Here is a 107,725-nt window from a genome sequence, read left to right as displayed (position 1 = left end):
CCAGGCTGGCGTGCGGTGGTGCCATCTCTGCTCGCTGCCAACCTTCACCTCCCAATTCAAGCGATTCTCCTGCCTCAGCCTTCCAAGTACCTAGAATTACAGGTGCCCGCCACCACACCAAGCTAATTTTTGTGTTTTTAGTAGCGACAGGGTTTTGCCATGTTGGCCAGGCTGTTTTGAACTCCTGGCCTCAAGTTGTCCACTTACTTGGCCTCCTAAAGTGCTGGGATCACAGGCGTGAGCCACCACGCCTGGCCGCAAACATTCATCTTTATACCGTCTCCAGAGTTTTGCCTTTTCCACAGTGTCCTACAGCTGGAATCATACAGTATGGATGTGTGGTTATTATATATCATACATAGCTTTTTGTCCACGGTTCCTGGTTCATACCTCCCATATCCCTTATTACAGTCTTTTTTTTTCTTTTCTTTTTTTTTTTTTTTTTTTTGAGACAGAGTTTCGCTCTTGTTACCCAGGCTGGAGTGCAATGGCGCGATCTCGGCTCACCGCAGCCTCCGCCTCCTGGGTTCAGGCAATTCTCCTGCCTCAGCCTCCTGAGTAGCTGGGATTACAGGCACGCACCACCATGCCCAGCTAATTTTTTGTATTTTTAGTAGAGACGGGGTTTCACCATGTTGACCAGGATGGTCTCCATCTCTTGACCTCGTGATCCACCTGCCTCGGCCTCCCAAAGTGCTGGGATTACAGGCTTGAGCCACCGCGCCCGGCCCAGTCTTTTTTTTTCTTTTGAGATGGGAGTGTTGCTCTGTCACCCAGGCTAGAGTGTAGTGGTACAGTCTTGGCCCACTATAACCTCTGACTCCTGAGTTCAAGTGATTCTCCTGCCTCAGCCTCCCAAGTAGCTGGGATCACAGGCTAGTGCTACCACACTAATTTTTTTTTTTTTTTTTTTTTTTTTGAGACAGTCTCGCTCAGGTGCCAGGCTGGAGTGCAGTGGCTGGATCTCAGCTCATTGCAACCTCCGCCTCCCAGGTTCAAGCGATTCTCCTGCCTCACCTCCTGAGTAGCTGGGACTACAGGCACGTGCCACCATGCCCAGCTAATTTTTGTATTTTTTTTTAGTAGAGACTGGGTTTCACCATGTTGGCCAGGATGGTCTCAATCTATTGACATCGTGATCCGCCTGCCTCAACCTCCCAAAGTGCTGGGATTACAGGTGTGAGCCACTGAGACTGGCCACATTTTTTTTTTTTTTTTTTTTTTTTTAAGTACAGAAAGGGTTTCACCATGTTGGCCAGGTTATTTTCAAACTCCTGGTCTCAGGTGATCTGTTTGCCTTGGCCTCCCAAAATGCTGGGATTACAGGAGTGAGTCATTGTGCCTGGCCCTGGCTGACACCTTGACTCTAACTTCATGGTGGGTCTGCACCAGGACCAATCAGCTAACCACTCCTGGGGTTAGCTGATTGGTCAGAAGTATTTCTAACTTTCAGAAGTTTAGATATGTTTGTTACCTTAAGCAATTAACTTACAGGGTATTTTTAAACAACAATAGACAAAATATTGATTAAACAGACCCAAACTACACCACAGAACCTCGTGTTTGCTAAGAATTAAATCACAGTCACCCGGGTATGGTGGTTCACACCTTTAAACCCTGGCACTTTGGGAGGCAAGGTGGGCAGACTGCCTGCGCTCAGGACTTTTAGACCACCCTGGGCAACATGCCGAAATGCTGTTTCTACTGAAAATACAAAAAATTAGCTGGGCGTTTAAAAATCATGTGTTTGGGCCGGGCGCAGTGGCTCACACCTGTAATCCCAGCACTTTGGGAGGCCGAGGCGGGTGGATCACGAGGTCAAGAGATCGAGACCACCCTGGCCAACACAGTGAAACCCTGTGTCTACTAAAAATACAAAAAAAATAGCTGGGTGTCCTGGCACGTGCCTCTGGCCCCAGCTACTCGGGCAGCTATGGTGGAAGAATCGCTTGAACCCAGGAGGCGGAGGTTGCAGTGAGCTGAGATTGCGCCTCTGCACTCCAGCCTGATGACAGAGCAAGACTCCATCTCAAAAAAAAAAAAAAAAAAAAAAAAAGGCCGGGCGCGGTGGCTCAAGCCTGTAATCCCAGCACTTTGGGAGGCCGAGGCGGGTGGATCACGAGGTCAAGAGATTGAGACCGTCCTGGTCAATATGGTGAAACCCCGTCTCTACTAAAAATACAAAAAAAAGTAGCTGGGCATGGTGGCACATGCCTGTAATCCGAGCTACTCAGGAGGCTGAGGCAGGAGAATTGCCTGAGCCCAGGAGGCGGAGGTTGCGGTGAGCCGAGATCGCGCCATTGCACTCCAGCCTGGGTAACAAGAGCGAAACTCCGTCTCAAAAAAAAAAAAAAAAAAAAAAAAAAAATCGTGTGTTTGGAGAAATTAATTATTTTATTTTATTTTATTTATTTATTTTTTTTTTTGAGACGGAGCTTTTGCTCGTTACCCAGGCTGGAGTGCAATGGTGCAATCTCGGCTCACCACAATCTCCGCCTCCTGGGTTCAGGCAATTCTCCTGCTTCAGCCTCCTGAGTAGCTGGGATTACAGGCACGCGCCACCATGCCCAGCTAATTTTTTGTATTTTGAGTAGAGACGGGGTTTCACCATGTTGACCAGGATGGTCTCGATCTCTTGACCTCGTGATCCACCTGCCTCGGCCTCCCAAAGTGCTGGGATTACAGGCTTGAGCCACCGCGCCCGGCGAAATTAATTATTATTTTTTTTTATTATTTTTTTTTAGACGGAGTTTCGCTCTTGTTACCCAGCCTGGAGTGCAATGGCACGATCTCGGCTCACCGCAACCTCCGCCTCCTGGGTTCAGGCAATTCTCCTGCCTCAGCCTCCTGAGTAGCTGGGATTACAGGCATGCACCACCATGCCCAGCTAATTTTTTGTATTTTTAGTAGGGACGGGGTTTCACCTTGTTGACCAAGGTTGGTCTCGATCTCTTGACCTTGTGATCCACCCGCCTCGGCCTCCCAAAGTGCTGGGATTACAGGCTTGAGCCACCGCGCCCGGCCGAAATTAATTATTTTAAAAAATTTTTTTAAAAAAGAAAGAAAATTAGCCAGGTGTGGTGGTGCATGAATGTAGTCCCAGGTACTCAGGAGGCTGATGCAGGAGAATTCCTTGAACCCAGGATGCGGAGGTTGCAATGAGCTGAGATCATGCCACTGCACTCCAGCCTGGGCAACAGAATGAGAATCTGCTCCAAAAAGAATAATAAAATGTATTTATTTATTAAATCACAGCGGGCATAGAGGTAGTGCATGGTGTGTGGGCAATTCACTAGTCCTCTGGTGCCAAAAAGGAGATGGAATTCATGCCAGCATGAGGGATCATTTATTGTTCAGGGGCTGGGCCCCCATGTTTCGGGGGGGTTCCCGCACTGCTGCCTCCCCCCATGGTTCCCGTGGACCCCTCAAGTGGCAGGTTGCTGAGCTGATCATGGAGCGAGCACATCTTCAAGTGTAGATAGTCCAGAGTGGCCATCTTCTCCCTGTCATGACGGTCAGTGGGGAGGTGATGCTGGCATGGCTGGGTGCGGGGGTGTTGGAGCGGAAGCAGAGGTCAGGCCCTTGCCCGCAGCTCTCACCCTCCTCCCACGCCCTCAGCCTCCTTCCTCACTCCGGCTTCATCTTGTCTGTCAGCAGCAGGTTCTTGGCTCGCATGGCCTCGTCTTGGGCCAGCCGAAGGGTGGAGCTCAGGGCCTCCGCTCTGACGTGTTTGGCTAAGGCCTGGCGCTCCAGCTCCTGGGGAGAGGAGCGTAGGCGCAGCTGGGCTTGCTGGACTAGGCTAGGGGTGGAGGGGGAGCTGGATTGTGGAGGGCAAAGGGTTGGGTTCCCTGGGGACCACATTTCTCCCACAGAGTTTCCCATCATGCCTTGAGCTTGAGACCGACCCCAGCATCCCACAGTGTAGGTCTCCGGATTCTGTTGTGGACTAAGCCTGTGCCTGTCCTATTGTCTGTCCCTGACCTATGTCCCAGCAAGCACGAAATCAGTGTCTGTCATCTGTCTCCTAAGCTCATGAACTATCCTACATTTGATATGTGTATGTGCCCCAGTATCCTACCACATGGTGACCTTCTACATCCCATAATTTAGAAGAGCCCACATCTCCCTATTAGACCAGCACCTTTAACACACAAGTCCTGGCTGGGTGCGGTGGCTCACACCTGTAATCCCAGCACTTTGGGAGGCTGAGGCAGGTAGATCACTTAAGGTCAGGAGTTCAAGACCAGCCTGGCCAACAGGGTGAAACCCTGTCTCTACTAAAAGTACAAATATTAGCCGGGCGTGGTAGCGCGTGCCTGTAATCCCAGCTACTCAGGAGGCTGAGGCAGGAGAATCACTTGAACCTGGGAGGTGGAGGTTGCAGTGAGCCGAGATGGCACCAGTGCACTCCAGCCTGGGTGACAGAGTGAGACTCAAACCAGTTCTTAGTGTCCTGGTTCTCTGTGTCCCACCACACCAAGCCCCATGTCCTCAAGTATTAGTCCTATAGCTCCACCACATCAATGTCCCACGGTGCCTCACTTGTCCGTCTCACCCACACAACAGAATCCCACAGTACATTAGGTCGACATCCCATAATACAGTGCACTGGGGCTCAAGTTCCACCAACCACTGGGCCGAGTGTGTTGCGCAATGCCCATTTCCCGCAACGCATCAGCTAACGGGGACCTACAGTCACTGGGTTCTGGCTCCCCTCTATATATCTGACCCCAGTGATCTTGTACAAGGCACTATCGCTCTAAAAGCTTAGAGAAAATCAGACCTATGTTCCATGAAGCTTTAGACTGGTGCCTGTCTCGTGTCCCGCAATGCACTAGATCCGATGTCCCATCATGCTTTGGGCTCAAGTCCATCTTCCAGGGTTTCATGATTGGCCTGTGACTCACTCATCACCAAACTGCTTGCCTGTCCCCCCATGCATTAGGGCCAAGTCCTCCCTCCCCCAGTGCCTGCTGCTCCCAGCTCAGCCCTTCCCTTCCTGCCACACACCAGCAGTACCCTTGAGGCCAGGGCTCCCCTCCCCTTGCCCCGACAGAACAGTAAAATGGGACATGGTGGCCCATATTCCCTGGTACCAGAATCTTCTTGTGTAGCCTCTGACAGCTGGGACAGGCAGGAGCCAGGCCCCTCTGCTTCACCTCGTCCACTAACGGGGTCAACGCGCGGTCCAGCAGCTGCTGCAGGGACTCCGTGGACAACTGCGACCCCTGGCTGAGGGAGGGGTGGTCACCAGATAAAGAGGCCCAGCACCAACTTCGAATGCCCCAAGCTCACCTGTGCAGCCTCCACTTGGCCCCGTTTCCACTATGCACCCTATGCAACCTTCCTAGCATGCACTGGGAAGTTTGCATCGTAGGATGCTACACTGCACCAGCTGTCCCTTGGTTTTCACGGTGCTCTGGGGATCACTATTCCATTTTTTTTTTTTTTTTTTTTGATGGAGTCTTGCTCTGTCTCTAGGCTGGGGTGCAGTGGCACGATCTCCACTCACTGCAACCTCCACCTCCTGAGTTCAAGCGATTCTCGTGCCTCAGCTGCCCGAGTAGCTGGGATTACAGGCACATGCCGCCACACCCCAGCTAATTTTTGTATTTTTAGTAGAGATGGACTTTCACCATGTTGGCCAGGCTGATCTCCAACTTCTGATCCCAAGTGATCTGCCTGTCTTGGCCTCCCAAAGTGCTGGGATTACAGGCGTGAGCCAGTGCACTCTGTACCAAGTTTCTCTTGAGTTCCACAAGACACTGATTTTACCTCGCAGAGAGGGAAGAAATGAGGCTTCCATCGTGCAGCAGAACAGGCTGGTCCTACCATGCACTGGGATGCCTTGTCTCCCACAATGAACAACGCCCCCCACTTCACTAATGCCCCATCTCCTTCCATATCTCCTTTAATGTTCTATCCACATAAGGCTCCCAGAGGCAGGCCCAGCCCTGTTACCTGGCACAGCGAGCACAGTTGCCTTGGTGGGACCGATCCAGGTTCATGGAGAGGTCAGGCCCTCTTCGAGAGTTCTGAAATTGCCGCCCGAACTCCTCCAGAATGGGTTTCAGTGGGCCCAGCCCTTCCAGTTCGCTCCTCAGTGAAGCCACAGACACTGCTGACCGCTCCACCCTGGGGCATGAGTAACCAGTGTGGCCAGGTGGCCTCGAGTGGTATAGCCCCTGCAAGACTCCACCCATTGTTACCCGCCATTTGTGTCTATGGAGACTCTGGTCTGGAACCTTCCACCCTGCCCACCCCTGTTTGCTCTGACTGGTCTCATTTTTTTGTGTTTTATTTTATTTATTCACTATATTGAGACAGGGTCTCGCCCTGTTGCCCAAGCTGGAGTGCAGTGGCCTCATCATAGCTCTCTGAAGCCTTGAACTCCGGGGCTCAAGTGATCACTCCTGCCTCAGCCTCCTGAGTGGCTAGGACTACCAGGGTGCCACACCACACCATTCCCAGCTGATTTTTAAACTGTTTGTAGAGATGGGGGGTGGGCCGGTCTCTGCTATGTTTCCCAGGCTGGTCTTGAACTCCTAGCCTCAAGTTATCAGCTGCCTCACCTCGGCCTTCCAAAGTGCTGGGATTATAGGCATGAGCCACCACTGGGCCACCTTTAGTAGCTTACTGTTTGGAATGCCTCTCCCAGTTCTCTAATTGGCTTTCCCAGATCCCACGTGACCCCACCCTTTGCCCTTTTAAGGTGTAGCCCACACCCTTTTCAAATTGATTTCACCCGTCGGGCCTAATTAGGGCTGATGCGACCCTTCCTGCTCTCTAACTGGCGTTTCCCCATGTCGGTCTGTGTTCCGGAATGCCCCGCCATAGCTGATTGGCCTACCCCTTTCCCTCAAGGCCCCGCCCTCGGGTTGAGATCGCGCTGCCCTTTCGGTCTTCCTGGTCCTTACATCGTGCACAGCTCATCCGCCCGACCTCGCAGCTCCTGCAAGCCTCGCGCCGTCTGCGCCTGCTCGCGCTGTGCCCGTTCCCACTGGCCTAGGAAGCCGTCGACCCTGCCGCCGAGGCCCCCGAGCAGCCGCAGGGCCTCCTGCACCGCCCCTTCCTCCTGACGCCACCGGGCAGTCAGCGAGGACACCTCTCTCCTGGAGAGGCAGAGGGAGGGAATGGGTCGGAGCTAGGCTTGGACAGACCGCCACTTGCCCCCACGAGATAGATGGGACAGGACTCGCCTATCTCGCCCCACTGAGACCACGCGTGTGGCTGCAGACTCACCCAGGTCTCCAATTTTCTTGCAACCTCAGTTTGGTGAAATCTGGTCGTGTCCTCCAGTGCCCGGCCTTTATCCCCTTCCTTTATTGGCCATCCTAACCTTCCCTGGGCAGGTCCCTAGCCTCTACCTGGGCTCCTCCACACTGCTCCTGCAAGGCACTGCCCACCACACTCTGCCCCACTTGGTGCCTCCAGGACCACTCCGAAGCCCCGCCAACCAAAGTTTCACCAGGTCTAGACCTGCCTCCCAGCAGCCCAGAACTAAAAAATTCATTATTCCGACAGTCCCTTGCTCAGGTCATTGCCGTCGGGGCGCTCCCTCCTCTGCTGTTGGAGACCCCAGCCTTGTCGCCCACTCCCTAACATCTTTGAAGCTCCTCCCCTGTGTCCTCGCTGCCGCAGGTCCTGGAGACTCCGCCCATGTCCCCACCCACCTCAGCCAACCGAGGCTCCACCCATTCCGCGCCCACCGCATCTCCTGAGACTCCGCCCATGTCTCCACCCACCTGTTCCTAGAGGCTCCACCCATGTCCCCCACTCACTTCAGCTCCTTGAGGCTCCACCCATGTCTCCACCCACCTAACTTCCTCGAGGGTCCACCAATGTCCCCGCCCACCTCAGCTCCTTGAGGCTCCACCCATGTCCCCACCCACCTCAGCTCCTCGAGGGCCCACCAATGTCCCCGCCCATCTCGGCTCCTAGAGGCTCCACCCACGTCCCCGCCCACCTTAGCTCCTCGAGGCTCCACGCTTGTCCCCGCCCACCTCAGCTCCTCGAGGGCCCACCAATGTCCCCACCCATCTCAGCTCCTCGAGGCTCCATCCCTGAGTCCCCGCCACCTCGTTTTCGACGCTCCGCCCCTAGGTCCCGCCCACCTCAGCTCCTCGAGGCCGGTGAACACCTTCTGCAATTCCTGCTCGCTCACGTGGGGGCCCTCCCCTGCCCGAGGCCCCATACCCCAGGCTCCTGGGGCCAGGCTGCGTGGCCGCGAGGGTTCGTGGGGACTTCCTGGCGGGCCGGGGCAGCCCTGGGGCGTGGCGGCGGGGCCCAGGCAGTTCCTGGAGAGGCCAGCCTCCGGCTTCTGCTTCTGCTCCAGCTTCTGCTTCTGCTCCGGCTCCTGCAGCTCGGCCTCCTGCCGTCGCGGCGTCTCATCCTGCAGATGCTGCTGGAGGTAGCGCAGCTTTTCCTGGGCGGTAAGGGAGGACGGGGTCACAGTGTCCAGCCGCTTTCCTCCTGCAACCACCTCCACCCCCAAATCCACTCCAGTACTCCCCGAGATTGGAAGTAGACGCCTGTGGGGACAGGATGCTGGGAAGTCCTGCTTGCTGTCATTAGGGAGGGGAGGCACCATTTGAGGGCCAGCTGGACTCCAATTCCCAGTAACGTCCCACAGCCTGCCTCCAGGGGTCAAATACCAGTCCCAGCCACTTAGCAAGAACGACTGAAGCTTTCTCAGTATTTTGTTGGAAAATGAGTGGGAATGTGGACAGAACAGGCCTTCTCACTTGAAGTACAGCTCGAGTCTCTTTCTGGGACCTGAATGGGGCTGCAGGGTGTTGGAGTCCCCCGCACATCTGGGCGTTGGAGCCTCATTTGCATCCCTTTTATTAGTGGGTTCTAAAGATGACCATGTGCACAAAGGGGCAGTGTGGTGGTGGTGTCCGGGCAGAGTTCCACCTAAAAGTGTATCTCAAGTTTCTTGTGTGTCTGACCTTCTACCACAAATCCTGGGACCGCCCCCACCCAACCCCGCCCCAGCCCTTACCTCCAGCAGGGCAGAATTCTGCTTCAAGACGTTGGTTTTGATTTCAGCATCTTCCACAGACCGGGTCACCATCCAGCAGTTCTCCTGGGTCAGACACCAGGGCGAGGGCCCTGCCTTCCCATTTCAGTTCTGCCTCCCTTCCCTTAGCCTGCCTATTTCCATTCAGGCTCCAGGCCTCCCAGCCCCTCAATACACGACACATTCGCCCATTTCCTTGGCTAAAGGGATGGCTGCCTCCCACCTCTCATGGGTCCCATTGCTACCCTCTTCCCCTCCCCCCACTTTTTTTTTTTTTCTTGAGAGTGAGTCTCACTCTATGGCCCAGGCTGGAGTGCAATGGCGCAATCTCGGCTCACTGCAACCTCTGGCTCCCTGGTTTAAGTGATTCTCCTGCCTCAGCCTCCCGAGTAGCTGGGATCACAGGCGCCCACCACAACACCTGGCTAATTTTTGTATTTTCAGTAGAGATGGGGTTTTACCATGTTGGCCAGGCTAGTCTCAATCTCCTCACCTCAAGTGACCCACCCACCTCAGCCTCCCAAAGTGCCAGGATTGCAGGTGTGAGCCACTGAGCCCGCCCTCCTCCCTTCCTCCTCCCGCCCTCTTCTTACTCCCATTCCCCCCTCCCTACCCACTCCTGCGTCCCAGCGGCTCACCTTGAGTTGAATGCAGTACCCCTCCAACTCTTCTGCCTCTTGCCGCCTTCTCTCCAGATTCTCGCTCAGCACGGAACACTTACTCTGGCGCATGGAAGGAGGGGAGTTAGCCAAGGGCTCGAGGGGACAGCCCATGGGAAAGAAGATCTGGGCCTGGGAAGGTTCCTCTCCTTTCTGAGCCTCAAGCTCCCTAACTGAGATATGGGTGCTGGAGGCAGGTTCCAAGAAGGGACTTGGCCCTGGAGGAAGAGCCGGTGTTGGCCATGGGGGTCCTCACACCTGCAGGGTCTGCACATGCTGGTTAACCCGAGTGGTCTTTTCCTTCAAGCTGGTGATGGAGTCTTTGGCACGGACCAATCCACTGTTGACCCCACTCTGGGGAAAAATGGGAGACAAGTGAGTTAGTGGGTGTGTGGGGGCAAGCCCCAAGCCCAAGAAGAATTCCGGAACTGGGAAGCTGTGTTTACACCTTGATTTTGCCCTGGAATGGCTGTGTGACTTGGAGTCAAGAGCTGCACCTCTGATTCTTAGCATTCCTGTGCAGTGAACCCAGGGGGGTAAACTACCTTTCTTTATGGTGGCCTGGGAGAAAACTAAGCAGGATCCAGGAGAGAATGGGGGTTGGAAGTGGGCTGCTCCGACACGTGGGGGAAGAAGGATGGACTCAATCAAACACTGAGTTAAGTAACCTGGGGTGCTAGGCGCAGGGGCTCACTTTGGTAATCTCAGCACTTTGGAAGGCGGAGGTGGGTGGATCACTTGAGGTCAGGAGTTCAAGGCCAGCCTGGCCAACATGGTGAAACCCCATCTCTACTAAAAATACAAAAGTTACCTGAGCGTGGTGGTGCATGCCTTGAATTCCAGCTACTTGGGAGGCTGAGGCAGGAGAATTGCTTGAACCTGGGAGGCAGAGGTTGCAGTGAGCTGATACTGCACCACTGCATTCCAACCTGGGCGACAGAGCAAGTCTCTATCTAAAAGAAAAAAAAAGTCCTTGGGTCCGCAGCATAAAGATAAACTGTGAAAACACATGCTCTACCTTTCTCTCCAGGACCTGGTTAATTACAAAGGAAGCCACCTTTCAGATATGAGCACTTGCTGTGTACTAGGCCAAGCACCTGTCGTCTCTTTTATTCTTCACAGCGACACTTCTTGAAGTTATTTGGCCCATTTTACAAGTGAGACACATGGGTCGCAGAAACGGGACGTCCCTTGTCTTCCCAGGTCCGTAGCACATTAGGTGACTTCATCAGAATTTAGATTCAGAACCCTTGTTTTAAACCACGACACCGTGTGGCCTCTGATCATCATGACTTTATATCACATCAAATGTTTTATGATTCCTGCCAATCTGTGGTTCACGAGGGGTGCATGTGGCAGGATCCATTCTCCCAGCTTGGCCAGATATAGAAGGCTTAGCCTGGCACATGGCTGCCCAAACAGAGAACTACATTTCCCAGGATCCCTTACAGCTAGGTGTGGCCATGTGACTAAGTTCCGGCCAATGGAATGTGAGTGGAAATAATGTTGCCAATTTATTTTGGTGGGCTGTGGGGGTGTCTCTCACTATTACCCTGGCTGGTGTGGCGTGGTGCTATCATTGCTCACCAACTCGGGCTCAGCCTCCTAAGTAGCTAGGACTATAGGTGCTTGCTACCAGGCATGGTAGCAAAATTTTAAAATTTTTGGTATAGATCGGGTTCCCTGTGTTACCCAAGCTGGCCTCAAACTCCTAGGCGCAAGTGATGTTTTTTTTTTTTGTTTTTTTTTTAAATAGAGACGGGGTTTCACCATGTTGGCCAGGCTGGTCTCAAACTCTTGACCTCAGGTGATCTGCCCCCTCAGCCTCCCAAAGTGCTGGGTTTGTAGGTGTGAGCCGCTGTGCCCAATCTCAAGGGATCCTGCTTTGTCTGCCTCCAAAAGTGTTGGTCTTACAGGCATGAGCCACTGCATCCAGCCTTTTTCTTTCTTTTTTTCCTTTTTTTTTTTTTTTTTTTACTTTAGCCTAGATCATTACTTGGATCATGCAGAATTATAGTCAATTTCTGAGTCATCCCTTAAAGGAAGGGTATGAGAACTTTCCGTTTTTCTCTCATTTCACTGGAGGGCACAATTCAGGGCTGCCTTGCACCAGCAGATAGAGGACACAAGGAAACAGAAGGAGCCTGAATCCTTCACACTGAAGCCACCATACTCCATTCCAACCACCTGTGAAGACTTTCAGGGTGAGACATTACATCTTCTGTGTTATTCAAGCTGTGTTATTTTGTGCCTTTTTGTTACAGTAGTCAAATGTATAACTTCAATAACATTGACTTTTTTTTTTTTTTTTTTTTTTTGAGACCGAGTCTCACTCTGTCGCCCAGGCTGGAGTGCAGCAGCGTGATCTTGGCTCACTACAACCTCTGCCTCCCGGGTTCAAGCAATTCTCCTGCCTGAGCCTCCAAAGTAGCTGGGACTACAGGCGTGTGCCACCACACCTGGCTAATGTTTTTAATATTTTTAGTAGACATGGGGTTTCACCATGTTGGTCAGGCTGGTCTCGAACTCCTGACCTCAGGTGATCCGCCCGCCTCAGCCTCCCAAAGTGATAGGATTACAGGTGTAAGCCACTGCACCCAGCCAACATTGTTATTTCACACTTGAAGGAAAAGAGACCCAGGGAGCCCTCTGGCAGCTCGTTATGACCAGTTCCAGCCAGTGGAAGGGAGGTGGGCAGTGGTCCATGTGTGGAAAAGCTAAGCATGGTCTTGTCCCCTGTTCCCTGTGCTTAATGGCTGGAAGGCAGGGATGAGAGCAACTGTGTAGAAACGGCGGAGCAGCCAGAACACAGAAGCCTGTACACTGCTGCATTTGAAGAGCAGAGCTCCTGTGATTATTGAGCCTTTTTATTTTTATGTTTTATTTTTATTTTTATTTTATTTATTTATTTTTTATTTTTATTTTTAGACAGAGTTTTGCTTTTGTTACCCAGGCTGGAGTGCAATGGCGCGATCTCGGCTCACCGCAACCTCCGCCTCCTGGGTTCAGGCAATTCTCCTGCCTCAGCCTCCTGAGCAGCTGGGATTACAGGCATGCACCACCATGCCCAGCTAATTTTTTGTATTTTTAGTAGAGACGGGGTTTCACCATGTTGATCAGGATGGTCTCGATCTCTCGACCTCGTGATCCACCCGCCTCGGCCTCCCAAAGTGCTGGGATTACAGGCTTGAGCCACCGCGCCCGGCCTTTTTTTTTTTTTTTTTTTTTTGAGACGGAGTTTCGCTCTTGTTACCCAGGCTGGAGTGCAATGGCGCGATCTCGGCTCACCGCAACCTCCGCCTCCTGGGTTCAGGCAATTCTCCTGCCTCAGCCTCCTGAGTAGCTGGGATTACAGGCACGCACCACCATGCCCAGTTAATTTTTTTTGTATTTTTAGTAGAGACGGGGTTTCACCATGTTGACCAGGATGGTCTCGATCTCTTGACCTCGTGATCCACCCGCCTCGGCCTCCCAAAGTGCTGGGATTACAGGCGTGAGCCACCGCGCCTGGCCCATGTTTTATTTTTTTAAGATGGGGTTTCACCATGTTGATCAGGCTGGTCTTGAACTCCCGACCTGAGGTGATCTGCCCGCCTTGGCCTCCAAAGTGCTTGGATTACAGGCTTGAGCCACCACGCCTGGCCTATTGAGCCTTTTATATGTAAAAAAATTAAAAAATGCCCAGTTCTCTTGGTTTCTCTAACGGTTGCTGAATACACAAAGAGAAAGAGAGAACAAGTTTCTTCCCTTGTAAGATGGGGCAGCAACGCATTTCTTACATGATTGCTCTGGGGAACAAGTATGATAAGAAATACTGTATCCATAATTGGAGCACTTTGGGAGGCCAAGGTGGGCAGATCACCTGAGGTCGGGAGTTTGACACCAGCCTGACCAAGATGGAGAAACCCTGTCTCTACTAAAAATCCAAAAAAAAAAAAAAAAAAAAAAAAAAATTAGCTTGGCGTAGTGGCACATACCTATAATCCCAGCTACTCGGGAGGCTGAGGCAGGAGAATCATTTGAACCGGAGAGGTGGAGGTTGCAGTGAGCCAAGAATGTGCCCTGTACTCCAGCCTGGGCGGCAAGAGTGAAACTCCGTCTCAAAAAAGAAAAAGAAAAATACTGTATTCAGTTGACATCAGCAAAATGGTGGATTAAGAAATTCAGGCTGGGAACGGTGGCTCACAAATGTAATCTCAGCACTTTCGGAGGCCAAGGCGGATGGATCATTTGAGGTCAGGAGTTCAAGACCAGCCTGGCCAACGTAGTGAACTGCCGTCTCTACTAAAAATACAAAAATTAGCTAGGTGTGGTCGTAGGCGCCTGTAATCCCAGTGACTTGGGAGGCTGGGGCAGGAGAATCGCTGGAACCCGGGAGGTGGAGGTTGCAGCGAGCCGAGAGGACTGCACTGCACTGCAGCCTCGGCGACAGAGTGAGACTCCATCTCAAAAGGCGGAAAAGAAAAGTAATTCCCGCGCCGGGCGCGGTGGCTCAAGCCTGTAATCCCAGCACTTTGGGAGGCCGAGGCGGGTGGATCACGAGGTCAAGAGATCGAGACCATCCCGGTCAACAAGGTGAAACCCCGTCTCTACTAAAAATACAAAAAACTAGCTGGGCATGGTGGCGCGTGCCTGTAATCCCAGCTACCCAGGAGGCTGAGGCAGGAGAATTGCCTGAACCCAGGAGGCGGAGGTTGCAGTGAGCCAAGATCGTGCCATTGGACTCCAGCCTGGGTAACAAGAGCGAAACTCCGTCTCAAAAAAAAAAAAGCAAAAATTAGCCAGGTACGGTGGTGCATGCCTGTAGTCCCAGCTACTCGGGAGGCTGAGGCAGAAGAATTGCTTGAACCTGGGAGGTGGAGGTTGCACTGAGCGAAGATTGTGCCACTGCACTCCAGCCTGGGTGACTGAGTGAAACTCTGTCTCAAAAACAAAAACAAAAAACTGCGTGGCACCTCCTTGCACCCACTCTTGCCAGGGGATAGGCTGGCTCCATCGCCTTCTGCTATGAGGCCCTCACCAGAAGCTGAGCAGATGTTGGCACTATGCTTATCAGACAGCCTGTAGAACCATAAGCCAATTAAGTCTCTTTTGTTTACACCCAGCCTCAGGAATACCCAGCCTTGAATATACCTTTGTAGCAATACAAGAATTGAGTAACACGGAGTGGGAGAGGGAATATTTGTTAAAAAAAAAAAAAAAAAAAAAATTACAGGCTGGGTGCAGTGGTTCATGCCTGTAATCTTAGCACTTTGGGAGGCTGAGGTGGGCGGATCACAAGGTCAAGAGATCAAGACCAGCCTGGCTAACGTGGTGAAATCCCGTGTCTACTAAAAATACAAAAATTAGCTGGGCGTGGTGGTGTGTGCCTCTAGTCCCAGCTACTTGGGAGGCTGAGGCAGGAGAATTGCTTGAACCTGGGGGGCGAAGGTTGCAGTAAGCCAAGATCATGCCCCCACACTCCAGCCTGACGCCTGGTGACAGAGTAAGACTCTGTCTCAAAAAAAAAAAAAAAAAATTACAGTTGATTTCAATGTTGCTATTGCCTGAAGCCATGGATAACAGTTGGGGGTAAACAGTGAGAAAGAAAAAGTCTTAAAAAAATAAAAAATAGGCTGGACGTGGTGGTTCAAGCCTGTAATCCCAGCACTTTGGGAGGCCGAGGCGGGTGGATCATGAGGTCAAGAGATCGAGACCATCCTGGTCAACATAGTGAAACCCCATCTCTACTAAAAATACAAAAAAAGGCCGGGCGCAGTGGCTCAAGCCTGTAATCCCAGCACTTTGGGAGGCCGAGGCGGGTGGATCACGAGGTCGAGAGATCGAGACCATCCTGGTCAACATGGTGAAACCCCGTCTCTACTAAAAATACAAAAAATTAGCTGGGCATGGTGGCGCGTGCCTGTAATCCCAGCTACTCGGGAGGCTGAGGCAGGAGAATTGCCTGAACCCAGGAGGCGGAGGTTGCGGTGAGCCGAGATTGCGCCATTGCACTCCAGCCTGGGTAACAAGAGCGAAACTCCGTCTCAAAAAAAATAAATAAACAAACATAAAAATAAAAAATAAAAAACGGAGAAAAAAAGAAAAAAAAAGAAAGAAAAAATCTTAAAAGGAAATCTGACAGAGACATCTGTAGCAGCTTTGGAATGGTCCAACAGATTCCCAGGAAGGTAGAAAGCCGTTGGCCTGTGTAGAGTTGTGCACATGCGTGGGAAAGTTCTGAGAAGGCCCCAGGCTTTTCTCCCCTGGCTGACCTTGAAACTCTGTGCAAGCTGCAGAGGCCGGAAGGGAAGGCTAAGGCAGAGTTGTGAACTGTCTGCGTGTTAAAGGTGTGCCTCATCAGGCACACTGAGCCGTCTGGCAAAGGCTAGAAGATTTTGTTGTTGTTCCGGTTTAAGGAAATCTCTCTCCAATCATTAGGTAACCACTAAAATCAGAGAACAGAGACCTCAGTGGCCAAACATGACAAAGAACACAGATATTACAGAAATAGTTCAGAAAAGTCTCTTTTTAAAAATGCAACTACAGGCCAGGTGCGGTAGCTCACGCCTGTAATCCCAGCACTTTGGGAGGCCAAGGTGGGCGAATCACCTGAAGTCAGGAGTTCAAGACCAGACTGGCCAACATGGTGAAACCCTGTCTCTACTAAAAATTATAAAAATTAGCTGGGCACAGTGGCTCATGCCTGTAATCCCAGCTGCTTGGGAGACTGAGGCAGGAGAATTGCTTGAACTGGGACCCTGGAGGCAGAGGTTGCAGTGAGCTGAGATCTCGCCACTGTACTTCAGCCTGGGCTACAGAGCGAGACTCCATCTCAAAAAAAAAATAATAATAATAATAATAGCTGGGGGCAGTGGCATGTGCCTATAGTCCCAGCTACTCTGGAGGCTGAGGCTGGAGGATCGCTTGAGCTCAGGAGTTCTGGGCTGTAGTGCGCTATGCTGATCAGGTGTCCACACTAAGTTCGGCATCAATATGATGACCTTCCGGGAGCGGGGGACCACCAGGCTGCCTAAGGAGGGGTGAACGGGCCCAGGTCAGAAATAGAACAGGTTAAAACTCCCATGCTGATCAGTAGTGGGATTGCACCAATGAATAGCCACTGCACTCCAGCCTGGGCAACATAGCAAGACCCCATCTCTAAAATAATAATAATAATAATAAAGGTAGGGCATAGTGGCTTGTGCCTGTAATCCCAGCACTTTGGGAGGGCAAAGCAGGTGGATCATGAGGTCAGGAGTTCAAGACCAGCCTGGCCAAGATGGTGAAACCCCATCTCTACTAAAAATACAAAAAATAGCTGGGCGTGGTGGCAGGTACCTATAATCCCAGCTACTCGGGAGACTGAGGCAGAGAATTGCTTGAGCCAAGATCATACCACTGCACTCTAGTCTGGGTGACAGAGCAAGACTCCGTCTCAAAATAAAAAAAATAATAATATTAAAATAAAATTAGCCAAGCTTGGTAGTATACACCTGTAGTCCCAGCTACTCAGAAGGCTGAGACAGGAGGAGCCCTTAAGCCTGGGAGTTAGAGGCTTTAGTGAACCACGATCATGCCACTGCACTGTGGCCTGGGCAACAGAGCAAGATCCTGTTTTAAATAATAACATAAACAAAAATAGGGAGGCTGAGGTGGGCGGATCACGAGGTCAAGAGATCAAGACCAGCAGGGCACGGTGGCTCACGCCTATAATCCCAGCACTTTGGGAGGCCAAGGTGAGTGGATCACTTGACATCAAGAGTTTGAGACTAGCTGGCTAACATGGTGAAACCCCATCTCTACTAAAAATCCAAAAATTAGCCAGGCATGGTGGTGCACGCCTGTAATCTCAGCTACTGGGGAGGCGGAGGCAGGAAAATTGGTTGTACTTGGGAGGCGGCAGTTTCAGTGAGCCAAGATCATGCCACTACACTGGAGCGTGGGTGACAGAATGAGACTCCATCTCAAAAGAAAGAAAAAGAAAGGAAGAAGGAAGGAAGGAAGGAAGGAAAGAAGGAGAGAGAGAGAGAAAGAAAAGAAAGGAAGAAAGGAAAGAAAGGCCTGTTTCCATCAAAATAGTTATAAGGTGTGCAAAGAAACAAAAACTATGGCCCATACAATTGAGGGCAAACAATCAATGAGGAATAACTATTCCAGAGTCGGGTGGCGGGGCAGATTTGCACTTACTCGGCAAAGACTTTAAAGCAGCTATTTTATTTTTATTTTTTATTTTTTTTGAGACGGAATTTCACTCGTTACCCAGGCTGGAGTGCAACGGCGCCTTCTTGGCTCACCGCAACCTCCGCCTCGTGGGTTCAAACAATTCTCCTGCCTCAGCCTCCCAAGTAGCTGGGATTACCGGCACATGCCGGCACACCCAGCTAATTTTTTGTATTTTTAGTAGAGACAGGGTTTTACCATGTTGACCAGGATGGTCTCGATCTCTTGACCTCGTGATCCACTTGCCTTGGCCTCCCAAAGTGCTGGGATTACAGGTGTGAGCCACCACGCCCTGCTAAAGCAGCTATTTTAAATATGTTCAAAGTGTTAAAGGAAACCATTCCTTTTTTTTTTTTTTTTGAGACGGAGTTTCGCTCTTGTTACCCAGGCTGGAGTGCAATGGCGCGATCTCGGCTCACCGCAACCTCCGCCTCCTGGGTTCAGGCAATTCTCCTGCCTCAGCCTCCTGAGTAGCTGGGATTACAGGCACGCACCACCATGCCCAGCTATTTTTTTTTGTATTTTTTTAGTAGAGACGGGGTTTCACCATGTTGACCAAGATGGTCTCGATCTCTTGACCTTGTGATCCACCCGCCTCGGCCTCCCAAAGTGCTGGGATTACAGGCTTGAGCCACCACGCCTGGCTAATCTTCCTATCTCTTAAAAAACAATAAGAAGGCTGGACCTGTGACTCACACTTGTATTCCCAGCACTTTGGGAAGTCAAGGTGGGAGGATCACTTGAGCCTAGGAGTTTGAGACCATCCTGGAAAACAAAGACCCCCATCTCTAAAAAGAAAAATGAAAATAAAAACATTTTAAAAATAGTCAATCCTATTAATCATTAAAAAAATAAAAAAGCCGGGAGCAGTGGCTCAAGCCTGTAATCCCAGCACTTTGGGAGGCCGAGGCGGGTGGATCACAAGGTCAAGAGATCGAGACCATCCTGGTCAACATGGTGAAACCCCGTCTCTACTAAAAAAATATACAAAAAATTAGCTGGGCATGGTGGCGCGTGCCTGTAATCCCAGCTACTCAGGAGGCTGAGGCAGGAGAATTGCCTGAACCCAGGAGGCGGAGGTTGTGGTGAGCCGAGATCGCGCCATTGCACTCCAGCCTGGGTAACAAGAGCGAAACTCCGTCTCAAAAAAAAAAAAAAAAAAAAAAAAAGGCCGGGCGCAGTGGCTCATGCCTGTAATCCCAGCACTTTCGGAGGCCAAGTTGGGCGGATCACAAGGTCAAGAGATCAAGACCATACTTGGGAGGCTGAGGCAGAAGAATCGCTTGAACCCAGGAGGCAAAGATTGCAGTGAGCCAAGATTGCACCACTGAACTCCAGCCTGGTGACAGAGCAAGACTCAGTCTCAAAATAATAATAATAATAATAATAATAATAATAAAAGAATTGGTCAGGTGATGTGGTTGACACCTATAATCCCAGCACTTTGGGAGGCTGAGGTGGGCAGATCACAAGATCAGGAATTTGAGACTAGCTTGGCCAATATGGTGAAACCCCATCTCTATCAAAAAAACAAAATTTAGGAGTGGTGGCACACACTTGTAGTCCCAGCTTCTTGGGAGGCTGAGACAGAAGAATTGCTCTAACTCCGGAGGTGGACGTTGCAGTGAGCTGAGATTGTGTATCACCACACTCCTGCCTGAGTGACAGAACAAGACTCCATCTCAAAAAAAAAAAAAAAAAAAAAAAAAAATTGACAATCCATTTCAAAGTGCTGAAAAATAGGAGTAGTTTCTAACTCAGGAAATATTTATTTGACAGTATTTCCCTGATACCAAACAAGACATCACAAGAAAAGAAAACTACAGACAAATATCCTTGATGCATATAGTCACAAAAGTCCTCAACAAAATACTAACAAACCAAATCCAGCAGCATGTAAAAAGGATTATACATCGTGACCAAGTGGGAACGATCCCAGGAATGCAAGATTGGTTCAGCATACTAAAATCGATCAGTGACTGGGTGTGGTAGCTCATGCCTGTATTCCCAACAATTTGAGAGTCTGAGACAGGAGGATCACTTTAGGCCAGGAATTCTAGACCAGCCAGGTCAACATAGTGAGACTTCATCTCTACAAAAAAATTGAAAAATTATCTGGGTGCGGTGGCATGTACTCGTGGTCTCAGCTCCTTGGGAGGTTGAGGCTGCAGTGAACTCTGATGGTACCACTGCACTCCAACCTGGGCAACAGAACAAGACTCTGTCTCTAAAAATAAACAAATGTTACCTATCATATTAATAGAATAAAAGGGAGCCGGGCGCGGTGGCTCAAGCCTGTAATCCCAGCACTTTGGGAGGCCGAGGCAGGTGGATCCCGAGGTCGAGAGATCGAGACCATCCTGGTCAACATGGTGAAACCCCGTCTCTACTAAAAGTGCAAAAAATTAGCTGGGCATGGTGGCACGTGCCTGTAATCCCAGCTACTCAGGAGGCTGAGGCAGGAGAATTGCCTGAGCCCAGGAAGCGGAGGTTGCGGTGAGCCGGGATCGCGCCATTGCACTCCAGCCTGGGTAACAAGAGCGAAACTCCGTCTCCAAAAAAAAAAAAAAAAAAAAAAAAAAAATAGAATAAAAGGGAAAACGACATGATCATGCCAGTAGATAAAAAGCTTTTGACAAGATAAAACACCTGCTCATGAAAAAAACCCTCAACAAACTAGAAAGGAAATTCCTCATCCCAATAAAGGGCAGCTACAAAAATCACACAAAATGTGATGATTTAAAATGTGTCCATAAATTCTTTGACATTCTTTTAAAATGTAGAGCCTTATTTGCCTCACTTGAGTATGAGCTGGACTTAGTGACTCACACCCAGAAAATAGAATAAGACAGGCCGGGCATGGCGGCTCATGCTTGTAATCCCAGCACTTTGGGAGGCCGAGGCGGGTGAATCATATGAGGTTACGAGTTCAAGACCAGCCTGGCCAACATGGAGAAACCCTGTCTCTACAAAAATTACCTGGGAATGGTGGTGCACGCCTGTCATGCCAGCTACCCAGGAGGCTGAGGTGGGACAATTTCTTGAACCCGGGAGGCAGAGGTTGCAGTGAGCCGAGATCACACCACTGCAGTCCAGCCTGGGTGACAAAGTGAGACTCTGTCTCAAAAATAAAAAATAAAAACAAAATAGAATAAAGTAGAATCCACGATATGTGAGGTAAGAGACTGCTTCGTGAGAGGAACGTTTCTTTTTTCTTTTTTCTTTTTTTTTTTTTTTTCAGACGGACTCTTTGCTCTCTTGCCCAGGCTGGAGTGCAATGGTGTGGTCTTGCCTCACTGCCCCATATAGCAAGGAACTGAGACCTCCAGGCAAGGGCACGTGGGTGCCCCATTTTGGTAGCACAACCTCCAGACCCAGTCCAACCTTCGGATGTCTGCAGCCCCAGCCAAAATCTTGAGTGAAATCTTGGGAGATACCCTGAGCCAGGACCACCCTGCCGAGCCCCTCTGGGTTTGTTGTTTGAAGTTTTGGCATAATTGGTTTCACGGTAATAGAAAGCATTTCACAAAGTGACAAAGTGTCTTTCTTTCTTTCTTTTTTTTTTTTTTTTTTGAGACGGAGTTTCGCTCTTGTTACCCAGGCTGGAGTGCAATGGCGCGATCTCGGCTCACCGCAACCTCCGCCTCCTGGGTTCAGGCAATTCTCCTGCCTCAGCCTCCTCAGGAGCTGGGATTACAGGCACGTGCCACCATGCCCAGCTAATTTTTTGTATTTTTAGTAGAGACGGGGTTTCACCATGTTGACCAGGATGGTCTCGATCTCTTGACCTCGTGATCCACCCGCCTCAGCCTCCCAAAGTGCTGGGATTACAGGCTTGAGCCACCACGCCCGGCCCCCAGCTAATTTTTTGTATTTTTAGTAGAGACGGGGTTTCACCATGTTGACCAGGATGGTCTCGATCTCTTGACCTCGTGATCCACCCGCCTCAGCTTCCCAAAGTGCTGGGATTACAGGCTTGAGCCACCGCGCCCAGCCACAAAGTGTCTTTCTAACCTGAAGACTCAGAACGTCTTGGGTTTCCTGTGAGTAATTGTTCTGAAAATCAAGGCAATAGGTCCTGGGTTCAGCTAATGTCTCCCAGCAGCTAGCTGTATGACCTCAAGGAGGGACTTCACCTCTCTGTGCCTCTGCTTCCCTACCTGTGAAATGGAGACATAACTAATAGCTACCTTCACAGGGTTCCCATTGGCCTTCCTCCTACCTGGAAACTGTCACTCTCTCAGCCAGGATCTCCGTCACCACCTGGGTCTCTGTCCCTGCCCAGCCCCTGTGTCTGTTCCTTCTCTCTCTGGGTCTCTGTCTCCCCCTGATTCGGCTCTGTCCCTTACCTCTCAGAGTCTCTGACTTTTTTTCACTTAGTCTGTGCCCTTCTACTCTTAAGTCTCTGTCTGCCTTTTTTTTTTTTTTTTTTTTTTTTCTGAGACAAAATCTTACTCTGTCTCCCAGGCTGGAGTGCAGTGGCGCCATCTCAGCTCACTGCAACCTCCATCTCCCAGGTTCAAGTGATTCTCCTGCCTCAGCCTCCCAAGTACCTGGGATTACAGGTGCCTGCCACCATACCTGCCTAATTTTTGTATTTTTAGTAGAGATGGGGTTTTACCATGTTAGCCACACTGGTCTTGAACTCCTGACCTTGTGATCTGCCCACCTTGGCATCCCAAAGTGCTGGGGTTACAGGCATGAGCGACTGTGCCCAGCTTTCTTTTTCTTCTTCTTCTTTTTTTTTTTTTGAGATGGAGTCTCCCTCTGTCACTCAGGCTGAAGTGCAGTAGCACGATCTCAGCTCACCTCCACCTCCACCTCCTGGATTCAGGGGATTCTCCTGCCTCAGCATCCTGAGTAGCTGGCATTATAGGCATGCACCACCACGCCTAGCTAATTTTTGTATTTTTAGTAGAGATGGGGTTTCACCATATTGGCCAGGCTGGTCTTGAACTCCTGGCCTCAAGTGATCCACCCACTTCAGCCTCCCAAAAGTACTGGGATGGCCAGGCTCGGTGGTTCACACCTGTACTCCCAGCACTTTGGGAGGCAGAGGCGGGCGGATCACCTGAGGTCAGGAATTCGAGACCAGTCTGACCAACATGGAGAAATCCTGTCTCTACTGGAAATAGAAAATTAGCCGGGTGTGGTGGGAAATGCCTGTAATCCCAGCTACTCGGAGGCAGAGGTTGCAGTGAGCCGAGATCGCGCCACTGCACTCCAGTGTGGGAACAAGAGCAAAACTCTGTCTCTCAAAAAAAAAAAAAAAAAAAAAAAAAAATGTGCTGGGACTACAGGCGTGAGCCACCTTTCCCAGCCTGGATCATCCCTTCTTCCATCTCTGAGTCTCCATCTCTCTCATACTGGACCAATCTCTTCCTCCCTCCAGAGCCTCTGTTCCTCAACCCTCTGAGTGTCTTTCCTTCTCTCTCTGGGTCTCTGTTCTCCTCTCTCTCAGTCTCTCTCCTAATCTCTCTGGGTCTGTGTCCCCCTCTTTCTGGGTCTCTGTCCTCCTCTCTTGATCTCTGTCCCACTTCGTCTCTGGGTCTCCATCCCCTCTCTCTTGGGTCTCTCCACCTGTCCCCGCCTTCTCTCTGGGTGCAGCTCAGGTACTGGGTGCTGGTTTCCGCTCCTGCAGCCGCCCTCGCCTCTCCAGCACGCATCCAAGGTCAGTCCTTTTTCCATTCCACAGAGAAGGAACTTGAAGCCCCTGAGAGGCTGGCAGTCCCCTGCAGCCCCACAGCGAGCTGGCGGCCGTGCCAGACCTCAATCCTCGCTGCCTGGGGCACTTTCTCTGGCTTCACGATCCACTGGGGGATGTGACTCAGAAATAGCTCTGGTGGGAGGCAGACGGCTGCAAGTGCTGCCCGAGAGACACTCCCTGCGATGGGGGGAGAGCTCTGCCGTCTGGGGGAGGAGGTGTCTCCCAGGCATCCTTCCCAGCCCCGACTCCGCCCTCTTCTCTTCCCTGCAGCAGCCCCTCCTTCCCTGGACCCTTGCCCAGCCTCCTCTCCTGACTCAGTGTCTCCCCTTCAGACATCCCCCGCTCAGCCTAGGGCAGTCCTGGGGAGAGAAAGGCTTTTGCATTAGTGACAAGAGCAGCACCCTTCTTATCCCGGTCCCGCTTCTTACGAGCTCTCCAACCTTGACCTTGTGGAGGTTACTACACTGCTGTCTACCTTAGTGGAGTATTTTTTTTTCTTCCTGAGATGGAGTTTCGTTCTTGTCTCCCAGGCTGAAGTGCAATGGCACTGTCTCGGCTCACTGCAACCTCCACCTCCTGGGTTCAAGCGATTCTCCTGCCTCAGCCTCCCGAGTAGCTGGGATTACAGGCACGCGCCACCACACCCGGCTAATTTTCTGTATTTTTAGTAGAGATGGGGTTTCACCATGTTGACCAGGCTGGTCTTAAACTCCTGACCTCAGGTGATCTGCCTGCCTTGACTTCCCAAAGTGCTGGGATTACAGCTGTGAGCCACCGCGCTGGGTCCTTAGTTGGTTTTTTTTAGAGGCAGGGACTCTAGGGTCTCCTTCTGTTGCCCAGGCTAGAGCACAGTGATGTAATCACAGCTCACTGCAGCCTTCAATACCTGGGGTCAAGCCATCCTTCTGCTTCAGCCTCCTGAGTCGCTGGGACTACAGGCCTGCACTGCTGGACCGCTTCAGTCCCTTTTCTCAGTTTCTTTTTTCTTTTTCTTTTTCTTTTTTTTTTTTTTTTTTGAGACGGAGTTTCGCTCTTGTTACCCAGGCTGTACTGCAATGGCGCGATCTCGGCTCACCGCAACCTCCGCCTCCTGGGTTCAGGCAATTCTCCTGCCTCAGCCTCCTGAGTAGCTGGGATTACAGGCACACGCCACCATGCCCAGCTAGTTTTTAGTATTTTTAGTAGAGACGGGGTTTCACCATGTTGACCAGGATGGTCTCGATCTCTCGACCTCGTGATCCACCCGCCTCGGCCTCCCAAAGTGCTGGGATTACAGGCGTGAGCCACTGCGCCCGGCCCCCTTTTCTCAGTTTCTAACTGCGTAATGATACCAGTTCCCTTAGAGAACTTTACAGAGACAAAAACAAATTTCCCACCGTAAGGGATGTGGCACAGCACTTGGCTGGAGCTCAGTAAATGGAACGGAGCCAAAAGCCCGAATTGTTGCTCTCTCCCTCCTGAACCCACGCTGGCTCCCCACTGCTGTCAGGAAAATGCCCATGTCACTCAGTTTATGTGGCCCGTGCCCTCCCCTTCCACCAGCCTCCTCTCTCTCACATACCACACACCAGCTGCAGGGACCACGTTGAAGCTACCTGTCCTATTCTGGGCTAGTTTCATTTCCTGTCCCTCTGCACATGCTGTCGTGCTGTTCCTGGGAGCTGGGACACCTTTCCCTGTCTTCTGTCTGGGGACTACTTTACTTATCTTCAAGATCCAGTTTGTGGCCAGGTATGGTGGCTCACACCTGTAATCCCAGCACTTTGGGAGGCCGAGGTGGGTGGACCACCTGGGTTCGGGAGTTCAAGACCAGCCTGACCAACATGGAGAAACCCCATCTCTCCTAAAAATACAAAATTAGCTGGGCATGGTGGCAGGTGCCTGTAGTTATAGCTGCTTGGGAGGCTGAGGTGGGAGGATCACTTGAGGCTGGGGAGGTCAAGGCTGCAGTGAGCCATGATTGTGCCTGGGCAGTCAGGCTGTCACTCCAGCCTGGGCAACAGAGCAAACCCAGTCTCAAAAAAATAAAAAAGAAAAAGAAATGTGTTTAGCTGGGGGATGGTGGTGTCCACCTATAGTCCCAGCTACTTGGGAGGTCAAAGCAGGAAGATCGCTTATGTCCAAGGGTTTGAGGTTGCAGTGAGCTATTATCATACCACTGCACTCCAGCCTGGCCATCAGAGTGAGACCCTGTCTCAAAAAAGAAAATGAAAAAAAATAAATAAATAAATAAAACAAAGAGAAAGAGAGGCCGGGTACAGTGGTTCACACCTGTAATCCCAGCACTTCGGGAGGCTGAGGCGGGTGGATCACCTGAGGTCAGGAATTCGAGACCAGCCAGGCCAACATGGCGAAACCCCATCTTTACTAAAATACAAAAATTAGCCAGCTGTGGTGGCATGCCTGTAATCCTAGCTACTTGGGAGGCTGAGGTGGGAGAATCACTTGAACCTGGGAGGCGGAGTTTGCACTGAGACAAGATCGCGCCACTGCAATCCAGATTGGTCACAGAGTGAGACTCCATCTCAAAAAAGAAAGAAATAAAAGGAGATATTTGTTAAAAAGAACAAATGTGGCTGGGCACAACGGCTCACACCTGTAATCCCAGCACTTTGGGAGGCTGAGGCCTGAGAATTGCTTGAATCCAGGAGTTCAAGACCAGACGGGCCAACATTGTGAGACCCTGTCTCTATAAAAACATTAAAAAAAAATTTGCCAGGTGTGTGCCTGTGGTCCCAGCTACTGAGGTCTGAGAGGGGAGGATCCTTTGAGCCCAGGAGCTGGAGGCTGCCAGACTGGGAACTCCCCAAGGGCAGGATTACTGCTGATTCCTGAGCCCAGCCTCATTGGGAACATCTGGGAGTGACTGTATGAACTAAAGACTGACACCCAGGCCAGGCGCGGTGGTTCATGCCTGTAATCCCAGGACTGTGGGAGGCCGAAGTGGGCAGATCCCTTGAGCTCAGGAGTTCGAGACCATCCTGGGCAACATGGTGAGACTGTCTCTGAAAAAAAAAACAAAAAACAAAAAAACCCACCAACTTCCAGATTCACTGCTGGCTGTCAGGAAAGGAGGAGGCAGATCCTTGTTAGTTCCTCTGGGTCTCAAAAAGTGACCAGAACGTTCATATTCCAAATCCCAAACACCTCACCCTGTCCTAAGTATTTGCTACCAGCACCTGGAGGGCCTCGGTGTTCCCCAGAGGGTGGTGTGGGGGCCCCTCACCAGGATTTCCGAGATGTCTGGGTCATCCGGAACCCAGGGCAGGTTGGGGGAGGCAGGGGGCCCAGCCAGCGCGAGTTGGCCGCTGAGGTCTTCCACTGTTGAGTCTGTCCCGGAGGAGTCGGTGGGCTCCATGGCGGCCAGGTTGAGCAGTGACACATTGGTGCAGGCTGACGACCGTTTGAGGTTCAGGCACCAGTGCATGGGCTGGTGGGCCATCGGGGGCTCCACCCTGCAGAGGAGAAACAGGCAGAAGGTCAAGACGCAGCCCCCGGTGGTCGGGCCCCTCCTGCCCTCCTTTCTGCATGGCTCATCCCCTGCGACTCCACCCTCACTGCTACCTGTTTCTCCCGTCTCTGTCTCTGCTGCCTACTTTCTTTCTTTCTTTTTTTTGAGATGCAGTCTCGATCTGTCGCCCAGGCTGGAGTGCAGTGGTGCACTCAGCTCCCTACAACCTCCGCCTCCCAGGTTCCAGCAATTCTCCTGCCTCAGCCTCCCAAGTAGCTGGGATTACAGGCCTGCACCACCACGCCCAGCTAATTTTCTATTTTTAGTAGAGACAGGGGTTTCTGCATGTTGGTCATGCTGGTCTTGAACTCCTGACCTCAGGTGATCTGCCCGTCTTGGCCTCCCAAAGTGCTGGGATTACAGTGTGAGCTGTCGCCCAGGCTGGAGTGCAGTGGTGCTGTCTTTGGCTCACTGAAACCTCCACCTCTTGGGTTCAAGTGATTCTCCTGCCTTAGCCTCCTGAGTAGCTGGGATTACAGGTGCACGCCACCACAGCCCACTAATTTTTGTATTTTTAGTAGAGAGGGTTTCACCATGTTGGCCAGGATGGTCTCTATCTCTTGACCTTGTGATCGGCCTGCCTCGGCCTCCCAAAGTGCTGGGATTACAGGCAAGAGCCACCGCGCCCGGCCCCACTGCCTACTTTCTTCTTCATTCACTAGCCTCCCTTCTTCCCTCCCCACTGGCTTTTTCTTCCCTCCATTCATCCCCACTACCTTCTTCTTCCTCTCTATCTCCCTGCTGCTTTTTGTCTCTTTTCACTGCTGTCCTCTTTCCTGCCCGCCACCCGCTGGCTTTTCCCCCTCCCCTTCCTCCAGCACCCACAGTGGGACTCCTGCTCTGTTGGAGGCAGTGCTGGGCGTTAGAACCATCCCCGGCAGGGTGCGACAAACCCACCCGTGGAACGACACGGCCTTCTTTTTCTTGGGGATCCCCTTGCCCGGGCTGGTAACCCCCCGGGGAGCCTCAGGGACTAGCTGGGAGCAGCTCTCAACCCCCGCGGGGGTGTCCCCAGCCTCATGGATCTCTTTGGACTGCCAGATCGTCTTCACCACCACGCTCGCCATGGCGTGGGGGTCTGGCTCCCAGGGGCTCCTTCCTCTGAGACTTCCCACCTATTCTAACCACAGACCCTCAGGGTTCACTGTCCTCTCAGCCTGTCTCACAAAGGACCCAACCACTGGGCCCCCATGAGTAGGGGTGCACGGGGTAGGGAGAGGTGCTGGCCCGGGTCATCCCCACAGTGTTCTCAGTGGACTCCTCCGGTTCAGGATTCCAGTTCTGTGCCCAGCGTGACACCCCCCACCACCAGCCTTCAGAGCGCCAGGCTCCAGTGAATGGACTCATGCTAGTTCGTAACTTGCAATGGGTTGGTCCACAGGTTCTTGGGAGAAGCCCAACTTCCCTCTTCCCTTAGACTAAGCCTGGGGTCGCCCAGCCCCCTGCACTTGGACTTGATTCTTCATGTAGCATCCTGGATTTGATGCTTGCCTGGGGTCTGGGAGGAGACTGTGGTGGAAGAAGACTGAGATCCAGACGCTGACCTGGAGACTCTCACATCCTATGGGGCATTGGGGTCGGGGAAAAGGCAATGTACAGGTAGCTTAACAAGAGACAGCTAGGGGCGGTGGGCCTAGGGCTTGGGGTGGAAGGTGCGGAGGAGAGGAAGGTGGAGTGTTGGGCAGGAGAGCGGGTGGCTCCACCCCTCCCCCATTTATTTATTGTTTTCTTTCTTTCTTTATTTTATTTTATTTATTTTTTTTTTTGAGACGGGAGTTTCGCTCTTGTTACCCAGGCTGGAGTGCAATGGCGCGATCTCGGCTCACCGCAACCTCCGCCTCCTGGGTTCAGGCAATTCTCCTGCCTCAGCCTCCTGAGTAGCTGGGATTACAGGCACGCGCCACCATGCCCAGCTAATTTTTTTGTATTTTTAGTAGAGACGGGGTTTCACCATGTTGACCAGGATGGTCTCGATCTCTTGACCTCGTGATCCACCCGCCTCGGCCTCCCAAAGTGCTGGGATTACAGGCTTGAGCCACCGCGCCCGGCCGTTTTCTTTAATTTTTTAAATTTTTTCTTATTTACTTTTTTTTTTTTTTTTTAAGACAGAGTCTTGCACTGTCGCTCAGGCTGGAGCGCAGTGGGTCCATCTCGGCTCACCGCAACCTCCACCTCCTGTTCTCCTGTTTCAGCCTCCCAAGTAATTGGGAGTGCAGATGCCCGCACCACGCCCGGCTAATGGCATTATCCCCGGGGAAAAATGTAGCTTCTTTCCTGTTCATGAATGGACTCCAGTCCTTGGAATGCTTAATGTCTTTCTATAAAAAAGAACTCCCCGGCCAGGCGCGGTGGCTCACGCCTGTAATCCCAGCACTTTGGGAGGCCGAGGTGGGGGGATCACGAGGTCAAGAGATCGAGACCATCTTGGTCAACATGGTGAAACCCCGTCTCTACTAAAAAATAAAAAAAATAAAAAATTAGCTGGGCATGGTGGCACGTGCCTGTAATCCCAGCTACTCAGGAGGCTGAGGCAGGAGAATTGCCTGAACCCAGGAGGCGGAGGTTGCGGTGAGCCGAGATCGCGCCATTGCACTCCAGCCTGGGTAACAAAAGCGAAACTCCGTCTCAAAAAAAAAAAAAAAAAAAAAAAAAAAACCTCCTCAGCCTGGCCAACATGGTGAAACCGCATCTCTACTAAAAATACACAAATTAGCTGGGTGTGGTGGTGCGCGCCTGTAATCCCAGCTACTTGGGAGGCTGAGGCAGGGGAATCATTTCAGCCCGGGAGGCGGAGTTTGCCGTGAGCTGAGATCGCACCACTGCCCTGCAGCCTGGTGACAGAGCGAGACCCCGTCTCAAAAAAACAAAACAAAACAAACAAACAAACAAAAAAACTCCTTCAGCCCGCCGTTGGCTCATGCCTGAAATCCCAACACTTTGGGAGGCTGAGGTGGGCAGATCACCTTAAGTCATGAGTTCAAGAACACCAACTTGGCCAATATGGTGAAACCTCGTTTCTACAAAAATACAAAATCTAGCTGGGCATGAGGACGGGTGCCTGTAATCCCAGCTGTACGGGAGGCTGAGGCAGGAGAATCGCTTGAACCCGAGAGGCGGAGGTTGCAGTGAGCCGAGATTGAGCCACTGAACTCATCGAAAGAGCTAGCGAGACAGTCTCAAAAAAAAAAAAAAAAGAAAGAACTTCGTGAAGTCCTGATATTTATAATTTTTCTTGTGTTTAATGGGAGAGCAAACAGCACCCCCACTCATATGACAAATGGACTCTCCCTGTTACTAAAACAGCTGAGCGGTATCTGTCCTCCTAAAATCCAAAATGGACTTTCCCAGGCCCCATTCCTGGAAACCCAAGTAGACGCATCCATTGAGCCTGGAAGGTGGGCTCTTCTTAACCTCCTTTCCATCTCCCAGGATTCACAGAGGCCATTCCAAAGATCCAGGACACACCCCCAAGACTCATTCCAGGAATGCTCGGCTTCTGAGATTAGAAAAGGCTGGTGGCAGGGGCGGGGGGTATGTTCTTTTCCCTAGAGGTGACAGAAATGGACTCTTCCAGTTCCCTTTGTCCCAAATTTCTCAATTGCCCGGGGCGTTGGGAGTTCTGGCCGTTTTGTCTTCCCCAAAGCCAGTTTACCAAAGACTCTCTGGGGAGCTGAGGGTTGGCGATGGAGGCTGGGGTTGGGCCAAAGCAGATTCACCCATTCCTTCCTCTAACAAATGTTGAAACTCTTCAAGACCAGGTCCCATTCTTGCCCAGAAGGAGTTCCTAGTCTGGAAGAGAGAATCAATTTTGGTTTGGTATCTGCTACAATGGAGGCTGCCCAAGAGACATCGTGGTTGGATAAAAAACAAAACAAAACAAAAAAAAAAAAGAGGGCAACATATGTTGAAAAATAGTTAGAAGCCAAGATATGGTTTACATTTATTTCTGTTCTTTCACTTCCAAGTTGTGTAGCCCTGGGCAAGTCATTCACCCTCTCGACCTATGGTTTAACCTCTGCTTAATGGGACTGGCCGTGAATTACTGTTTTTCCCTCTGAGATTCTAGGTCTCTTGACAAAACAAGTCCCGACACGTTGGCTGCAGAGAAGGGGGGAGGGGAGGAAGGCTTCCTGGAAGAAGATTTTAGCAGTCGGGGGTGACAGTGGAGGCAGAAAGGGAAGACGGAGACGCTTGCGCAGTAAACACCGAACGCTCTCTAGCCCCGCCCAACTCCTTCTCTGCAGCAGGGAATTGCAGGCGTCGCTCCACCTATCCCAGCCGAGCGGAGTGACACCCTCTCTTCTTTCCTTCTTCTAGGGCTCTTCGCCTTCCGCCCGCCCCCACGGCCGCCCAATAGAGGGTGGAAGTAGGACAGATCTCACCAATCCGTGACGCCTGCGGGGGAGCTTTACCCGCTCATTGGTCTTAGTCAACCTAAGTCCCGCCTCCTAGGGCCCTTGCCCCGCCTTCCGTCACGTCCCTCCCTCCTTGGAGACCCGCTAGATCCAATCAGTGTTTGACTTGGCCGCGCGGAGGGGGCGGGTCCATTATACGCAATCGAACCCCGCCCGTCTCTCGGGCAACGCCTCCTCCTCCCTCCCCGCTCCCGAACGGAAATAGCGGAGTACCGGGCCAATCGCAGCGTCGTGCCTTTGCTTAGCGGCCAATGAGAGAAAAAGTAGGGGACAAACCCCGCTTCTGAGCGGCAGGAGCCCATACCAATAGGCGGCTGAAAGCTCCGGAAGGCGGGCAGAGGGGAGGGGCTGGGGGGCGGTGCCACGGCCTGCCAGCCCGCCCGCCCGCCAGCCAGCCCTCCCCGCGGCCGGCTTGGCTCCTTGGCGCTGCCTGGGGTCCTTTCCGCCCGGTCCCCGCCTGCCAGCCCCCGCTGCGCTGTGCCCTGTCCGGCCAGGCCTGGAGCCGACACCACCGCCATCATGCCGGCCGTGTCCAAGGGCGATGGGATGCGGGGGCTTGCTGTGTTCATCTCCGACATCCGGAACTGTGAGCGCGCGGCCGGGGGACACTGGAGACGCGGGGGAGGGGGGAGCCTTAAATTGAGGGGTTTGGGGGTCACAGAGGGGCCTGGGGGATCAAAAGCCTTTGCGGCTGTAGAGGGCGAGCATAGATGGGCCCCGGGAGGAACTTTAGGGTGGGGGTCACGCAGGGGCTTGAGGTGTCATAGAGTGCCTCTTGAGGTGACGACACGGAGTAGCTAGAGGGGTCCGGGGGGGCTGGAAAGGGAAGGAGGCCAATGAGGTCTCGGGGATGGGAGCATAGATGTGTCCCTTGGGAAAGACTGAAAAGCTGGGGGATCGTACAAACGATAGGGTTAGAGGGATCCCTAACGTAGAGAGGAAGGGAAAAGAAGTGCATGTGGGGGGTACCCTGTGGAGCGATGGAATGGGAGGAAGCCAGAGGGGACCTGGAGGAAGTGGCACGCCGGAAGCCTAATTGGGCAGGGCTTGAGGGCCTGGGATAGGGAGTGTCATATAGGGGAAGGGGTTAGGTAGGTCACTGAGGCTCCTGGCCAGTGGTATAGAGGAGGCCTGAGAGTGGTTGAAAGTCCTCGGGTTTAGGGCAGGGAGATGATGGGAGGGCCAGACTGTAAGGACACCCTGGTGAGGGATAGAGGGGCTTCAGGATGGGAGATTGCTTAGACATGGAAGGCAGTGTGGAGGGGGCCAGAGGGCGAGCTGAGGGGGAAGGAGGGGCCCAAGGAGCACAGAGGAAAGGAGCTGCAGGTGTAAGGTCTTGGGAAAACCTGTGACAGGGAGCGCTGCCCTGGAAAGGAGAAGACATTAGAGAGTGAGGGGTTGGGGGAAGGGCAGAAGAGGGAGCGCCTAGACCTCCAGGACGGCATGGGGCCCTGAAGGACTTGAGGGCAGAGATCTGGAAAGCTGAGAATAGGGAAAGTCTAGTTCCGGAGAGAGGTCAGGGGTCAGGGAGCAGGACAGGCTGGGATCTGAGCCCTTTTCTATCTGACCACAGTAATGTGGGGACAGTGGTCCCTGCCAGGAAGAGTTGTCGTGATGATGGGAAGTCTGGTGACAAGTCAGCTCTCAACTCCTGGGAATGGCTGTTGGTGATTGGAGCTGCCAGGAGTATTCAGAGGCTGTGTCGGCATGGGCTCTGGGGTCAGCCAGAATTGGCTCTGCATGTGAGCACCACCAGTCCCTAGCCGTGTGACCTTGAGTGAGGGACTTCACCTCTCGATTTCCTCATCTGTCAAGAGAGGCTGCTGATCGTATCTTCCTGAGGGGCTTGTGGCAGTGCCTGTGAGTCAGGCCTTTCACACGTTCCAGGCCCCAGATGGAACTTGGCTGTTGCTGTTACTTCGTTTGCTCCCAACAGCAGCTCTGCCAAGTACCCAATGACTGCTGTTGTTGTTTTAGAATGTAACTGTTATGGAAAGATCTGGCATGTAGTAGGTGCTCAGTGAACAGGAGGGGGCGGACACGGTTGGGTATCAGTTGATGGAGAGATGGTGGGTTGTTACGACAAGGGGCGGAGTGATGGGGGTTGTGGAGTAGCTGGGGGCCCCTGTTAGGAGATGTGTGCTGCCTCTGTTACCCACCCGTGATGGGAGGTCATGTGACCCTCCATGCCTCGTTTAAGCTCTTTGAGGATGTTTTCTTGCCTGCAGGCTTCATTCATAAGAGCATCCTGCCTCTGAAGGCTCATTCCTTCATTCAGTCATTTGACAAATACTTTTTGATCACTCTAGTGTTCCAGGCCCCTGTTCTAGGCGCTTCAGTGACAATAGTGACCAGAAACTCCTGTTCTTGCCAGGCGTGGTGGCTCATGCCTGTAATCCCAGCAGTTTAGGAGGCCAACGCCGGCGGATCACCTGTGGTCAGGAGTTCCAGACCGGCCTGGCCAACATGGTGAAACTCCGTCTCTACTAAAAATACAAAAATTAGCCAAGTTTGGTGGCCAGCGCTTGTAATCCCAGCTATTCAGGAGGCTGAGGCAGGAGAATTGCTTGAACCTGGAAGGCGGAGATTGTAATGAGCTGAGATCGCGCCACTGCCCTCCAGGCTGAGCAACAAAAGCGAAACTCCATCTCAAACAAAACAAAACTCCCTTTTGGGAGCTCCCTTCCCTGAGGAAGATACAGCATAAGCACGGAGAACACTCTAAGATACAACCTGAGGCCCTGAGTGGTACTGTGAAGGAAAACAGGGAGGAAATGGGCAGGAGAGGACTGGGATTGGGAGGGTGCTCAGTAAGTCTCATGGAGCAAGCCCTGTGGATTTTGAAGGAAAGGGGTCCTAGCACAGGGGGGTGCATTCAAAGGTCCTGAGGTGGCGGCATGCTTAACGTGTTGGAGTGAGAGGGAGGTCAGTGTGGCTGGAGCTGGAGGAGTGAGGAGGGAGAGGGCGGGAGCAGAGGGGAGAGGGGACAGGATCGGGAAAGGCTTTCTGGGCCATGGTGAGCACTTTGGCCTTTGTCTGCCTGAGAACATTTTGAGCAGAGGAGGGACGTGACCGATTGATGTTTTAAAATAAGTCCTCTGGCTGCTGTGAGAACAGATTCTAGAGGTAGCGGTGGAAGCAGGGAACCAAATTAGGAGGGTGTTGCAGGCCCCTGGGTGAGAGAGAGTGCTGGCTTAATGGGATGAGAAGGGATTGGTGAGAAGTGGACTGGGGATACTTTTTTTTTTTCGAGACAGAGTCTTTCTCTGTCGTCCAGGCTGGAGTGCAGTGGCACGATCATAACTCACTGTAACTTCCACCTCCCAGGTTCAGGCAATTCCTCACCCTCCCTAGTAGCTGGGATTACAGGTGCCTGCCACCATGCCCAGTAGGCCTGGGGTTTCACCATGTTGGCCAGGCTGGTCGCGATCTCCTGACCTCAAGTGATCTGCCCACCTTGGCCTCCAAAAGTGCTGGGGGGACTATAGGTGTGAGCCACTGTGCCCAGCCTGGGATATAATTTAAAGGAAAAACTGTCAGGATTTGCAAAGGGATTTGATGATGGGGTTTGGGGAAGGCAAGGGATGGTTGCGTTACTGCAGGATCCCAGAGAGGAGCCAGAGGACAGAGGGGAGGCGAAGGCTTGGGGCACTGGAAGTAATTTTGCCACCAGGAATCAGGGCTGGAGACTCAGGGGCCTTTCCTTCGCAAGTGTGTGTTGAACGGCTGGTATGTCTCAAGAACTGTGTTGAATATGGGGGACGCTGGGGAATAAGACAGACTCGTCCGCCCCTCCCACTCCATGAAGCTCCCAGCCCCTCGGGGGAGAAGGCGCAACATACAAATTGCAGTTGTCCAAATACCAGACACGGATGTTCATGGCAGCGTTATTCCCGATGGCCGGAAAACGGAAATGGGCTAAGTGCCCACCAACTGAGAAATAAACAAAATGTGGTCTGTCTACGTAATGGACTATTACGGGGCCATCAAAAGGAATGACATCCTGCTGCATGCTGCCACAGGGGTGGACCTTGAAAACATGACTCCAAGTGAAAGAAACCAGTCACAGGAGGCCACGTGTGGTATGATTCCATGTGGATGGAATATCCTGAATAGGCCAATCCATGGAGACAGAAAGTAGATTAGTGGTTGCCTCGGTTCAGGGGCTGGCGGGATGGGGAGCGGCTGCTCACAAATGCAGAGCTTCTTTTGGGGGTCATGGAAAGCCCTACAGCCGGATGCAGTGGCACATGCTTGTAGTCTTAGCTACTTGGGAGCCTAAGGTAGGAGGATCATTCGAACCCAGGAGTTCGAATCCAGCCTAGGCCACATAGTAAAACCTCATGTCTGTTTTTTTCTTTTTTCTTTTTTTTTTTTTCAGAGGGAGTCTCACTCTGTCACCCAGGCTGGAGTGCAGTGGCACAATCTCGGCTCACTGCAACCTCTGCCTCCCGGGTTCAAGTGATTCTCCTGCCTCAGTCTCCGGAGTAGCTGGGACTATAGGCGTGTGCCACCACACCCAACTAATTTTTGTATTTTTTTGCTTTTTTTTTTATTTTTGAGATGGGATCTCACTCTGTTGCCCAGGCTGGAATGCAGTGGTGTGATCTTGGTTCACTACAACCTCCGTCCCCCGGGTTTAAGCAATTCTCCTGCCTCAGCCTCCAGAGTAGCTGGGATCACAGGTGCACACCAGCACGCCCTGCTGATTTTTGTATTTTTAGTAGAGACGTGGTTTTACCATGTTGGCTAAGATGTTCTCAGTCTCCTGACCTTGTGATCCACCCGCCTCAGACTCCCAAAGTGTTGGGATGGCAGGCGTGAGCCACTGCACCTGGCCCAATTTTTGTATTTTTTAGTGGAAACGGGATTTCACCATTTTGGACAAGCTGGTCTCAAACTCCTGACCTCGTGATCTGCCCACCTTGGCCTCCCAAAGTGCTGGGATTACAAGCATGAGCCATTGCGCCCAGCTGAAACCTCATCTCTTAAAAAAAAAAAAAGAGCCGGGCGCGGTGGCTCAAGCCTGTAATCCCAGCACTTTGGGAGGCTGAGGCAGGTGGATCACGAGGTCAAGAGATCGAGACCATCCTGGTCAACTTGGTGAAACCCCGTCTCTACTAAAAATACAAAAAATTAGCTGGGCATGGTGGTGCGTGCCTGTAATCCCAGCTACTCTGGAGGCTGAGGCAGGAGAATTGCCTGAACCCAGGAGGCAGAGGTTTCAGTGAGCCGAGATGGCGCCATTGCACTCCAGCCTGGGTAACAAGAGCAAAACTCCGTCTCAAAAATAAAAAAATAAAAAAAAAAAAAAGAAATGTTTTGGAATTAGATAGTAGTAGTGGATGCACAACATCACACATGTAGTAAGACCACTGAATTGTTCACTGTAAAAGGGTGAATTTTATGGTATGTTAATTGTATCTCAATTTTTCATTTACTATTGTTTTGAGACAGTTTCACTCTTATTGCCCAGGCTGGAGTGCAGCGACACTGTCGGCTCACTGCAGCCTCCTCCTCCTGGGTTCAAGTGATTCTCATGCCTCAGCCCCCTGAGTAGCTGGGATTACAGGCACCCGCCACTACGCTGGCTAATTTTTGTATTTTTAGTAGAGATGGGGTTTCACGGTGTTAGCTAGGCTGGTCTCGATCTCCTGACCTTAAGCAATATGCCTGCTTCAGCCTCCTAAAGTGCTGGGATTAAAGACCTGAGCCACCATGTCCAGCCAAATCTCAATTTTTTTTAAAGGAGAAAGAATTTGCAGCTGTCCTGAGCCCAGTGAGGAAGAGAATGGTGTCGAGGATGGGGGCTCTGTGTGGTCAGGGAGCTCCGGCCTGGCTTTGCTTCACAGAAGACCCTTGGAGCTGTTTGGGCAGGATGTGGGGGAGTTACTTAGGCTGAGGGCAGTGGAGAAGCGCTGTGAAGGTAGAGGCAGGGCAAGTGCAAAGGTCCTGTCTGTCTAGTCCCAGCTACTCAGGAGGTGGATGCCTGGAGGTGGGAGGATTTCTTGAGGTCAGGAGTTTGAGACCAGCCTCGGCAACAGAGCAAGAACACCTCGTCTCTCTCTCTCTCTTTTTTTTTTTTTTTTTTTGAGACAGAGCCTGGCTCTGTCATCCAGGCTGGAGTATAGTACTGAAATCTCAGCTCACTGCAACCTCCACCTCCTGGGTTCAAGCTATCCTCCCGCCTCAGCCTCCCAAGTAGCTGGGACTACAGGCCCACGCTATCTGGCCCAGCAAATTTTTTTTGTACTTTTTGTAGAGATGGGTTTTTAGTCTGTTGCCCAGGCTGGTCTCAAACTCCTGGGTTCAAGTGATCTGCTGACCTCAGCCCCCTGAAGTGCTGGGGTTACAGAAGCGAGCCACCACACCCGGCCCCCCTCTCTATTTTCAAGAATTCTTTCTGGAAACAGAAAAGGCCCTGACGCCCCAGTGAGACCCTGAGGAAAGGCCTGTGTGGCTGGCGCAGAGAGGGATGGGGCCTGACCCCGGGGAGTGCGCAGAGGCCAGGTCCACGTTTGTCCTGAGACCACTGGCGAAGGTTTCAAGCAGGAGCAAGGGAAGAGAAGAGCGGAGGGATGTGGAGGAGGAGGTGGGGAGAGGCAGGGCTCAGAGAGAAGCAGAGGGAAGCCTGTGGAGCCAGCCTGCCAGAGGATCTGGAGGGCACAGTGGGGCTGGGGGAAGGGTCTAGAAGGCGAAATGCAGGCTCTAAGGAGGGCAGGGAGGGCCAATTCTGCAGATAAGGAGGGGGAGAGGTTGAGGCTGGGCTCAGCCTGAGGGCATGTTCTATCTTCCTGCCTGCAGCAGGAATCCAGCAGAAGTCTTATCTGACCGGGAGCAAGGGCTGGGGCTGTCTCCTGTCAAGGCAGAGTCTGACTGGAGGAGGCTTAGTTGGCCGAATGAGCCAGTGGAAGCAGGGTGCTGGCCGTACACTGCCCTGAGCCCTTCCATCAGAGCACATCTGACTCCACATGGTGATCCATGTGGTGGTGACATCTGCCCCAGCCCCTGGAGCCCAGGCCCTGTGTCTGACCCCTCCCTGGGTCCCCAGCTTTGTTCTCTGCAGGTTCTAGCCCATGGGAGGCCTCAGGAGATGATTGCCAGTTGAATGAATGAATGAATGATGGAATCAGTCTTTCTTGAGTTCCAGCTGGGTGCCAGGCATTGTTTTTTTTTTGTTTTTTTTTTTTTTGAGACAGAGTTTCGCTCTCGTTACCCAGGCTGGAGTGCAATGGCGCGATCTCGGCACACAGCAACCTCCGCCTCCTGGGTTCAAGCAATTCTCCTGCCTCAGCCTCCTGAGTAGCTCGGATTACAGGCACGCGCCACCATGTCCAGCTAATTTTTTGCATTTTTAGTAGAGACGGGGTTTCACCATGTTGACCAGGATGGTCTTGATCTCTTGACCTCGTTATTCACCCGCCTTGGCCTCCCAAAGTGCTGGGATTACAGGCTTGAGCCACCGCGCCCGGCTGGTGCCAGGCATTGTTTTAGGTGATGGGGCTACAGCAGTGAGCAGAAGTCCTTGCCCGGGGATGCTCATGGCCTAGAGAGATGGGCCACAACACAGGTGAATATTTCGGGGGCCAGACTGGTGTTAGTAGGTCTTGGTGGAAAATGAAGCAAGGAAAGGGTGTGGGGATGGAGTTAAGGACAATGCGGTCACGTAGGCTGGTCAGAGTGTTGCTGAAAAGGTGGCATTGGAGCATAGAATCTAATGAAGTGGGTGGATTGTGCATGCAGGATTCTGGAGGAGGGAGTAGCCTGTGCAAAGGCCCTGAGGCAGGATTGTGCTTGGAATGGAGCAGAGACGGCGGCTCCTGCCTTGGAGAGAGAGAGGACAGGAGATCCCGCCAGAGAGAGAACAGGGCAGGTGGTGTGGGCCCTTGCAGGCTGCAGTGAGGACTTTACTTTTACTTCAAGCCTGCTGGGAGCCATGGAAGAGTTTGGAGCAGAAAAAGTGCTGGGGTCTGACTCAAGTTTTCACAGGATCCCCTGGCATCTGTGGAAAGCAAGGACGGTCAAAAAGATTTCACTTCAGTGGGTGTCTGACCTCAGGCCGGCACCGTAAGAACTGGACAGGTGCAACCGGGTGCGGTAGCTAAAGCCTGTAATCCCAGCACTTTGGGAGGCCGAGGCGGGTGGATCACGAGGTCGAGAGATCGAGACCATCCTGGTCAACATGGTGAAACCCCATCTCTACTAAAAATACAAAAAATTAGCTGGGCATGGTGGCACATGCCTGTAATCCCAGCTACTCGGGAGGCTGAGGCATGAGAATTGCCTGAACCCAGGAGGCGGAGGTTGTGGTGAGCCGAGATCGCGCCATTGCACTCCAGCCTGGGTAACAAGAGCGAAACTCCGTCTCAAAAAAAAAAAAATAGATAAATTTTCTTTCTTTCTTTTTTTTTTTTTGATGGAGTCTCACTCTGTCACCAGGCTGGAGTACAGTGGCGCAGTCTTGGCTCACTGCGACCTCTGCCTCCCGGGTTCAAGCGATCCTCCTACCTCAGCCTCCCTAGTAGCTGGGACTACAGGCGAGCACCACCATGCCTGGCTAATTTTCATATTTTTAGTAGATAATGGGGTTTCGCCATGTTGGCCAGGCTGATCTCAGATTCCTGATCTCAGGTGATCCACCTGCCTCAGCTTCCCAAAGTACTGGGATTACAGGCATGAGCCACCATGCCCGGCCGAGATGGGGTCTTGCTGTGCTGCCCAGTCTGGTCTCAAATTCCTGGCTCAAGCGATTTGCCTGCCTCAGCCTCCCAAAGTGCTGGGATTACAGACGGGAGCCACTGCACCCAGCCTCCAGAAGGGGTTCTGAGGATTCAGGGCTGTTGGGGCTTGTACAGGAAGCACATCAAGTCTCTGTCTCAGTAGAGGAAATGTCCTTGGTCCAGAAGGCTCTGAAGGGTTTCCCGGTGAGATGCTGGGTAATGCCTGTGTTACTATCATCAAAGTGCATTGGTCTCTCCAGGGCAGGGCTCAGCTTCTCTGGATGCCTCTGGTGTTAGTAACAGACCCACCCTGATCCGGGGCTTACATGTTTAGGGAAGGAGTTATCTCCCCTAACCAGAAGCTCCAAGGTGGGGCACCTCCCTGGTGCCCGCAGCACTTCCCTTGACTCTGCCCCACTCTGCCTGGAGCAAGCTGGTGGCTGCCTTTGCACCCCAACAACCCTCACAGCAATAGCCACTGGCTGGAGCATGGCCTCCTCCTCCCATGGCCCCCCAGCACCTCAGGAAACTCAGGAGAGGCTGTGTGGTCTAGCCCCACCTGCTGTGCTTCTCCATACCCCGCATTCCTCAGACTCTGTCCCTTTCATCATGGTGAGAACCTCGCGTTCCTCAGACTCTGTCCCTTTCATCACGGTGAGAACCCCGTGCTCCTCAGACTCTGTCCCTTTCAGCACTGTGATCTAGCAAAGCTTCCTGACCGCCTGCCTTGCCCATCCTCTCCTACCTCCAGGTCATTGGACCTGCTGGCTCTCCTGCCCAGAGCACGCCTTTCCTGGTTTCCGCCTGGTCCATCTCAGCCTCATCTTTTGATATTCAAATCCCAGCAGCTGTGTACAGAGAAGGCTTCCTCCTCTATTCTCATTCTAGCCTCTCAGCCTGGAAATATATGTGCTTCTTTTTTGTTTTTTTTTGAGATGGAGTCTTGCCCTGTTGCCAGGCTGGAGTGCAGTAGCGAGCTCTCAGCTCACTGCAACTTCCACCTCCCGGATTCAAGTGGTTCTCCTGCCTCAGCCTCCTGAGTAGCTGGGACTACAGACACCCACCACCACGCCCAGCTAATTTTTGTATTTTTAGTAGAGACAGGGTTTCATCATGTTGGCCAGGATGGTCTCGACCTCTTTTTTTTTTTTTTATGATGGGGTTTCACCATATTGATCAGGCTGGTCTCGAACTCCTGACCTCAGGTGATCCGCCCACCTCAGCCTCCCAAAGTGCTGGGATTACATGGTCTTGACCTCTTGATCTTGTGATCTGCCTGCCTCAGCCTCCCAAAGTGCTGGGATTACAGACGTGAACCACTGCTCTGGGCCTTATGTGTGCCTCTTTCAGGATCCTCGCCACCACCCCTGTCTGCCTCCACTCCAACCCAGTGATGCCTTGAGAGCAGGGCGGATGTGACTCATCCTTAAGCCTGGTCCCCGAAATCCCTCTGGGAATGAGAGAATCCCTTTAAAACTCCCTCACAGGCTTGCTTGCCTCCTGTGACAGTGAGCTCACTCCCCTTTACTAGCCAGTGTGCTGGATTGTCCTTTCCGTTATCCTGGCCTGTCACAGCTGCCTCAGCCCTTTCCCTAGGTGCCACCCCAGCAGCACCCGAAACTGTCCCTAGGCTCCCTGGGCATCACTGGCCTTTAGATCTTTGCAGAGCTACACCTCTGCCAGAGACCCTCCCTTCAGAGCCACAACTGCTTCTCTTTTGAAGACCTAGAGATTTTCTTTTCTCTCTGAATTCTTTTTTTATAGCAAATTATATCAGTTATGCAGAAGATAGCATCAAATAGATGTGGACGACTTAAAGCAGGCATCCCCAAACTACAGCCCACGGGCCACATGCGACCCCCTGAGGCCATTTATCCGGTCCCCCATCGCACTTCAGGAAGGGGCACCTCTTTCATTGGTGGTCAGTGAGAGGAGCACAGTATGTGGCGGCCCTCCAACAGTCTGAGGGACAGTGAACTGGCCCCCTGTATAAAAAGTCTGGGGACGCCTGACTTAAAGCCTATTTAAAGGCCAGGCATGGTGGCTCATACCTGTAATCCTAGCACTTTACTTTCGGAGGCTGAGGCAGGCAGATCACTTGAGGTCAGGAGTTTGCAGGAGTTTGAAACCAGCCTGGTCAACATGGTGAAACCCTGTCTCTACTAAAAATACAAAAATTAAACAAACAAAAAATTAGTTGAGTGTGGTGGTGGTGGGTACCAGTGATTCCAGCTACTCAGGAGGCTGAGGCAGGACAATCTCTTGAACCCGGGAGGCGGAGGTTGCAGTGAGCCGAGATGGTGCCATTGCACTTCCGCCTGGGCGACAGAGTGAGACTGTCTCAAAAAAACTAAAAATAAAGCTTATTTAAAGAAAAATATGGCTGGGTGCAGTGGCTCACGCCTGTAAACCCAGCACTTTGGGAGGCTGAGGCGGGTGGATCGCCTGAGGTCAGGAGTTCAAGACCAGCCTGGCCAACATGGTGAAACCCTGTCTCTACTAAAAATACAAAAAATTAGCTGGGCATGGTGGGATGCACTTGTAATCCTAGCTAATCGGGAGGCTGAGGCAGGAGAATCAGTGGAACCTGGGAGGCGGAGATTGCAGTAAGCCAAGATTGCACCATTGCACTCCAGCCTGGACAACAAGAGCAAAACTCTGTCTCAAAAGAAAAAAAAAGAAAAATAGACACATATATGCGTATTTGTGTGTGTGTGTGTGTGTGTGTGTGTGTGTGTGTGTGTGTAAGTACATTTTAAATACAATTTAAATAATACTTTCAAAATAATTTCCTGGCTGTGAGTGGTGGCCCATGCCTATAATCCCAGCACTTTGGGAGGCCAAGGTGGGTGGAGGAGTTGAGACCAGCCTGAGCAACCTGGCAAAACCCCATCTCTACAAAAAATAGAAAAAAAAATTAGCTGAGTGTGGTGGCACACTTCTGTTGTCTCAGCTACCTGGGAGGCTGAGATGGGAGGATCACCTGAGCCCGAGGGGCCGAGACTGCAGTAAGCTGAGATCACACCATTGCATTCCAACCTGAGTGAAAGAGTGAGACCCCATCTCAAAAACAAACAGAAATAGATATTTTATCCATATAATCATATGTATTTCTTTAAGTGAATGTTAGTTATGTAAAGAAATACATACATGTAAATATATAAGTATATGTAATATATCTTTTTTTTTTTTTTTTTGAGACGGAGTTTCGCTCTTGTTACCCAGGCTGGAGTGCAATGGCGCAATCTCGGCTCACCGCAACCTCCGCCTCCTGGGTTCAAGCAATTCTCATTTGCTGACTGCACACCTGAGCCTGCTGGGGACTACGTCCTGAGGGATATGGGTCAGAGCAGGTCTCTGGTCCTTAGATAACGGGACATTTAAAGGGCATTTGCTGTATGCAGGGCACTGTTCTAGGAGCTCCCTTCTTTTTTTTTTTTTTTTTGAGACGGAGTTTCGCTCTTGTTGCCCAGGCTGCAGTGCAATGGCGCGATCTCGGCTCACCGCAACCTCCGCCTCCCGGGCTCAGGCAATTCTCCTGCCTCAGCCTCCCGAGTAGCTGGGATTACAGGCACGCGCCACCACGCCCAGCTAGTTTTTTGTATTTTTAGTAGAGACGGGGTTTCACCATGTTGACCAGGATGGTCTCGATCTCTCGACCTCGTGATCCACCCTCCTCGGCCTCCCAAAGTGCTGGGATTACAGGCTTGAGCCACCGCGCCCGGCTTAGGAGCTCCCTTCTAATGCTTATAGTCCGAAGTGGGAGGAAGTTAGTGGAGAGAAGTAAAATTGTGGCATGGTAAAATGTACCAGAAAGGACTTTTTGAAAAAGAACTGTTTAAGCAGAATAATAAAGAATTGACTTTAAGGAAGTGAAAGGGAATGGCCTTTCGGAGGAGGTGGCAGGAGCCGAGACCCAAATGACGGGAAGGTGACTGGAGGGGTAGCCCCAGGAAGAGGGCATAGCTCGTGTGAAGGCCCTTGAGGCAAGAGGACGTACATGTTCCAGAACTGAGTGGAAGTCAAGGGGGGCCTGGATGGACAGCAGGGGCCTGAGGGGTGACACTGGCAGGATGGCTGTGATAGGGGCAGAGGGCTTGGTGGGCTGTGGGGTGGAGCATCCCTAGCTGGCATCACAGAGCCCAGGATATGGAAACACGAGGGAGGCTGCTTCACTCATCCGAGTGAAAGAGCATGGCGTCTGGATGAAATGGTCACTGTGGAGGTGCTCAGGACATGCTCTGAAGGTCAAATTAGGAGGAGGCAGCCAGGTGCAGTGGCTCACACCTGTACTCCCAGCACTTTGGGAAGCTCAGGTGGGAGGATCGCTGGAACCCAGGAGTTTGAGGTTGCAGTGAGCTGTGATTGCACCATTGCACTCTAGCCTGGGCGACAGACTAAGACCCTCTCTCAAAAATAAATAAATAGAAAGGATGAGGCAGTGGATTGGCTTGAGGATGTCCGGGTTCTGTTCAGAGGAGCGGAGTGAATGGTGGAAGCTGTCACGGGAGGAATGAAGTCTGGGGGGAGTGGAACAGGGATATGGGATGCAGAGAGGGTGGCTGAGAGCATCCAGTAAGATGGTGCTCTGAAAGGTACTGTAAGGCACTGGGGAACATGGAGGAAGCAGGGACCTGGCCTGTAGGATCAGGGGAGGCTTTCTGTGGTTATTCCACAAGCGGGTCCTGGCAGAGGTGTAGGAATGTCCCACACAAACTGGGGAGAGGTTGCTAGCCAGGAGACCAGAGGCGGTGGGGACAGGCCACGTGGGAGAGGACGAAGCCATGGCCATAGGGACGGGGGTGTGGGGGAGGCAAGGGTCTGACCTGGTGCCTGGGTGGACAGTGGGACCTTCATGGGATTGAGAACTGGGAGAGGAAGCAGTGAGCCCAGTGGGAGGGGTGAGCGCCCTAGGGATAGCTAAGCTCTTCATTCATTCATCCATTCATTCATTCATCACCTGTTCATTGTGTGTGGGGGCACGGACAGGAGCTCTCAGGGAGCGTGTCTGGGGCCTGAGGAGCCCCACAGATCAGGAGCCACAGTGGGAAGAGGAAGGAGAGGAAGTCAGGGGCAGCCCAAGGGTGTGTGCTGCGCTTCCCCTCTGTGCCGTGGGGCTCAGTGAGCGATGGTTCCTCCCTCTTTGAAGCTCCCAGTCAGAGAAGGGGTCCTGGCCTGTCCTAAGCCCCAGGGCCTGGGGGCTGAGAAGATCTGCTCTTCCTGCTGGGTGGGGCTGCACCTAGAAAAGGGAGAGCAGGTGGCTGACTCCCCAGAACCCTCCACCCACCTCCTCCTCTTCTCCCAGGTAAGAGCAAAGAGGCGGAGATTAAGAGGATCAACAAGGAACTGGCCAACATCCGCTCCAAGTTCAAAGGTAGGCCGGGGCCTCACTCCTGGCTCTGAGGGAGGAGGGGCCGGGGGTGGGGCTCCTGGGACCTATCCCGTGACCCTTCCTCATTTCTGGCTCCCCCCCTTCTCCTTCCTTTGCTCTAGGGGACAAAGCCTTGGATGGCTACAGTAAGAAAAAATATGTGTGTAAACTGCTTTTCATCTTCCTGCTTGGCCACGACATTGACTTTGGGCACATGGAGGCTGTGAACCTGCTGAGCTCCAATAAATACACAGAGAAGCAGATAGTGAGTCCGGAGAGGGGACGCCAGGGCCTGGACTCCTGGGTCTGAGGGAGGAGGGCTGGAAGTACAGCATCCTGGGTCTGAGGGTTGGATCTGGGGCCACTCATTGCAGGGCTCCTAGCCATCCACCACGTCCCTTTCCTCAGGGTTACCTGTTCATCTCTGTACTGGTGAACTCAAACTCGGAGCTGATCCGCCTCATCAACAACGCCATTAAGAATGACCTGGCCAGCCGCAACCCCACCTTCATGTGCCTGGCCCTGCACTGCATTGCCAACGTGGGCAGCCGGGAGATGGGCGAGGCCTTTGCCGCTGACATCCCCCGAATCCTGGTGGCCGGGTAAGGCACTGGGGATCCGTGGGCAGTCGGGGGGTGTGTGGGAGATGAGGCCCAGCCAAGTGTGAGGCTCAGAGACCTGCCTGAGGTTTCCCAGCCGGGATGTAGGTTGACGCTGCGCTGGGGACCTCAGTGGTTCTGAGGCAGCCCTGGACTTGTCTCTTCTCATGATAGCAAGCTGACTTGATGGTGGGAGCCCGCTGCCCCACAAAGCCAGCGGCCGGGGAATCTCTGACCTGCGGGACTGTAGCACTTAGGATAAGAGGGATAACTAAGCTGCGTGGGTGACGGCCCTCCAGAACTTCTTCATCTGCTCCAGTCATTCACCAAACATTTACTGAGCACCTACTATGTGCCGGGCACTGTGCGGATTGCTGGGGATGTTGTCCTGACCAGAGATGGACACGGTCATTGCCCACCCGTGTTTGTGGTCTGGAGCAGGAGCTAAAGGGTGATGGAAGAATTGCAGGATGCAGTGGAGAATTTGCCAGGCGTGGTGACTCATGTAATCCCTGTATTTTGGGAGGCCAAGGGAGGTGGATTGCTTGAGTCTAGGAGTTTGAGACCTGACTGAGCAACATGGGAAAACCCCATCTCTACTAAACATATAAAAAACGAGTTGTGTTCATGCCACTGTACTCCAGCTTGGGAGACAGAGAAAGACCCTGTCTCAAAAAAAGAAATGTAGAATTCCTCCCTCAGAACTACACTCTGCGGCACAGGGGCCTATAAGGGTGTTTAATAGGAATGCCTGACCCAGCTGGGGAATCAGGGAGGGCTTCCCAGAGGAAGCGGCAGGAGGCTGAGACCTGGGTGAGGAACAGTATTTTGCAATTGGAAAGAGGCTGAGGTCAGCTGTGTGATTCTCCTGAGGCAAGAAGTAGTTGAGCAGATCTTTCTGGAGCATCTACGATGTGCCGGGCGCTGTTCTGGGCATGGGAGGCAGCAGTGAACAGCAGAGACCCTGTTGTACCCACTGTCTTTTTTCATTTTGCTTGAGTACTAATTACCTTCTCAGCCATGCCCACCCTCCAGGAGCTTACTTCTAAGGGGGCACAGGCAGCAAATGCGTAAGTAAAGAAATAAGAAGGGGCCGGTGCAATGACTCACACCTGGAATCCCAGCACTTTGGGAGGCTGACTGAGGCAGGAGGATCGATTGAGCCCAGGAGTTTGAGACCAGCCTGGGCAACATGGTGAGACCCTGTCTCTCTCTCGGTCTCTCTTTTTTTTTTTTTTTAGCCTGAAGATTGGGTTCTATTGGAGTGACCCTGTCTCTTAAAATTAAAAAAAAAAAAAAGAAAGAAAAAAATTAGCTGGGCCTGGTGGTTCACACCTGCTACTCAGGAGGCTGAGGCAGGAGGATCACTTGTGGCCCCCCCAAAAAGAAGTAAGATGATCTTAGGTAGTGACAAATGCTCAAAGAAAATACAACAGGGTTGTGAGGGGCAGCAGGGGTCAAGCGAAGGCTGGGTTTTTGTTTTTTTCTTTTTATTTTTTTGAGACAGGGTCTCACTCTGTCATCCAGGCTGGAGTGCAGTGGCATGATCTCAGCTCACTGCAACCTCTGCCTCCTGGGTTCAAGCAGTTCTCATGCCTCAGTCTCCTGAGTAGCTGGGATCATAGGCACATACCACCACACCCGGCTAACATTTATATATATATATATATATTTTTTTTTTTTTTTTTTTTTTGAGACGGAGTTTCGCTCTTGTTACCCAGGCTGGAGTGCAATGGCACGATCTCGGCTCACCGCAACCTCCGCCACCTGGGTTCAGGCAATTCTCCTGCCTCAGCCTCCTGAGTAGCTGGGATTACAGGCACGCACCACCATGCCCAGCTAATTTTTTGTATTTTTAGTAGAGACGGGGTTTCACCATGTTGACCAGGATGGTCTCGATCTCTTGACCTCGTGATCCACCTGCCTCGGCCTCCCAAAGTGCTGGGATTACAGGCTTGAGCCACCGCGCCCGGCCATTTATATTTTTAGTAGAGATGAGGTTTCACCATGTTGGCCAGGCCGGTCTTGAACTCCTGACCTCAATTGATCTGCCCGCCTCAGCCTCCCAAAGTGCTGGGATTACAGGTGTGAGTCACTGCATCCGGCTGGAGGCTGTTTAAATTAGACTAGTGAGGGAGGGTCTCTCCACAGAGGTGGTGTGTAATTTGAGACTGACATGATAAGCAGATCATCATTTGAAGATGTTGGAGAAAGAGCGTCCTGAGCAAAAGGACCAGCAAGCACAAAGGCCCTGGGGCAGGTGTGAGCTGTCTACATCCATTTCTCTGCAGCTGGAGTACGATGAACATAGAACAGAGTTGGGGAAGTTTGGATTTTATTATAATTGAAATGGGAGGTGACTGTGTTTAAAGCAGGTGATTGACATGACTGGCCTTTGTATTTTAAAAAGATCACCTCCCAAAGTGGTGGCTCACACATATAACCCCAGCACTTTGGGAGGCCGAGACAGGTGGATCACCTGAGGTCAGGAGTTCAAGACCAGCCTGGCCAACATGGTGAAACCCCGTCTCTACTAAAAATACAAAAATTACCCAGGTGAAGTGGTATGTGTATGTAATCCCAGGTACTCAGGAGACTCGCTTGAACCTGGGAGGCAGAGGTTTCCGTGAGCCAAGATCGTGCCAGTGCACTCCAGCCTGGGCAATACAGTGAGACTCCATCTCACACACACACAAAAAATCACTCTGGTCGGTTGCACTGGCTCATGCCTGTAATCCTAGCACTTTGGGAGGCTCAGATGGGAGGCCAGGAGTTTAAGACCAGCCTGATCAACACAAGCAGACCCTGTCTCTACCAAAAATTTAAAAAAATAGCCAGGCATTGTGAGTCAGTAGTCCCAGCTACTTGGGAGGCTGAGGCAGGGGGGGTCACTTGAGCCCAGGACTTTGGGTTACAATGAGCTATGATCTGGCTGCTGTACTCTGGCTTGGGTGACAGCAACACCCTGCCTAAAATAAATAAATAGATAAGGAGGTGGGTAGGTAGATAAGCAAACACACACACACACACACACACACACACACACTGTCTGGTGTGCACACAGCTGGGACTTTTAGTTCTGGCAGTGTGGTCAACTAGGTACCCAACTCATGGTCTTCCTGAAACCTGTCAATATTGGATAAAAGAGGAAAGACAATATTATGTAATGGATTTATGACATAGCCAGAAAACGAGGAGCACACAGGCCGCAGGCTAAGAGAAGCCAAGCAGACGAGCCACGTTCCGGAGCCGGCATTTGCTTAGAAGGCATTTGCTGAACTGGGTGAACCTGAGTATCGGTTTTGGGGCCCTGCAGCCTCTGGAAACAGAAGACAAAGCTTGTTCAAGGAAAACTTCTTGAAGGCCATACTTCAAAGTGAGAGTGACCTAGAAATAAACCCCCTTGGGGACTGTAGGGAGAATTGCCTTTCTGAAACGTTGGCACAGAGCAGCCCTCAGACTGGTTTTCAGCCTGACTTTACCCTGTCTGGGTAGTCCAGAAACTCCTAAGTCAACCTTTAGTTTAAAGTGACGCAAACTGGTGGTGTCCTAGTGCTTCACGGAAGCAAACATGAGTCTTTTCTGGAGAAACCCATTTTCACTACAAGTCTCAGTGATATCCACAGATAAAGCTCCAAGTGGCATGAGTAGCTCACAACCATGTCTCTAGACACAAGACACCATGAGGGAGAACCAGCAGAAAGAAAACAGAAGGCCAGGCGTGCTGGCTCATGCCTGTAATCCCAGCACTTTGGGAGGCTGAGGTGGGTGGATCACCTGAGATCAGGAGTTCGAGACCAGTCTCGCCAACACAGCGAAACCCGATCTCTACTAAAAATACAAAAATTAGCCAGGCGTGATGGCAAGCACCTGTAATCCCAGCTACTTGGGAGGCTGAGGCAGGAGAATTGCTTGAACCCGGGAGGTGGAGGTTGCAGTGAGTGGAGATTATGCCACTGCACTCTAGCCTGAGTGACAGAGCAAGACTCCATCTCAAAAAAAAAAAAAAATTAGCGGGGTGCAGTGGTGCACGCCTGTAGTCCCAGCCAGTCAGGAGGCTAAGGCAAGAGAATCACTGGGTTTCGCCAAGATGATGAAACCCCATCTCTACTGAAAATAAAAATTAGCTGGGCGCGGTGGTGGGCACCTGTAATCCCAGGTACTCGGGAGGCTGAGATGGGAAAATCGCTTTAACCCAGGAGGTGGAGATTGCAGTGAACCGAGATCGCACCACTGCACTCCAGCCTGGGTGACAGAGCAAGACTATCTCAAAAACAGCAACAACAAGAAAATGTATGCCTGTAATCCCAGGCACTCGGGTGGCTGAGATGGGAGGAGTGCTGTGATCATGCCACTGCATTCCAACCTCGGTGAGAGTGAGACCCTGCCTAAAACACATACATACATGTAAAACTTGTATTATCTATGTTATACATATGTATGACATATACACACATGTATAACATACATATGCGTATTTTATATATGTAAAATACATGTTTATATAAAAATATATGACATATAATTTTTAATATGTAAATTACATATATATTTTTATATATATATAAAATGCAAGGTGTTTTTCTTTTTTCTAGTATTTAATATTTTAGTTTAGGCCAGGTGCAGTGGCTCACGCCTGTAATCCCAGTACTTTGGGAGGCCAAGGTGGGCAGATCACAAGATCAGGAGTTCAAGACCAGCCTGGCCAACACAGTGAAACCTCATCTCTACTAAAAATACAAAAAAAAAAAAAAAAAAAATAGCCAGGCATGGTGGCGCACGCCCGTAGTCCTAGCTACTTGGGAGGCTGAGGTAGAAGAATCACCTGAACCCAGGAGGCGGAGGTTGCAGTGAGCCAAGATCACGCCACTGCACTCCAGCCTGGGCGACAGAGGTGGAGACTCTGCCTCAAAAACAAAACAAAACAACAATTTTTAGTTTGACTTGATCTACCCAAAATATTATCACTTTACACTGAATCAGCAGTGTTATTCACGAGCCATTTCATTTGACATCTGTTTTTGGTGCTAAGTCTTTGGAATGTGGCATCTCTCAGTTTGGACTCGCTCTAGTTCAGGTAGCCACACGTGGCTGGGGTCTGTTGTATCCGAAAGCATGGGGATTGATGGCAGTTGAGCTCCGGCTGGGTGAAGCCCCTGAGGGCAGATGTTAACGGAGAATCCCCAAAAGCTGGCCTCCGTGCAACCGAGTGTGTTATGCTCTGCCAAGGGGGATGGGAGGCGTCATCAGGGGTGTGGGAGGAAAATGAGGATCAGGCCATGACTCAGAACGCTGAGAACTTTGATGGAGGAAGGAGGGGCCAGTCTCGAATGCTGCCAGCAGTTTCTTTAGGACAAGGACAGGCAGTCAGCATCAGCTTGGGAGAGACGGAAGTCACAAGCCACCCTGAAGAGGGAAGCACCGGGCACTTTGAGGACCAAGAGGGAGGCCAGGGTGGCCACCACATATGGGTGAAGGTGGCATTGTCCCTGGAGTGGATGCTGAGGGCGTAGTGCCCTGTCAGGGTCATGGGGCCAGGGTGGGGCTGTCTGATTCTAGGCTGCCCTCTCCACATGGGAAAATTGGTCTTGACAGTGACTCGGGCATGGAGGAACTTTATTTTGTCAGTAGGCTTTTCATTTATTTATTTATTTATTTTTATTTATTTATTTATTTATTTATTTATTTTTTGAGACGGAGTTTCGCTCTTGTTGCCCAGGCTGGAGTGCAATGGCGCGATCTCGGCTCACCGCAACCTCCGCCTCCTGGGTTCAGGCAATTCTCCTGCCTCAGCCTCCTGAGTAGCTGGGATTACAGGCACACGCCACCATGCCCAGCTAATTTTTAGTATTTTTAGTAGAGACGGGGTTTCACCATGTTGACCAGGATGGTCTCGATCTCTTGACCTCGTGATCCACCCGCCTCGGCCTCCCAAAGTGCTGGGATTACAGGCTTGAGCCACCGCGCCCGGCCTATTTATTTATTTTTTAAGATGGGATTTCACTATGTTGGTCAGGCTGGTCTTGAACTCCCGACCTCAGGCGATCCGCCTGCCTTGGCCTCCAAAGTGCTTGGATTACAGGCATGAGCCACCACGCCCGGCCTTTTTTTTTTACTTTTTATTTTTTGGGGACAGGGTCTTGTCCTGTTGCCCAGACTGGAGTGCAGTGGCACAATCTTGGCTCAGTGTAGCCTCTGACTCTTGGGCTCAAGCAGTCCTCCCACCTCAGAGCCCCGAGTAGCTGTGACTATACCTGTGCACTACCATGCCGGGCTAATTTTTGTATTTTTTTTTTTTTTTTTGTAGAGACAGGTTTTGCTATGTTGCTCAGTCTGGTCTCGAACTTCCAAGCTTGTGCAGTCCTCCTGCCTCAGCCTCCCAAAGTCTTGGGGTGATAGGTGTGAGCCACTACACCCAGGTAGACTTTTTTCCTTTTTTCGAGACAAATTCTCCCTCTTTTGCCCAGGCTACAGTGTAGTGGCACGATCTTGGCTCACTGCAGCCTTCGCCTCCCAAGTTCAAGCAATTCTCCTGTCTCAGTCTCCTCAGTAGCTGGGGTTACAGGTGTGCGCCACCACATCCGGCTAATGTTTGTATTTTTTGTTTTAGTAGAGATGGGTTTTCACCATGTTGGCCAGGATGGTCTTGATCTCTTGACCTCATGATCTGCCCACTTCAGCACCCCAAAGTGCTGGGATTACAGGCATTACAGGCATGAGCCACCACGCCTGGCCTGTATTTTTTTTTTTTTTTTTTTTTTTTTTAAGTATAGACAGGGTTTTACCATGTTGGCCAGGCTGGTCTCAAACTCCTGACCTCTAGTGATCCGCCTGCCTCAGCCTCCCAAAGCGCTGTGATTACAGGCGTGAGCCACCGCGGCCAGCCATTTTAACCATTTTAAGGTGTTCAGTTCAGTGGTTTCTAATATATTCATGATGTTGTGCAACCACCACTACCACCTAATTGCAGAACATTCATCACTCCAAAAAACCCTGTACATATCAGCAGTCCCTCCGCACTCCCTCTTCGCCCCAGCGCCTGGCTGCCACCAATCTGTTTTCTGTCATGGATTTGCCTCATGTGGACATTTCGTAGAAATGGAACTGCACAGTAGGTGGCCTTCTGTGTCTGGCTTCTTCCGCTCAGCTTGATGTTTCTCAGGTTCATCCACACTGTCGTGCATAGCAGTGATTTTATGGAGTCTCACTCTGCTGCCCAGCCTGGAGTGCAGTGGCGTGATCATGGCTCACTACAGCTCTGGCATCCCAGGCTCAGGTGATCCTCCCATCTCAGCCACTCCAGTAGCTGGGATTGCAGGTGCAAGCAACCATGCCTGGCTGATTTTTGAATTTTTCATAGAGAAAAGGTCTCACTATGTTACGCAGGCTGGTCTTGAATTCCTGAGCTCAAGTGGCCCCCTGTGGCTTCGGCTTCTGAAAGTGCTGGGATTACAAGTGTGAGTCCCCGAGGCTGACTTGGTGGTTTTATTTTCTAAGCCTGGGTATACAGCTTGATATCATGTAGTTTAACGTTTTCCTAAGTAGCACCACAGCCCTTATTCCACTTAACCAAGTTGATAAACAGCTCTTATTCCTTTGTGTGGTCTCCTTATCTGTAAATGGAGATGATACCCGCCACAGCCCTCTAGAGTCCTTAGAGGGCTGTGGTGAGGAGTGAGCAAGCTGGTTGGGAGCACTTAGAGCAGAGCTTGGCCTGGAGTTAGGGCTCAGGAGATGCGCTGTGATGGAGATGGGAAAGTGGCTGGAGTCAGGGCTCGGGAGGTGCGCTGTGATGGAGATGGGAAAGTGTCCGGAGTCAGTGCTCGGGAGATGCGCTGTGATGGTCATGGGAAAGTGTCCAGAGTCAGGGCTCGGGAGATGCGCTGTGATGAAGATGGGAAAGTGTCCGGAGTCAGGACTCAGGAGATGCGCTGTGATGGAGATGGGAAAGTGGCTGGGAGTCAGTGATTGGGAGATGCGCTGTGATGGAGATGGGAAAGTGTCTGGAGTCAGTGCTCAGGAGATGCGCTGTGGTGGAGATGGGAAAGTGTCCAGAGTCAGGGCTTGGGAGATGCCCTGTGATGGTCATGGGAAAGTGTCCGGACTCAGGGCTCGGGAGATGTGCTGTGATGGAGATGGGAAAGTGCCTGGAGTCAGTGCTCAGGAGATGCGCTGTGGTGGAGATGCGAAAGTGTCCGGGAGTCAGGGCTTGGGAGATGCATGCTGTGATGGTCATGGGAAAGTGTCCGGGAGTCAGGGCTCGGAGGATGCGCTGTGATGGAGATGGGAAAGTGTCCAGAGTCAGGGCTCGGGAGATGCATGCTGTGATGGAGATGGGAAAGTGTCCGGAGTCAGGACTCGGGAGATGCCCTGTGATGGAGATGGGAAAGTGTCCGGAGTCAGGGCTCGGGAGATGGGCTGTGATGGAGATGGGAAAGTGTCCGGAGTCAGGGCTTGGGAGATGCGCTGTGATGGTCATGGGAAAGTGTCCGGACTCAGGGCTTGGGAGATGTGCTGTGATGGAGATGGGAAAGTGTCTGGAGTCAGTGCTCAGGAGATGCACTGTGGTGGAGATGGGAAAGTGTCCAGAGTCAGGGCTTGGGAGATGCCCTGTGATGGTCATGGGAAAGTGTCCGGACTCAGGGTTCGGGAGATGTGCTGTGATGAAGATGGGAAAGTGTCTGGAGTCAGTGCTCAGGAGATGCGCTGTGGTGGAGATGGGAAAGTGTCCGGGAGTCAGGGCTTGGGAGGTGCATGCTGTGATGGTCATGGGAAAGTGTCCGGGAGTCAGGGCTCGGAGGATGCACTGTGATGGAGATGGGAAAGTGTCCGGAGTCAGGGCTCGGGAGATGCATGCTGTGATGGAGATGGGAAAGTGTCCGGCGTCAGTGCTCAGGAGATGCGCTGTGATGGAGATGGGAAAGTGTCCAGAGTCAGGGCTCAGGAGATGCACTGTGATTGTCATGGGAAAGCGTCCGGAGTCAGTGCTCAGGAGATGCATGCTGTGATGGTCATGGGAAAGTATCCGGAGTCAGGGCTCGGGAGATGCGCTGTGATAGAGATGGGAAAGTGTCTGGATTCAGGGCTCGGGAGATGCATGCTGTGATGGTCATGGGAAAGTGTCCGGGAGTCAGGGCTTGGGAGATGCGCTCTGTGACGTTGGTGGGAAAGTGCCATCAGGAATGGAGCTTTGTGTGTGGACAGGCTTCTTGCTGGTTTCTGGTTCTAATTTGATGGCCACTGGGTAGTGAACGTTTCCCCACGGTGGGCATCTGGGCGCGCGCAGCATTGCTGGTCTTGGTCTCCTTCACACACAGCAGTGGCCTTTCTAGACAGAGGCAGCCTAGAGGCTCTCCAGAGGGCCTGCGTCTGTGTCCGTTGCCAGCTGCCGCACACGAGGTTCCCAGCACTTTGGGAGGCTGTAGCAGCAGGCGTCAGTCGAAGGTATCTGCCTGGCCGAAGGCAGGAGCAGCTGCTGGGTGGCTGCCCATCCAGTGAGACATGTCACAGGCCTTTGGCTCGTGCTGGTCTCCCCTCTGAGGACCTCTCCCCTGTGTCCTTGGCTGTCTGTTGGGTGCTTTCTGGGAAACGCTTTACTGAGAGGCCACAGCTGGGCCAGTCTTGACAGCTCCCAGCCCTTCCTCTTACTCAAGGCCATGGCCATGCCCCGCACAGTCTCTTATTTTTGTTTTGTTTTTTGTTTGTTTGTTTGTTTGTTTGAGACAGAGTCTTGTTCTGTTGCCCAGGCTGGAGTGCAGTGGCATGATCTCGGCTCACCGCAGCCTCCACTTCCTGGGTTCAAGTAATTCTCCTGCCTCAGCCTCCTGAGTAGCTGGGATTATAGGCACGTGCCACAACCACCCAGCTAGTTTTGTATTTTTAGTAGAGATGGGGTTTCACCATGTTGGTCAGGTTGGTCTTGAACCCCTGACCTCAGGTGAGCCATCCACCTAGGCCTCCCAAAGTGCCAGGATTACAGGCATGAGCCACTGTGCCCGGCCTTCTTCTTCTTTTTTTTTTTTTTTTTAGAGACAAGGTTTTGCCATGTTGGCCAGGCCAGTCTCGAATGCCTGGCCTCATGTGATCCCTCTGCCTCAGCCTCCCAAAGTGCTGTGATTACAGGCATAAGACACCATGCCTGGCCCACAGTCTTCTTTCTTTGTCTCCAACATCAACAAGGGTCCTCATTTTCCTGAAGGGGAAACAGCCCATCAGAGAGGGTCAGTAGCCTACCCTGAAATTGCACACCGCAGTGACAACTTGAAGCAGGCATGTCTGACCCTAGAAGGTTACCCCCCTGGGAACCTCTTCCAGAACAGCATCATGCTCCATGCTCTTCACTGTGCTAGGAGCTGGGTTATGGCTAGGGTCTGGAATCAGCCTCTGGGATGGGCTACCTGCTGACTGCCAGGTTCTGTGCCTGACAAGTGCCTATGCTGCTTCCCTGCGACTGCTGTGATGAATTACCACAAGCACAGTGGTGTCAAACACTGGTTCTGGACGTCGGAAGTCCAATATCAGTCTCCTGGGGCTAAAGTCAAGGCGTGGGCAGGGCTGTCCCTTCTGGGGGCCCCAGACAAGAGGCCACATCCTTACCTTCTCCAGCTCCTAGAGGCCACCTGCATTCCTTGGCTTGTGGCCCCTTCCTTCATCCCCAAAGCCAGTGGCGTGGCATCTTCTCTCCTGTCTGACCTCTGTTGCATCCTCACATGATCTCTCTCTGACTCTGAACCATATCTTTCCCTCATCAGGACCCTGTGATGACACTGGGTCCTCCTGAATAACCCAGGATTCTCTCCCCATCTCACAATCCCTAACTTCATCATATCTGCAAAGTACCCCCACCTCTTTTTTTTTCGTTTGGAAACAGGGCCTTGCTCTGCCACCCAGGCTGTAGCCTTCGTCTCCCAGGCTCAGGCAATCCTCCCACCTCAGTCTGCAAGTAGCTGGGTCTATAGGCATGCGCCACCACTCTTGGCTAATTCCTGTATTTCTAGTAGAGATGGGGTCTCACTATGTTGCCCAGGCTGGTCTCGAACTCCTGAGCTCAAGTGATCCTCCCGCCTCAGCCTCCCAAAGTGCTAGGATTACAGGCGTGAGCCACCCTACTCCCCAGAGCCTGTGAATATGTTCCCTGGCACTCAAAAGGGCCTTGCAAAGTCTGTTCCCTCACAGCAGCCGGAGGGACCCTTCAAAAACCTAAGCCACATCAAAAATACATCCATTTCCTCAGTCTGTTGTGTAGAGAAGGTAAACGAGCAAATCCACCTGGGGGCTGGTGGGGGTGCTGGACAGGCCGAAGGGTCTGGGGGGTCACTAAATGTCATGCTGGTTCTCTGCTCACCACCCACAGTGGCTTCCACCTCTCAGTCGGTAAAAAGCCCAGTGCTCACTGCAGCGGACAAGGCCCTGCAGGGTCTGGCCTCTGTTCCTTCCCTGTCCTGTCCCTCTTGCCCCATGGCTCAGGCCGAAGCCCCCAGGCCTCCCTGCCGCCCCTCCTACGCACAGGACCCACCTTCCTGGCGGCCTTGGCATAGGCTGTTGGGACAATCTGTAGTAGAGGATTTTCAGTCTTTCCTCATTAAGTTACTCTGTTTTGTATTTTAATTTTTTAATTTATTTAGAGACAGATCTAACTCTGTTGCCCAAGCTAGAGGGAGTGCAGTGGTACAGTCGTGGCTCACTGCAGCTGCCTCGACCTCCCAGGCTCAAGCGATTCTCCCACCTTGGCCTCCCAAAGTGCTGGGATTAGAGGCATGAGCCACTGCGCCCGGCCCTGACAGTATTAGATGTATGTGTTTTCGTGGTCCTGTCTGAAATGTAAGCTCTGTGAGGACAGGCGTTTGGACCACTTTGTCCACCACTCTATCCATGGTGCCCACGGCAGTGCCTGGTACCCCATGTGCACCCAGTAGGTGCTTGGTGAATGAATGAAGGTGCAGAGCCAGGCTTGACAGGTTGCTGAGCCCTGCCGGGAATTCCATGAGGTTACCGAGACGCAATCATTTTGCAAATGAAGACACTTGAGTCCTGGTGGGCCATGAGGACAGCGCCAGATTGGATCCTGGGGCGCTTGACTCTCTGTACCCCTCACTAGCCACTCACACCCTTCCTGGGAGGAAGAGGAGAGGAGGGGAGGTGTGCAGGGCTGGGTCACTGACTCTGCTTCCCCTGCCCCGCATGACGTCCCCACAGAGACAGCATGGACAGCGTCAAGCAGAGCGCGGCCCTGTGCCTGCTGCGACTCTACAAGGCCTCGCCTGACCTCGTGCCCATGGGCGAGTGGACGGCACGCGTGGTACACCTGCTCAATGACCAGCACATGGTGAGCCCCTCTGTCCTCATGGCCCCTGGATGCCCGGGACTCCCCACCCAGCCTCGAGCCCACCTCTGCCCCGACCCCCAGGGATGCCTGGGGCTCCCACCTCTGCCCCAACCCCCCATGGGTGCCCAGGACTCCCCACCCAGCCTCGAGGCCACCTCTGTCCTGACCCCTATGGATGCCTGGGGCTCCGACCTCTGCCCCAACCCCCCCCGGATGCTTGGGGCTCCTTCGTCGGCCCTGACATTCACCAAGCACCAGAAACCGTGATCCAGTGTCCCTGGTACTCATTACCTGCCCAGGTGTCTAGGAACCCTTCCATCCCCATCTGTGACACCCACTTGGCTGCCCAGGGATCCTGTCCAGTGACCCCCACACCCCTCACCAACCCAGGCCCTTAGAAAATCCCACTCTGTGTTTCTGACACCTAGAGATTCCCCCAGCAGTGCCCGTCACCTGCCCACCAACAGAGAAACCCTGACCCCTGTCCCGCCCCTAATATGTCCAGCCCTCTAGAGTCCCACCCCTTCACTGCTCCTTACCCAGCTGCTGGGGTCCTTCCAGAGGCATCCCACACACCCAGGTCAATGCTGGCCATGGTGCCCGAGGCCCTGTGGCCTCCTCACCCCACCCCTAAAGCATACACAGTAACACACGGGCATACCCCTAAACCCCATCCTCCTGACGGCACACACATCCCGACCCTGCCAGGCTCCTGAGCCTCTGCGCTCTGTGCCCGCCTCCCCCAGGGGCCTGACCTGTCTTTCCTCTGCGCTTGCAGGGCGTGGTCACGGCCGCTGTCAGCCTCATCACCTGTCTCTGCAAGAAGAACCCAGACGACTTCAAGACGTGCATCTCCCTGGCTGTGTCACGCCTGAGCCGGGTGGGTTTGGCCTAGATGCTGGCAGAGGGAGGTAGCCCTGGTATCCCGGTGTCCTCTGACATCTGTTTGGCCCCCACTGTCCCTGAGAGGCAGCCCAGCCCAAGGGTTACAAACTCAACCTCTGAGCTGGATTCATGCCGGCTCGGCCACTTCCTGGCTGGCTGGCCGGCCCCGGGCAAGTGGCTTCACCTCGCTGGCCTCAGCTGCCCCCTGTGTTCAGTGGGGATGATACCATTGCCCGCCTCGAGGCACAGAGCGCTCTGGATGAAGTGCTCAGAACAGGGCCTGGGCAGGCGAGCACCCCAGAGCGAGAGCCGGCCTCCTGACCTCCTCCCTCTCTGGCTCCCGTCTCTGTCTCCGCCATCCCTCTTTCTGCTTTCCTGTGCAGCCTCTCACTCCTGCCCGGCGTCCCTCTCTCAGTTTTGCTCCTGTCCTGCCCAGGAACATCCCCTGAGGCCTCGCTCACGCCAGACTCCGTGTGGAGTGACACCAGGGACACAGATGAGTCAGACCCAAGCTCTGCACTTAAGGAGCTCCCTGTCCTGCTGGCAGGGAGGTGACTCAGTCACAGATTATCGGAAAAGGGGTGACTTATGCTATATGGAGGTAGGACAGGGCACCCATAAGAGGCACTTAACCCAGCCTGTGAGTCCATGAAGGCTTCCTGTGGGCGGCAGTCCTGAATTGAGACTTGGAGTACATACGTATGTCTCCTGGGCAAGTAGGAAGAGGAGGAAGCCTGGATTCTCAGGCAGAGAGAACAACACACCAGCTTGTGCATTCACTCATTCTTTCTTTCTCAGACGTTTAGGTATTTTGATTTTTTTTTTTGAGACGGAGTCTTGCTGTGTTACCCAGGCTAGAGGACAATGGTGCGATCTCACTCACAGCAACCTCCGCCTCCTGGGTTCAAGTGATTCTCCTGCCTCAGCCTCCCAAGTAGCTAGGATTATTTTTAGTAGAGATGGCATTCTCCGTGTTGGCTGGTCTTGAACTCCCGACCCTAGGTGAGCCGCCTCACTCAGCCTTTTTTTTTTTTTTTTTGAGACAGAGTCTTGCTCTGTCGCCCAGAGTACAATGGTGCTATCTCACCTCACTGCACCTCCGCCTCCTGGGTTCAAGTGATTCTCCCGCCTCAGCCTCCTGAGTAGCTGGGATTATAGGCATGCACCACCATGCCTGGCTAATTTTTGTATTTTTGGGAGAGATGGAACTTCACCGTGTTGGTCAGGCTGGTCTTGAACTCCTGACCTCATGATCCACCCGCTCAGCCTCCCAGAATGCTGCGATTACAGGTGTGGGCCACTGCTCCTGGCATTGTTTTTTTTTAAGAGACAGGGTCTTGCTGTCATTCAGACTGGAGTGCAGTAATGCGACCATGGTTCATTGCAGCCTCCAGCTCCTAGGCTCAAGCGATCCTCTCGCCTCAGCCTCCCAAGTAGCTGGGACTGCAGGTGCCTAGCGACTTTTTGCTTTTTTTCTAGAGATGGTCTTGCTTTGTTGACTGCACTGGTCTCAAACTCCTGGCTTCAAGTGATCCTCCCTCCTCAGCCTCCAAAAGTGCTGGGATTTCAGGCATGAGCCGCTTCACCCAGCCTCAGTCATCATTTCCTTCATTCATCACACATCTGAACACTCCCGTGTGCCAGGGTGACAGTAAGGCAGGAGCACAGACCAGCATGGAGGTGGCACAGAGCACCGTGAGACAGAGCTTCCTGGAGAAGGGCTTTTCAAGGTTGAATGGGAGTTTGCAATGAGGAAAAATAGTCACATGATCTTTTTTTTTTTTTTTTTTTTTTGAGACAGAGTTTTGCTCTTGTTGCCCAGGCTGAAGTGCAGTGGCATGATCTCGGCTCACTGCAACCTCTGCCTCCCAAATTCAAGAGATTCTCCTGCCTCAGACTCCCAAGTAGCTGGGATTACAGGCGTGCGCCACCACCCCTGGCTTATTTTGTCTTTTTCGTACAGACAGGGTTTTACCACGTTGGTCAGGCTGGTCTCAAACTCCTGACCTCAGGTGATCCACCTGCCTTGGCCTCCCAAAGTGCTGGGATTACAGGTGTGAGCCGCCGCACCCGGCCATGATCTTTCAGTCTCACTAATTTCACTAAATCCCATCCTCTTCTGCGAACCTCTTCCTATCTGACCTTGTATTAGGCCCAGGGACTCAGAAAAAGGTCAGACCCAATCCCTGCCCTTGAGTAGCTTTGAGCCTTGTTGGGGGACTACAGGAGACCACCTCCAGGAGCCGGCATGCTGTGTGCTCTGATGGAGGAAGCCTCGGGCATGGGAGGCTCAGCCGAGTGAGCAGTAGGCCCTAGGACTGTCACACAGAAGGGAACCTTTCCTGCCCACCGGCCAGCCAGCAGGACATGGAAAGCTCCGGCCCTGGGCTTCATCCTAGTTTTACCCTCCCATACTATGAACCTGACGCTTCTGTGCTCCCTTCCCGGAGCCTCAGGCTCCTGCTTCATGAAACCATGCTCTGCCGGGCATGGTGGCCCATACCCGTAACCCCAGGACATTGGGAGGCTGAGGTGGGAGGATTGCTTGAGGCCTTGAGTTCGAGACCAGCCTGGGAAACATAGTGAGACCTCGTCTCTACTAAAAATCCCACAAAGCAGACCGTGACGCTGACAGGACCGCTCTTGGAAGGCAGCATTTGCTCCACCCTGCCCTGTGGACCCATGTGCCCTCCTACCGCAGCCCCCAAACTGTTCCTTGCTCTCCCCGACCCAGATCGTCTCCTCGGCCTCCACCGACCTCCAGGACTACACCTACTACTTTGTCCCAGCGCCCTGGCTCTCGGTGAAGCTCCTGCGGCTGCTGCAGTGCTACCCGCCTCCAGGTAATCAACGCTGGGCGCTCTGCAACCCTGGGCTGCCGGCTGCTGGCATCTGGGGCCTGCAGTTCCACAGCGCACCGGGTGGGACTGGAGGGGCTGGGTCAGGATTTCTCTGCAGCTGGGGCGTTCCTCTGTCCACTGTTACGTGGCTGCAGTGGGGGAGGTAGGCGGGCAGCCCTAGGCCCAGCGGCCACCTGGTGCAGCACCTCGGATCAACCTCATAGCTGAGGTCCCTGCTACCCGGGCTCTCGCTCCAGCCCTGTTGCTAGGGCTGTTACTGTGCCTGTTTTGTAAATGAGGAACCTGAGGCTTGGAGAGGGAGCTCCTGGCCCAGGGTCGCCCACCAGTCAGTGGGAGATTCCAGGCCGTGCTGTCTGATTTAGCATGGCCCTGTTAGGGGTTTTCACATCTGCTGGGAACCTCCCCTCACTGCTCACGGTCACAATAGCCAATGTGTATGAAGCTTCTATAGTGAACCAGGCATTGTGCAGGGGGGCGCCTGCCCCCGCCAAACAACTGGCAAGGAGGAACAGCCAGTGTTCCTCAGGGAAACTGAAGCTTTGGAGGTGAGACATCACCCTTCTAGGCAGCGAGTGAGTGGCGGAGTCTGCCCTGAGACTCTGCTCCAAATCCCTCCCCCTGCCACTGAGCTCCCTTGGGCTTCTGTTGCCTTGGCTGACTGACCTCACGGAGCAGTTTCTGGGGACCCTGCGCAAAGGGGCTTGGCACACAGTAGACACTAATGTACCAGCTCCCTCTGTTCAGCCAGCGTGCCGAGCACCGGCCAGGGACCAGGGCTGATGTGCACCCCTGAATCTCTGGTGTGCGTGCCTGCATGTGTGTGTGTGTGTGTGCACGCGCATTCATGTCTGTGTGTATTGATACACATCCGTGTGCACGCGTGTCTGTGCATGTTGATGCATATCTGCGTGCATCCCCGTGTGTGTGGATGTGCCATTGTGTGTGCACCTGCGTGTGTGCCTGTTTGTGTGTCTGTATGTGGCAGTGTTCATGGTGTCTCTGTGTCCCTCTGTTTGTGTACATGTGTATGTGTCAGTGTGTACATCTACATGTGTATCTGTCTGTGCAGGCAAGTGGGTGTATACACGGGTGCAGAAAGCTCTGTGCATGCCTGTTTATGCATGTCTCAATGCTTGCCAGCATGCGTGTATATCCATGCATGTCCCTCTGCACGTGGCATGTGTGTGCACACTCCATGAGTGAGTGTATGATATGGAGGCGACCCTGGAGGCCCATCTCATGAAGCCAGTGATGAATTCTGTCATGTGGCCCTGGGATACGTCTTCCTTCTCTGGGCCTCTTTTCCATCCTGTCAGGAAGGGATTAGGTCATGCTCTAAGCCCATGTCCACCCCAGGAGGCCCAGCTGGTAATTCTGGGGTACACCCAGAGCAGGCATCTCACTCACTCCAACCATCTGTGGTGTAGGAAATGCAGATGCAGCCCTGCCCTGAGGCTGGACATGAAACACCAACCCCGTGTCATGCTTTTTTTCAGCAAATGCTGGTGGGCTACTGCCCATTTGTTTCCAAGTCATTTTATCCTCACATGCATTATGAAAAGTTTCTCAACATCCATAGAAGTAAAGAGATCTCATTACTTAGACTGCACGTTTTACCATGTGTGCATGTTCTCGTTTTTTTTCTTCTGAAATATTTAAAAGTAAATTATACACATCATGATGCTTTGCCTTTAATGTGCTGTTCTGGGCAGATCACTTGAGCTCAAGAGTTTGAGACTAATCTGGCCAACATGATGAAACCTCATCTCTACAAAAAATTAGCCAGGTGTGGTGGTACATGCCTGTAGTCCCAACTACTTAGGAGGCTGAGATGGGAGGACTGTTTGAACCTAGGAGGTGGAGGTTGCAGTGAGCCAAGATTGTGCCACTGAACTCAAGCTTGGGTGACAGAGTGAGACTCTGTCTCAAAAAAAAAAAAAAATCAATATATATCAGAGTCCAATCTAGGATCACATTTTCAGTTGAATTCTGCCAGGCTCAGTGGCTTACACTGTAGTCCCGGCACCTTGGGAGGCTGAGGCAGAAGGATCGATTGAGCCCAGGAGTTTGAGATCAGCCTGGGCAACAGTTGCCTTGGCTGTTGCTAAAAATCCGATCTAAATTGGATTCTGTCTTTAGAATTAGGGACTGCTATTTCTCGTAGTCTGGACTAGCCCCCACACCTGTTTCTGGAGAGGCCAGGAGATGCCATTGTCCTGGATCCCATGGCAGGGACTCAGCTCTTTGCTGCCTTATAGTGCCTTGTAGCTTGTTCCTCTCTCGGGTGAATTTTCCTGTAGATTTGTGGGCAGCATTTTTTGCTGGAACTCTTGTTTTTTTTCTGTTTTTGTTTTTGTTTTTGAGACGGAGTTTCGCTCTTGTTACCCAGGCTGGAGTGCAATGGCGCGATCTCGGCTCACCACAACCTCCGCCTCCTGGGTTCAGGCAATTCTCCTGCCTCAGCCTCCTGAGTAGCTGGGATTATAGGCACGCACCACCATGCCCAGCTAATTTTTTTTGTATTTTTTAGTAGAGACGGGGTTTCACCATGTTGACCAGGATGGTCTCGATCTCTTGACCTTGTGATCCACCCGCCTCGGCCTCCCAAAGGCTGGAACTCTTGACAGTTTTTCTGCACACTTGAAAACACGTCACAGTCTAGGAAATGTAGTGATTGATGCTCCTGTGAGCTTCCAGCTGGCATCTGCCCGACTGAGCCTTGTCACATTTGACCTCCCAGCCCCCAGGCCAGGAGGATGGCGCTGAGTGTGCCTGCAGTGGTCTCTTACTGAGCGGACACCTGGGGGGGTGGCTTGTGTCTTTCCATCAGGGGCTGCTGGGCATTCATACCGGTCCTTGGGAAGGCCTGGGTTTGGGGGCATCTCTGGGGAAGGTTCCTGGAGCTTCCTTTGCTCTGTGAGAAACCTAAGGAGCTGCAGAGCTGCAGATGGGGAAAGGGAGGCTCATAGGGGTGTCACCTCTTGCCCAAGGGGGTCAGTGCAGGATGAGAGCCCAGGTCTGGGGATAGATCCTGTGTCTCCAGAGGTACCTTGTCTTACCTCCTCTGCTGAGCTGGGAAGAGGCTGAAGGAGCAGAGACCCTGGCCCTGAGCTGCAGAATTACCAAGGGTCAGAGCCACCCTGAGCTCCTCCCTTGGAAGACTGGAGTTGGGGCATAGCTACCACCACCCAGCAGGTGTGCCAAGTGGGCAGGACACTCAGCCAGGGGCATGCCCTTCATTTCCTCAGAGGATGCGGCCGTGAAGGGGCGGCTGGTGGAATGTCTGGAGACTGTGCTCAACAAGGCCCAGGAGCCCCCCAAATCCAAGAAGGTGCAGCACTCCAATGCCAAGAACGCCATCCTCTTTGAGACCATCAGCCTCATCATCCACTATGACAGGTGCCCGCCAGGGCCTGACACCGGGGACCGGGAAGGAGGGGCATGGAGGCCCAGACTCCTGGGTCCTAGTCAGAGGGCAGGGAATCGACTTCTAGGTGGGAGGAGGATGGGACTGTGAAGTGTCATCTGTGAGGTTGGCGCTGGGGCCCTTCCTGGGGACAGAATTGCTGGGTATCTTTTTCTGGGCTCAAAGGCCCAGCTGTCTGGGTCACTGGAGGCGCAGGACTGGGATGTAGGACTGGCAAGGTTAAGGCCTGGATCTGGCGGGGTGTGGTGGCTCACGCCTGTAATCCCAGCACTTTGGGAGGCTGAGGCAGGTGGATCACAAGGTCAGGAGTTCAAGACCAGCCTGGCCAATATGGTGAAACCCTGTGTCTACTAAAAATACAAAAAAAAAAAATTAGCTAGGCATGGTGGCATGTGTGTGTAATCCCAGCTACTCGGGAGGCTTGAACCCGGGAGGCAGAGGTTGCAGTGAGCCAAGATTGTGCCACTGCACTCCAACCTGGGCAATAAAGCAAGACTCCATTTCGGAAAGAAAAAAAAGAAAAAAAAGACCTGGATCTTTGGGGGCTGCGAGATGGGTCAGCTGGGCCTGAGTCCTCCACCTCCTCCTATCAGTTTCCTGTCACTTTCTCTCACCATCCACCTTTCGCGGTTCCCACGGCAGTGAACCCAACCTACTGGTGCGGGCGTGCAACCAGCTGGGCCAGTTCCTGCAGCACCGGGAGACCAACCTGCGATACCTGGCCCTGGAGAGCATGTGCACGCTGGCCAGCTCTGAGTTCTCCCACGAAGCCGTTAAGACGCACATTGACACCGTCATCAATGCCCTCAAGGTGCGACCCCTCGGAGCCCGCTCCAGGCCTGCCACCCCCCTCAGAAAGGCCAGAGGCCCAGAGGCCCTTGGGTGGCTGACCCTGTGCCAACAGGGAGTCTAAAATGCGCCTGGGCCCTGCTTTCTGCCCTCAGACGGAGCGGGACGTTAGCGTGCGGCAGCGGGCGGCTGACCTCCTCTATGCCATGTGTGACCGGAGCAACGCCAAGCAGATCGTGTCAGAGATGCTGCGGTACCTGGAGACGGCAGACTACGCCATCCGGGAGGAGATCGTGAGTGCTTCCCAGTGCAGGCTGGACTCCTGGTCTGAGGGAGGAGGGACTGGAGTCTGGACGTCTGGGTCTGAGGGAGGAGGGACTGGAGTCTGGACGTCTGGGTCTGAGGGAGGAGGTAGCTGGGCGTCTGGACGCCTGGGTCTCCAGATGGGGGCAGTGGTGAGCCCAAGTCCAGGTGAGTGAAAGCCTGACTTGGCCTGCGGGCACTCTCTCACACACTCCCTGGTGGCAGGTCCTCAAGGTGGCCATCCTGGCCGAGAAGTATGCCGTGGACTACAGCTGGTACGTGGACACCATCCTCAACCTCATCCGCATCGCAGGCGACTATGTGAGTGAGGAGGTGTGGTACCGTGTGCTACAGATTGTCACCAACCGTGATGATGTCCAGGGCTACGCCGCCAAAACCGTCTTTGAGGTCAGCACCTCGACCCTGACCCCCCTGACCCCATGACAGGACCTAGAAGCAGAGCAAGGACAGCTGGGGCTGTAGGGCGTGGCAGTCCCTGGCCACCCTCCTTCCCCTGCACCGCTGTGACCTTAGAGCAAGGTCTCCATCTCTCTGGGCCAACCCAGGGACCCAGGGGCTGTGGCCTCATGGGCCTGATGTGACAAGTCCCCAGAGCATGGTCATGGGCACCCAGCATGCAGTCCTGACCCCCAGATCTTGCTAGTTTCCCTCTGCCCTAGGAAAGGGGCTCCGCACAGCCCCGTTTTACTACCTGTGTGAGCTCGGGCCGGTCGCTCAACCTTTCTGTGCCTCAGTTTCCCCACTGATAACCCTACACGCAGCAGAACTTTGAGGGTTCCACCAGTCAGTAGGTGGCAGTGCCCAGTGCTCCCCAAGAGGGCACTCACTGCTGTCCTCGTGACACCCCCCCTCTCCCCGCCAGGCGCTCCAGGCCCCCGCCTGTCATGAGAACATGGTGAAGGTCGGCGGCTACATCCTTGGGGAGTTTGGGAACCTGATTGCTGGGGACCCCCGCTCCAGGTGAGGGAGCCTGTGGGGGAACACATGCTTCTGAGGGGTCCAGGGTTTGGGGGACCCCCAGGAGTCTCAGAGCAGGCAGTGATGGGGCTCACATCCTGTTGGCCTCCACCCCAACCCACCTAGCAGGATAAGAGAAGACCTCAGTCCCAGGACCGTGGACAGAGTGTGATTGTAGCCCCTGCCAAGTGCCTGGGGAGGGCCACTCCCTTCCAGTGGCCTGGGGTCCTGGGACGGGTCCATCCGGGAAGGGGCGCCTCTCGAGGGGGCTTCTGGGAGAGGGTGGTGGAGCCCAGCCCTGCTGACGCCCGCCCCGCACACAGCCCCCCGGTGCAGTTCTCTCTGCTCCACTCCAAGTTCCACCTGTGCAGCGTGGCGACGCGGGCGCTGCTGCTGTCCACCTACATCAAGTTCATCAACCTCTTTCCCGAGACCAAGGCCACCATCCAGGGTGTGCTGCGGGCCGGCTCCCAGCTGCGCAATGCGGACGTGGAGCTGCAGCAGCGAGCCGTGGAGTACCTCACCCTCAGCTCGGTGGCCAGCACCGACGTCCTGGTCAGAGCCCTGTCCCCCAGCCCCGCTTCCCTCCCCTCGCCCGCCCTCCCTTCCTCCTGACCGGAACTGACCTTCCCCACCCCGACCACACCAGGCCACGGTGCTGGAGGAGATGCCGCCCTTCCCTGAGCGCGAGTCGTCCATCCTGGCCAAGCTGAAACGCAAGAAGGGGCCCGGGGCTGCCAGCGCCCTAGACGATGGCCGGAGAGACCCCAGCAGCAACGACATCAATGGGGGCGTAGAACCCACCCCCAGCACTGTGGTGAGTCCCCTGGGGTGGGCCTGCCAGGCTGCCTGGGGCTGGGTCTGGCCAGGGCGCCGCCTGTCCTCGCCGTGACACTTGTGCTCCCTGCAGTCGACGCCCTCGCCCTCCGCCGACCTCTTGGGGCTGCGGGCAGCCCCTCCCCCGGCAGCACCCCCTGCGTCTGCAGGTGCAGGGAACCTCCTGGTGGACGTCTTCGATGGCCCGGCCGCCCAGCCCAGCCTGGGGCCCACCCCCGAGGAGGCCTTCCTCAGGTAGCACCCCCTGGGCCTGGGCCCCTCCTCTCAGCCACTCCCAGGGCTGCCCCTTCTTGGCCGCTGCCCCCTTTTTTCCTGAGCCCCTCTCCAGCCCCCAGCTCGCTCCTCTCCATCCCGATGCCTTCGTCAGCCCTGGCTGCTGCCTCCCCTGCCCCAGCCTCCCTGCTCACGCCCTCCCTTTGCCACTCTGGACTCTGTCGTCCCTGGCCGCCCTTTGTTTTCTCCTTTCCTGTCACCGTTTCTCAGCCTGCTCTTCCTTCTCTCTTTCCCTTCTCTCTCTCTCTCTCTCTTTTCGGCCCTCTTGCTGCCTCTCTGGGATTGGCTGCCTGCCACACCTGTCTTGTCTGCTCTGGGATTGGATGGCCCAGCGAGCTGGAGCCGCCTGCCCCCGAGAGCCCCATGGCTTTGCTGGCTGACCCAGCTCCAGCTGCTGAGTAAGGGGTGGCCTGGGGTAGGGGGTGGGGGAGTAGACTCGGGTATCCCAGGGAGAGTTAGGGGACTGGGAGCTCTTGTCGAGGGGTTCCTGATGAGCAGCAGAGTCAGGGACTTGGAGGAAAAGGGAAACGTGGTGTCTCCTGGTGCGGGAGCATGGGCCAGGGTTCCACTCCTACTGTAGGCCACTGCTGGATGGGTTTGAGGTTTTGCGAGGGGTCTAGGTATGTGCTTCTGGGGTTCTGTCCTTTCAGGGCTTGTCTCGCACTCAGTTGCCCTGGGCCTTTGCCTCTCCCCACCAAGTCCCTTCCAATCTCACTCCGCTCCCTGCCTCCAGCCCAGGTCCCGAGGACATTGGCCCTCCCATTCCGGAAGCTGATGAATTGCTGAATAAGTGAGTCCTGGGAGAGGTCGGGGAGAGGAATGGGGACAGGTGCAGCGCCCAGGCCAGGTGCAGACTGGCACCCCGGTCATCCTGCCGCTTCCACCCAGGTTCGTGTGCAAGAACAACGGAGTCCTGTTCGAGAACCAGCTGCTGCAGATCGGAGTCAAGTCAGAGTTCCGGCAGAACCTGGGTACGTTCCGGGGCAGGGGATGGCTCGAAGGGAGACGGCGGTGTGGGTCGAGGCTGGGGAATGGTTAGAGGACTCATATGGAGCTCCGCCTCCCCCACCTACTGCAGGCCGCATGTATCTCTTCTACGGCAACAAGACCTCAGTGCAGTTCCAGAATTTCTCGCCCACTGTCGTCCACCCGGGAGACCTCCAGACTCATATCCTCTCAGGCCTGGGCCAGCCCCCTGCCTCCAGCCCTGCCCCACGTCAGCTTTCCTCACCAAGGGGAAGCCCACAGACCCAGGTCCACACTTGTCTTCAGCCCCTCTTGGGCACGTGGTTAGTTCTCTGAGATTCAGAGTCAGCATCTGTAAGATGGGGGTGGGATTCCTTCCTCCAGGACAGGAGATGACAAAGAAGTGGTGTGTGGGAGGCATGACTTCCAGAAGTCCACCTGCTCCAGGCTTCAGTCTGTCCCCGTCCGGCACCTTCCGTGTCCTGGCATCATCCTCCACTGGGCTCCCTGCGATGATGCCAGCACCTCCTGCACTCAGGAGCCAGGCCTGCGGGTCCAGACGCTGACCAGGGCCTCCTGTGCGACCTGGGCTGAGTCACTTTGCCTCTCTGGGCCCCTGTCCCCATAGTGAAGTGTATGTAGACCCTCCCCTTCCTCCTCATAGGGTTATTGTGATGATCACAGTGTCTGGAAAACCCTGGAAGGGTGGCTGGAGGTATCAGTTCCCCCGCCCCTTCTGTGGACCTTCATTTCCACATTCATGAAACTAGAGGTGCTTGACCCCAAAACTACTACTTCTGGCCAGGCAGTGGCTCACACCTATAATCCCAACACTTTGGGAGGCCAGTGGATCATTTGAGGTCAGGAGATCGAGACCAGCCTGGCCAACATGGTGAAACCCCATCTCCACTAAAAATACAAAAATTAGCTGAGTGGTAATGGCACACGGCTGTAATCCCAGCTACTCGGGAGGCTGAGACAGGAAAATTGCTTGAGCCTGGGAGGCGGAGGTTGTGGTGAGCCAGGATCACGCCACCGCACTCTAGTCTGGGTGACAGAGTGAGACTCTGTCTCAAAAACAGACAAACAAAAGCAAAACTCCTTCTTCCATAATTTCCAGAGGCTTCCAGCAAGCTGCTCCATGCCAGGCACGGGGTGGGGCAGCGGTGAGAGAAGTATGAGACTCGGGCCTTCCAGCGGGTTACTGACACTAATTGCTACCATCTTTGTGTACCTGCCATGTGCCATGCACACAGACAAGTACTTACAATGGATTCTTTTTTTTTTTCTTTCTATTTTTATAGAGATGGGGCCTCACTAAGTTGCCAATGCTGGTCTCAGACTCCTGGGCTCAGTGATCCTCCCCACCTTGGCCTCTCAAAGTGCTGGATTACCGGCATGAGCCACCACAACTGGCTGGATTATTTCATCAACTCCTGAGACCATTTTATTCTTTTTTTTTTTTTTCTTTATCTGGAAAGCTAAGCCTTCAAGCACCTGAGGACATTGTATATGTGTCCTTTTGTTGAGACAGGGCCTCACTCATCCAAGCTGGAGTGCAGTGGCATGAACACCGCTCACTTCAGCCTGGACCTCAGCTCAAGGCATCCTCCTGCCTCAGCCTCCCAAGTGGTTGGGATCACAGGTGCCCATCACCACGCCCGGCTAATTTTTTTTCTAGAGATGGGGTCTTGTCATGTTGCCCAGGCTTACACATGTCCAGAGGCTAAGAGAGGTTAAGTGCCTTGCCCACAGGCATTCAGGTGGTAAGAGCTGGTATTCAAACCCAAATCTGCCTCCAGAGCCACTATTCTTGTCTCATTGCGGTGGGACGTTATGGAGGCCAAAGGAGGCATCTAGGGGGTGCCTCAGAGGTTTCCACAGTATGCACTTTGTAACTGAACCTCGTAGGATTGTCCAGGATTGCACGGTAGGGTCCCTCAAAGGCCTGCAGGTGGGAGCTGCCGGGCGCTCTGGGGATCCTGACCCAGACCTCCCGGGGGCCCGCCGCCTCTGTCTGGCTTCCTTGACCCGTGGCGTGCACAGCTGGCTGTGCAGACCAAGCGCGTGGCGGCGCAGGTGGACGGCGGCGCGCAGGTGCAGCAGGTGCTCAACATCGAGTGTCTGCGGGACTTCCTGACGCCCCCGCTGCTGTCCGTGCGCTTCCGGTGAGTCAGGCGCGGCTCGGGCGGGGGGCGGGGGCTCGGGCGGGGGGCGGGGCCTGACGGAGCCTCCTCCCCACCCCACTAGGTACGGTGGCGCCCCCCAAGCCCTCACCCTGAAGCTCCCGGTGACCATCAACAAGTTCTTCCAGCCCACAGAGATGGCGGCGCAGGATTTCTTCCAGCGCTGGAAGCAGCTGAGCCTGTGAGGGGTGGGGAGGGGGCGGAGCCAAAGCCGCGCCTCCGGGTGGGCGGGCCCGGGCCGTCCAGGTCCCTGACTTGAGCCTTCCTGGTCTCCAGCCCTCAACAGGAGGCGCAGAAAATCTTCAAAGCCAACCACCCCATGGACGCAGAAGTTACTAAGGCCAAGGTGAGAGACCGCGGGCGTGTTCGCCGGCCCATGGCCGCATTGCTTCTCTGAGCCTCTGTTTTCCCATCTGTAAAGTGGGGCCAATTCCCATCCCCAAGGGTTTTCGGGATGGGATCTGGGATGTCACTGTGTGGTAGCTAACAGCTCTGGCCCTCCCTGACGGCGGCCCCCCTCCCTCCCAGCTTCTGGGGTTTGGCTCTGCTCTCCTGGACAATGTGGACCCCAACCCTGAGAACTTCGTGGGGGCGGGAATCATCCAGACTAAGGCCCTGCAGGTGGGCTGTCTGCTCCGGCTGGAGCCCAACGCCCAGGCCCAGGTGAGTGCTGCTGTGGGCGGCCTGAGGCCGGCAGGAAGGCCGCCTGCCCCCTCTGCGCCCCACCCCTCCTGCCTCACTGTTCTTTAACTCACGTTCCCCGCTTTGACCCTCCTTCTCGCGTCTCTCTGTCCACTTTTCCTCCTCTTTATCCATCAATCTTCTCTCCCGCCTCCATCCTCTGGTCTTCCTCTCCTCTTCTACCCCTTCCTTATTTCTACCTTTCCATATCCTTTCCACCTTTCTCTCTCCCTCATCTTTTATAATTTCCCTCCTCTCTGGCTTCTCTGTTGATTTCATTCTGACTTTCTTCTCTCCTGTGTCTTATATCGGCTTTCTGCCCCCCTTATCCTTCTTTCTTCTATCTCCCTTGTGTCCCCACTTCCCTGGGCTCCCCATCCCCTCTGAGTTCTGCCCCCAATGCCCCAACCCAGATGTACCGGCTGACCCTGCGCACCAGCAAGGAGCCTGTCTCCCGTCACCTGTGTGAGCTGCTAGCGCAGCAGTTCTGAGCCCTGGACTCTGCCCCCGGGGATGTGGCCGGCACCGGGCAGCCCCTTGGACTGAGGCAACTTTGGTGGATGAGGTGGATGGGGGACCTCCACTGGTGACAGAGAAGACCCCAGGGGTTGGGGGATGCCTGGGACCTTCCTCCAGCCTTTTGTATTTTTATTTTTGTTCATCTGCTGCTGTTTACATTCTGGGGGATCAGGGGGAGCTCCCTCCCTCCCTTCCCCCCCCAAGCACAGAGGGGAGAGGGGCCAGGGAAGTGGATGCCTCCTCCCCTCCCACCCCACCCTGTCATAGCCCCTCCTACCCCCTTCCCATCCAGGGGCTGTGTATTATGTGAGCGAATAAAAACAGAGAGACGCTAACGGCCCCGTGTCTGTGTCCGTCACTCACTGCTAGGTAGTCAAAGAAGTGGGGTGAGGGCATGCAGAGTGTGGGTGGCCAAACTTCGTAGCCCATGGGTGGGACTCTGGGGAGACAGCAGCAGCAGCAGCCGCCGAAGCCCCAGCTGCAGGGCCACCAGACGCACTCCTGAGCCTGGTTCCTCAGTCCCTAACACCAGGTAGCAGGCTCTGGGCAGCTGGGCCTGGTGGAACACATCTTCCGTCTTCTCTAGTGACCCTGGCTCTGGAGAAAGGACAGGAGGCACTGAGGTGACAAGTAGCATGCTAACCTTCGGAAGCCAGACCCCATCCTGGGTCCAAGTTCTGAACATGCGGGGTCTCCGAGCACAGGCTTTGGGAGCCTCCTGCCAGGGAAGGGCTTCAGGGCTCCAGCTGGCCATCAGCAACCTGAAGACCATGACTCTCTTGCTCAGCTCACCCTCTTCCTCTTTCTCCGCCTTGGCCCTCATTTTCCTGGGGAAGCTGTGCAGCCGTGGACGATCCTCTTAGCAATACACATGGCAAACACAGCAGCAACACAAGAGCTCCAGGGGCAGGGAGAGGTGGAGTCACACAGCTAGGAAGGGGTGCAGCATCCTGAGATGGAGCTCTTGACCACTGTGCTGCATTAATCGGGTCTCGCTGGGGTCGTGGTGCCATCCCAGGTCCCTTCATTTTTCTCTCTGGGGCCTTAATGGGTTCTCTGACAATTTTTCCTTTCTAACCTTAACCGGGAATCTGTGAAATCCTCCCCCATCCCTCCCAGCCTATCAGCAAAGCCTGTGCTTTCAGCAGTAGTGCAGAGTACTGGACTGTGGCTATGGGTTAGGGAGCCAGATCCCTTGTGTTCAAATATGGCTCTACCACTTATGAGCTGGGCCTCAGTTTCCTCATCTGTAAAATGGGAAAGCTGAGGTAACAGGATAGTCCTCACCTGTGAGGATGAAGTGATTTCATTCTTTTATTACCTATAAAGGCACTGGCCAGAGGTGAGATCTCAGTGCTAATTATTGTTAACTATGACCCAGGAGGTTCTGAAGCCAGGCAGGAACTTCCCTTTCCCTCCTTTCTCTGGGTCAATGCTCAGATCTCAAGGAAAACCTCTGCCCCATGGCCCAGGCATGCTGGGTTCCTCCGGTTCCTCCAACCCCCCCCCACTCTCACTTTGTGCCACCTGGGACTCGGTGTCCCGCCTGTGCAGTGGGAGGACAGTGCCTGCCGCTCACCTGGTGGGAAGTGCGTGGAGGTGACCAGGGTGTAGAAGTTTCGGAGGAGGCGCCTGCGCTGTTCTGGGGAAGGCTCTGCGGGGAGGAAAAGGCGGTGACGCAGAGCCCCTCCTCGGCCCGCGCCCCTCCTGACCCTGTCCCTGCCCTCAGTCACCTTTATCACCCAAGGGCTCCACAGTGAAGAGGCAGCGTTTCAGTTCCAGGTGGAGGAGCAGCAGCCTGTGGGAAGGGGAAGGAATGTCATGGCTAGGGAAGAAGACATCATCCCCAACACACTCCCTCCATCCGAGCCCTACCCGAGGATGTCTGCGTGCAGCGGGAAGCCACTGGGCAGCGCTCGGGGTCCCAGCGGCAGGCAGGCCCGCAGCGGGTCCAGCAGCGGCTGCCACCAGCGCTCCAGAAGCTGCGGGGGGCGTGGTCACGGGAAGGCGGAGCCGGGGAAGAGGGGGAAGGCACGAAGGGGCGCGGTCAATCGGGAGGGGCGGGGCCTACACGATGAGAGGCGGGCGGAGGGCGGAAGGGACTAGGGAAGGGGCGAGGCTTGCAGGCACAGAGGCCACGTGTGATTGGTCGGTCTTGGGGGATTGATTGGCGCGCAGTCCAGGAGGGGTCCGGGAAAGAAGCCGCTGGCAGGGCAGCGTGGTGAGTTAAGGGCCTTGCGGGTAGAGAGTGTCCTAAGGGGGAAAGCGGGACGTGGAGCGGGTTCACCTGTGGATACAGCTGGCTGAGGGGTGGGCTCGGTCCGCAGAGCAGACACAGCTCCAGGCTTGGCAGCAGCGTCAGCGTCAGGAGCCGGTGTGGGATCTGAAGCAGGGCACAGGCTGGGACGGACCGCGGCCACGCCGCTTCCCACCGCAGATCCCGCCTCCTCGCGAGTTGGTCCGCAGGTCCCATCCCTCCGCCCCGGTCGCAGGGCTCACCTCCCCCTGCCCACCGCACCCACTCACCGTGGGGCTCCCGTGCGGCAGGTACACCGGGTAGTCGCGAGCGGTCTGCGGCGGCAGAGACCCCACCAGCCAGGGGAGCAGCACGGCCTCGGGGGCCCCCAGCCGCCACCAACCCTCTGTTGCCGCCACCACCCGGCCGGACACCACCAGACTGACGAAGGCCGTGCCCGCGGCCTCAGCGAACCCGGAGAGGGCTTCCTGGGTAAGGGAGGCAGGGGGACCGGGAGTCAGCAGACAGGCGCAGGGGGCGGCAGCGACTTCCCAGGTGGGCAGGGGATGGACAGAGACCCACGGCCAGCCCCGAGCTCGCGGAGTGGCCATGCTCCTGCACCTCACTCTCTCTGAGCCTGAGTTCATTCACCTACACACAAAGTCACATACATCCCCAACTCACACTGTGAAGTCTGATTAAACACCTAGCCTGGGCCGGACCGCGGTGGCTCACACGTGTAATCCCAGCACTTTGGAAGGCCAAGGCGGATGGATCACGAGGTCAAGAGATCAAGACCATCCTGGCCAACATGGTGAAATCCAGTCTCTACTAAAAAATTAGTTGGGCACGGTGGCACACGCCTGTAGTCCCAGCTACTTGGGAGGCTGAGGCAGGAGAATGGCCTGAACCCAGGAGGGAGAGACTGCAGTGAGCCAAGATCTCACCACTGCACTATTGCATGGGCGACAGGGAGAGACTCTGTCTCAAAAAAAAAAAAAAAAAAAAAAAAAAAAAGGAAAAGAAAGATTATTCTGGGACGATGTGGGGATAGGACTGGAAGCTGAGAGGATAGGAGAAGGTTGGGACAATGGTCCAGAAGAAAGAGGATGAGGACTCAGGCAGGGCCAGAGGAACAGGTTTAAGAGTTTCCATAGCATCCCCAGTACCTGCAAGAGGGTCCCCTCTGGTGGAATCACACAGTCTACACACTGGGTCAGGTCCCCGATGAGCTCTGAATCCCGTAGGAAGCTGTCGATCAGGTAGTAACTGGCCTAGCAGAGGAAGAAGGGACCAGCCTAGGATTCAGGTGGACCCAAGGCCAGGGTCGGACAACCAACTTGCCCCAAGAACCTGTGGGACCAGGCTGCCCCAGGGACTGCTGGGAACTGTAGTTTCCAAATGGCAGTGCTCAGGTATCCTAACTTCCCACCCTCATGTCCTGCAGCCTCACCCTCAAGTCCTTCTTCAGTCTCTCCACATTCCGGATATTGGTCAGTTCTTCAAGTCCCACAAGAAGGACCTAGAAGAACCAAATAGGAGAGGAAGGGCCCTGGGCAACTGGTTCGCAGAGAGGAGGGGCTTGGACTCAAACTCCTGGGTCTGAAGGAAGAGGGGGCTGGGACTCCCGCTCCTGGGTCTTGGGGGTCAAGATTCCTGGGTTCTGGCAGGGCGCGGTGGCACAGGCCTGTAATCGCAACACTTTGGGAGGCCGAGATGGACGGATCACTTGAGGTTGGGAATTTCAGATCAGTCTGGCCAACATGGTGAAACCTCATCTCCACAAAATATACAAAAAGGCCGGGCGTGGTGGCTCACGCCTGTAATCCAGGCACTTTGGAGGCCAAGGCAGGCAGATCACCTGAGGGCAGGAGTTCAAGACCAGCCTGACCAACATGGTGAAACCCCATCTTTAAAAAAAAAAAAAAAAAAAACTAGCTGGGCATGGTGGTATGTACCTGTAGTCCCAGCTACTTGAGAAGCTGAGGCATGAGAATCGCTTGAACCTGGGAGGCAGAGGTTGCAGTGAGCTAAGATCAGGCCACTGCACTCCAGCCTGGGCAACAGAGCAAGACTCCGTCTCCAAAAAAAAAAAAAAAAAAAAATTCATGGTTTGTTGAGGGAGGAAGTGGTCTTTGGTGGTCTGGACTCCTAGGTCTGAGGGAAAAGGATGCTGGATGCTGAGATCTCAGATTCCTGGTTTGGGGAGAAGAGGACTGGGGGTTCTCACCATGGATCCAAACACCATTTGGAGTAGTCTCTCCAGCCTCAGCTCAGAGATGCCCACCTCAGATGACAGAACAATGAGGGTGATGCTGGGGAGTGGAAGTGAGAAGGAAGAAAGTGTCAAAGTCTGGGGAACCAGGAAGGGGTATGTCGGAGTCTGCCCACTGATCCTAGAATGCCAGATACCTCCTCCCTCAGCCCAACCTGCCTTTCTTATAGAGAACAGCAGGGATCAAAGAGGGTAACTGGCTTGCTAAATTAACAGCTGGCTTTACAGAACCGAAAGGCCTCGGGGGTCATCTTCCACAGGGACTATAACCCAGGCCCTGTCCCTGTCCCACGTTCCCGCCTGGGGACCTGTCATGGAAGCTTTTCCACATCACGGTCATGTTCTCGGTCCTTGCAGAGCTCAGCTGCACCTCCAGATTCTGCCCGAACATGTGGACTCCATTGAGGGAGCCGATGACAGAGAACGGGAGCTAGGGAGGAGTTAGGGACATCAGACAGTAGCCTTCCCACCCCGCCCCCCGCCATCCCCTCCCTTTTTTGAAACCCAAGTGTGCCAGCTCCCAGCCCCATCCTCTTTCCATATGTCCTGGTAGTGTCTCTTTGAGGAACCAGGTTTACTGGTCCATTGCCTCCGCGGTCCTACAAACTCAACACTGAAACTCCTCCAGTCCCTACTGCCTTGAAGACCCAGAGTCAAAACACCGAACCCCCTTCGGTTTAGATACAGGCGTCCAAGGCCCCACCTGCTGACGGGCGGGGGCGCCGCCGCGGCTGCTCCTGCAGAACAGGGGGACCCCGCTGGAGGCCGCGAGGCACAGCAGATGCACGGTGCCGCCCGTCCCTTCCTCCCACATTTCGGACTCCCACCGCAGCCCCCCACGTGGGGACTGTCAGTGCCGGTCGTGGAGCATGCTGGCAATCACAGTAACTCCGCCTGCGGTCGGGAGCCGCCAGAGGGCGAGATGGGGAGCTAATTTGGAACAGGATGAACTTCCCGCCTTCTTCATCCAACTCAGACCCTCAAACCCTATTCAGGCACCTCCCCCAAACCCGTTAGGTTCTCTTCCGCCCCAACCGGAAGTCATAGTACCCCTAACAAAGATGGCGGCTAATTGAATTTGCAAAGCTTTTTCATTTCTCCGAGGTAAGGAGAACCAAGAGGCCGGGTTGAAGACGACGACTGCGCCAAGGCCTGCCTATACGCCATCCTGTAGGCTTTGATGATTTACATTCTAAACGGAAAAAAACAGTGTGCCGCGATCAAAGACTGCGACGATCCCAAGGCGTTGCCTAGCAACCACATTCCGTCTAGGTTTCCATTTTGTAGCAGTAAACAGTGTGCCCTACTCAAAGATGGCGGCACATCGAAGTCCGACCACCCTCCTTCGGGCGAAATCGAGAAAAACACCGTCTCCCCTCCCAACCTTCGAGGGTGGTTGAGTCCGGCGAGCGTTGCCTAGTAACCACCAAAATAGACGGTTGTTTTTGTTATTAGAAAAAAGAAAACAAGGAAATCCTTTATCTTCCAGAATAATAAAAATAACATTATTTGTGCAGTGAATTATGCATGGTAACATACCATATACAATGTGAAGATATCCCAGCCCCAATTTTTTCCCTAAAATACAGTTTAACGTAGAATATTGATGTTTTCACAAATAATTATTAGTATATTAACATTTCCATATTTTCTTTTTTCCCATAAAAAGCGTGTGTTTCATCTTAATAATGTACTTTTATAATCTATTTTATGGTTATAACAAATTGATTTGACCAATTCTGTACTGATGTACATTAGGTTGTTGAACGCCTCCAGACTAAGCAGCTAGTGCTGGCCAACTAGTGACTTTTTAAGATGCCCTTATAAATATTTTTCTTATGCTATACAGGTAGTGTTTACTTGCAATTATAAATGTGTTTATGATTCATTTTGCCCTTCTTCTTCCTTCTTGCAAATCAATCTATCTTTCTAGCATAATTTTTAATTTTCCTACTTCCTAAAGTACATTCTTTTCTTTCTTTTTTAGGGGAGTTCGGGGAAGGGACAGGGTCTCCCTTTGTCTCCCAGGCTGGAGTACAGTGGCGTGATCTCGGCTCACTGCAATCTCCGCCTCCCAGGTTCAAGCGATTCTCCTGCCTCAGCCTCCTGAGTAGCTGGGATTACAGGTGTGAACCACCATGTCCGACTAATTTTCGTATTTTTTGTAGAGATGGGGTGTCACCATGTTGCCCAGGCTGCTATCGAACTCCTGGGCTCAAGTCATCCGTCCACATTGGCCTCTCAAAGTGCGGGGACTACAGGCTGGAGCCATCACGCTTGGCCTAGGTACCATTTTAATCTTCCTTCATGCCTATTGACCTTTTTTTTTTTTTTTTTCCTTTCTCTGGGTTACTTTTCTTTATATCTTTATTAAAATTTTAGTTGCACAGGCATAAAAAAGGAGGGAGCTGTTCTAGATTAAAATAAACTTGAGACATAATGTCTATATACGTGTATGGTCTTTGGATACTGATACAAATAAAGCAATTGTAAAAACACATTTTGGGACAATTGGAACGCTTGATTACACACTTACTGTTAGATGATACTAAGAAGTTAATTTTGTTACAAGTGACAATGGCTTACTAGTTATGTAAAAATATTTTCATAAAATTGGAAAGATGCCTGCCAAGCACACAGGGGTAAAATGATATGATTGTACTGATTTGCTTTAAAAGGCTTCAGCAAGTAAGACTCTCTTTTTTTGACTTGAGACTCAAAAAAAAAAAAAAAAAAAAAAAGCTTCAGGAGGCCAGGTGCAGTGGCTCACGCCTGTTATTCTAGCACTCTAGGAGGCCAAAGCAGGTGCATCCCCTGAGGTCAGGAGTTCGAGACCAGCCTGGCCAAGAAGGTAAAACCTCGTCTCTACTAAAAATGCAAAATTTTGCTGGGTGTGGTGGCGCATACCTGTAGTCCCAGCTACTTAGGAGGTTGAGAGAGGAGAATCACTTGAACCCAGGAAGCAGAGGCTGCAGTGAGCCGAGACAGCACCACTGCACTCCAGCCTGGGTGGCAGAGGGAGATTTTTGTGGGAAAAAAAAATGTAATATGATAAAGATAAGGCCGGGCGTGGTGGCTCAAGCCTGTAATCCCAGCACTTTGGGAGGCCGAGGCGGGTGGATCACGAGGTCGAGAGATCGAGACCATCCTGGTCAATATGGTGAAACCCCGTCTCTACTAAAAATACAAAAAATTAGCGGGGCATGGTGGCGTGTGCCTGTAATCCCAGCTACTCAGGAGGCTGAGGCAGGAGAATTGCCTGAACCCAGGAGGCGGAGGTTGCGGTGAGCCGAGATCGTGCCACTGCACTCCAGCCTGGGTAACAAGAGCGAAACTCCGTCTCAAAAAAAAAAAAAAAAAAAAGATAAAATGCTATATCATTGGGCTTTCTGGAAGCACTTTTCAATTGGTGAAGATTATGGGTTTTTTTTTGTTGTTGAGACGGAATCTGGCTCTATCGCCAGGCTGGAGTGCAATGGTACGATGTCGCTCACTGCAACTTCCGCCTCCCAGGTTCAAGCGATTCCCCTGCCTGAGCCTCCCAAGTAGCTGGGATTACAGGCACCCACCACTATGCCGGCTAATTTTTGTATTTTTAGTAGAGACGGGATTTCACCATGTTGGCCAGCATGGTCTCGATTTCCTTGACCTCTTGATCTGCACCCGTCGGTTCCCAAAGTCGTGGGATTACAGGCGTGAGCCACGGTGGGCGGCCCTGGTCAGGTTCCTTTCTATTAAAAGAAATATAAAAAGCAGGACATGGTGGCTCACTCCTGTACAATCCCAGCCGTTTGGGAGGCCAAAGCAGGAGCATCGCTTCAACCCAGGAGTTTGAGACAGGCCAAGACAACATATCGAGATCCCAACTCTACAAAAAAAAATTAAAAATTAGTCGGAAGTGGTGGTACGTGGCTGTGGTCCTAGCTGCTGCAGAGGCAGGAGAGTGGCTTCAGCGCAAGAAGTAGAGGCTGCAGTGAGCCAAAATTGGGAGCCGGGCACGGTGGCTCAAGCCTGTAGTCCCAGCACTTTGGGAGGCCGAGGCGGGTGGATCACGAGGTCAAGAGATCGAGACCATCCTGGTCAACGTGGTGAAACCCTGTCTCTATAAAATACAAAAAATTAGCTGGGCGTGGTGGCACGTGCCTGTAATCCCAGCTACTCAGGAGGCTGAGGCAGGAGAATTGCCTGAAGCCAGGAGGCGGAAGTTGCGCTGAGCCGAGATCGCGCCACTGCACTCCAGCCTGGGTAACAAGAGCGAAACTCCGTCTCAAAAAAAAATAAAAAAATAAAATAAAAAAAGATTAGGCCACTGCACTCCAGCCTGCGCAACAGACAGAGACTCTGTCTGAAAAAATAAAACTTAAACTAAAAAGATGATAATAATGAAGTGTGTCTATTTTTCTATACTGTTATTCATCGGTAAGATTTATTTGTGTAGTACACTTCTGTCAACAAGCACGCTAGAAAGATTTTCCCAGTTCGTGGTATATGTCTCAACTTGGCTTTATGCAGTCTTTTGCGGACAAATTAATAGTTTACGTATTGTGACTTTGCTAAGAAACTCCATGGCAGTCATTAGGATTTTTTTTTCCTTCAGATAGTTTTCGTGTTTTATTTGTTGCACTTACATTGTTAATCCACCTGGAATGTATTTATGTTCTAGGCTAGTTTCTGGCTCCTCGCCCGGAAAACAACGCTCAGGTGTTGCTTAGCAACCCTTGCTTGCACTTGGGTTCGTGTTCAGCTGCTTTTCAGGGGGAAAACTACTGCCCTCCCTTCCAAGTTCAGGGCAACCTTAGAGCGTTGCCTAGTAACCTCGTTTCCGCCGATGCGATTGGACCCTTCTCGCGTCCCTCCCCCCAGCCCCCGCGCCCGAAAGAACAGAACCAGAAACTTAATCTCACGGTTAGGAAACAAGGGCAGCGGGCCGGGCGCAGTGGCTCACGCCTGTCATCCCAGCCCTTTAGGAAGCCAAGGCTGGCGAAATCACTTGAGGTCAGGAGTTCGAGACAGCCTGGTTAACATGGTGAAACCCCGTCTCTATTAAAAATACGAAAATTAGCGGGGCGTGGTGGCGGGCATCTGTAATCCCAGCTACTGGGGAGGCTGAGGCGGGAGGCTCGCTTGAACCCAGTAAGCCGAGATCGCGCCGTTCCCCTCCAGGGTGGGCGACAAAGTGAGGCTCCGTCTCGGAAAAAAAAAAAAAAAAAAAAAAAAAAAAAAGGATGGAAGAGAAAGAAGACAAGGGCAGCGTTCGCGTTGCATAGCAACCAGGTCTCCTGCCCCTCCCATTGAGATAAGAGGCGGGCCCAGACGCCCCGCTCAAAGATGGCGGCCGACTGAGCCGCCTTCAACTTATTTCGCTCTTGACAATCCTGACAATAATTCTGTCTAACCCATCAGGCCCCCCAAAAGGGCTAACTATGCCCTTACTGAGTCTTCCACGGGTTGGAGCAAAGGAGGATGGAGCCAGATCGAAGCCTCGGCGCGTGCCCCGCACAAACATGGCCGCCCGTGCGCTCCCAGCAGCCCTAAACCGCCCGGCGCGGCTGCGCGCGCAGCGCAGGCGCATTTCCGCTCACTCCGCGGTGTCGACTGCGGCGGCGGTGGCGGTGGCGGCTTCCGCGCGGGGTATGGTCCCCGGGTCCGAGGGCCCGGCCCGCGCCGGGGGCCTGGTGGCCGACGTGGTGTTTGTGATTGAGGGTACCGCCAACCTGGGACCGTACTTCGAAGGGCTCCGCAAGCACTACCTGCTCCCGGCCATCGAGTGAGTGCGGTTTCTGCGACTCTAACCCCGCCCTCCCACTTGAGTTTCCCACAGTTTCTGGTCTGACTCCGACCTTTCACCTCCGACCCTCACAGGTATTTTAATGGTGGTCCTCCTGCTGAGACGGACTTCGGGGGTGACGTGAGTCTTGGGACTCCTGGGTCTGAGGGAGGAGGGGCTGCGGCCTGGACTCATGGGACTGAGGGAGGAGGGGCTGCGGCCTGGACTCCTGGGTCCGAGGGAGGAGGGGCTGGGGGCCTGGACTCCTGAGTCTGAGGGAGGAGGGGCCTTGGGTATCCAGACTCTTGGTCTAAGGGATGAGGAGGTCGGGGTCTGGACTTTTGGCTTTGAGGGAGGAGATGGTAGGAGTCTGGACTTCTGGGTCAAAGGGACGAGGAGGTCGGGGTCTGGACTCCTGTATCTGAGGGAGGAGGGGCTGGGGGCCTGGACTACCGGGTCTGAGGAAGGAGGAATCTGAGGAGTTCCTGGTTCTGGAAGAATAGGAAGCTGGGAGCCCTGATTCCTTCTCTGAGGTAAAAGGGAATTGAGGTCCCAGATTAAAAGTTCCTCTGTCCCCCCCTCTCCCCCAGTATGGGGGGACCCAGTACAGCCTCGTGGTGTTCAACACGGTGGACTGCGCTCCTGAGTCCTACGTACAGTGTCACGCTCCCACCAGCAGCGCCTATGAGTTTGTCACCTGGCTGGATGGCATTAAGTGAGCTTTTTCCCCACTTGGGCTGGGTTGGGGGACCCTGTGAGGGACTGTGAATGAGAGGTGATTTGGGTTTAAGCTGCAAGAACCATCCCTTTCATTAGACGATTGGAAGGGCTGTGAGGGTGATGGTGTTTTTGTCAAAAGTCACTTCTGTGGTGGGTTCTGTATGCTCAGCAATACTGCCATCCGGTTTAGAAGCATGAAAAACTTCCCGTTCAGGGAGGCATGGCTGAGCTCCAGCAGCCACCTTGTACTGAATGTGTGATTGTCCCCTTTCTGTCTTCTCTTTTTCCATCTGTCCTTGTCCTCCTCTTCCAGATGGGTACATTGTAGCCTCGGTGCAGAGGGATGGGTCAGAGCCAGGATGCATCCCTCTGTGGCTTGGGTCGGATTTTTTTTTTTTTTTTTTTTTTTTTTTTTTGAGACAGAGTCTTGCTCTGTCGCCTAGGCTGGAGTTCGGTGGCCCAGTCTCAGCTCACTGCAACCTGTACCTCCCAGGTTAAAGAAATTCTCCTGCCTCCGCCTCCCAAATAGCTGGGATTATAGGCACGCACCAGTATACACACCTACTTTTTAAAATTTTATTTTTGGTAGAGACAGGGTTTCACCGTTGGCCAGGCTGGTCTGAAACTCCTGACCTCACGTGATCTGCCTGCCTCAGCCTCCCAAAGTGCTGGGATTACAGGGGTTAGCCACCACACCTGGCATTGGATCAGATTTTGATAGTTGATGTTGCAGACTCTGGAGTCAGGCAGGCTGGGGTCAAATCCTGGCTCTTCTAGCACAGAATGAACTCTCAGCCACAGGAGCCCCTGTCCCCACTGTGCCTAGCCTCTCGTCTCTGAAGTGGGATGTGGGTAGTGCTTGTGTGCTAGTATTTTGTCCTGTTACTTACTCTTAGCTGCATAACACATTACCATCAGACTTAACGGCTTCATACTGCAAACATTGATTATCTATAACACGGTTTCTGTGAGTCAGTGACACAAGAATGGCTTAGTGGAATGGCTTGGCTGAGGGTGTCACAAGGCACCTCGAGGGTGTCAAGAGGTCAGCAGGGTTGCAACTATTCAAGGGTTTGACTGGTGGTGGGAAGTCCCCTCCCAAGGTGTCTGACTCTGGCCGTTGGCCGCAAGACCTCTGCACAGAGCTCGACTGTTGTAACATGGCCACAGCCATTCCTCAGATTGAGTGAGCCAATAGAGAGCACAAAGAGGAAGCCCCCAGGCCTCGTTTGTTTTTGAGGAAGGGTCTCGCTCTGTCGCCCAGGCTGGAGTCCAGTGGCTCAGTCACAACCTGCTGCAGCTTCGACCTCCTGGGCTCAAGCTCAAGTGATATTCCCGCCTCAACTTCCTGAGTAGCTGGTGTAGCAGGGACTAGAGACACTTGCCAGCACACCTGGCTAATGTTTTTTTTTTTTTTTTTAAGATGGAGTCTTGCTCTGCCACCCAGGCTGGAGTGCAGTGGCAAAATCTTGGCTCACCACAACCTCTGCCTCCTGGGTTCAAGTGATTCTCCTGCCTCAGCCTCCCGAGTAGCTGGGATTACAGGCACCTGCCATCACGCCTGGCTAATTTTTTGTATTTTTTTTGAGACGGAGTTTCGCTCTTGTTACCCAGGCTGGAGTGCAATAGCGTGATCTTGGCTCACCGCAACCTCCACCTCCTGGGTTGAAACAATTCTCCTGCCTCAGCCTCCTCAGTAGCTGGAATTACAGGCACACGCCACCATGTCCAGCTAATTTTTTTTTTTTTTTTTTTTTGAGACGGAGTTTCGCTCTTGTTACCCAGGCTGGAGTGCAATGGTGATCTCGGCTCACCACAACCTCTGCCTCCTGGGCTCAGGCAATTCTCCTGCCTCAGCCTCCTGAGTAGCTGGGATTACAGGCACGCGCCACCACGCCCAGCTAGTTTTTTGTATTTTTAGTAGAAACGGGGTTTCACCATGTTGACCAGGATGGTCTCGATCTCTCGACCTCGTGATCCACCCGCCTCGGCCTCCCAAAGTGCTGGGATTACAGGCTTGAGCCACCGCGCCCGGCCAATTTTTTGTATTTTTAATAGAGATGGGTTTCACCATGTTGACCAGGATGGTCTCGATCTCTTGACCTCGGGATCCACCCGCCTTGGCCTCCCAAAGTGCTGGGATTACAGGCTTGTGGCACTGCGCCCGGCCTAATTTTTTGTATTTTTAGTAGAGACGGGGTTTTACCTTGTTGGCCAGGCTTGTCTTGAACTCGTGACCTTAGGTGGTCCACCTGCCTTGGCCTCTCAAAAGCACTGGGATTACAGGCATGAGCCATCATGCCTAGCCGTGTACCTGTCTAATTAAAAAAAATTTTTTTTTGTAGTGGCCAGGTGTGTTGGCTCACGCTGTAATCCCAGCTACTTGGGAAGCTGAGGCAGGAGAATCGCTTGAACCCGGGAGGCAGAGAGATCCTGCCACTGCCCCAGCTTGGGTGACTCAGCAAGACCATCTCAAAGCAAAATTTTTTTTGGTAAAGACCAGGTCCTGGCCGGGCACGGTGGCTCAAGCCTGTAATCCCAGCACTTTGGGAGGCTGAGGCGGGTGGATCACGAGGTCAGGAGATCGAGACCATCCTGGTCAACACAGTGAAACCCCGTCTCTACTAAAAATACAAAAAAAATTAGCTGGGCATCGTGGCGCGTGCCTGTAATCCCAGCTACTCAGGAGGCTGAGGCAGGAGAATTGCCTGAGCCCAGGAGGCGGAGGTTGCGGTAAGCCGAGATCGCGCCATTGCACTCCAGCCTGGGTAACAAGAGCGAAACTCCGTCTCAAAAAAAAAAACAAAAGAGAGACCAGGTCCTGCAATGTTGCCCAGGCTCGTTTTGAACTTCTGGGCTCAAGCGATCCTCTACTTCAGCATCCCTAAGTGCTGGGATTATAGACCTGAGCCACCTCTCCCAGAGGCCTCAGTAGGCTCTTTGTAATCAAGTCTTGGAAGTTACACACCATCATTTCCGCCACGTTCTTTTTTTTTTAACCTGAGACAGGGTCTTTCTCTGTTGCTCAAGCTGGAGAGCAGTGGTGGGATCATAGCTCGCTGCAGCCTTAACCCCTCAGGCTCAAGTGATTCTCCCACCTTAGCTTCTTGAGTAGCTGGGACTGCAGGTGGGCACCACCATGCTTGGCTAATTTCTTTTCATTTTTGTAGAGATGAGGTCTTACTTTGTTGCCCAAACTGGTCTTGAACTCCTGGCCTCAAGCAATCCCCCTGCCTTGACCTCCCTAAGTGCTGGAGTGCTGAGATTACAGGCATGAGCTGCCATTCCCAGCCCACTTCTGCCATGTTGCTTTTGGTGTGCAGCGTAAGTTTGTCCCGTTCAGTGTAGGAGGAGACTACACAGAGTGTGGAGAACAAGAGGTGCAGGTGCGATCACGGGTGCTGTCTTGGGGGCTGGGTGCCACAACCTTGTAGGGATGTTTGGAGAATTAATTGATCACTGTTACATACAGTGCCTGGTGGGTATTAAGTGCTATATGTTTGCTGGGATTTTGTGCCTCAGTTTCCTGGTTTGCAAATGGATAACAACGATAGTGTGCAGCTCCACATTGTTAGAAGGATCACAGAAGTCAACTTGCGTACTGTGTTTCGCTTAGGGCCTGGTCTGCAGTCAGGGTTCCGTAACCCCTGTGGGTGGCTGCTCTTACCTCTGTTCTGCCCTCCTGCAGGTATTTGTTGAGAATCTGCTTTGTTGCAGGATGTGTGTTTAAGCGCTGGGTGCAGGACTTAAAGGGAAAGGGGACACGGAAGCTTTCCCCTTTGTGGTAGCTGGAATTCGTAGCTAACACAGAGCAGGGCTTCTCATCCCTGGCCTTGGTGCCACTGGATGCAGTAATTCCTTGCAGTGGGGGCCGTCCTGGGTATTGTAGGATGTTTAGCAGCACCCCTGACCTCTACTCGCTAAATGCCGGCAGCCCCTCTCCTGAAGGTGTGGCAAGCAAAACTGTCTCCAGGCATTATAAAGTATCCTCTGGGAAGGTGGGGGCAAGGTGCACCCCAATGAAGAACCACTGGGAGAGACCGTGATGAGACGTGAGTGATGTTAAATGGAGATTCCTTGAGGCCCAGGTCCAAATCTGATGCTACTGAAGTCCCTGGCAGCCAGCACAGGGCCTGGCACATGGGAGGCCTAGGGTAAATTCTGTGGAATGAATGCCCAGACTCCACTTTATACTAACTACTCTGAAAGACCTCTGCAGAGCCTCCCAGACCCCAGCTCAGGTGTCTTACACACTGGGAAATCCTGAGTCTAGCAGCCAAGTGCTTCTTCCTCTGCCCTTGTGACTTGTCACAGCCTCATGCCTCTGAAAGCTGAATGTCCAGGAGACTGGCTGAATAAATGAATGAGTATATAATGCAAAAACTACAAGTAAGTACAAAAAATGAGCCAGGCATGGTGGTGCACACCTGTAGTCCCAGCTGCTCCGGAGGCTGAGGATCACCTGAGACTAGGAGGCGGAGGCTGCCGTGAGCCGAGATCGCACGACTGCACTCCTGCCTGGGTGAGAGAGCGAGACCCTGCCTCAAAAAAAAAAAAGAGGTAGAAGGAAAATGAACCCAGTGTCTTCCCTATAACGTTATGACAACTCATTTTTTTATTCATATGTTCACTCTTTAATTTAACAGACATTTGTGGAACAAACTGTCCTGGGCACCAAGGAGTGAGTGGGTGTGAGACGGGTGAGGTCCTGGCCCTCGTGGAGCTAATGTTTGCCTGGGTGACAGGCCACATGCAGGAAGCCCTCAGTCACGGCTGGATGCTGTTAACATTCATGCGTTTTGACCAGTATCTCCTGGGGCCTACAGGCATCTACTAGCCCATGAAAGTGGGCGACGAAGACCCCAGGGAAAGATACTGGGTAGAACAAATGCGAGTCAGTTAGAGGACTTAGGAGCACCAAGTCAGAGCCCACCCATCCCACATAGGGGGCTTTTATTTTTATTTTGTGTCTGCTATTTCAAGGGGTTTGTTTGGAGTTTATGTATATCATAAACTTGATGATGTTTTAGCCGTTATCTTGTAAGTAGCCATAGTGCTCCCTATTTTCAAGTTTTTCACATTTTTTTTTTCTTTTTCTGAGACGAAGTCTCACACTGTCGCCTGAGCTGGAGTGCAGTGGCACAGTCTCGGCACACTGCAACCTCCACCTCCTGGGTGCAAGCGATTCTTCTGCCTCAGCCTCCTAAGTATCTGGGATTGCAGGTGCCCCCACCAGCCTAGCTAATTTTTTGTATTTTTAGTAGAGAATGGGTTTCACTATGTTGGCCAGGCTGGTCTTGAACTCCTGACCTCGTGATGCGCCCGTCTCGGCCTCCCAAAGTGCTGGGATTTCAGGCGTAAGCCACCACATCTGGTCAGTTTTTCACATTTCTTTGTCAAAATATTTATTACTTGTCACTCTATGAGCTTATAGCTGATAATTTATGCTCAGTGTTCAATAAGAAAGAAGCAAATTTTAGGATCTCAAACTGGTTAATCAAACTTTTTCTCATAAGAGTTTTTTTTTATTTTGAGACAGAGTCTCTGTCTCCCAGGCTGGAGTGCAGTGGCATGATCTCTGCTCACTACAACCTCCACCCCTGAGGTTCAAGCAATTCTTCTGCCTCAATCTCCCAAGTAGCTGGGATTACAGGCCCCTGCCACCACAACTAGCTAATTTTTATATTTTTAGGCTGATCTCGAACTGCTGACCTCAAGTGATATGCCTGCCTCAGTCTACTAAAGTGCTGGGATTACAGGCACGAGCTATCGTGCCTGGCCACTTCCAAAATGTTTTTATCACCCCAAAGGGACACCCCATATGCATGAATCCTTTGCTCCCCATTCCCCCATCCCCAACCAGGGTGCTTTTGGTTCAAGTCGAAGATAGGCCTAGGAAAACATTGGCTTAATTTCACCTGTAGCAGAAAGGCTGGGTCCGGAGTTGGTTCATCCCAACTCTGCCCACAGTTGAAGCTGCTGTGTGCAAAGCTGTGTTGATGGCGAGGAAGAAGAGGGCTGGGAAGTGTGTGGTGGGTTGGGAGCAGCGGCTGAGTGCCCCGAGAGCGGGAAGAAGTCCCCGGGCTCTTTGTGTTCATTGGCCAGGCCAAGTGGGACTGGAAAGAAATCGGTGTGAGAACTCAGGCGGGAAGCAGAGAGCGCCACTGCGTGGGCCCTGCCAGGCCACTGGTGCCCGGAGCACTCAGCAGACCGTTCCTCAGCCTTGTGTGACCTGGGGCTTGGACGCCGTAGTGTGTCTCACGGAGGGCTGCACAGGGTGTGGAGAGAAGCTTAGCTGTGGTATCGGGTGATCTATGATGTGACCAAGGGCAGGCCCTGAAATCAGGTGGCACCTGGGGAAGGTTCCTAGAGAAGGGCACACCAGGGTGGGTGTCATAGCCTAGCTGGATTCCGTCCGGGCCGGTGTGGGTGTGCTCCAGCACATGCTGAGACCTGGATGCCTGGGCCTGGTCAGTGGAGAGGACCTGTAGGCCCGGGGTAGAGCAGGAGAGGTGGGTGGGGTGCGGGCCTCAGAGGCCTCAAGTGCCCGGTGAGGGCCTGGGTTTGTTCCAGCCTTTGTTCACTTAGCACACATTTCCTGAGGCCGCCCACGTGCCCACTGTGGTGCGCAAGCCTGGGGGTGAGAGAGGACTCAGACCCCATCCCGGCCTGAGTCGGGGTGGTGGGAGCAGAGACCACACTTCAGGGATACAGGGCCCTCCAGACCCCCAGGGGGGCGCTCAGTCTCCACACGTCCCCTGTAGCAAAGGTCAGCCTGCCGACCACATGGCCGGAAGACTGGTGGCAACCACAGCTGCCCTTAGGAGAGGACATCCCCGGGCTACACGCTGTGGGATGGACGCTGTGATGTGACTGCAGATCAGGCAGAGGAGAAACAAGAGTCTGTGTGTGTTAGTTTTCCAGGCTTCTGTAGTAAAGTTTGAGAAACTGGCCAGAAAAACAGAAATGGATGTTTCAGGGTTCTGGAGGCTGGAAGTCCAAAATCCAGGTGGTAGGACCAGGCTGTCTCTGAAGCCTATAGGGCAGGGCCCTTCTACCTCTCCTGGTGCCTGGTGGGCCCAGACGTTACTGACTGAGGCTGCATCACCCGTCCTCCCGTGGCCTCCCATGTGACTCTCTGTGTCCCTGTGTCTTGCTTCTGTGTGTGTGTCTGCATCCACATTTCTCCTTTTCACAGAGATACTAGTCATAATGGATTAGGGCCCCCAATTTAATGCAATTATCTGTGTAAAGATCTTTTTGTGAAAGATAAAAATATAAAAATTAAGGCCGGGCGCGGTGGCTCAAGCCTGTAATCCCAGCACTTTGGGAGGCCGAGGCGGGTGGATCACGAGGTCGAGAGATCGAGACCATCCTGGTCAACATGGTGAAACCCCATCTCTACTAAAAATACAAAAAATTAGCTGGGTATGGTGGTGCGTGCCTGTAATCTCAGCTACTCAGGAGGCTGAGGCAAGAGAATTGCCTGAACCCAGAAGGTGGAAGTTGCTGTGAGCTGAGATTGCGCCATTGCACTCCAGCCTGGGTAACAAGAGCGAAACTTCGTCTCAAAAAAAAAAAAAAATATGAAAATTAGCCAGGCATGGTTGTGCACACCTGTAGTCCCAGCTACCTGGGAGGCTGAGGCAGAAGAATTACTTGAACCCAGGAGGCAGAGGTTGTGGTGAGCCGAGATCGTACCATTGCACTCCAGCCTGTGCAACAGAGTGAGCCTCCATCTCAAAGAAAAAAAAAAAAAAAAAAAGATCTTTCCGAATCAGATCACCTTCTGAGGTGCTGGCTTAGGACCTCAACCTGTCTTTTTGGGAGGGAACACACTTCCACCCATAAGACTGGGAGGACAGAGGAGGCCCCTGTCTTTGGCCAGGAAGGTGAAGTGGGGCCAGGGCTGATTTGGAGCAGACAGTCCAGAGAGGAGGGGACAGTGGGAGGCTGGGCAGGGAATCATTCATCGCAGTGTTGGAGTCAGCACAGGATCCCAGACTTGTGCTCCCCAGCCCTTTCCCATCCCTCCCAGGCCTCATGATTAAGACAACAAATGTCCCCTCTTCTGTCTGGGACTGGAGCTGTGGTACCACCAGGGATTGGGTATGGAACTTAGCATTGTCCCTGTCATCTCAAGGTGTATAGCCCAGGATAGGATCAGGGACAGCATGGGAATAGGCTCTTCAAGCATGGCCGAGGGGTGGGGACGATGGCAACCCTCGGGGCTGACTGTTCTGCCCCTGCAGGTTCATGGGTGGGGGTGGCGAGAGCTGCAGCCTCATCGCGGAAGGACTCAGCACAGCCTTGCAGCTGTTCGATGACTTCAAGAAGATGCGCGAGCAGATGTGAGTGCCCTTCTGCCAGCCGGGTCAGTCTCTCTCTGCCTGGCTCGGAACCACTTTGCCTGTCAAGTGACTCCATCTCCAGGCCTCATCCTGTAGGTGTGGGCTCTGTGTCCCTGAGCATGCTCAGCCAGAAGGCTACAGGTGTGTCCTTGGGGGAGGCCTGGGCAGTGCCTGGCCTCAGCGTCCCCATCAGGAAGCAACTCTGGGTGTTGCTCCTGCCTGCCTTGCCTGCTGGGTGACATAGAGCACATCTCAACATCCCAGAAGCTCTCAGGGCCTCCGTGTTTTCATTTGTAAAGTAGGGGCATTGCTTCTGATTCCATGTGAGGCAGAATATGTGCACCTCCACTGGCACTGGGTCTGGGAACCTTCTCAGGGCCCCTGTCTCTGCCGCCTCCATGTCTTCTCTCATTCCTGGTAGTGGCCAGACGCACAGGGTCTGCCTCCTAATCTGCAACTCGCCCCCGTACCTGTTGCCTGCTGTCGAGAGCACCACATATTCTGGATGCACAACTGAGAATCTTGTGCAGCAGATTGGTGAGGTGAGGACTCTAGGGTCTGAGGGAGGAGGCACTGGGGGCTTGGACTCCTGGGTCTGAGGGAGGAGGCACTGAGGGCCTAGACTCCTGGGTCTGAGGGAGGAGGCACTGGGAGCCTGGACTCTTGGGTATGAGGGAGGAGACACTGAGGGCCTGGACTTGGTCACAGGGCAGTCACAGACTGGTGGCCAGCTTTGCTTACTCCTTTTTTTTGGTTGGTTTGAGTCGGAGTCTTGCTCTGTCACCAGTCTGCAGTGCAGTGGCGCAATCTTGGCTCACTGCAACTTCTGCCTCCTGGGTTCAAGCAATTCTTCTGCCTCAGCCTCCCGAGTACCTGGGACCACAGGCATGTGCCACCAGGTCTGGCTAATTTTCATATTTTTAGTAGAGATAGGGTTTCACCATGTTGGCCAGGTCTCGATCTCTTGACCTCGTGATCCGCCCACCTCGGCCTCCGAAAGTGCTGTGATTACAGGTGTGAGCCACCACGCCCAGCTCTTTTTTTTTTTTTTTTTGATACGGAGTCTGCCTCTGTTACCCAGGCTGGAGTGTCGTGGCGTGATCTTGGCTCACTTCAGCCTCTGTCTCCCTGGTTCAAGCAATGCTCATGTCTCAGCCTCCCGAGTAGCTGGGATTATAGACACCCGCCACCGTGCCCTGTTAATTTTTGTATTTTTAGCAGAGACAGGGTTTCACCATGTTGGCCAGGCTATTCTCAAACTCTTGGCTTCTCATGATCTGCCTGACTTGGTCTCACAAAGTCCTGGGATTACAGATGTGAGCCACCATGCCTGGCCCTCTTAATCTTATTGACAAAACCAGAACTAAGTCTCCTGGGGCAGGTGATACCTGGTTTCAGAGTCTCCTGCCTCAAAGCCCAGTGGGGATTGTGGTTGTAGGGCTGGTGCCGTCTAGCCACACCGCAGCTGTGGTAGCTTGGGGGCTGGCCGCGACACCCCTATGGAGGGAGCCCCCATCATGACTTCTGGGCCCCTCTCCTGCAGCGGGGGATCCACTTCTCCATCGTGTCTCCCCGGAAGTTGCCGGCCCTTCGGCTTCTGTTTGAGAAGGCAGCTCCCCCGGCCTTGCTGGAGCCGCTGCAGCCTCCGACAGATGTGAGCCAGGACCCAAGGCACATGGTGCTGGTTCGGGGCCTCGTGCTGCCTGGTGAGGCCTGGGCACTGTTGGGGATGGGGGATTCAGGTGTTTACCCAGCACCCTCTGACTTGGATTTTGGATTTCTCTCCTCTCTTTCCACCTTGAATCCCTTCTCTCCGGGGTTGGCCGTCCCTCCTGCTCTCAGTTGGGGGTGGTTCGGCCCCAGGCCCCCTCCAGCCAAAGCAGCCAGTCCCCCTGCCTCCCGCCGCACCCTCGGGTGCCACTCTCTCAGCAGCCCCCCAGCAGCCTCTTCCCCCTGTACCCCCGCAGTACCAGGTATGGATGTTTTCAGGAAGGGGTGTGCTTCTGGGGACTTGGAGGAGCCATGGCCGCTGGGGAGAGATCTAGCTGGATGTTGGAGCTTGTGGGATGCTGGGAGTCCCTTGGGACCCTGGGAGGGTGGGAGTCCTGGGACCATGGAAGCTTGCCTGCAGGGTGGTGGGAGTCAGGAGCTACCCCAGTTGGGTGGCTGCGCCTTGTGGGGCTGTGGGTAGTGTGGCCTCGTGGGACACCAGGACTGGGGGGCCATGGTCCTCACCAGCCCCTTCCCTTCTACCCCCAGGTTCCTGGGAACCTGAGTGCAGCTCAGGTGGCCGCCCAGAATGCAGTGGAGGCTGCCAAGAATCAGAAGGCTGGGCTGGGCCCTCGCTGTGAGTCCGAGGGCAAGGACGCAGGGCGGGCAGGGGCCAGGCAGGCCTCTCTCCACACACCTGCTCCCCACTTCTTCCCTTGCTCTCTCTCACAGTCTCGCCCATCACCCCTCTCCAACAAGCGGCTCCCGGAGTGGGTCCCCCCTTCAGCCAGGCCCCAGCTCCCCCACTACCCCCAGGACCCCCTGGCGCCCCCAAGCCACCACCTGCTTCCCAGCCCAGCCTGGTCTCCACCGTGGCCCCTGGCTCGGGCCTGGCTCCCACAGCGCAACCCGGGGCACCATCCATGGTAGGTGCCTGCACACCTCCTGCCCTGGCTCCTTCCTCCTGCTGTCCACAGCTAGGACCGTTAGAGGTTGAGTCATTTGCCTTCCAAGGGGATGTGGGTCTGGTGGTCCTGGGGCCTTGGAGGCTCGTGGTGCGTGTGCTGCAGATCGCTGAGCTGAGTGGGTCTGGGGACAGAATGTGAGGCTCATGGCTCCAGGTGGGCCAGAACCGTTCTGAGAAACCCAAGGAATCCCTGGGTCTGGGAGTCCAGGGCATCATGGGGTTTACGACTCCTCGAATCCTGCAGCGTGCAGCCATTTGGGGTCGTTGGGCTGGCTAAGTGCTGTTCTGGGGATGCAGGTGCAGAAGAAGGGGCCTTTTTTTCTTCCTGGTTTGCCCTCACAGACGGCCCCCAGAGGCCCCCTCCTTCCCCATCCTCATGACCCTCCTTCCTCCCTTCTGGTAGGCAGGCACCGTGGCCCCAGGAGGGGTGAGCGGCCCTTCCCCAGCCCAGCTGGGAGCCCCAGCCCTCGGTGGGCAGCAGTCAGTCTCCAATAAGCTTCTGGCCTGGAGTGGGGTCCTCGAGTGGCAGGAGGTGAGGGGCCTAAGGGTCCACTGGGCACTTGGGACTCCTGGGGCTGTGGGGTGGAGCACGTAAGACACATGGGGCCAGATGCATGGGATTTGTCGTACTGAGTTTGGTGGCATTCATTGGGCTGGACTCGTGGGACTTGGGGCCAGGCCAGGAGCCCCATCGGGTGGTTGGACTTGTACAGAGGAGAGTCCCCGTGCAACGAACCCAGGAGAGCCTAGGATTTGGGGCCCTGAGAAGGCCCTGCGGGACTGGCATCTGGGGAGCAGTGCATTGTGGGATTTAGGGCTGGACGAGTAGCCCTAATATTTGAGGAATTGAAGGCTTGGTGATCTAGATGAGGGGCCCAGGGCTCTTGAGACTTCACCTGGGGAACATACTGAGTTTTGGGACTACCAGGGTAGGGCATGAGGGCTAAGGGGGACTGAGACTACCAGGGTAGGGCATGAGGGCTAAGGGGGACTGAGGCTCATGGCCCTTTTCACTGTGACATGCTCTTTCTCCCCCACAGAAACCCAAACCTGCCTCTGTGGATGCCAACACCAAGCTGACGCGGTCACTGCCCTGCCAGGTCTACGTGAATCATGGCGAGAACCTGTAGGTGACTGTCGGGTGGGGTGCGGTAGGGCTGGGGCTGGCCCCCTCCTCATACCTCTCCCGGCATCACCCCACAGGAAGACCGAGCAGTGGCCCCAGAAGCTGATCATGCAGCTCATCCCCCAGCAGCTGCTGGTGAGTGGGTGGAGGGCCAGCCCTGCTGTCCCTTCCCCAGTCCCTTCCCCACCCCACCTCGTGCCTCCTTCCTCACTTCCCCACACAAATGTGCCAGCCGACTTCTGTGTCTCCACAGACCACCCTGGGCCCTTTGTTCCGGAACTCAAGGATGGTCCAGTTCCATTTCACCAACAAGGACCTGGAGTCTCTCAAAGGCCTCTACCGCATCATGGGCAACGGCTTTGTGAGTCCAGGGCGTGGGGGGCCCAAGGGGTGTTGGCTCTTGTCCTACTTTCTGCTGACCTTTGACAGGAATCCCCAGGGTGCCTGGGCCCACTGAAGCGGTTTTTGATGGTTGGGTGGACTTCATGTGCTTAGGTGTCTTGTCTGTCTTTTAGAGCGTTAACTTTTATTACAATCATCATATGCATCAGATTGAGGGATATTGCACATTAAAAACGTCACCTGGGGCCAGGCCTGGTGGCTTATACCTGTAATCCCAGCACTTTGGGAGGCTGAGGCGGGTGGATCACGAGGTCAGGAGTTCGAGACCATTCTGGCCAACATGGTGAAACCCCATCTCTACTAAAAATACAAAAATTGGACAGGCATGGTGGCTCAAGCCTGTAATCCAGCACTTTGGGAGGCCGAGGCAGGTGGATCACGAGGTCAAGAGATCAAGACCGTCCTGGTCAACATGGTGAAACCCCGTCTCTACTAAAAATACAAAAAATTAGCTGGGCGTGGTGACGCGTGCCTGTAATCCCAGCTACTCAGGAGGCTGAGGCAGGAGAATTGCCTGAGCCCAGGAGGCGGAGGTTGCGGTGAGCCGAGATCGCGCCATTGCACTCCAGCCTGGGTAACAAGAGCGAAACTCCGTCTCAAAAAAAAAAAAAAAAAAAAAAATTATCTGGGCATGGTGGCATGTCCATGTAGTCGCAGCTACTCAAGAGGCTCAACCCGGGAGGCAGAGGTTTCAGTGAGCCAAGATCGCGCCACTATACTCCAGCCTGCTGACAGAGCAAAACTCTGTCTTAAAAAAAAAAAAAAAATACATCTGGGTGCGGTGGCTCACGCCTGTAATCCCAGCACTTTGGGAGGCTGAGGTGAGCAGGTCATGAGGTCACAGATAGGCAGTTTGAGACCAACCAGCCTGACCAAAATGTTGAAACCCCGTCTCTGCTAAAAATACAAAAATTAACCTGGCATGGTGGTGCGCCTGTAGTCCCAGCTACTCGGGAGGCTGAGGCAGGAGAATCACTTCACCCCAGGAGGCGGTGGTTGCAGTTTGCCGAGATCGTGCCACTGCACTCCAGCCTGGGCGACAGAGCGAGATTCTGTCTCAAAAAAAATAGAAAAGTGACCTGGATGTGACAGAACGAGTTAGGAGGAAGCTGTCAATTCTGGCCTGGGTTTACAGGGTGCGTTCGTTTCCTGTGGCTGTGGTAATACAATACCACAAGTGGAGGGGCTTCAAACAGCAGAAGTGTGTTTTATCCCAGTTCTGGAGGCCAGAAGCCCAAGGTCGGAGTGTCGGCAGGGCCGTGCTCTCTCTAGAGTCTCGAGGGGAGGTCTCTTAGTGCCTTTTCCGGCCAGTAACCCGGGGCTTCAGGCGCCACTGCTCCAGGGTCTTCCATACTGCCGCAGTCTTCCCTCTGTGTGTGTCTCCACGTGGAGTTCTCTCCATATCTCTCTGTCCCTTTGTTTATAAGGACATCAGTTATTTTGGATTAAGCCCCACCCTGATGACTTCATCTTACTACATCTGCAAAGATCCTCTTTCCAGATAAGGTCACCTTCACAGGTGCTGGGGATTGGAACCACAGCACAGCTTTTGGGGGTTGTTTTGAGATGGAGTTTCACTCTTGTTGCCCAGGCTGGAGTGTAGTTGTACAGTCTTGGCCCACTCCAACTTCTGTCTCCTGGGTTCAAGTGATTCTCTGCCTCAGCCTCCCGAGTAGCTGGGATTACAGGCTTGTGCCACTGTGCCTGGCTAATTTTTGTATTTTTGGTAGAGATGGGGTTTCCCCATGTTGGCCAGGCTGGTCTTGAACTTCTGACCTCAAGTGATACACCTGCCTCAGCCTCCCAAAGTGCTAGGATTACAGATGTGAGCCACTGTGCTTGGCCTTAGCGTAGCTTTCTGGGAGACATGATTCCGCTTGTACCAAGCAGATCAGTTACTTCAGTGCACCAGGCACTCCTGCAGGAAAGAGGACCTTAAGGGGATCACCTCACAGATCCTTGCAGAACCTTGTGAAGAAGGCATTCCTAAGAGTTAGGGGTGCTTTTGGCTGCAAGTAACACAGTTTTCCAAACATAGACAATTGGGGGCACTGAGGGTTTTTTTTTGATCCTGTGGGTTACCTGGGCTCCATGGGCCATCTCGCTTGGGGACTCCCGTGGGGCTGCCATCAGACGGCAACTGAGACTCTAGTCATCTGAAAGCTTGACTGGGCTTGATACTCAAACGGCTCCTTACACAGCACTGGCTGTCGGCTGGTGGTCAGCTGGGACCGGCCACCCCAGTGTCTGCACATGGCCTGACCACGTGGCCACACTGTGTAGCTGGGTTCTGAGAGCTTGGGCATTTATTTTTTTCACAGAATAGGACATCCAGCGGGGACCAGCTCTTTGGGTTGGTTTCATAGGTCTGTGACATCAGGGCCGGGGCGCTGTGGCTCTCTTGGTCTCTCCTTTATGGTCACAAGGTAGCTCCATGGCTCCTGGCATCCTGTATGCTTACATGAAGGAGGGAATGGGGCTGTGCATTTCCTTTTCTTCAGGACAGCAGAAAGGTTCTCAGATTCCCAAGAAGGCCGCCTTTCACCTCCTAGGCCAGACCTAGGCCTCTGGGCACCTCTGGTTGATGGGAGGCTGCTGGGAGCAGGTATCTATGGCTGTCTCGGGGCTGGGACATGTTGCAGCCCTGACAGCACTGGGAATGCAGGGAGGAGGACACGTGGATATGGATTAGGTAGGGTCTGTCTCAGGCAGGAAACTGAGGCTCAGAGAAGTGAACTCACTTGGTCAAGGTCAGCCCCTTCCCTTATGACCGGCTGCCCTGAATGCTCCCTGCCTGACGACCAGTGATGGTTCCTGGGTGCTTCCTGTGGGCTGAGCCTCGGGCAGGGCCTTTTATGTGTATCAGACATCCCAAAGTCACAGCGACCCTGTGATGGTGGAGCACTGCCCCTGGGGCACACCGGCCTATGCTGAGCTCCGGAGGAGCTCTTGGATACCCTGGGTCCGACACCACCGTTGATCACAGGCCTGTGGGTGCCACGCTTTGCGTCTAAGCCCCTCTCTCATGACTGTGACCCTCAGCGGCCCTTTGAGGAGACAACCTTGGCATTTTATGGCCAAGAAAAGTGAGCCCATGACGTGCAGGTGGTGGCTGAAGGTTGAAGAGCTGGGTTCCAGTGCTTTCTCTCCGCTCTCCCTCTCAGTGGGCAGCCGGAACCCCAGCTTGCCCTGAGCTCCTCAGTTTCTGTCTCCGGAGCAGCTGGAAGCACACCTGTTCTCCCCAACTTTCTACAGTAGAAACCTCACCTCCCCTTGCCTGTGTGGCCTCTAGAACCTTCTGGAATGGGGAGGGAGTGAGGACTGTCTCTCTGAGGGCACAGTGGTTCTGAAGAGCTTTTGTCCCCACAGGCGGGCTGTGTGCACTTCCCCCACACGGCGCCCTGTGAGGTGCGTGTGCTCATGCTCCTGTACTCATCCAAGAAGAAGATCTTCATGGGCCTCATCCCCTACGACCAGAGCGGCTTCGTCAATGGCATCCGGCAGGTCATCACCAACCACAAGCAGGTCCAGCAGCAGAAGCTGGAGCAGCAGCAGCGAGGAGTGAGTGGTCATAGTCCCCAAGCCAGTGCTCCGATCCCTCGTGCCCGGGCCCTGCAGCCCAGTTGGCCAAGCCTCACGCGCTCCCCCCAGGGTCTCCAGGGCCACAGATGCTCACCCTTCTCCCAAGACATGGCACCCCCCGCAAGCTAAGTTCCACTCAGGTTTTCTTGCAGTCTCTCTCCCTTGTCAGCATCCACATCAAAGCCCCAACAAAGAGCTTCCTTCTGGGGACCTGGGAGCATATGGCTTCCCTCCCAGACCACTGAACCCCAAAGAGAATGTCCCCATCTCCTTATGAGTTCCCCTCAGGGCACAGGTCTTCCCGCTTCAGATTCAGGATGCCACCACCCTCAGTTACTGACCTGCCCCTCTCTTCCCATGCAGATGGGGGGACAGCAGGCACCCCCTGGGCTGGGGCCCATTCTGGAGGACCAAGCAAGGCCCTCACAGAATCTGGTGAGGACAGGGCTGGTGGGTTCGGGGCTGGGTTGGGGAGGCCCCAGAGCCTGTGCACTGTGCCTGCAGGAGGGGTGTGAGGCCCTGCCCTTCTCCCTCACCCGTGTCTCTTCCCAGCAGCTCCAGCTCCGCCCACCGCAGCCCCAGCCTCAGGGTACCGTAGGGGCCTCTGGAGCCACAGGGCAGCCCCAGCCCCAGAATACTACCCAGCCCCCGCCAGGTGCCCCCCAAGGCCCTCCTGGAGCAGCTTCTGGCCCACCCCCTCCTGGACCCATCCTTCGGCCCCAGAACCCTGGGGCCAACCCCCAGCTGCGGAGCCTTCTCCTCAACCCACCACCGGTGAGATGTGGGGGTAGGGTGGGGAATTCCAGATCCTGGCCCTGGCAGTTCTGGTCCTATTTTCTGGGAGGAGGGTGGTTGACTGTGGTCAGTGGGTGTGAATGAAGACCTGCCTAGGGCTTTGGCCCAGGCAGAAGGCAGACGGCCTCCTCTCCATCCATCCCCTACCTTTGAAGAAAAACCTCCCCTCACCACTAGCTGATTTGTTCTTTGAGCAGTGTCTGTGTTGGGAGGTGGGGAGTCTCTACCAGGAGCCTCTGAGCCACTCTCTGTGTTCTCCCAGCCCCAGACTGGGGTGCCCCCACCCCAGGCCTCCCTCCACCACCTCCAGCCACCAGGGGCTCCTGCGTTGCTGCCCCCACCGCACCAGGGCCTGGGGCAGCCCCAGCTGGGGCCCCCACTCTTGCATCCACCACCTGCTCAGTCCTGGCCCGCACAGCTTCCCCCACGGGCTCCACTGCCAGGTAAGGGGACCCGGGGGAGGGCAGAGGTCTGGACTGAGTGTCCCAGCGGCCCCCGGGCTAGAGTGCCGAGACCGAGGGCTCCTGGGAAGACATAGGATCCAAGAACAAGGGATTCCCCCGTGTTGTTTTCGGGGCTCTGAGGGCTCCAGGAAGGTACAGCCCATGGGTCCAAGGACCTAGTGGGTTGAGAGCGTTTCCCATGATCTTCCTGCGTGTGCTCCTGGGACTGCTGGGAAATGTGTACTTAGGGCCAGAGAAGTCGTTTTGGAGAAGGGCTCCCAAAGGCTCATGGGAAACAGCACATTTCTAACTAGATGGGGTTAGAAGGTACCTCTGATGGGTCCCCCCAAGGGCTGCCTAGAAAACAGTGCCTCTGGGCCCTCCTGGGCCCAAGGGCCTACCGGAAGATGCAGTCCCTTCCCCACTGCCCCTCAGGTCAGATGCTGCTGAGTGGGGGTCCCCGGGGCCCGGTCCCCCAGCCGGGCCTGCAGCCCAGCGTCATGGAGGACGACATCCTCATGGATCTCATCTGAATCCCCAGCACCCAATAAAGTTCCTTTTCAACACACGCCCCGGCTCCCGTCACTGACATCCCCCAGGATCGGGCAGGAGGAAACCCCGGGAAGGCATCTCTGTCCTTGTTCTCACTTCAGCAGACATCCCTGGGGCCCTGGGTGGGTGATGCTGGGGCCTCGGTGGTGAGTCAGAGGCAGTCTGGTGCAGCCTGGTCTGGGGGAGAAGCAGGGGCAGGCAGGCAGGCAGGCAGTGCTTAGGACACAAGCGCTCGTGGAGGCAGCAGGGGCACCATGGGAGCCTGGAAGAGGCGTCTGACCCAGCCCCAGCTCCTCAGAGTCTTGAAAGAGAAGCAGCCGGGAGGGAAGGAGGTGAGGGGTGATCTGGGTGCAGAGAACAACAGAAACTTTGAATACTCAAAGGCAGGAGAAAGCCTGGGATGTTGAGAGGAGCAAGTTGATGGATGCTTCTGGAGCATGAGTGTGCAGGGAGGTAGAGAGATGGGCAGGTGTGGAGTTTGAGGAGCTCAGATTCCAAATTGAGCAGCCTGTGGTTTGTCTTGGGGACATAGGAGCACCAAGAGGCTTTGAGCAGTGGGGCGGGCCTGGCTGGCTCTGGGTGTCAGAAAGACCCCTCTCAGCTGTGGAGTGTGATGAGGCCAGAAGGAGGTCAGGAGGGGTGAGGCTGGGTGGTAGAGGTTGGCTCCCGGGGCCAGGCCTACGTGATGGTAGGTGGTCAGCCTCCTGGGAGAAGGAGCTGGTAGTGAGTGCAAGTGGTCCAAGGGATGTCCAGGTGGTAGGTGCCATGTTGGGAGCTCAGTACATGTCCTTTAGGGGACAGTGTATATTTGGCGGTTCAAGCCACGGAAGCAGACATCACACGTGGAGAGAGGGCAGTCCCTGGGTCCACGTCAGAGACTGACCTTTCAGGGCTGTGGACGGGAAGAATGGTGGGGCCATCTGCAGGATGGAATACCCAGCAGGGAACAGGTTTGGGACGTGGCAAGGTGAGGGACCTGAAGGATGTCCTCAGAGACGTCCTGAGGGCAGGGGGATCCAGACAAGCCTGGAGCGCAGGGCGGTCTCTCCTGAGGTGAGAGTGAGTTGTCTGTTGTCTGACTCTGGACCAGTGTTGCTGAGAGCGCGGTCCATGCGTGGACCACCAGCATCCACATCATTTTGGATGCTGGTTAACGTGCAGATTCACGGGCCCCACCCCAGGAGAGAGATTACAATCTGGTGGCCTCTGGGCCGTGGTGCAGATGAGTTTTGTTTGGCCTTCCCTGTGTTAGCGTATGTGGCATTTTTTTCTTACGAGTTAGTTTTAAAAATCAGGATAATTCACACACGCACACACACAAAATCTGCAGTCTTGGCTTCTTTTGACAAGTCAGAAGAATTGGCACCCCTGGGCCCGCCCTTCTGCCTGGCAACAACGGGCTGGAGCTGCCCCTCTCCATGGGGCGTGTGCTCTCCGGTTCGCCACAGTCCCCACCACTCCCTCTTGACTCCCCTGTGAGGCAGAGGGTCACTGCCTTTGTCATGGGGCTTGCACTGTGGTTGTTCTGTGGTAGCATTCAGAGGAAAGTGAAATCTTTCTTGTACCCATGTCTCTGTCACAAGCGGCAAAACGAAAGAGAGAAGGAGAGGGCCGCGTGTTCCGAGAAAAATGGGAGCGAGCCTATTTCTTTGTGGAAGTGAAGAGCATGCCTATGTGTTTAATATGCAAACAAAACGTGACTGTGTTGAAAGAATACAACCTGAAGCGCCACTATGAATCAAAGCATAGTAAGAGCTACGACCAGTACACAGAACAGACTCGGGACGCCATCCTCAACGAGCTGAAGAAGGGACTCAAGTGTCAGTAGGGTTCGTTTCGAAGAGCAGATCAACAGAAGTGGTGCGGCAGCGGTATGCCGTTCCGGAATCACGTGGCAAGAATGACCTGGGCATTGAGTGCTACAGCAGATGGTGAGTTTATAAAGGAGCAGAATGACGTGTCCGGCGCGGAAACACGTGACTGTTGAGACCATTATTTAAGTCTGATGGGCATTTGCGTTGCACAGTGAGTTGGAGGTGACTCGGGGGATGTGCAGGTCCAGTGGCTCGAAAGCGTCCAGTCGATTGTGGCCTTTTCTTTCGCTGCTCATAAACTATTACCACCCAGTTAGCTTTATTTATTTGTGGTGTTAAGGATCTTGATGTGACCGAAGAAGTCTGTGACATGGTGCCAAGGCAGGCCCAACACTGGGAAAGGACTAACGTGTTTCTTTGTATATTGAGAGAAACGAAAAGTTTAACAGAGACTGGCCAGAGTTCTTAAGCACAACTGCGGACAGCTGTCACGACAGGGGGACTTGGCAGGACAGCGCGACCCAAGGTGACAGCATTTGGCAAGGACGCGGAAGTCAGGTCGTCGAATCAGTCATCAGGGGCGGACTTGTTCTGAGAAACTGAACAGCACGCACCTTGATGCTCCCCACCCACACTCCTGCTCCTGGGCTCCAGTCCCTCATGAGAGAGTTGATGGTGACTTGACCTGAAAGGTGTCACAGAAGCTCTGTGACTGGCTGTAGAAGAAATCTGAACTGTTCAAGTTAATCAACTTGTTTCATTTGTAATCAGGCGAAAGCTACAGTTGGTTCCCCTGAGAAGGTTAGTCAGAGACTTCTGGTCAAGGTGATGACCCTTCTGAACACTGAATATGTTCTCCGCAAGGAAACATCCACAAACAGCTACTTGAATGTATGATGTATATGCTCAGTCCTGGCAAAGACGGGGAATCCACCGGCAAGGAAAAAACCCCTTACTCTTTCCTGTGCTGCAGTTGGCTTCCAGAAAGGAAGGAGGCGGCACGGACTGTGTTGACCTAGATCCTGTGGTTAAAGACCAAATTTCCCCAGAGGCTCTCGGGATCCAGACTCATGAAAAGAAACTGACACTGTCCAGTTTGCCTTTGTTGGTAAACGTCTCTTGTGTGAATGCAGACCATAAATAGTAGTCACTGAACTACAGTGCAATACGGCGCTGGTTCCTAAGTACAAATCTGTGAAGATGGCGAGACTCGCCGCTATCTCCGGTAGTTGTCCTGAGTATCCAGTGTTGGGGAGAGCCCATGCTGGTGAGCCGCTGTTTTCCGTTACGAACCTGAATCAAATCAAATGTCATTCCCAGTTAAAGGATTCAAGCCCGAATTCTAAACTGCCCGTCCCCACCATGCCCCCCAAGGCCTGGCACATCTTGGTGCGGAAGGGAAGACGCCAGCCTTTTGGCTTCAACTCAAAGGCGCAAAAAGAATTACGAAAGAGAAAATTTTAATAGTTAAATATTTCTATTTTTCAATTTGTATTTTTTCAATTTTGAATTTAAAAATATAAACTCCAATATCATCCATGTTTGTATTATGTTCCATGCATTCACCGTAGTTCAGTAAAGATCCGATTTGATGATATTTCTGGCCGTCGACTTTTCTTATACCTGGCTAGTTCACTCATTTATGTGACCCGCCTGGCCCCTGGAGGCATGTGAGTTTCCGGTCCCTGCCCTGGAACTGTTGGATCTAACACGGGGGGAGGGCGGGGGTCTGGGAGTCGTGTGAGCAAGCGCTCTAGGCGAACCTCAGGAGTGTGAGTGGTGGAGCAGGAGGCACTGATGACAGCGAAGACGTGACAGTGGGTCATCTCCCAGGCAGCCTGTGTAGCAGGGGTTTTTTGAAAACTCAGATGGCTTCAGGGACCAGGCAGGTGATGAAAATGTGTGAAGCGGACGGGTGTAAGACAACAGGGAATGATGGGGACTGTGGCGAACTTGGAGAGTGCTTGCCCCGCCTCATGGCATTCAAATTAAAAACAAAAACACTGTGAGGACCAAACAAAATCTGCCTGTGGGTCTCAGGAGGCCGCCGGGCCGCCATTTTGCGACCTCTGGAAGGAAGAAGGAGAAGACTCGAGAACAAGGACAGAACCCTGAGAAAGACCCACGTGTGAGGGTTGGGCAGGGAGCCAGAAGACAGGAGAACCAGGCAAGTGTGGCGTTCTGCAAGCTGAGAGTGTTTTTGAGGATGGAGTGATCGACTCTGTCAAAAGCCGCTGAGGAGCGGGGAGCAGCAGCCTCTCTGCTGTTTCCACCAGGGCGGTCATGTCCCCCGGCAAGGGAAACGCGGGTTTGGATCAGAAACAAATGGGTTCAAGGAAAGGTTTCCAGGCGTCAGCTTGGCGCTGTCATGCCAGTGGCCCCTTCTTGACCTTAACACTCTATAAGAGGAACCAGAGGGACTGTCGGGGGCTAATCACGCGTGCAGAAGCAAGCCCCGGGCACGGGAGTGCCCACGGAGCCAGGCCAGATCTAGACACATAGGACTCACCTCCCCGTTTTCACAGGCCCGGTGGCTGCAAGGCCTAAGAGCTTCCTGTGCCCATTAGCACCAGCCAACACCAACAGAGCAAACCTTTTGGGAAAGTTTTTCTCTGAGTGCGAGGTTCTCCTAAGGAAAGAAACGGTGAGAAGCCTAGAACAGCAGGGTTTCATCCCGCGATTCTGCACTGGTTAGCGCCATGGCCTCGGCCAGGTCTCTGCACGTCTCTGAGCCTCCCTTTCCTCATACGTCAAAGAGTGACTACTCCAGAGGGTTATCGTAAGGAATAACATGATTTAGTCAGCTCAGTCCTGGACACAGGAGAGCTGCTAGTAGCCCCTGTTGTCATGTGGCTGAAACGCACCCTGAAGGTAAAACGTGGGCAAACTGCCTCTAGAAATGGATGCCGAGCTGGGCCTCACACCTGTGATCCCAGCACTTTGGGAGGCTGAGGCGGGCAGATCGCTTGAGGCCACGAGTTTGAGATTAGCCTGGCCAACATGGTGGAAGCCCGTCTCTCCTAAAAATAGAAAAATCAGCCAGTCGTAGTTACGGACACCTGTAATCCCAGCTACTTGGGAGGCTGAGGCACAAGAATCGCTTGAGCCCCAGAGGTGGAATTTGCAGGGAGGCAAGATTGTGCCGTTGCACTGTGGCCTGGGTGACAGAGTAAGACTGTCTCAAGAAAAAAAAAGAAAAAGCCTCCCAACTTGTAGGAGTCACTGGTGTCCAGGAAGGTTATACTTGAGTGAGCGACTTGTTGGAAACATTTTCTTTTTAACCAATTTGCTTTTGAATCACTAATCTACAGCTGGAGGCAAGACTGGGGATTCACGAAAATTCTCACAAAGGAGCCGGTGGTAGGATGCAATTGGGAAAAGGTGATTGTTGAGGCAGAAATGCTAAAACACCAACATATTCATAGTTGCAGACCTGTTAGGGGTGAAAGAAAATACCCACCCACCACCTGCAAAGAAGAACTATGAGAAAAAACACCTTCTAAAATGTAAAATGGGGTGTGAAGAATGTATCTGTTTCAGGGTACACAAAACACGTTTTCCCACCATATTTTTTTTTTTTTTTTTTTTTTTTTTTTGAGACGGAGTTTAGCTCTTGTTACCCAGGCTGGAGTGCAATGGCGCGATCTCGGCTCACCGCAACCTCCGCCTCCTGGGTTCAGGCAATTCTCTTGCCTCGGCCTCCTGAGTAGCTGGGATTACAGGCACGCGCCACCATGCCCAGCTAGTTT

At 53.5% G+C, this 107,725-nt stretch overlaps 4 protein-coding genes and 1 long non-coding RNA gene across 14 annotated transcripts; 3 read left to right on the top strand and 2 right to left on the bottom strand.

The window, feature by feature from the left end:
* Window positions 1-3,258: 3,258 nt before the first annotated feature.
* TSKS (testis specific serine kinase substrate) lies at window positions 3,259-28,219 on the bottom strand. The gene is made up of 11 exons (XM_039466359.2): window positions 27,999-28,219; window positions 26,817-27,045; window positions 9,940-10,035; window positions 9,661-9,744; window positions 9,005-9,088; window positions 8,115-8,425; window positions 6,918-7,112; window positions 5,962-6,135; window positions 5,097-5,232; window positions 3,632-3,756; window positions 3,259-3,503 (listed from the first exon to the last, which is right to left on the bottom strand). Exons 1-11 carry the CDS (start codon window positions 28,166-28,168, stop codon window positions 3,347-3,349), a joined length of 1,761 nt encoding a protein of 586 aa, XP_039322293.1. The 5' UTR covers window positions 28,169-28,219; the 3' UTR covers window positions 3,259-3,346.
* A 3,658-nt stretch (window positions 28,220-31,877) lies between these two features.
* On the top strand, window positions 31,878-73,571 carry AP2A1 (adaptor related protein complex 2 subunit alpha 1). 2 transcript variants are annotated; one of them, XM_074386068.1, is made up of 24 exons: window positions 31,878-32,102; window positions 45,542-45,610; window positions 45,730-45,872; window positions 46,016-46,209; window positions 58,402-58,531; window positions 59,310-59,411; window positions 62,151-62,259; window positions 65,526-65,676; window positions 66,347-66,515; window positions 66,649-66,786; window positions 67,022-67,204; window positions 67,680-67,777; window positions 68,098-68,329; window positions 68,424-68,591; window positions 68,685-68,845; window positions 69,217-69,282; window positions 69,618-69,674; window positions 69,773-69,855; window positions 69,963-70,053; window positions 71,896-72,018; window positions 72,101-72,217; window positions 72,313-72,382; window positions 72,565-72,699; window positions 73,131-73,571. In XM_074386068.1, exons 1-24 carry the CDS (start codon window positions 32,036-32,038, stop codon window positions 73,206-73,208), a joined length of 2,934 nt encoding a protein of 977 aa, XP_074242169.1. In that variant the 5' UTR covers window positions 31,878-32,035; the 3' UTR covers window positions 73,209-73,571. The 2 variants fall into 2 exon arrangements, with proteins under 2 accessions (XP_074242169.1, XP_074242170.1); XM_074386069.1 differs by lacking the exon at window positions 69,217-69,282.
* FUZ (fuzzy planar cell polarity protein) lies at window positions 73,349-78,770 on the bottom strand. Of its 4 annotated transcripts, none has more exons than XM_074386070.1 (12): window positions 78,451-78,770; window positions 78,056-78,177; window positions 77,703-77,787; window positions 76,926-76,994; window positions 76,642-76,746; window positions 75,763-75,960; window positions 75,524-75,619; window positions 75,112-75,218; window positions 74,970-75,034; window positions 74,816-74,890; window positions 74,029-74,134; window positions 73,667-73,833 (listed from the first exon to the last, which is right to left on the bottom strand). In XM_074386070.1, exons 1-12 carry the CDS (start codon window positions 78,559-78,561, stop codon window positions 73,752-73,754), a joined length of 1,221 nt encoding a protein of 406 aa, XP_074242171.1. In that variant the 5' UTR covers window positions 78,562-78,770; the 3' UTR covers window positions 73,667-73,751. The 4 variants fall into 4 exon arrangements, with proteins under 4 accessions (XP_003940422.3, XP_074242171.1, XP_010349392.3 ...); XM_010351090.3 differs by having other exon boundaries at window positions 73,755-73,833; window positions 74,029-74,072; window positions 78,451-78,769; XM_003940373.4 differs by lacking the exon at window positions 74,029-74,134 and having other exon boundaries at window positions 73,349-73,833; window positions 78,451-78,769.
* Window positions 75,363-80,602, top strand: LOC120362716 (uncharacterized). The gene is made up of 3 exons (XR_005578515.2): window positions 75,363-75,457; window positions 75,784-75,964; window positions 78,857-80,602. It is a non-coding gene; the product is annotated as an uncharacterized LOC120362716 (long non-coding RNA).
* Window positions 80,603-83,307: 2,705 nt separating this feature from the next.
* On the top strand, window positions 83,308-105,573 carry MED25 (mediator complex subunit 25). Of its 6 annotated transcripts, none has more exons than XM_039466406.2 (18): window positions 83,308-83,514; window positions 83,610-83,655; window positions 84,105-84,229; window positions 92,487-92,585; window positions 93,007-93,127; window positions 94,129-94,291; window positions 94,428-94,558; window positions 94,845-94,932; window positions 95,028-95,221; window positions 95,666-95,794; window positions 96,303-96,388; window positions 96,466-96,523; window positions 96,642-96,749; window positions 100,160-100,351; window positions 100,736-100,807; window positions 100,928-101,146; window positions 101,430-101,610; window positions 103,746-105,573. In XM_039466406.2, the coding sequence occupies exons 1-18, from the start codon at window positions 83,381-83,383 to the stop codon at window positions 103,988-103,990; spliced, it is 2,391 nt and encodes a 796-aa protein (XP_039322340.1). In that variant the 5' UTR covers window positions 83,308-83,380; the 3' UTR covers window positions 103,991-105,573. The 6 variants fall into 6 exon arrangements, with proteins under 6 accessions (XP_039322340.1, XP_039322339.1, XP_039322343.1 ...); XM_039466405.2 differs by having other exon boundaries at window positions 100,925-101,146; XM_039466409.2 differs by lacking the exon at window positions 103,746-105,573 and adding an exon at window positions 102,046-102,179.
* The last annotated feature ends 2,152 nt before the right edge of the window (window positions 105,574-107,725 follow it).

Source organism: Saimiri boliviensis, chromosome 14, assembly GCF_048565385.1.
Source record: "Saimiri boliviensis isolate mSaiBol1 chromosome 14, mSaiBol1.pri, whole genome shotgun sequence".
In the NCBI taxonomy this organism is placed as follows: domain Eukaryota; kingdom Metazoa; phylum Chordata; class Mammalia; order Primates; family Cebidae; genus Saimiri; species Saimiri boliviensis.
Note: the sequence above shows the minus strand (reverse complement) of the source record. Positions and strands in the feature narration are given on the sequence as shown.

Bases quoted from the DNA above. Each gene is read 5' to 3' on its own strand.
- FUZ (XM_003940373.4), bottom strand. From the start codon at position 78,561: ATGTGGGAGGAAGGGACGGGCGGCACCGTGCATCTGCTGTGCCTCGCG. The intron at 75,219-75,523 runs GTGAACCCGCTC...CGCCCCCCGCAG, and splicing joins TCAGCCAGCTGTATCCACAG to CTTCTGGAGCGCTGGTGGCA. The intron at 74,891-74,969 runs GTGACTGAGGGC...TCCTCCCCGCAG, and splicing joins GGAGCCCTTGGGTGATAAAG to AGCCTTCCCCAGAACAGCGC.
- MED25 (XM_039466405.2), top strand. From the start codon at position 83,381: ATGGTCCCCGGGTCCGAGGGCCCGGCCCGCGCCGGGGGCCTGGTGGCC. The intron at 94,559-94,844 runs GTATGGATGTTT...TTCTACCCCCAG, and splicing joins CTGTACCCCCGCAGTACCAG to GTTCCTGGGAACCTGAGTGC. The intron at 100,808-100,924 runs GTGAGGACAGGG...GTCTCTTCCCAG, and splicing joins CAAGGCCCTCACAGAATCTG to CAGCTCCAGCTCCGCCCACC.
- TSKS (XM_039466359.2), bottom strand. From the start codon at position 28,168: ATGGCGAGCGTGGTGGTGAAGACGATCTGGCAGTCCAAAGAGATCCAT. The intron at 3,757-5,096 runs GTACCAGGGAAT...TCCTCTCCCCAG, and splicing joins GGCTACACAAGAAGATTCTG to GAGCTGGAGCGCCAGGCCTT. The intron at 3,504-3,631 runs GTGAGGAAGGAG...CCGTCATGACAG, and splicing joins ACAGACAAGATGAAGCCGGA to GGAGAAGATGGCCACTCTGG.
- AP2A1 (XM_074386068.1), top strand. From the start codon at position 32,036: ATGCCGGCCGTGTCCAAGGGCGATGGGATGCGGGGGCTTGCTGTGTTC. The intron at 45,873-46,015 runs GTGAGTCCGGAG...CCCTTTCCTCAG, and splicing joins AATACACAGAGAAGCAGATA to GGTTACCTGTTCATCTCTGT. The intron at 68,592-68,684 runs GTGAGTCCCCTG...TGCTCCCTGCAG, and splicing joins AACCCACCCCCAGCACTGTG to TCGACGCCCTCGCCCTCCGC.